General features: G+C 40.9%; 1 protein-coding gene across 2 annotated transcripts; it reads left to right on the forward strand.

The window, feature by feature from the left end:
- Window positions 1–12,760: 12,760 nt before the first annotated feature.
- Window positions 12,761–89,281, forward strand: LOC114558290 (paired box protein Pax-7). Of its 2 annotated transcripts, none has more exons than XM_028582163.1 (9): window positions 12,761–12,858; window positions 13,692–13,927; window positions 14,137–14,281; window positions 14,466–14,594; window positions 41,069–41,268; window positions 54,699–54,864; window positions 56,649–56,848; window positions 81,950–82,217; window positions 86,603–89,281. In XM_028582163.1, exons 1-9 carry the CDS (start codon window positions 12,774–12,776, stop codon window positions 86,716–86,718), a joined length of 1,545 nt encoding a protein of 514 aa, XP_028437964.1. In that variant the 5' UTR covers window positions 12,761–12,773; the 3' UTR covers window positions 86,719–89,281. The 2 variants fall into 2 exon arrangements, with proteins under 2 accessions (XP_028437964.1, XP_028437965.1); XM_028582164.1 differs by having other exon boundaries at window positions 14,137–14,266.
- Window positions 89,282–144,179: the final 54,898 nt, after the last annotated feature.

Genomic DNA, 144,179 nt, shown 5'->3' on the forward strand with positions numbered 1-144,179 from the left:
TCCCAGAGCCTTAAAATGTGACGCCAAGGGGTCCTGACCACAGTAAGCTGAACCCACCAGCAGGTGTAGCAGGCTTCTTCTGACCCAGATCTATGCGCATAACCTCGGATGACGCCCAGTTAATAGAGTGATAACGTTTCAAATGGGTTTATAAATGTAGAATTGAGTCATAACCCCTTATTTTCTCCAAACTTTAAAATATCCTGCCTGTTTTTAATTCAAAAACAATTTTTTTTTATTTGTCTTTATTTTTGTGCAGCGACATTCCTCAGTTTTAAAACTTTAAAATTAAAAACAGTTTAAAATACACAGATTTGTTCACTTGTTTTGAGAAGATAAGGTTTTATAGCTTTTAAGATGGGAGCTTTTGTATTGTTAAAGATCGAACAGCCCAGTCCAGAGCGATCTACAACACTGCTACTTTTGATACTTTAGGTACATTTTTCTGAAAATAATTACTGTCATTTTACTTATGTAAGAAATTCAATGCAACACTTTTATTTGCTTTCACTTTGATGTATTATTACTTTGTCATAAAAGGTCTTCTGCAGATTAATTATAGATTACTTATCCAATACACTTTTTGTCAAATTCAGCGAATATCTCCTCATGGTCCGCTAGCTGCCCGTTCTGTGTGTGCTGAAAACAAATCTGGTGTTCAAACACAGTCCTGGCTCTGTAAATGGGAAAGAAACAAAACAACGCTATTTGGTTGGTGCAGTGGAAAGGGTGTGGCTGTATAAGAGAAAGGGTGTGGATGTATAAGAGAAAGGGTGTGGATGTATAAGAGAAAGGGTGTGGATGTATGAGAGAAAGGGTGTGGCTGTATAAGAGAAAGGGTGTGGCTGTATAAGAGAAAGGGTGTGGCTGTATAAGAGAAAGGGTGTAGCTGTATAAGAGAAAGGGTGTAGCTGTATAAGAGAAAGGGTGTGACTGTATAAGAGAAAGGGTGTGGATGTATAAGAGAAAGGGTGTTGCTGTATGAGAGAAAGGGTGTGGCTGTATAAGAGAAAGGGTGTTGCTGTATGAGAGAAAGGGTGTGGATGTATAAGAGAAAGGGTGTAGCTGTATAAGAGAAAGGGTGTGGCTGTATAAGAGAAAGGGTGTTGCTGTATGAGAGAAAGGGTGTGGATGTATAAGAGAAAGGGTGTGACTGTATAAGAGAAAGGGTGTGGATGTATAAGAGAAAGGGTGTGGATGTATAAGAGAAAGGGTGTGGATGTATAAGAGAAAGGGTGTGGATGTATGAGAGAAAGGGTGTGGCTGTATAAGAGAAAGGGTGTAGCTGTATAAGAGAAAGGGTGTGACTGTATAAGAGAAAGGGTGTGGATGTATAAGAGAAAGGGTGTTGCTGTATGAGAGAAAGGGTGTGGCTGTATAAGAGAAAGGGTGTAGCTGTATAAGAGAAAGGGTGTAGCTGTATAAGAGAAAGGGTGTGGCTGTATAAGAGAAAGGGTGTGGATGTATAAGAGAAAGGGTGTGGATGTATAAGAGAAAGGGTGTGGCTGTATAAGAGAAAGGGTGTGGCTGTATGAGAGAAAGGGTGTGGATGTATAAGAGAAAGGGTGTGGCTGTATGAGAGAAAGGGTGTGGCTGTATGAGAGAAAGGGTGTGGCTGTATAGACATAGGCTGAGATTAGAAGGGACATTGAACTGTTTTCCGTGGTATTTTGACATATTCGAGAGGAAATGGCGATTGTTGTTATTTGTCATGTTGACGTTTGTGTGGCCATAATGTGTCACACTCACTAGTTTGAGAACTCACCTCAGTGAGTCTGCGACCTGCTGCAGAATTTCAGAGTGTATGCTGAGGTTACAGTTCTGAGTTACCCTGCTATGTTGATTTGAATGAGAATGTGTGTTGTTTTTATTTCTGTGTTGAACAGATTTTTTTCACACATTCTCATTTTCCACTTAGCTTCTGCTTGATTTCCTCTTTAATTCTGAATTCTTTCTGATGCCCAATCCCATAAATTTGACGTGTGTAGGACAGCGCCCTGTAGCTAAATGAAAAGGTGTTACTGAAACATCAGGGAAGATGAAGATTTCCTCGGGTTTAAAATTCATCTGGGGAGCTTGGATTAAATGTTTGTGTGTGAATCAAGTTTGGTTTTTGCTGAACCAACCTAAAAATTTAACATTTGCATAAAAGGTTCATACCAATAACTAGGCCCGGCCGACACATAAACTGATACTATCTTATCATAGAGACATTTTATCTGTGTATATGTCAGCTGATTATTAAGAGTGAATAGTAGAGATATGTCAGAGATACAAAGGTGAAGGGGTGCCTCAACACACAGGACAACTGAGGAAGGATCTGGAATGATGAGATCTGGAGCAGAGCTTTTAAAAGTGCAGCAACGAACATTTAGACATAAAGCATGTCGTCATCAGCGTAAGAAGAGCCAGTGCTGGTGTAGACTAACCCAAGCTGAAAGAAACCCCCTACTACATATATTGTATAAATGTGCAAATGTCTTAATACTGTTTTTAACTACTGCATTTATCTATTTATTTATTGAGTTGTTATTGTGTGGAATATATGAATGACTGTGTGGAGAGAATGTTTTTTTTGTTTAATTAGCAGCACCTTACAGAAGTAGCACTCAAAATTCGGTTGTACATTTTTAATGATAATAAAAGCATTCTATTCTATTCTAAAATTAAGTTGCATGTTAAACCGGGCCTACAATAAAGTGTAGGGCCTAACCGTAAAGCATTTTTTTTTGCATAGAATACTAATCTATGAAAATATTTTTTGGCGTGATTTTATAAATCATGTTTTTTTTTTTAATGTAAAACATACATGTGCCACACTGAATCCTTAGGATGAACTGTATCTGTGGAACTTAGAAGTCTCTAAGCTCCACAGATACAGTTCATCCTCCTAGTGTATTTCACAAATTGTGAAGCTGATTTATATTTGCTAATAATATTGATAATAATATGTTGGATTCATGTTAAGATATTTAAATTTTCTTGGAAACTTAAAAAAAAAAAGAACAGTAATTTGGTGGCCCCTGCAGTAACTCTGGGGACCCTCTAGGCTGTTGAAGATCTCTGGACTAGGGCTCTGATTCTCTGCCCAACCCGACCCGAAGGGTTTGGGCCGGGCTGTAATTTCTTAGGTCAGGGTCACACTAGTCTTTATCCTTGACGTTCCGCCTCCAGGATTGCTCCGTTGCCACCGAAAAATCCGCCCGATTTCACTCATGTAGGCCGGATATCCATCGCCTTGGGCTTCCTTTGTGTTGGTGTTCTAACCTCCGGTGGATTTGTGAGGACTATGGTTAACTGCTCCTCAGATCTCTGCAGGGTAAATCCAGACAGCTAGCTAGACTATCTGTCCAATCGGAGTTTTCTCTCGCACGACTAAAACTACTTTTGAACGTACACGTGTTCCACCAAAACAAGTTCCTTCCCGAGGCTATTTTGCAGCGGCACCGCGGCATTTCTCCGGCGCTTAGCACCGCCCAAGACGATTGTGATTGGTTTAAAGAAATGCCAATGGTTCCAGAGCACGTTTTCCTCCCATCCCCGAATGCTGTGTGGAGTAGCCAGACCCTCCTCCAGCGCGCTTTGGAGGAAGGTCCTGCAAAGCGAGACTAGGTTTACACAAATGTAGTTTTTAAATGCAGACCTCTGTGTGTGACCGCCATCTTCTGGATATCTATTCAGAATATCCATATTTTACTATCGTCTCATTGATTTTTTGCTGCTGTTGACAAGATCCATGTCATTGACAGCAGTGGCCTAGAACAGTCCTCAGGCTCCCACCTCTCATTAATAAGGAGACATGTTGTAAAATCTCTATTTAATATGGCATGTGACTGGGCTGGACACTCGAGAGGCGCATGTCACATGTCACAAATGCCTCTTACCACACTTTTCTTTATTTTCTTTATCTTCGAGCTGGGGCCCAAAGCTGCTGCTGTGGTTCTGGCTCGGGTTGTCCCTGATCACAGCTCCAGTGTGCATCTTTAAAATGCCTTTGCCCAGCTGATAGCTGTTCCTCATTGGATGGACATGTCTGAAACGGTTTGATAGTTTCTATGATATTTTTAAGATATAGATAACAATATGGCACCGCCTAGAATGTGTCCAGTGATAATTACAATTCTTTAATAGATGAAAGGATCTTCAATTATCGTCATTCTAAGAATAGGAGCAAGATTATAAAAACCTGACACTTTAAACCCACTTTGAGCAGCTTATTACAGAAAAGCGGTCAGAGTGAGAGTGCTGTCCCATTCAGCCTGCGAGGCAAGACAAGAAACGACATGCCACTTTACCTTGTTGCTTGTTAAGATGATTTGTAGTGCAGTGTAGCTGTCTTTAATGTCTCTAATGATAAACTTACAGCAAGCTGACTCACTGAACGTAAGCCAACGTCCATTTCTTCAGGCACATTCTGGCGTGTGTTGTCAGCCCTGTCATGTGTGTTCAATCTGAGTTTCGGCGACAAGAGAAGACCAAATGTCCTCAATAAGTAGGCTTTCGTTGGTCTCCATGCTCCTCTCTTCCCCTTCACATCTTTACAAAGAACCCCATTCACACACACAAAGGACGATTTGGGGATGAGAGTACACTGTGATGACTTGGATCAGTTACATTACAAGCTTGTTCACGGCACTCACTCACAATAAGCTCTCGTGTCAATTTTTGTTGATATATAAGAAAATAATATGATTTGATGCAGTAGATGCCTTGCTAGATTTAACACAAATTTGTGTAGCTACTGGAAAAGGAGACAACTGTCTTAACAGCATCTCAACTCAAGGTCCACTTACTAGCTTTTTTAGCACTTTTGATTGCATCTCACTGTTCGCATCGGTGAATTGAACTGGCTCAGTTGTGACACATTCACCCCAAGCCAGCAACCATGCACGGTGACAGTCTGACCATTGGGAGCACCAGTTTGGAGCTCAGTTCCGTGTCTCACCCGGGGGTTTGGGGGATCCATTTAACACTTTAAAGGTTCTTACTACACAGCACTTAAAAAAACTTTAAAGAATATTTTTTTGGGGCATTTTAGGCCTTTATTTCCATAGGACAGATGAAGACATGAAAGGGGAGACAGAGAGGGAATGACATGGAGAAAAGGTTGGAGTCAAAGGGGAGGAAACCTTGCTCCTTATGACCTCATAAGGAGAAGATTCCTGATCGGTCCATCTGAGCTTTCATTTTCTCAAAGGCAGAGCAGGATACCCAGGGCTCGGTTTACACCTATCACCATTTCTAGCCACTGGGGGACCATAGGCAGGCTGGGGGAACTCATATTAATGTTAAAAAACCTCATAAATTGAAATTTTCATGCCATGGGACCTTTAAAGTCAATGTGTGTATTTCCACTGACTGCGGAACTTGCTATCCACAGAGCTCCGCAGCAATTCTGCACACGGCAGATAGTGTGGGACAGGAAGTCAAGCACAGAAACAAAATAAAATAATTTTCAAAATAAAATACACCGTGCTCATGGGGGATCATATTTCCTGGCACTACACCTTCAAAACATCATAATGGGCGCAGACAGGCCTGAAACAAACTGTTGTTGGTTTTGTGGTTCTGTTTATAGAAACTACATCCTGTTATATCGTGCAATCATACGTGAAGTCGCGTGGCTTCAGCTGTCAGTCATGGCCGCAGCCGTTCCGCAACAAATACGGACCTGGTGGGTATTGAAGGATGGCGGAGCAAGGAGCCGACCCGCAGCGGAGCCGACCCGCAGCGGAGCCGACACGCAGCGGAGCCAATCTGCAGCTGTTCCGCAGTTGGTGGAAATATCCAATATTCCATGAACGTGAAAAGTTTAATGAATAGACTTCAATTTGACTGCTGCATTTACTTTGCTCAGCTTTGTGAAGCACTTCTGTTGGCCAAGTAAAGGTTGGAACCGGGTGGCTATTATTATTATTATTATTATTATTATTATTATAAATAATGTTCAGTTCAGAAAGAAAGACCGACTTTGTCACAAAGAAAGTGAAAATTTAGTTTAGCCATATAATACATATAATACAAACATTGTACCAAATGTAGCAAACGGATCTCGTGCAGACTGGAGATGGGTTTTTTTTATCCGCTCAGCATCATCATGCTATCCACTTTTGCTCCTGTGAAAAATTACTCAATGAATAGGCACTTCAGACAGTTATTCAGCACACAAAATGCATCTTGCATGGTGGATCTGTGCTGCTCGATCAACAAAATGGCAACATTGATCCCGGAGGTGGCTCTCAGCCTCATGAAGGTCCCATGCTCTGCTGGCCTGTGAGCCCGTCTTGTTCTCACTGTAATCGCCTGTGAAAAAAACAAGTTAGCGATGCTTTCGACAGAGCCGTAGCACGCCAGCAAACAGTAAAAAATACCCGACCATAAGAAATTAGCTATGTTTCCAGTGCTCGCTTTAACTTTTGGAAATCTTTGACTTCATTCTTGTATTTCTCACTGGCCACAGTATGGTTTGTATCTTTTCTCTTCAGTAATGCTAAATAGTTACTGCACAAAAGGGACGATTGCTGATGTATGAACAGCTTGGAACATACAGTATTTACTATTCACCTAATGCCTTCTCCATTCCCCCTAACCTCAGTAACCTGCAGGCCCCAATGGGATGTTATCTGTGGTGCTCAAGAGTGATTCCAGACCCACGTGGAGACGCTAGATGTCAACTCGGATCATTTGAAGTTTCAACCGATATGTCAGCCACACATTAGGGCACACTGCTGTGGAACTCTGAAAGCCAAAGCCCCTGCAAACCGACAGTTTATACACACTTTTCTCTGTATCAAATGCCAACTCTAAACTCTGTAATCTTAATTACAGAGGTTTGGCTATGGTGGCCCAAACAGCCAGTGCGCCCCCTCCTCACAACTCGAAAAAAAAGATGTTGAAATTGTATGGAAATAATTCCCTTCATTTGAAATTGGATTAGCGTTTAAGCTAACATTTGGGTTTCACTTGTTTAGTGAGACCTCCATGCTTTCAGATGCAGAGGCTGAAGCACAGCCGCCAATTTAGCTGCATAATTCTGTCTGAGTAGGGAACATCCTGTCAAGTACATTTGGATGAATGGAAACAAGGAAGAGAAGAGAAGAAAAAGAAGAAAAGAGAAAAAAAGTTGTAGCTCCACTTTTACAGTGTTAGTACTGCAAACATATGTCATTTGGCAATATCCCAAACTATAGTGGATTGTTACTCTCGAGGCATTGATTAGAGGAAGGTTACAGATTCAACAGAAATCTAGTATATTTCAATTGCATTTATTGTTTTTCTCAAAAGGAGGTGAAAACTGTGTTGTCTGGAGCAGGAAGGCCTGACTTTTGCTCCTTGGTGAAGTGGGGCATTGTGGGGCATCAGACGCATCTCTTTTCATGGCTTGGTCACCAAGATCGATTAAGTGAAACCAATTGACCCACTGCGTGGTAAATGAGGGCTGGTACTTTCATATGGCTCACACAGACTCTTTTCTTTTCAGCATTGATGAAGGCACATTTGATGTAACTGATTAATACAAAAACAAGCAACCAGCCTATCACATGATATGGAGGCTGCAGCACAGTGCATGTCAGCGGAGGACATGCTGGACACGAAGCCATCAGGGCCAAGTACCTGAGGCCAACTCCAAAGTGACTGTTAGCAGTGGTGGAAGAAGTGCTCAAGTCCTTTACTTCAGTCTTCAGTAAAAGTACTAAAAATACTTAATTTTAATTTTACGTTAGTAAACGTTCTGCATTGAAAATGTTACTTAAGTAAAAGTATGTAAGTATCATCAGGAAAATGTACTTTAAGTAGTAAAAGTACTCAATGCAGAAAAATCCTCACATTTTAGAAACTGGAAAAATTCTAAACTATATGTATATATATATATATATATATATATATATATATATATATATATATACGGAAGAGAGGGGGATGTTTTTTGATCATGCACATAAAAAAGAAAAAGCAAGAATGAAATCCCTTCCAATACCATGGATATAGTGCCACTCAGCCAGAACACCTTTTTCAGGCATTTTAGGCCTTTATTTCCATCGTAGAGATGAAGACATGAAAGGGGAGAGAGAGGGGGAATGACATGCAGCAAAGGACTGCAGGTCGGAGTCGAACCTGTGGGTGCTGCATCAAGGAGTCAACCTCTATATATATGTGCGCCTGCTCTACCAACTGAGCTATCCCGGCCACAGGGGAGGGGTTTAATTCAAACCACAAACTTTTTTCTAAACTTAACGAGGCGTTTTGGTGCCTAAACTTAACTGTCATCGCCGCATGATGCTCACTCTTTCTGGCTAAACTCCACTAGCACGGCCCTTGAAAGGACCGTCATCTGGCGGTGCCTGCAGCCGGCTTACAGTCACCTATCGGCGGCTAAACAACTGCCGCCGGTAGCCGGAGTCCTGGAACTCTGTAGCGGCTAAATCCAACCAGCAACTGCTGCTTGGAATTTAATGGTTTTATGGCACCATAGACTGTTCACGCTTTACTTATTTTTAAATACTTATATTTTAGATATATAATGGTCCATTGGTGAAGTAGCAAGTAGCATTGATCAATTTGAGATGGGGGGGAAGGGGGGACAGGTTGTAACATTGATTAAAAGAGCAGGCTAGGAGCTGCTTCAGATTGGCCTTGCCCTTTTCTACGACTGAGGCTTTTATTTTATATATCTGTGATTCTATTGTGTTCTTTTACTGACTACTGTACGAGTGTGTCAAACATAAAAAAAATATGAAAATGCAGTAAAATGGAACTGGTAAAATGATTCTTCTTTTTTTTAAATCCATCTGCTGATGAAGCTGATGAGATATGGCTGGAAGCGCCACAAAGCCCAACCAAATAAGTGGACCATGTGATAAGATTTTATTTTGTCAAACTGTTATTTCCAACGATAAAAATGAACTTTTAAACTCAAAAGGCTGGTAATGCTTTTTTATGGGATACCGCGTCCCTGTGGCATGGCCTATGTGGGGCAAACAAAATGCATGTTGAAACAACAAAGGCTGCAGTTCCACATAAAAATGTGCAACTCTCAATTGCTTGCCCTCACGTACGAGCTTGCCTCGCGCTACTTTTGTTGGTATTGAATGTGTCCAAAAGACTGCAGAATGTGGCAGGTTTGGTGAGCGCTGTAGGAAGTATATTAGGCAGTTCTGCTTCGCCTCGCCTATAGGGAGAAACTCAAACAAGACATAACAATGACACGGACCATCAGACTCGGCCCTATATCACTGCTTCAGCACTACATAGTGGTGGGTGGTTGAGGACAACAGTATAGACACGGACACGGACGTCGTCATTAAGGCGGTTACACACCAACCAGACGGCCGACCGTCGGCAGAAAAGCCAGTTGGACTGATCAGTCTCCCCGAGTTGGTCCAAAAAGAGCCTAGGACACACCAGATGAGACGTAATACGTCTCCATAACAGCAGGCGGGACTAATCTGTATTGTTGCCCAAAAAAAGCTGATTGGACGAACGTGTCACGTGGGTTTGTTTTCTCCAGAAATTCAAAGCCAGACTGTCACGGCGGCTCGTTCAGAATACGATCTCATATTGTACTAAAATAGTTCACTGAAACGTGTTTCTGAGAACATTTTAAGAGAGGAATAGGCCGTGCAGTGGCTGAATCTGTCTTCATTTCAGATCAACAAAGGTCAGATTAAAAGATCTTCGTCAGATTTTGAGAGGCTCTAGTCACGCTCATTCCGCTCGCCATTTCCGGGTGAGTCCCGACTGCCCCGTCTCCGACTGAACATGTCAGGTCGGCCAAAATGAACGCCGACAGCCCCCCCAGACTGATGACAGCACGGGACACACCGAACAGACTCGAGTCACTGACCTCGCCAGACTGTCCAACGGCCGATTATCGGGTTAGTGTGTCAGCGCCTTTAGTCACATCGGCATGTACATTGATGATATTGTCCCAAGGACTACTGTACGGACAATCCCAAATCAACTTGCCACACTGACCCCCCTCCACCCCCCCCCTCCCTCCGGGACCAGAGGAACAGTGATGTCGCCGGTGCTCGGGCCCTAATTAAAGCTGCCAGCAACGATGAACACTGCACTGGGCGAGGCGCTGGAGATGATGTAGGCCTATGGCAAATTTTGGGTCACTTCCTGTGTCCACTATGTGGCATTAGACACCATGCAACGTGCATTATGTTGCTCTGTATCAAGTGCATGTATCATGTAAATGTCATGTAAATGGGATGATCTTTGTCACATTAAGCTGACTTACTGTTGCCAGCAGGTGCGCGATGACTATGAGTTAACATCGGCCTGAAGATGTCGTATTTTGAAGATGAGTATTTTCCCAATGAATAAATACCAAATGGCTGTTGTGTTGTGACTACTATGTTATTTTTCTTTGTTTTCCTACCGTCATAAGGAAAAACCAACTTTCAACGACAATACTTCTGAATAATACTCTTTATTAACAGCTTTCAGAGCTCTTTGGAAATACCACACCATTCAATATCCCTCTTTCCTTCTTCATATTTGTATCTACAGCGTGAACATCCATCTCAGTATTGTGCACTGAACAGAGTTCCTGCTGTGAGCAGACCTACAGCAGCAACAGGAACCCTACTGGTCCACACCCTCTGCTATGTTGTATATATGTAGTCCCTGAAGAGATTACAATTCATTAACAGTCTATATCTTTCTACTTATGTGACACTCCCACTGTATTTTCTCTAATTATAAATTATTATTTTTACCCCATCTAGTTTGAACTTAGCGATATTAAATAATTCATTACATAAACTGATAAAACTAAATATAACTGCAAGTTAAACGGAAAATTACATTATTTTTTTTTTTTTTTCAAATGTACATCTAAGGTTGCAGTTGCGCTGGTCTTGCTCTTCCCATTTTTCCTTCGGTGCTCGCCTAGTAACCATCATTGTCCACTACTGTTCACGATCCATTGTGGGACAGTTTGAGTCCGCTATATAGGGTATATACAAACACTACAAAATGGCCCACCTCTATCCTTTGGGCCACGCCTACATACAGCTTTTCCGTTTCCCTTTTTGTGTGCCATATTTGATTCCCCTTTTCTTATTTCTATTTTTCAAATTCATCTTTACAATTTAAGCTGTCAGTTTGAGCATTTTCATTTAAGCTTTTGCACTTTAGATTTCACTTTTTGCATTGTCACATTTTCAAATGATCATTTTACATTTTAAATCAGCTTTTTTCAATTTCCTTTTTCTTATTGAGTTTAATTATGGCCTGATCATTCCTTAGTAGTGTAGTCAAATCATAATCTTTTTAATTTTCTATCTTTTTATTTTTATTTGGACTTTTAATTTTAATGACTAAAAATATCCTCCATAGTTTACAGTGTGTCTTGTAATCCTACATCACACCTTAAACTAGGTGAATGTTATTTGTATATTTTTGTAAAGCCTACACATATAATGTTGCATTTCTATACATGTATATCAATATACAAATTCAAAAGACAAAAGAAAGCTATGCTGCATAAACAGTAGTGCGCTAACTTTGGAGTCCTAATAGATTTGGCCTCTTTACTATATAGACCACTGTCCTTTACTGTCACATTTGTGATGGATATCATAATCACACCTGGTCAACTGTGAGTCAAAATCTTTCTATTATTTATTTCTCAAAAAGCATGCGGAGATGGTGGCAGTATCTGTAGAATGCATTCCCGCTGTTTTATTATTTCACTCGTGCAATATTGTGTTAACGCCATAATTCAACATACAGATTTCTGACCTACTTAACATTACATTACATATTTTTAGGTCTGCATTTTCATGCCCCATAGAGCTTCATATTTCATATCCCATGTTTCATTTCCAGTTTTTACAGTTTGCTAGTTACTGCATACTGTGTTTTGCTTTTCTTTCATTTGTTTTATTTGCTCTTCAAATATGTGTATTTTTTCTATATAAGCCTTAAAAGAAAAAATACACATATTTAATATAAGCCTTTTCTATATAATACATTTTATTTATATAGCGCTTTACATGGTACTCAAAGACACTTAAAGACACAGTAAAACCAGCACATTTAGCACATTAAAAACAGATCAAGCAATAAAACCAACACACAGAACAAGCATATTAAAAGCAAGTAAAACAATAAAACCAGCCCAGCAGTGGATCATATGTGAGACTATTGAAGGTGGAAGGCTTGATTTAACATAATATAAGTGTGTGTGTGTGTGTGTGTGTGTGTGTGTGTGTGTGTGTGTGTGTGTGTGTGTGTGTGTGTGCGTGCGTCTTTATCCTTTCGTTCCCATTGGCTGCTGAAACTTGTTGGAGCTTTTCTCTCTGGAAAAAGAGAAAGCACCAAGAACCTATCGGTGCTCGCCCCCACCCCTCCCCTCCCCTCCCCTCCCCATCCCCTGGCGAGCCCGCCTGGTCCAGACTTGTCCGGGAGACCGTCAAAGTAGCCCAGCCTTTACACCGGTTAAATAAGCTCTATGTTAGAGACAGCACTTCCACGTTGTGAGCACATTAACAGTGACAGTAACAGGATTCCCTGCCGCTCCACACACAGCGCTCCACCTGGTCCCCGAGCCCCGTGGTTCTGGTACTGACTCGGCTTTGTCTCCTCCGCCACCCACCGGAGCCGTCACACATCTCCACCTTCAAACACTCGCGACCAACAAGTCCAGTCTGCACTTGAACTGGACATCTAAAACGTGTCCGTCTTTCTTTTTTTTTTTTTTTTTTTTTGGCTTCTGTTTTCCATTTGTATTTTTTTTTTTTTTTTTTTTAAATGATACAATGTCGTCTTTGCCAGGAACGGTACCGCGGATGATGCGCCCGACTCCCGGACAGAACTATCCCCGCACTGGATTCCCTCTGGAAGGTAGGCTGTAAGCAGCTGCCGCGGAGCCGCGGGACGGGGCCTTTTCCACCGGCGGAGAGGACATTTTGTGAGGAGACTGAAAACTGGAGAGCTCAATTTGAAAATAAAATATGCTAGGCTTAGACATGAAATTCTTTACCTTGACAATAGCCTGGACATGACTGTCCAACAGTCCTACCTTTTCACCTTTTTTTTTAATCTGTGTGAGTGTGTGTTTGAACAGAGTAACAACTTTTTCTTTTCTTTTTTGCCGTGAAGGACAGGTATTAAATTAAGTAGCCTAGAAGCTTTTTTTTCACACTGCTAAAATTGTAATAAGATGTTAGAAATAATTACCCTACTAGGTTAAATATTAAAGACTCTCACTTAATTTATTAATGCAGTGATCATTTTGTCAACGAACTGAAAATGAGCATTAAATCCCAAGGAAAACCTAGACTTCTCATAGCCATAAATGCTGGATTTCTTCAAGTGCCCTGTGCCTGGAAATCAAATCAACAGGGAGAAGCAGAGGATTAGGCTACATCAATATTTGGAGGGCGTGATGGTGAATAGACGGACAGAAGGAGTTCTTCACCTCCTCTAGGGTCGGCTGGCACTGTGAAGTGGCATCCCTTTATGCCAATCTGTTAACATTTATCATTATTAACATTATCATTTGTCATTTGTTTCTACAATCCAGACATGATTTACCTGAATTACTGAGGCCTAGAATAACAGCAGGCCTATGGTTATGTTTAGGCCCACTTTTTTACAGGAATGTTTTCCTATTTAAACATGTGTCATGACTCCTTGTGAACGCTCCATGCTGAGTGAGCCTGTGTTGCCCGCAGTTTCCACTCCTCTGGGCCAGGGGCGGGTCAACCAGCTCGGAGGGGTCTTCATTAACGGCCGGCCGCTGCCCAACCACATCCGACACAAGATAGTGGAGATGGCCCACCACGGGATCCGGCCCTGCGTCATCTCCCGCCAGCTGCGGGTCTCTCACGGCTGCGTCTCCAAGATCCTGTGCCGCTACCAGGAGACCGGCTCCATCCGGCCCGGGGCGATAGGAGGCAGCAAGCCCAGGGTAAGAGCGAAGAACCGGAGGATTAGACCCTAATAACAATAACAATAATAATAAATTACATATAGGCCTAAATAAGATTTTCATTTAATGTAGGCTATTTAATTATTTTGTATTTAATGCTGTTTGAGTAGGTATTTTTTTTCCTCTAAGTAAACGTGTCAGGAGTGTGTAACATTGTGTGTGTGTGTGTGTGTGTGTGCCACCTGCAGCAGGTCGCCACGCCGGATGTGGAGAAGCGGATAGAGGAGTACAAGCGGGACAACCCCGGCATGTTCAGCTGGGAGATCCGGGACAAGCTGCTGAAGGACGGGGTGTGTGACAGAAGCACGGTCCCTTCAGGTGAGGCTTCCTCTGGTAAGCCGCATTTCATTACATCTCTCATTCTCCGCTCTTTTCCGACTGGAATAGAAAAACAAAATGTTGAAATTGAGGCCAAGGTTGGTCATGCTATTATTACTATTATTATTATTATTATTATTATTATTTTTATTATTATGAGGCTATTATTCGGCTAGTGAAGCTGCCTCTGTGTTCGCAGTGAGTTCGATCAGCCGTGTACTTCGAGCTCGATTTGGAAAAAAGGACGATGAGGACGAGTGTGATAAAAAGGATGAAGACGGAGAAAAGAAAAGCAAACACAGCATCGACGGCATCCTGGGCGACAAAGGTAGGCCACAGGAGACACACAGCTGTAGGCTGGGCAGGCCGGCTGTCATAGCGAGGACTTGTCTACAAATTGGGCCTAAACGGGCGTTTTGTCGCTGGGGCTTTTCCTCCTTTAAGCGGTTCTCCCAGCAGACCCAGAGCCGCTCCATTATTTATGACGGGGAGCTCCCGTGGCGCTGCTAAACGCTCCATTAAAGCAGGGCTGACAGCTGACCGATGTGCAACTCAATATCAATTACAGGCGGCCTGTCTCCGGGGACAGGAGCCAGAGGCAGGCCGACTACCAGCGGCCTGACTGCGGGGGCAGGAGCCGGAGGCCGGCCGGCTCTCAGCGGCCTGTCTGCGGGGACAGGAGCGTGAGTCCGGGCGGTTCTCAGCGGCCTGTCTGCGGGGACAGGAGCCAGAGGCCGGCCGGCTCTCAGCGGCCTGTCTGCGGGGACAGCAGCCATTGTAGGTGTGCACAAAACCAATTCGCCACCGAATTTTTTGTTGTTGTTATAAATAAAAAATAATAAAGGACGAATGCAAAAACAACAACAACAATCCCATATCATATGAACGTTAGTCACCTTTTGTTAAGTGAGTTCTGGTTGCTTCCACCTGGTTGCAGGCCCCTATTTAATTCATACATCAGAAAAACACACCCCTCTTAAACGTTTTAAAGCAAGTTTTAATGAAATGTACAGAAGGAAGGAATTTGATCCGTAATAGGCCTTATGATTAAGATGGAATTTAGAGCTGCAAATTCATTATTAAATTAATCGCCAACTATTTTGATAACCGATTAATCGAATTTCTTTTTTTCATGAAAAAAAACAGTGACACTTGTGTGATGTCAGCTTGTTAAATATGAATATTTTCTAGTTTCTTCTCTCCTCTGAGACAGGAAACTGAATATCTTTGAGTTGTGGACAAAACATTTTTCACAATTTTCTGACATTTTACATCATCCACACATTAATTTACAATGAAAATAATCGGTAGTTGCAGCCCTAATAGAATTAAAGGTGGCTACATTTCTCTCAGTTTCTCAGTCAGAATTAGTAATGAAATTGAGACATATTTTGAATTTGGTGTATAGGCTATATATATATATATATATATATATATATATATATATATATATATATATATATATATATTATAAGATAGTTAGGCAATTACATTTTTTCCATAGAAGTTTCCCACCGTGAATACAACATTTGATATGTGGTGTTCCTGTGTGAGTGGAGCGGCTCTGGATCCGTTGTCTCTCTGTGGGCCTTGTTTGATTGGATCAGCTGTCCGTCCAGTGGTTCCTGACCGCTGGTTCCACTGGTGACATTTCTTTCCAAACAGTTTGCCTTTTCATGTCCTTTAAAAGATCAGCCTAGCTAGTGTCTACTTCTGTCATCCGGGCCTGGCATTTAATCATTTGAAGACTTAGCCTATTACAGCTGCTAATGAAACCGGTGTGTGTTGAATAGGCGTCTGTGTTGGAGAGGGGTGTAATAGCTCCAAGGCATGGTAAGAAATATATTTATCCCCTATCAGCCCTCACTCTCACAGTTCCAGGCACATGCATTCTGTTGAAGGGCTTTAAAGCAGATTAAATTGAGCCTTTTATTTCTTTTCACTTTCATCTTTCAGCGGCTCACTTCGCGGTGTGGTGCCCGCGGCGCAAATCTTGAGATTTTAAGGTTTTTCTCTCGTGTTGTTTAGATTGTAATTTTAAATATTCATTTCATTTGCTTTTATGGGATTGTTTTTGGAGGCATGTTGGCAGAATCTCAAGGAGAGCCGAGTGTGTTTCTGCACCAGTATTAGGCTGAATGAAAGAGTTGTGACTGTGGGCTACTGTGACTGATTCAAACACATGGATGAGTACTATTTACATTTCTCATTTTTCATCAGATAAGCTTCTGTTTTCCACATGACATGCTGGCACTAATATACAATGGGAAACAAACTACATCAAATAAGTCAGCTTTATTTCTGCACAACCGTAAAAAAGCAGTGACTAAATGTTTTTAAAAAAATACACATAAAACAATACAAGAAAATGCATTACATGAGATTTATAATTCAATCTTTAGGATGAACCACTTTGTAATTAATAGCATGCTTTTCTACTCTTCAATTTGCATATTTTGACAGAACTGAAGAAGAAGTTACTCCACATGTATCATCATATCTCTGCAACAAGATACTGGTTGACAAAATATGATGAGTGTGGCTCTTATGCTTTTTGTATATTCAGTTATGATAGATGTTAATGTTTGGAATCTATAGATATGAAAAGCTTATAATCGGTATATTAATTAGTGCACTGTAAATATGTAGGATAGTTTCCAGAATACACAGGTTACAGACAGTTGGTTAAAGTAGTAGTTTGTTTATAGAGCAGGTGTAATGGACAGGCCAGGTCACCTATCATCGCATGACTGATGCACACTCTTTTCATCTGCAGCATTTAGTCAATATGCTGTTTCCCAAAGATATACATAACCTGCTGTAGGAAGAAAAAAAACAAAAAAACAGTGTCAGTTTTGGGGTCCAGATTAAGCCTGGTTAAAAGAAGAAAAAACGTTGACAGTGAGGATGGAGAGAGCACTTCAAACAAATCCAGTGGCAGTGACGAGAGGCGGCTTTACAGCGAGCGCAGGCGGTGGGAAGTTCTATTGCAGCTATTAATAACACTTTTCCCCGGGCATCCGCACTTCCTCCATCTGCACATTCTCCCAGCTATTTTGCCGGGTTGAAATTGATGGAGACCCAAATGTTGGCTGGAGATAACACAATCATCACAGCCTCGGTCCTGGGCTGTGCATCCGTGTATTAAACTGGGATTAACCTCCCCTTTCTCCCCCGCTGCCTCGCACCAAAAACTCACATTTTTAAGAGACACATTGAAAAAAAAAAGAGAAGACAACGGGAGCGGAAGCCAATGTGCAACATAGAGAGGAAAGGTATCAACCGTAATAATGATGACGATCACCATCATCGCCAGGATAATCATTGGGTTGAAATGATAATCGATTGATCATTGAAGTCATTTATTAAAAAGAAAAATCCCAAATCTTTTCTGATTCCGTTTTCTCTCTTTAACTCGCTTTAGTTCCTGGCCTGTGGGACAGATTAGGGCAGTTTGAACTAGTCATCCACTAAACTGCAGATGGAGGCTTGTCTTTGAAATTATAACGACTAAAGAAATAATTAAAATACACATGATGAATCTGTATTTAATATACATTTGTAATTGCAGCCCTAATCTTTACAAACATTTATTTAAGAAATGAACATGTCATATTATCCATACCATAGCATCAACATATGATGTTTTTTTTTTAAATATATATTGTAATAATAAGTATTGTGATAGGCTATAGCCAAATTTCTGGATGAAAATGCCTAATCCAGAGTCAAGTTCACAACTTCCTCATGCTGATCAGTCCTGATCGTTGATTTGTAACACCAGAAATATTAAAAGGGGTAGGTCCCTTGGTACAAATGGTATAAAAGAAATGATGTGACAACAGACAAATTCATATGGAATGTATATCATCATATAGTCCATCCTGAAATTTTCATGAACTGAAAGTTATTCATTTAGTTATCTAGTAACCATTGGTCATGTTTTCTCAACTAATCATTCTTCAGGAGGAGAAAATAATCATTTGTAGTCAGTTCTTTCATCAAAACAAATGTCACAGCAACCCAAAACCAAAGCCTTCTCAGCCCCCCCCCGCATTTATCGCTGCATCCAAATCACGTGCAACATCCCGTTAGTCCAAGCATTTGTCACCATAGGCGTATTTTACAAAAAACTGGCCAGTGCATCCCAAAAACCTATTATAATGTCCTTTACATTAATATAGACATTTGTACTATAAATTGGTGCAGAAGAATTCGCTAGAATGCAGAAAATGAAGTGAAAATGTAATGTTAACCCCAAAGTTAGGCCCTTGTTTGTCACTAATGAGTTGTCAAGATAGGGCCCTTTGTTTCTCTCACTATGCCTCTAGAGTCGTTACTCACTCCGAAGCAAATCGCCGTCACTCTCTCACTCGCTCTACCACACACTCCCCACGCATACACACACACACACACATGCGCCGGCCCTTCTATTCTCTTAAAGAGATCGACGCACACACCAATGCACAAGTATGAACTTCAGGCCACTTATGTAGGCTGCAGAGAAAGCTCTGCGTGGAGCCTCCGCACAACCATAAATCACACTATTCACATTCCATTCACTGGAGCCAGGGACAGGTGGGGTAGATGTAAAATATGATGCTAATATATAAGATATAGTGATAGCTGTGATCATTGGCTCTTTCAGTCAGAGAGGACCAACCAGCTCATGGTAAAGTGGTGTAGCTGTCACCGGTGATAAAGCTCGGGGCTGAGTGGAGGCAGCAGCGTGGCGCTAAATTACATCCCCGTAATCCATATCCTCTCCTACAGATGAAAGGGAAGCTGTTTTTATTTTTTGAATAAAAAGACAATATTTTGTCGTAATTTGCAAACAAGGTTCCTGATGTGGCATTTAAATGTGGGCTAAATTAGTTGTGGAGCCAGATGCCAAGATGCCATCCGTAACCCTTTCAATGTTTGATCTGTTGACAGTAGAGATGTACAGATTACAGTAGTCAATCTTCTTGGATCTCAAGAAAACCATGATTTTTTTGTTTGTTTGCATACCAGTTTAAGATTATTAAGAGCATTAAAGAAAAGTGCAGGTTGTGCCATGGTCAGGCACACAGAATCAGCAATACAATTGATACAATATGTATCAGTATCATCAGCGTAAAGATGAGCTTCTGTCAACCATTCAAAGAAGAGACAATATCATTCGTAAGAAATGGTGAAGAGGACTGGAGCTAAAATGAAAGCTTGCAGCCGGCACAGCCTTTGTTACTGGCAGAGACTCAGACTGTGCACCTCCCGCCTCCACACACCGATGCCTCTCAAACACATTATTCTGAAGGAACCAAAACCAATATTATATCATTTCTGTAAACGCACAAGATGATCAGCTGTGTCCAAAGCTTTTGACAGATCCACAAAAAGGGCAGCACAGTGTTTCTTATTATCTAATGCAGATACTATATCATTTATAGCCAAGTCGTGGTGTGATTAGCTCTGAATCCAGACTGGTGCACCCTTGAAACAGTCATTTGCTAGCAGTAGTGTGCATGCGGAACATGCGGCTGTGATGTTCCTGCAGTAGCATGCTGACCTGAGGCTTAGATTTCCTGAGACGCCTGTCTGGTAATTGCCCATTTGACCCCCCCCCACCCACCCACCCACCACACACACACACACACACACACACACACACACACACACACACACACACACACACACACACACACACACACACACACACACACACACACACAGACACAGAACCGCTCCGAGGCTCCCATCCTCTGCTGCTGGGCTTATCATTTCATCACAGTTCATCATATTAGCTGGTGCCAGCGCTGCTTTCAGGCTCGCCTGTCTATTAATTAAAGCCCATTTGACCCCCACCCCCCCACCCACCCACACACACACACACACACACACACACACACACACACACACACACACACACACACACACACACACACACACACACCAGTGGTGGGTGTCTGTTCAAAGGGACAGATTCTATTCTATTTTGTTTGCTCTGATGACATTCAGAAGGAATACCTCAAAATGACCATTCACATATCAATTACTCACTGTGTTCGCCCTGAATTTGTGAAAATAAAAACATTCATCACAGGTTAGAGTTTGTAAACTGATTTTTTCATATAGTTTTGTGTGGCCCTTTATTACTTCAATGCATCAATACTTTATTTATTTTGATTCTCCATTCACAATGGAGGCATGCCACAATAACATTTTCTTCACAAATTCAAGGCAGCACTCGGTGAGTAATAGAGCTGCTGGGATGACTGATTAATCGATTAGTTATCACCTACTACATTAATCTCCAACTATTTTGATAATTGATTGATCAGTATGTGTAATTTTTTTATGTAAACACAGTGAAACGTATGTGATGTCAGCTTGTTAAATGTGAATATTTTCTAGTTTCTTCTCTCCTCTGGGACAGGAAACTGAAAATCTTTGAGTTGGGGACAAAACAAGACATTTGAGGATATTTTTTAAAACACGAAATTTGAGGATATTTTTTAAAACACGAGTCAACATTTTTCATTATTTTCTGACATTTTAAAAACCAAACAACTAATCCATTAACCTAGAAAATAATCGACAGATTAATTAACAATGTAAAGAATCGTTAGTTGCAGCGAGTACAGTAATTGAAATACAAATGGTCATTTTGACACCACATGAGTTCATCTTTCACATGCCTATAATGGGTATCAAGGTGGGTTGCTCTATCTACGTATATGGTGACCTCTCAGCCAACAACATGTTTTAGAGAACTCACCCTGAATGCTCCCAGTTGCAATTGATGATTGTTTTGAATATTTTGTCACTTTAGGCCAAACTCCCTGTGTTCCTTATGTAGGATGAAGGGGTTAATTGTTGGATCAGGAAGCTGGCAGGGCCGCCTTAGAAGATCCCACTGTGATCCCCATGCTGGGAAACTGGGTCACTGTGGCAGTACAGGGAGCAGGATGAAGCAAAGACACACAGGAAATAAGAGTAGCAAGCCTAACATGTGAGCTCAAATGCTCACACTTTTTTAATTTGGTAATATGTGTAATCAACAGAGTTTTAGTATTAGCTCAGCGGAAAAAACATCAACAATTGAATAGTGACACACTTAATAAGGCCAATGATTAATGAGTGAGTCAGTGTATCAATGTATATGGATGGTTTCAGCTTATTTAACATGTCTAATAATTCATCCCAAAAATGCACAAATTTCACACGGGGAACACATTCCACCATTTCAGAATTTCATTTTTTTAGACATTGCATGTGAAATATATTTGTTAAATATACGTACATTCAATATACATATAATTTTTAATGAGGACAATAACCAATATTAAAATGTCTCATAATTTGGCAAAAGAATAAGGCAAAGTCAAATATCTAAAATCAAGCTAATGTTATGCCTGACATGATACCAAACTACTCGCTCTGAATCATTCATTAAATCAATAAACAGAAACACATGCAACCCAATCCCATGCTAAGATCATATCTTAACAACATTCTGCTGAAAGCTGATTAACGCTGATTCTGAATTGATGCTCAGCTGCACCAGCACGTGGCTGCTAGGAATGTCACACATAAAATAATAAGAAAAATAAGGTGTGTAGGTATCAAATGGAGAGGAAATGGCTTCAACCCAACAACAGTAACACTCTTTAAAACACAACCATTCAAGAAATAAAAACAGTTATTGGCTTTTACTTTTCCTGATCAAACAGACAAACTAACTCATTGACAACATCACATTACTTTGCATTTTCACATTTTAGAGGCCAATCGGTTAAGAGATTGATAAATGCATGTAATGAAATAAGCTTTACATCATTGTTGTAATTAGAACCTAGAGTGCAGCTAATTGTACGTTTATTCTCTTTTTCAACACCCATTAGCATTTTTGTCGGGGCTGACCTACTTGTTGATTTTTCTTTATTTCTAGAAGCACTTTGGACTTGTCAGTGATGTCTTTGAGAAAACCAATAGATATATGAAGGGGAGCTGCTGAACTGAGAGGGGCTTTGAATAGGAGAATAGCAGCCCACTTCTTTGCCATGGAGTGTTCAGTAGCCATCTCTTAATCCTCCTTTCATTTCGCCGACAAATGCCAAGAATCTTGTCTGGCGACCCAATGGGAAGCTGATCAGCCAACAAAAGAGGGGCGCTGCACAAAGAGCCAACAGGCCGAACGGGGAGGAGGGCAGTCAGAGGCCTCGGCATCCCATTAACAGCCCATTTGCAAAAGGATACACACAAGACAATGGCAAACAGAAACAAAATCACAAAACACAGCACAAACAATATGGCAACAGCAAATTAATAAAATGTCAACACTTTAACTGAGCCCTTGGTGAGAACCCCCACAGCTGTGTCATCGAGATAGATTATACACAGATATGTTTTTAACGAACCCATTTAGTGGTCAGGCTTTGTTCAAACACATAGAACGTTTTATAGTTACTGGACATCTCAAAGTTTCCAATTTGTTAATTTATATAATTTTGAATATTTCCATTTGATGGAATGTAACCGTCATGAAACATATTCTGGGTTTTTGATATTTTACTCAATGCAAGGACAGTTTACAAGGGGAAGGAAATGGAGGCTTTAGGAGGTTCACATGATCTGTTGTGCTTGATTGGTTTGTTAGCTGCCAATGTGTCAGGATTTGGCAGGAACACATCTGCTTTGCCAAACACTGCCCGAGAGCACTCAAAGCACTCGGAGAGGCTTCTTCCTCACAGCCGGCTGCCACGTCCAACACAGCTGGCTTTAAAGACACAAACCCTGACTAAATGAAGAATCATTCAGTCAGGGTTTGTGTCTTTAAAGCCAGCTGTGTTGGACATTGTCTTACAGTATTTCTGGACAGAAGTCCAGAAATACTGTAAGACAATGTCCTTTACATGAAACCAAAATGAAATACTGGAAATAACATCTGCGTATTATTAACGTCTGCTGTACTACATGTTGATTTGACCTCAGTGGACCTCATAAATATAGATGACATTATGTACGGAAAGAAATAATGTAGTTACAAGCAGCCAAATTATTATGTGTATTAGGGGTATAAATGATCATATTTTTTGAAAGACAGCTGGATATTGTGTTTTATATTTTTTTTAACTCCTATCATTAGCTGTTTTTTTTCCAAATTTTTCGTAATCTAATAAAGAAAAAAGAATTGGTCCAATATGACCGTAGAGATCATGTGTATAACTGAGTATATCATATAGTATTCATATTATCAGTGAGTTCCCGTGTTGGGGGAAATGGTTGAAGGAATTCTTTTAGCGAGTGACTAAATGCATCTCTGAAATCCTGTTTGAAATTTCCATACAGAGGGCCGTGTGCTTGGATCTATTAGATGGCTTATTCATGGATTTCTCCATCAATTCACGGTGGAAATCACATTCACCAAATGCAACCATCCAGTGTAATTGGCTAGAAAATGACCTTAAATATAGCGAGATTACAGTGGCATAAAGGCCCGGCAGTTTTGGGGGGGGTAGAGTAAATGTTCACGCTACTGAAAGGTATGAAAGTGGATTAATGGCCATCTCTCCGTCACTGCATTAGAATGATCTGAGCCACATATTTAACACACTGATGATGGGAACTGAGCATTGTTCACAATAGAGCAGGGAGCGCACTCTGCTCCCAGCTTACGGAGCTGATCTCACACTATCTTCTGGCTTTTTGCGCTCATCACTTGTTATTTATTGGATTGTATTTCATGTAATTGTTTGTAAATATGAGCGCGTATGTTTGATTAGGCTTTGGCAGTATTGAATTAAATATGAATGAATATTTTGAACAGAAACTTATTATTATTATTATATCAATATGCAGCTAGGTGAAAAATGGAAGTGAGAGGCTGTGTGTTGAGCCAGCTTCAGTGCTGCTGCTTCAGTGTGTGGAAGATAACAGATCATCCAGGGTTCTGGTATGGGGGTGGAAAGCGCTGACGAAGGGCTGCGTTCAGACTGCCTGTGGCGGCCTTCCTCGGCCTGCGGCAGCCTACCTCGGCCTTCCTCGGCCTGTGGCAAAAAGTTGAGACCGACTAGACTTTTGGAGAAACGCAACCCCACGCTTGCGTGTGGCTGTGGCTCAATTGGAAACTTTGTGGTTTGATCCCTGGTCCTGCAGTCTACATGTCAAAGTGTCTATGGGCAAAACACTGAACCCCGAATCGCTCCCGATGCTGCGCCACCGCAGTGTAAATGTGTGTGATTGTTTATCTAATGAGCAGGTGGCACCTTGTGTGACAGTCTCGGCCACTGTGTACGAATGGTGAATGGTTCCTGTACTATGTAAAAGCACTTGGAGTAGTCGTTAAGACTAGAAAAGCGCTATATAAATACAGTCCATTTACAGTCGTGTAACCTGCGATCAGACATGTCAGAGTGTTTTGAGCTATGGTTTGAGGCGGTGTGAGAGTTCTGTACAGGAAACAGGAAACATCATTCATAATAATAATAATAATAATAATAATAATAATAATAATAATAATAATAATAATAATAATAAGCATACACTGACGTGTCAGAGCAGGAAAACCCAACCTCCAGCATCCATGTACTGTGATAACCAATCAGAGCAGAAGATAAAACTAGTCTCATATGACAGCATCAGCTCTATATTTGCTACTTTAAAGTTTGAAGCATTTACCCAAATACAGAGGGTTTGAATATTAAAAAAGAAGAATAATATAATTTAAGAATTTAGTGAGCGGGCTATAGACATCCTTATGTTTATATTGAGTGATTGTTTTTTATTGGACCGTGATTATGTCCTTCAAACTAAATATTTATTTATTTATACACCAAAACAACCCTTTATGAATGTGACATTTGATTGGTTGATTGCTGTTCTGTCCATTTAAAGACATAACATAATATAAAAGCACATAAACACTGTACTGTACTAACTTTCATCAGTTAGATAACATGCCAAGAAAGGAGATCATATCACTCCTTTGTTAATGTCTTCACACACTTAATCACACACTCTCACTCACACACTGGGAGAAACTCGCCAACCTTTCTTAGAATCACGTTCGGCAGGTTGATATGTGTGAAACTCGTAACGTGTTTGTTGTATGTTTTTCTTTTTCCCCATTTTGGTTCATTTTGTAATCTCTGGTTTTGAGTGCTTTATAAAAAAATATTATTATTAATAATTAATACGATTTTAACATTATTATTATGCATTATATTATTAAATCAAATGGCGGCCAATTTAAAATTTAGAAACATTAAAAAAAATGAACAAAGCTGTCTTCAAACATTATTTGTAAGATAGAGAATATGATTGTTTTATGTAATAACTGGAAAGGTACAAAAAAAGTGTTAAAAAAAGCTGTCTTCAAACAATACATTTTTTTTATGTATCAGGCCAGTGCCACAATGTTGCAAATCAGTGAGAAATAACAGATTTACAGGGTTTCTGCATCAATTTGATAAAGTACCTTTATCAGATTTTAATTGATTTCAGTTTATAATTCAGATAGATGTCTTATTTTCCAGAAAACTCTATAACAGTAGTGCAAAATAAAATGGCATGCAGTCTATTAATAATGCACACTCCTAATGTATTCTGAGATGGAATCAGATCAACATCAACAGTCCACAGTAGTTCCAGATGGGAGCAGCTCCTCCATTTCTGTTGTGCATTGCATTGTGGGACAACAGTGTCCATCAACACCACAACTCCAAAAGTCACAATTAGTGTACAAGTCAGATGATTTCAGTTCTTCACTCTCACACAGTGACACATTTCTCACTGATCCTTAATGTAAAATCATCTTTCCTGCTTCAAAACAACATGATCTGGGAACAAAGATGTGTGGATTTACCTCATGACTATCAAAACACCTTCTAATTAATTCAATGTATCAAAAGTGATTAATGCGATTAGCTCCAAAATGTACAGGAGAGTACATTTTGTGTATATTGTTGGTGAGAGTATCTCGGTTATTATCGTATCCAGACGATGTGTCTCTGGAAGAAAGGCCAAACCATGTGATCATACAGCCGGATCTGAGCAGGAATCAGTGAGAGATTCACGTTGGAAAACTGGAATTAACACTTGGCATGAAGACAGAGCTTTAAAGTCAGCATTGTTCAGCATTTTGAGCCCTCTTCAGACGCCTTTAGATGAGCATGTGGACACAAAACCCCCTATGTCTGTGTCCATGCATGGTCTGCTGATACATTAACAGCTGCTAACAAGGAAAAAAAAATCTAAAATGGGCTAGGAGGCCCGTCGGTTATTTTGTGCTACCATTTGCCATTGAAGAAGTTGATGAACTCCTCCAAGTTTATTAAAGAAAAGGAAACAATATGAACCAAAGGCTTGAGGCAAGCAGGCTGACAGTTTATAAAGTGGCGGCCATTGTGGCCTGAAGGCAGATGCATGAATACCTCTGAATAGACTCCCTCAAAGTGACACGATTGAGCTCGACAACAGCAAAACGCTGAAAGGAAAGCTTCTCCTCTGCGCTGCCGAGCTGATTTCTAATGCTCCTGCCGTGAATGAATGTACATCAGCAGTGGGAGGGTTTGCTGTGGTCCACTCACTACACATTTTACTGGAGTCTGGGTGGAAGTAAAACTGGGAGCCTCCTACAGCCACTCCAAGCAGCAGGTGTCTTCATACTATTAACTATAAAGTATATGAAATAAGCTAACAACCTTACGTCTGTCGTTGATGGTCTTTTCTGAGCTGAGTGTAGCATAATGTTTCCTCATGTTAAATTGATTTCAATTCATTTGATGAAAAAAAAAATGTTTAGTAGAGATAAAATAATCAATGAGAAAACAGATGAACTCAAACATTTTAAGGGCTAACTTTGTTTTTTTTCAACCTGGACCCTATTTTTCCATGTTTTTGTGACTGATGGGAACAACACGTTTTGAAATTGGTCCAGTATGAAAGAAGCTGTAATTTAATGGTAATGGGCAAAGGCCCACTTTGAATTTCAATCTCCTAAAAAAACAGTTTTTGCCACTAACAGGCTCAGATTATTATTGTTATTATTAAGTGTCTGACAACATTATGGGAAGGATCCCTATGGAGATAGACCTTTTTGGTTAAAGAGTAAGATCCTTTTTGTTTAACATGAAACAGCCCTGAAATCCCCATCACCAAACCCACCAGACTCCATGTAAATAATCAGGACTTTTATCATCGTAAAACACACTTCATTCAAAGTGGACAGAAACTAAATAAAACTACCAGAAGCCGTTTTGGTTCATCTTTCCACTGTTCCAACAATCACCACTCTGGTTTGGTTGAAATAAACCCTTAATTCACCCATTTACATGTGGAAATATACTGGCTCTATACACGCTAAAAGTCCTGATTATAATTACTAATCATCCCAGTTATCCCATGAAGAGATAAACCAACCCTGTCTGTATCTACTGTGTGTATCGCCTCTTCCTCTGTGCAATAGAGCGGCCACTGCTGCACTGGCTGACACAAACACTCACTAGAGAACCAAACGTGGATTAATCCGCCGCTGAAAACAGTCCCCAGCAAAGTCACTATTTCTAACTGTTTGAGTAATGTTTCCTAGCAAGCCAGATAACGTCATGATTTGGGTTGGGGCATCGTTTGGATATTAAGGATTCTGATTCCAATTCCGATTCTTCCTTTCGATTCCGGTTCTCATCGATTCTCGATTCCGATTCTTTGAGTGGTGGAGTTGAAACGGGTCACATGCTTATTTCACAAATAAGACGAAAGTTTTATTTTGATTCATCTTGCTTTTAACTCTCCTTGATTCCTATTTTTTTTTAACAAACATTGTTCCTTTGTTGTATTATTCTGTTACATTATTAATTCTTTCTTTGCCTATTTATATTCATGGTACCTCGCACATACGATTATGTATTTTTAAGGCATATTGTCTCTGCCTTCCCTGTTCTACCTGTAAAGCACTTTGGGTCAACTATTGTTTGTTTAAATGTGCTATACAAATAAAATGACTTGACTTGACAATGCAGACGGGGCTTTTTCAATGTAAAATAAAGCCACACTAGAGCACCGATTACTGTGTTCCATGGCTGCAACACGACAAGCGCCTGGCCACTACGGAAACCAAAACTTGCGCGTGTTAAATTTGGAACCCATGATCAGATTTGAAACCAAATCCTCCAAACGATTCCAAACGATTCCAATAAAGAAACGATTCCAATGGAATCGTAATTTTTGAAACAATTCCAAGTAGGAATCGGTTCTCGATGCCCAACCCTAGTCATGGTGACGTTGTGATGCCGTCTGTCAGTGAGGTTCAGGGCTTGGGCCAGAACACAGCTGATACAGGGATGATTAGGACATTATCACAAGGACTAAATCAAGCCGTACGACTGGCTGTTGTAGGCCGTCCCCCTGGTTTCCCCTATGCCCATGCCCTGCGCTCTCGTTGGCTGTAGCTCCCCCGGCAGAGTCCCCGCATGCTCCACATATTTAGCCTGCTAGATATCCTGAATCTGCCTGCAAAGGCACCAGCGAGCCAGCTTGTCTCACTTTTCTGAACAGTTCACAAATCGCACTCGAGCGTGTGCACCTGAGTGATCTTTTAAATGAAACTATAGATATTGTTTTAGGTGTTTTAAAAATGTAGTCTTCAGAAGGAACCAGTGGGCTTGGAGCTGAGAAAGACAGACTGAGTGGGGAAGACAAACAGACGTTTTGGTCTGCACACAACAAGAAAAATATAGAATCCTTTCAAACTTGCTCCCAATTATTTACTGGATTAGTGCAAGGGTTTGAGGGTGTGAAATGGCCAAATCAAATACAACAATAACTGTGATCTTATTGCTTTCATTGTCCATTTTTACATATTAAGTGTATGTTCTCAAGAATTGAATACCTTGACAAATGTTGGTAACATTTTATTTGCTATTCAGTTGCAACCCTATATGACACAAAATACTTAATAATTCTTAAAGTAAGTGAGATTTCCTGCGATGTTTTTCAGCTTCTCTTGTCCAACGTATAGGTAGCTTTCACTGCCAATTTGAATAATTTGAAATAGCGCGACGAATTTACAGTTCCCTCTAGTGTTTCTACATAGATGATTTTATGACCCTGTACTGTAACAGATGTGTATTACACTTTTATGAGCGGCCCAGATTGGCATGAACACATCAGCAGAAGGATGGCCCTTTTTCCCTCCCCTGGAGTGACAAGCAGCAGATGAAAAGCTCACCTATCCCTCCATCTCTTACAATTGTATCAGAGAGCATTTCAAAGCTTTTCAAGCAGAATCTGTAAAGACGTTCAACAAGCTCAGATCACTTCATTTTATTTGCGCTGCTCTGATTGTTAATCTACTTTCTTCCAAAATAAGATTATTCTATTGCTCTTTAAAACTTTCTGCAATTGCTTTCTTTAAGCCTGCAGCTGTCCACTGAGAGCTTTGCTGTGTCCAATATATCTTAAGAGGGCCTCTTATTATTATATTTGCTCCCAGCTCTAATCTTTATCAGTGTTTATATTGACAGTCGGCAATTTTTGTTTATGCTATTTTTTATCTACAAAATAAAGACACGTGCATGCCAGTGCCTGGGGAGGAAAGAAGATAAAGACTTTGCATTAATAACAGTTTGCTAAGACATAATGCCCTGATACAGCCAGCATCTTTGTGTGGGCTGGATTGAGTTCAGTGCCAGTTCTATGCAGTGTTTTCGCCTGTAACAGATCCTATAGCTTTCTGTGAGACCATATATTTATGCCTGCAGTCAAGTTTTTTTTCATAGGCAAACAACAAAAGTTGGGATTTTTCCATTCATTAATTTTTTTTTTTTTACGCACAGAAAGTGTGCAGACTCCCTAAATCTTTTGGCAAATATTTTACCCATCATTGTAAAACTGCCTACGTAGCACACAGTCCACTCCTGATGCTTACTATACACTTTTGCTGCATTTGTTGTGACTAAATACCATTGTGTTGTGGCTGTACTGGAACAAAGGCGGGAACAATGCTGAAGTGTGTGAATGGGAGCGTGTGCAGAGGCAGCGGCGGTGGCGGCGGCGGCGGCGCTGCAGCGCTGCTCTCACTTGGGCTTGAATTTGTCGCCTTTGTTGAGGAGCGGCTCCTGTTGCCAACTGGCAGATTTTATTTTACTTTCTTTTGTGCTCTTTGAATACATTTTAAAACTTTGTCTTTGGCCTCAATTAGTCAAATTCTCATACCTTCATTTCAAGGCCCTGTGTTGTTGGTACATGCATTAAAATCTGCAAGTTAAATGAAAATATGCCATTGCAGCAAAACTGAAATGAACCTGCAGCTGATATTACAGTAAGCTGTGTTACGTAAAACATATTCATTTTATAAAAACCTTAGGGAGTAACTGAAAGCTGTTTATCCATAGAACACATGCTGTAGAGTTTTGTAGAAAATGTAGTCAAATTTCCTTTTCAATAGGTGACACGAGTGTTCTTAAATTTGCATTGGCAGGAGCCAGTGAATTTATAAGACATAAAGGTTTGGGAAATGTATGACCGTAGCAGGTACTTCTGCGGTATTATTACCGAGCTTCATTTAGACTCTACTTTATTCGTGCTGATAAATTCTGTTGGACAGGAATTTAAAACTCTAATATGTTAAAATGCAGCAATACCTAAATAAAACAAATCAGTTTCAGGTTCTAACAACCTCCCCCATCTATGTGTTCCATGTCATGCCTCGGCACCATTTGACCTCTTTAACTCTTCAATATGCTTGGCTGCTCAGCTTTAGTGACTCTGGAAGTGTTACTGAAGTTGTGCAGAGTGCGGCGGGGCTGCTCCTCTTTCATGGCCAGCAGCCCCCTGAGGTGCTGCCTCTTATTGGCCCTGAAAAGCCCTGGGCAGCTGACCAGAAAGAGGCGTCCAAAGAGCCTTCACAGCCAAGACATGACGGCTAAAAGAGCCACAGCCAGCAGCTCTCCACTTCACTATGGCCCCCATCTATTCACATGCCTGCAGCCAGCGCTGCTCAGCTGCTGAGGACCGCCAGCAGCCTAGAAGTGGACATTGTGATTGTAGTCTTTTACTGCTGGGAGTTTGTACTAGGGCTGCACATTTATGACCTTAAATCAAAATCACGATTAATTGCACATTTGACCTCGATAACGATAAATGAACGATAATGAATCACTTTGTACTAAATCATCTTTTCCGAAGCCCAAATGTTTCCAGACGAAGGACACTGAAGGGCACGAGTTGCTCAGTTGACTTGGACTCGGTGTTTGAGTTAGCCTCCATTATGCTTTCCATGCGGTAGAAAGCACACGCGGTATAATGTTTTTAAGGAGAAAGTAGGCGTATCAACAGGAATAAATGATCGAAATTATAGTCTTGGGAAAAATACGTCGATAACAGCTTAAGAATTTTGATGTTGATTAATTTTCAATTAATCGTCCAGCCCTAGTTTGTAACCTCTCTGTTCATTTGGTCTGTTTGCAATGAAGGGTAAATATTTCGGAATAATTAGCTAGCATGTTGATTAAAGCACCAAATTCAAATTCACCAAAATAACCAAAAAATAAAAGAAAGCAAACTCAAGCTAACCACATGCGGTGCACACACCTATCTATGGTCTGTCCACCCCGATCTTATCCCTGCCGCTGCTGTGTGCTGCAAGAGTGTAACATTTTATGCCAGTGAACACAATCCAGGCAGCAATTACATTTCCTCCCAAAGGTTGTTGGTAATAAAATGAAGTGGTGAATGAATTAAACACTAAGTTGGGGGAGGGGGTGATAGTAAATAAACCACCATTAGGAGAGAGGATTGCCTTTTCACACAGATCAGATTCATCTAGTTCCAGTCTGAGGTTCTGGGCAAAAGAAATAAAACAGACTTGACTTGACAGTGTGTAATGTTGAAGGGAGGTGTGCGCGCGGCAGGCAGCTAGTCACGGTGCGAGTGTGGGCCGCGAGGAGAGCAGGCAGGTGGGGTAAATCCTGCCCTAAGGCTGAGCAGATAGCACACACACAGATGCTTATCAGAGACAGCGCACTAGAAAAGACTTTTACTGCCACTTTCTCCTTCTTTCATCTCTCACACACACAAACACAACAGCTGCAGACCAAACTGAGGCATCAACACACCGTTTTGCAAGAATTGGTTTTGCACAATAATAATAATAATAAATTCATCAGTTGTTGAGCCAGTGTAGTCTGTTCCACCGGTCAGAGCCTCTGGAGCCCAACTGAAAGCAGATCCTGAGTGTAATTATACTGGAACTAATATGATTTTCAAAATGACCCATAATTAGTTTCATGCAGCTCTCGAGAGCTCTGTCGGTCTTTGTCCCCATGTCTTGGTCAAAGTGGGGAACAGTATTGTCAGTGCTCCATTTACACACTGCAGTCTTACTCAGGACTTGTGTCATCTATCTAACGAAGGTTTGACGATCCCTGTCCTGCTCTTATATAACGCCAACCAAACCATCTGGTATGCTCCTTTAAATACATGAAAGACCTCAGTCGGTGTCACATAAAAGTGAGTCAGGGAACCCAGGATGGGAGGATGGGACATCTGCGCACAACGAGAAAACAAAAAGGTAAATTAAGATCCTTCGTTTATTTCAAACGCCAACCAGTTTCAGCCTCGCACGGTTTCCATCAGGGTGAAAGAATAACAACAACATAGGCAATATGATCATAGCAAATAATAAGCACAAAAAAAGTGTAGACACAGGTCAAGGTAAACTAAAAAATAAAATAGAATTCAATGTTTTCCCAGCAGAACTGAATTCCAGGCAGTGTTGAGATGGCTTCATGATGGGAAATAAAATACGCAGGAAATGTATACAGTAAATTAATAATTAACTCAATAAATACAATCTCTATATAAATAACAATATCAGAGCCTTTATTTCTGTTGGAAATTGTTTTGGGGGTGGGTTCAACAGCGCTGTTTCCATACACAGCACAATAAACAAATCTACCAATATATTTACCTATAATAATCCAATGATTTCTACAGTGTACTTGTGGCTTGAGAAACTACCAGCGTTACCACCAATACTTCCTGCTGTCAGAATGATCCCGTTGGGAGGCATTGATGGACTTATCTCAAACAAAAAGTCTTTGTTCAAGTTCACTTCAGGACAGGAAAAGAATAAAAGCCTTAGACTTAGAGCACAGCACACACTTAGTGCACATTGTGAAAAACATAATTGGGTATTAATTTGATAATAAATCTCTCTCCCTAGAACATAACTATGGAATTACAGCTATCATTATTAATTAATCAGAATGTCCCATTTTACTGCGACAATGAATAACCGGCTTCAGATGCTATTGGACTTTAATTAGATTTGTTTTTTTAGAAAGTGTGTGTGTGTGTGTGTGTGTTTGCAGTTGCTGCACATGATGCCAGTGATCTGATAAAAAATAAAAGCATGGATGTGTTTCTATACTAATCGTATTCTCTCTGTAACAAAACCAGGCTGTTATTTATACCACAGCTCAAACAAACCCTGTAAGTGTGTGTGTGTGTGTGTGTGTGTGTGTGTGTGTGTGTGTGTGTGTGTGTGTGTGTGAGAAGCTGCTCCATGCTCCCATTCTCCCGATAAGACGTAGCATGCCAATCGAGGGATCTGGTGGAGACAAAGATGAAGTCCAGGTTTAGCCCCTCTATCGGCTCTGGGCGTCTGTCTCATTACCATAATCTCTGCTTTCCATTATCAGCTGGAGAGAGGAGCTGACCCTCCTGATCCACCGGCCTGTCAAACTTTATTCTCCTCCATCCTCATTGTGTTGCCATCCTAAATGAGCGTGGAGCTGCTGCAAGCATGCAATGCCGGCCCAGCGATGCTGCAGTGGCGGCCCGGACACTGCCGGCGATGGCTGGGCCATTTACATGTCCAATTATTGGGGAGCTTCGTTCTCAGCTCTGCTTTTCAAATCTGCTCTCAGGTGACCCAGTTTTTTATTGAGTCTCTACTCTGGCAAGAACACTTAAAATGCATATTATTCAAGTGCAAATGAAATGTTACTGCCGAAACACAGGCATGAAGAGGATTCTTCATTCTCATCTGCTTATTCTATGATCAGATGTTACCAAATAATTAATAGTGCTAGAACAGCTGACTCTATATACACTTTAAACACTTAATAATAATAATAATAATAATAATAATAATAATAATAATAATAATAATAGAAAAAAGATGTTCACAGGGAGGTCTGTAGATTATTCTCATGTCTCTGGAAAGACACATTTCTGTTGAATTTTAATTTTCTGTCTGCGAGCGCCACAATCTTTATCTCATCCTGCTGCTTGGCACAGCCACAGAAACTGATCATGTCGATACTTGACTTGTTTTGTATCATGAGATCATCCAGTTGAAGGCTGAGTTGTGATTTCCTTTTTCTTTTTTTTTCTTTTTAGAAACATATTTTATTTAGATTTCCAAAATATATTGACCCACATGATATGCATTTCACACAACAACAATACTAAGCTAAGGAGTCCTAAAGTAGATACTCAGATAACATTGGTTGTTGAGTTAGATTAAGTGGTTTTGGTAGTAAGGTGATTCAAAAAGAAGATAGAAATAGGTAAAAACAGGAAACAACAAGCCTTTCGTTTTCTTTTGCTCCGATGTCAAATCCAGGCGTTGTGGGCAGACAGAGAGCAAAATTACTTTGAGGCCAGGAAGCCTCATTTTCACTCCCATCCCTCCCCCCCTCCCTCCCTCCGTCCCCCCTCTGCCCCTCTCCTCCCCTAAATCCAGCAGCATGTGGAGGGAAAACAAATAGAGTCCATCCTGTCGCAGCAGCACCCCGAGGACTCAGAGGTGCCTTTTGGAAAGTGATCCCAGCCCACTGCAGCGGCCTCAAGTGTTGTCACGCTGAGTTAGTGCCAAATTGCTTTGCAGCATCCACCCCCCCCCCACCCCCACCCCCACCCCCACCCTCCTTCACACACACACACACACACACACACACACACACACACACACACCACATCCCTCCACCAACCTACCAGCATCAAACAAGACATATACTGTATATGGAGGCTCTCTTTAAAGACGTGCATGTGTATAAGTGTATATGTTCTTTACCTTCGCTTTTTAGGAAATCAAATCTTTGCTGGGACTAAATGGTGAAAGAAATGATTTAATTAATGCAGCAGCATGTCCTGCGGCCACATGTAATCCTTTGAGAATTCTCTAGTGGGAGCTTTCAAGAGGGGCAGCTAGGGGGGGGGGGGATACAAAAAGATATTCTCCTAGACCCTCCTCAAGTGGCCTGTAATGGGAGCCTCGCACTAATCCCATAATTCCTTGTTTAATTAAACTACAGAGCCAACACTGTATGTCTAAGCCAGTTTGATTGGCCTTTTCTTTCTTACTTTACCAACAAATGGCCAACTTCTGCACACACTGAACTCATACATACAAACAAACAAACTGCCCTCCACTCTCTAGTCAATACCCAGAATTCTCTACACCACAACACAAATACATTTACATATACAAATATATACCTGCACATTTGCAAACCTCTGCTCCTCTTAGGACCACTCTAATACACATGTGATACAGTATATCAGAAGCTAAAGCCTCTGTACTCGTGTGGTCACAGGAATCTTCACACTGTGTGAGATGGATGGAATGATCGTGAATATTTTTGACAGTATTGGTCATTGTTTTGGATTGTTGCAACAATAATAAACATTTGCATAAAGCAAGCATATTTGTCCGCTCCCATGTTGATCAGAGCATTAAAACTTTAATTTTTACTAGTACATTTAGAACAGATTAAAGATGTGTGGGATTAATCGCGAGTTAACTATTCACAATCATGCAATTAATTGTGATTAAATATTTTAATTGATAGACAGCCCTACCTACAATGTAAACGAAAAAAAAACTGAATGCAGACAGAGACGTCATTAACTCACATCACCCACCTGCACAGTTCTCCCATTTTAAAATGCACCACATCAAAAAGCCATAGAGCCGGCTGTTACGGCCACAGCAAACAAACACAACTTAAATGTGACCGTCAATCTGTCGAGGAACACCAAACCCGAGGATTAGTTCGATGCAAATTAAAGTTTATTCACAACTTAACTATTATTGATTACACCAAAACTATGGGGGTCTGGAGGTCTGGCCAAAAAGAACAAAAGAAGGGAAGAAGCTTGAGGTAACTCATCAAGGGCCGTCGGACCTAGAACTACCCCCCCTAAACTGAAGATTAGTGACTAACTAACAGAAATAAAGACGCAAAAACTAGACTACCAGACCTCCATCCTCAAAGCAATAAAACACAAAGGAAGACAACAGAGAGGATGAAGAGAGCAGGGCGGGGAGCGCATCACACTGGCATTTACATGCTCTATACGTTTTCATTTTACCACCAACTTAAAAATAAGTGCTAACACTTACATTGGTGTATTTAGTGTAATTTCATGCCATATTTTGATTGAATAGTTTGCTGACATGGGTGGCATTGTGGGATTTCAGTCTTAAATGTGGTTTTGGTCTCCAAAGGCCATCATTGCTTTATGTGCAACAGTTAACAAAAGTACGCCCACCCGGACTATACATAGGTGCAGGACACAAGAACATGTATAAGACTGAGAAACTGACGGCATGGCTTTATATGCCTCACATTCAGATAGAGGACCAAACATTTCCACAACATTCTCTTGCTAGATGGGAGTTTTTTAGATCACAAATCTTTATCTACCAATAAGAATGAAACAACTGTCATTTGTCCTGCTCTAAAAGGTGCAACAAAGTCAGTCAATCAGTCTGTACACACCCACACAGTCAATCAGACAGATTAACTGAAAACCAGGGATGCACCGAATCCAGGATTCGGCTTCGGACGAATATTGGGGTTCGGTTTCATCATCCAGAAGGCCACAGTTCAAATCAAGAGGCAAGGGGGTGTCTGCTTTGCCTTTTTTTAGTGTTCTGTGTTTGTAGATGCTTCTGATATTTGGAAATGGTATGCCTGACAGCCAGTGACATGACGCATCATAAGGCAGGCCTGCTTGGTTCTTTCGGGGAATGATTGTAAAGATTTACAAAGAATATGTTTAGGGCATTTCCTCTCTAACTGGGACGTTTTGGGACCGATTGGTGGGATTGGTGCCAATGAGGTTAAACCATGTATCCAGCTAATTTAAATAGCTCCCGAGCGAGAACAGTTGACTTAATATAATATTGTATGTGGCGTTTTCTTTTGCGGGGTGCAAATTTTCCACCAAAACAAGTTCCTTCCTGAGACTATTTGGCAGAGCCACTGTCGCTGCGTCCAGAGCTTAGTGCCGCCCAAGGCGATTGTGATTGGTTTAAAGAAATCCCAGAATGTATGTGTGGTGTAGTCAGACCTTACCCCGCAGCGCTGTGGAGATAGAGCTGGACATGAGAGACTAGTTTCACCTGAACTGTGATGTCATACGGTAGTAGGCAGCCTCATTTGAAATGGATATCTGCATGCTTCAGATAATCTTCCATGGCTCTTTCTGAACAGCGGCATGGACACATTGTGTACGAGTGAAATCAGCTGCACAATAAATATTTTGGGACTATTTTCAGTGTGTTTGTCTGGGCTACCCTGAGGCCCATAGTGGAAGAATGGTGCTACACACATCACCAAGGTGGTCCAGAGAGATTAGCACCCCTCATTCTACTCCAACTCTCAGCACTGTGCCCTAGGGGATGCTGGGATATGCAGGTTTTGATATAGAATTGTACTTACCAAGCACAAGAAAATGGTTTTGTCATATAAATAACCACACAGAGCTGTTTGAAGCATCATAAATAAATAGCCTTGTTTATTGTGATGAATGCGTTTGTGTTTGCCCACAATAAATAAGGACACTTAATAAGAAGACCACAACAGAAATTTACATTTTATGCTTCAAAACCAATGCTTTTCGAATGCCTAAGACATGCCTAAGTTTCACCTCTTTTATAAGTGATACACTGTTTAATTTGGAGCAGTGTATGCTGCTACTTTCTATTATACAGTGATATAATAAGCTTATAATCTATGCATTTACACTGTGTCAGCAGTCTTTCCTGCATTTGGCAGCAGCAAATGTGATGCTTTTCGCCTGGATTTTGTTTAACCTCTCCGTATTTGTCTAATATTGTACTGTAGTTCTCTCTTCACTCTTCTGCCAGTAGACTTGTCCATGATTGGTCATATGCTGCAAACCCCGCCCCATTTATGTGATTGCACTCATGGCTGGATTGGCTACCCCTGGGTTGATTGATTGAGGTGGTAACCACCGTTGTGTGACCGCCTAGCATGATGGCGGATGTTAGGGTTAGTGAAGCCAGATAACCAGAAGATATCCTGGATACTTTCAACCGGCTTCGTAGTACAGGCCCCTGGACACTTATGATATGATACAAATGTTGTGAGAAGATCTCAGAATCCACATGGTCCCAGGTCAGGGACTATTCATCTGTCTACACCCATTGTGGCCTGGCCTGGGATGTCCATGAGAAGTGATGGTGGTTTTGAAGGAGGTTAGATAGCCTCTTGGAATGGACACATTGTTTCCCCATCAGTGATTGTGAGAAGACTATTCTACTCTGGGTCCCACAGTCTTCAAGCACCGCGGCTTTTCTATTGGTGCTCTACCATTTGTCATTTAGCAGATGTCAATGTCCCCTCAAAATGAATTTACACACTACTCATTTACTCTGTCAAATATTTTTTTGGAGACACTGCTGCCTGGATCGTGTTCACTGAAATTGCCCTGTCAGTCATTGTTGCTGCAGCTCCATCTCTGCTGCCTACCTCTTTCAATGTGGCCTCTGGGACTATTCTCCTTGTTCCCTTTGGAATGTTTTTATTGCTTGAACTGCTTTGATGCCTTTGCCATCATCTGTGCTTTCTTGTTTGTGCTTGTTCCAACTGTGTGCCATATGTTTATATGTCTTAATCTCTTTTGCTTAGGCCCGCTGTAATTATAAATGTAATATAATTTATATTTTAAATTCTTTTTTTTTACCACTGTATTTGAGGATGCCTATTGACAACTGGCGTTTGACAGCTGGAAATTAGCCGTAGAGGCTAAAGCTGCTCCTTAACTTTACAGTTGATTAAAGGGGACTCTTCCACGACATTATAAACTAAACTAAACCAAACTACGCTCTTTCGAGACGAACTGCGCCTCGCCTGTAAAGTGGACGGGAGCAGGCAGCGGCAGTCGGGAGCGGTGGCAAAAAACTTTTGAAATAATTGTATGCCTTGATCCCAACCCTTTAGAAACTACTTGTCTGGGAGGAAGCGGACATCAGCAAACAGCAGTTGCTGCACCTGCAGCTGGGTTAGAGTTAGCTGCAGCACCCCGACCTCAGCCAGACCCGACGTACGCTAATATTACTAGCTAGCTCCTGGCGAAGGAGGAGAGCGGACAGCAGCTCCAGTCTGACTGGGTTTGAGTTGCTGCAGCCGCTACTGAAGGGCCAAAGCATATGTGGACTCTTTTCTTTGAAAACTCCACGTGTTGCACCAAACGTTAAGAACTGACTCGTGACTTTGACTGGCCAATCTATCTGCTCGACATACTGTTTTACTGGCCCCGGGCCATCGCTTATGTCGAACCCTGCTTCAGTCTGAACAGGAAGTCATAGAAACACTCACATACTGTTAGGACTGATTCCGATTTAATAAAATGTTATCAGACACATCAGCTTGTACACAGTCTCCAGTTGTTTTTAGTATGACAGAATAGCTGTCAAAACGCTTTACATGCGATCTGTTGCTGATGTTAATATACTGTAGATGATCCGTAACCTGAACGGATTTAGTTTCTCTGACGACTAAACTAAACTTAACATCATAGCGTTGAATCAATGCTGAACCTATCAGCTGAGAGGCATCATGCCCTGGGTCTTGCAGCCGGTGGAGAGCAACAGCGGTGCCTGGTTCTTAAACCTGCGGATGCCTTGATCTCTCTAAGTTATCGTTGCCCATGTGTGCATGACGTCAGAGCAAGTTACAGACAAATATAGCCAGCATGCATTGGGCTGCGATCGCCGATCACCGAGCAGCTCCATGCTGTAGATGTCTCTTTTGGATAACTATACATTGTGTGTTGACAGGTTTGATGACTTTTAATAAATGCTGGACAAATATGACATTGACAAGTTGGCTCCATGTTGTGTTGATTTGTTGTTCTGTTGTTTGCTATGGTCCTACTCTCAGTCTCTTGTTTTAGATTATAATGTTGTTAATAATCCAGTGGACTGTATGAATCAGATGTTAGGTTTTCTTTTCAACCACTTTGGTCACCTGAATGCTATGTGTAAAGTTGAATTACTACATATATACTGCATATTATTATATTGCATATGTGAATGCAAGCCACCTAAACAATTTTGAGCCAATAATGATGTGATTTATTACATGGTCTCACTTTGCAGCAGTAATTAGCAATATATGAACCTGCTACAGTAATTAGAAATAGACATCCCAAGACAACTAGGTCATCGTTTTGAAAAACATATCTTATAAATAAAATACAGCTCATACATTCCCCAACCACAGAATGGCTTGAATAAAGCCAAATTTACTTCCTGTATGTTCATCAACCATCCATAAGAATGGCAGTACATTATACATACAATTTGATCAATAATGTTTAATATTACCAGTATTATCAGTAGACAATCAGGAAAAATCAGTAAGCCAATCAGCATCTTTTTACTACAAAGTATTTTAAATGAGGAGCCTTTTGATTTAGTCAGCTTATTGTGTGTTTATCTTTATAGAAGTAGCACATATTGACTTTATTAAATATGCTGACATGAATGTGTTTGTCCAGGCAGTCGGATGGATGAAGTGTCAGACGTGGAGTCGGAGCCTGACCTCCCCCTGAAGAGGAAGCAGCGCAGGAGTCGCACCACGTTCACTGCAGAGCAGCTGGAGGAGCTGGAGAAGGCTTTCGAAAGAACCCACTACCCCGACATCTACACCAGGGAGGAGCTGGCCCAGAGGACCAAACTCACCGAGGCCAGGGTCCAGGTAATACACACCCTTCCATCCATCCATCCATCCATCCATCCATTCAACCATCCATCCCTCCATCTTCCCACCCACCCACCAATCCATCCATCCATCCATCAATCCATCCATCCATCCATCAATCCATCCATCCATCCTTCCATCCATTCATCCGCCCATCCATCCATCCAACCATAAACGTGCAGTTTTTTTTAGAATGTCAAACATTCACTCAAACATTTGATTCTAAAATTCAACAGCAACATCTATTTTTAGAAACACTATGAGACTGATCCTTGGCTTTGGTCCTGTCAGATTTCTTTGTCTTACCAATTTGGGCCACAGATCCATTTAGACAATATTTCTAGCATGTGTCCGTGCTCCATGCATTTCTGCCCTAGTTTCAGTTTTCCGATGAAGAGCAGCGTACAGCCTCTGTCCTGAAGTTTGTCTCATGCAGAGACCACTGTCAGTCCCAAACAGGGCTCTGTGTCTGTCAGACGGTCTGAATGAGATACTGCCATACAGCAGAGCAATAACATAATGCATAGCTGATATACAGTATATATAGGGCAGGTGGATTAAATAATGTGACTGTATTAGTCTTTATTAGTTATATGTTGAATGTGCAGAAAGTTTTAAACATGAGCAGACATCTTGCTAAAACACATCTGAGCTATTACAGTCTGGGGGTTTATAAATGAATTAATGTATCATTGACATGGACAGGTGCCACATTTAAAGAGGTTACTTCCCCAAACAGTAGACAAAAAAGAGGAGGAACCATGCCTGTATGTGTGTGTTAACTCAGCAGGGATAACGTTAATGGGAAAACCTGATCTACAGGAGAATACATTTCCAGCATATATTGATGCAGAAAAGACAGAAATTGGCTCATAACAATTGACCAGAATGCAAGAAATGAAGTGTTAAAAGCTTAAAATTGTCTGTGGGAGGACCCAAAACCCCCCACCTAATATGTGTCCCATGACTGTTGAAAAAATGCCTATTCCTTTGGGTTGCCAGGCCAGCTGTCATCTCACCAGGGATTTGAACTGGCAATCTTTGGGCCACTTGTCCACTTCTCTAACCGCTGGGCAACCAACCGCCCCAGGTGACCACCTATTATTTCTACCAGCCCTCTCTAATATAGCAGGCTAAAAATCGGCTGAGTTTAACCCTTTCAACCCCCTGTTTACTGTTGCTTGGCGACACCGCCAGCTGCTCCAGGACTCTCTCTCTCATTGGCTATTGTAAAAGTACTGACACAAACATAATCGTAATCATCCAGATTTTTACTACCTAAATATCAAACATGTTTGAACATCGATACCGAACCAGGTCCTAGACCACATTTCTCGTTGATTATCAGGGAAGGGTGAATTTGGCATCAAACCGTCCAAAGCTCCTGTTGTCTGTGCCCGGCTTAACCTCTAGGAGCAATAGCCAATATTTCGGGGGTTCCAATGTAGCCAGTGGATATCCAGATACAAGTTATGGAAGTGAGAATGTTGGAGTTTAGAGAAGATGTCTCTATCTGCATATGAATGCAGATACATAAAAAAAAAATACTTGAAAAAACAAATCTTGTCCCGTTGCCTACAGATTCTGCATTCAAGCTGTTCTGTTAACCTCTTTGATTGGATGTATTATTGCAAAGATGCCACATTACTTAAGAGACCAAGTTCCATATTTACCCACTGAGTTCAACTATTACTCACACATACATACAGTATAATGCTAGACACTGCCAGCTGTTCACATCCCAGCTAAGAACCCTGTCTTTGATCTCTGTTGGCTTTTGACAGCTCCCCAGTGCCCCAGTACTGCTGGAGAAAATACTGTAGAGCTGTAACAACAGCTGTTAGGTGTTCAGCAGTGGGGTGGGGGCCACATTCCTCATGCATGTCTCACTCCCTGACATTTTGGCTGGAATCTGTATTTCCCACCACTTTCAAGCCCACCACTCACTGTAAAATTCACAGTGCATCACTAAAGTGTCTGAGGCTGTCTCATGGGAGCTTTAATCCACAACTGCAACGTGGATCAATCAAGACCCAGGAAAAACCTAGAGTGAGAAACCAGTATGGCATGGAAACAAGTCCACACTCTGTCAATTAGTTCTTATACCTGCAGACCTCAGAATTATCTACGCAGGTCATCTTACATCCACTGACACGTTTCACAGTTTTTCAAAGAGGAGCAGTTAATGTACAGTTGACAAAACAAACCCAACTCAAAGTCCACTTTCTCACTTGTTCTGGAGCTTTTGACTGTATCACATGGTCCCCAATGAACTGTCATTGCTTAGAGGTTTGGACATCTATAGTTCCAGTGATGTTGCTAGATAACTGCCTGTGTCTATTGCATTTAAGTCAGAAAGGACGCAGTAAACTCACTATCAACGCCCCCTAGAATTTACCCGACAATTATAACACTTTTGTGTAGCAAACTTTGCTGAGAGTTCTCAGCTCCTACACACACACTAGGGCTGTTGGAACGAATTCCCAAAGTCAAATATAATTTGAATACTAAAAGGAATCAATACTAACTGAATGCTGAGATTCCTATTTGAATGTTTATTTTTTATAAATATGTTGGCTAAAGTTAGCGAATCTCCCTCTTCTCGCCTTGGCCTACCCGCGTGTGAAAACAAAATGCTCATGTCATGAACAACAAGTTAACGGGAGTGATAAAAACAAGGCATTGTGAGGTCTTAGAGCACGGAGCTGACGTTACCGTAGAGAGAATGAGTAACATTAGTAGAGAGAGACTCATTAACGTGACACTCTGCAAGAAACAGGTGCTTATAAACCACTAACACAGTAGTGACAGCAACTCTTCTTAAAACCCACCTCTTTTCTTTGGCTTTTAACACCAGGTAGAGTGTTGATGTAGAGTGTATACTTGCATATTTTTATTGTGTGCAGGTAGTGCATTTTAGTTTTTTATTTTGTATTTATTATACTTATTTAATTGTATTTAATTGTATTGCTTTTTATCTTTTATATTGGGTACCTCATCTTTTTATTGTGCTTTTATTGTGTTATCTATTTATTGTGTTTTAGCTTTTTGTGCAGCACTTTGGAAACCTTGTGTTTGTTAAAATTGTGCTATATAAATAAAGTGGAATGGATTGGACAGCACCGTTTGCCTTAGTAATCAATGCCATTAGCATGGTGGCTAACAACGGCTGTTACTCTATTTATAGTCTTGCTTGTCCAGACCTTCCTCCACAGCACTGCGGATGAAGGTCTGTCGAGTCCACATAGCATTCTGGATGGGAGAATAGGTTTATAGGCCTTTCTTTAAACCAATCACAATCATCATGGGCAGTGCTAAGCTCCGGGCGGAGCCCCGTGCCTCTACTAAATAGCCTCAGGAAGGAACTTGTTTCGGTGGAACGTGTGTACGTTTAAAAGTTGTTTTTGTCGTGCGACAGAAAACTCTGAACAGTTTTACCTTGCAGAGATCTGAGGAGCAGTTAACCATAGTCCTCATAAATCCTCCGGAGATTTCCGGCGGCACCAGAGCAATCCCCGGAAGTAGAAAATCGTGGATATAGACTACTCCGTTTATGACATGTCGTTTTGGCTGTGCTTGCTAACATGATGTCATTCTGCTAACCGAGCAGCGTTAGCCTTTACAGCAGAGCAATAGAGAGCCAAAGTCACGTCCTTCTACAATGGAGAGATAATAATTATTTTTTGATCCCGTTTGAATTGAGCCATGGATTACAAATATAATGTTCGTCAATTTAAAACATTATTTTTCAACCGAAGGAAGTCGCCGTTCATTGTTAAACTGTTGAAGTATAAGACTGTGAAAATACGTAATTAGAAAGACTACAAGCTTCAATGTCTCATGGATGACGACTCGCTGAAGCTACGATGTCTCTGTGTATCGTACCGGTGATTGTAACGTTCCTCTAATGAGCAGAGGATCTCGCTTGTTCTTTTCCTTATCTGCTGAAAACACTTGACTGGATAAAACACAGCAGTTAAGATAACGTTACATGTGTTGTGGAACAGAGCAAAGCTAGCTAGCTAGCGAGCAAATTGAGCATCAAGCTAGGTGACGTAAATTGTGTGAGACGAGAGATGTAGTTTGTAGGCGGTTTCACACAAAACTAAGTGGTACTACGACAAACCTACGGCTAACTGATACTTTCTTCGATTGAACAATTATCTTTTAAATTGACGAACATCATATTTATAATCCATGGCTCAATTCAAACGGGATCAAAAAATAATTTGCCTCTCCCCGTTCACTACCGTTCATATTTTTTCCGAGTTAAGGTCCCATGAGGTCCACCGGAAGGGGCGTGATTTCGGCTCTCTATACAATACACTTGTTAGATAATATTTCATTACAGAGTTCTCTGTTGATTTCTGTTTGTTGCTAAATGTTTCGGGTTGAAAAAATTAATGTAAACAGAGCAACACTAGTGCAGTAAATATTGATAATAAATTGATAGTAAAAAACAGAAAAGCAATATTTCCACCTGCGTTTTACACAGTTGTTTTACACAGCCACAGCAGGCTTGTTAAGCTAATAGCAAGTTGTTAACAGGCTAAAAGGCAGAGGTGTTTACACGTACATGGTTATTTTTACAAACGGAGACATTTCCCTTTGTTTGTGCAAACGGAGAATTTACCTTTGAAACCGAGTCATTCTAAAAACTAGAGTGGAGATTTTTGAAATCTTTGTTTACACATTTGCATGTAAACTGAGACAAACAGAGGTTTAGGCAGCCGAGAGAGAGAAAGAGGACGTGATTTGTTGTTGTTGTTGCTATTGTCTGGATTCTGATTGGCTAACGTGGGCTTGAGCTTCTCTTTACACTGCCACCTACAGGTTTGGCACGCTCTTGACGGAATTGACGGCATATATACACGGGTATGTGTAAACGAACACTTTTCTGAAAACTGACAGCTGTGCACAATGTTATTTTTGAAAACGGAGAGGTTGAAATGTCTGTTTATGAAAATAGCCGGCCACGTGTAAACGTAGCATATGTCACACATGTGCAAGTCACAAGCAAGTCTCAAGTCACTGTGGTGAGAATCAAGCAAGTCAAGTCGAGTCCCTGCAATAAGTCAAGCAAGTCACAAGTCAAGTCATACAAAATTCTTAGATTTAACCCAGTTTTCAAAAGAAAAAATATTTTCAATATTGCAACGAAAATGCAGCAAAAAGATTTGTCTTTCACATAAACTGTATGTCTTAGCAATAGATTTGAAACGAAGTCTAAAGGAATTACTGGAATTGTTGGGTCTTTGTAAATTATAGACTGTGGTCTAGACCTACTTTATATGTAAAGTGTCTTGAGATAACTCGTTATGATTTGATACTATGAATAAAATTGAATTGAATTGAAATTGAGTTAAAGTAAAGTTTGCTTTCTAGCTAAAGTTTTACCAGCCGGCTTATTACCGTTAACGTTAGCTTTGTTTGTGTTGCTTGAAACAAGGGATTCATCCAACATCCAACTTCAGTTGGATGTCTGTGGTTCTCGTGTTTGTAATTTTGAGTTGCAATCCTTCCACACCGCTGTTCTTTTTTACAACGAGCATCGACTACAAACTCTTTAAACCAAATGTTACTATTTTGGGCCAACACATTCTCACTCCCATTGCGTAACATACGGACGCTTGGTACCTTTGGCGTTGATATTCAAATCTAAATGCTCTTATCTAATTGCGCTGGGTTGGTACTGTTGGCCTCACTTTTGACACAGTTATGTTAAGGAAAAGGTCGTTGGTGGGCTTATAAAAGGTACGTTTCCATGACACGAGGGACAAGAATGCGACAGTCGGGTTTAGGTAAAGAAGAACGAGACGTTTGGGTTAAGTAAAAGAAGAAAGCGAGTTGGGTTTAGGAAACGTGACACATGGGACATGAACCCTGGTCTCCTGGGTGAAAGTCCTGTGTTGTTTGATCCATCCACCCCCCCCAGCCAACCTCCATATGAGGATTTCGGGCTTTCATACTACTTGCTAACGTAGTCACTGTTAGTGATACGTCATATTCAAACGCAGTGTAGATGCTGCTCTCCCCGGTGTGTTGTTCACACATAAAGGGTGCTTTTTGCGTCGTTTCTGACGCTGACAGCCACTGCCCAAACGTCCGTATTTTAAGAGTTCGGAGTGAGAACGGGTTGTTTGGGCATAATCCCTTCCATGATGGCTGCCTCCTACGTTTGCCTCTGCTGGTCTGCCGCGCTCTGGAAGGTTGCCTAGCAACTTGGCAGGGTGGCGCATATAGCACAAAGATGTTCTAAAGATAAAATGTAGCTTCTCAATACATTAAAAAAGGGTAGAAGAGAGTTGCCCTCGATGTGTGTGAATGATTATCTGATGAGCAGGTGGCACCTTGTACGGCAGCCTCAGTGGATGAATGTGTGTGAATGGTGAATGGTTCCTGTACTATGTAAAAGCGCTTTGAGTAGTCGTTGAGACTAGAAAAGCGCTATATAAGAACAATCCATTTACATTTACAGCTGACCTGATGACAGCAAGGGTCCCAGGTTAAGAGGTCCTGGAGGTTTGGCCTACTAACCTGCCTACAATTTTAAGCCAGAACAAAAATATATAGTTTTTATACCGACTTTTGTATACATTATATATTCTAGTGTATTACCATAACTTGTATCTGGATATCCACTGGCTACATTGGAACCCCCGAAATATTGGCTATTGCTCCTAGAGGTTAAGCCGGGCACAGACAACAGGAGCTTTGGACGGTTTGATGCCAAATTCACCCTTCCCTGATAATCAGCGAGAAATGTGGTCTAGGACCTGGTTCGGTATCGATGTTCAAACATGTTTGATATTTAGGTAGTAAAAATCTGGATGATTACGATTATGTTTGTGTCAGTACTTTTACAATAGCCAATGAGACATTTTCTTTTTTACCTCAACCTCAAACCAGATAAAGACTTGCGCCCCCCCTGTGATCTTTGCCGCCCGGACCCCAGGTTGGGAACCACTGGTCTATGCCATAGACATATATAGATTCTGACTGGGAACCCAGAAATTCCGACATTCCATGTCAAATTGAACACAACATAGTACCGGTAGTATTGTTGAATACATTGTGAATACATATTTCTAAAATTGTATGATGTTTTCGTTGAGTTATTATTTAATATTTTTTCTGACCTTTTTGAATCTTGCCCCTGACAAATGACCCATATTACAAAAAATACTAACTGACTAACACTAAAACTAATAAAAACTAATCTAAAACTAAGCATTTTCAAAAAATGTATATAAAATAAACTAGCAAACCCGCTTTAAAAACCAATTAAAACTAAACTGAATTTGAAAACAAAAAGTCAAAACAAAATAAAAATAAAAAACTAATGAAAAATGCATAATAACCCTGACCATAAGTCAGAGTCGTGTCAAGTCGGGCGACTCGAGTCCCTCACCTCTGCTGAAAAGGAAAGCGGAGCCTGAAATCCCAGCAGCAGGACAGGATGAAGGACTGATACTGACTCATGTCTGTGTTCTTCATTCTTTTTCAAACTGTAAGGAATATTAGACTATGATTTAGAGTGTCGTAAACGTTCCTGTTGCTGCTCTAGAAACAATATTTTGTCATTTCAAAATAGACTAGCGAGACTCTGGAAGAATAAGCAAATCACAGTTCAAATCCCTTCACTATAAGCCTTGTTTAACCAAGGTTATATTGTGATTATTGTTATTTATAGCACACAGTGGCATCTCTCACAAAAATGTGAAGGACAAATTATTATTCAATTTGAACAAAACAAAAAATATGCTGTTTTGGAAACTGCAAAATAAACACTGGCATACAAGCTATGATTTACAATGTTGATATAAAAAGAGCATGTGAAAATACATTTCTGGGTGTGGTGTTGGACCAGGAAACCCCATTTAAGATATGTGCGAGCAAAGTTGGCCAGGAGCGCTGAAGTTGTGGGAAAAACTCGGTTTTTAGAGATCTGGTACAAATGAACACTGAACAATCTGTCTATAATTTAAAAGGAAAGTTTGGGAAGTGAAAACTTCTTCCTACTCTTTTTTTCGAAAATTACATTTTTATTTATGTTGTTTTGTTAGGCTGTTTATGAATATGTGTATATTGAGAATTTGTTATGCGTTTACTCTTAATTGTATTGTATTATTGTTTTATGGTTTTGTTTATGAAGTGTTTATAAAGTGTTCGAAATCTAAAAGCATGTCAGATGGTGCAATGAATGCAGCTCTTTGATGTTAATTAAAAAAGAAAAGTGATGCAAGCAGAGACATAGACATGTCATCAACTTGCGTCATCCCTCTGCCAACGCTCTCATGTTCTGAATGTAACAAACACTAGATTTTTATTTATAGTGTCAAATCCTAACAGGAGTTATCTCAGGACAGTAGGTAGAGAGAGTAGGTCTAGATCCCACACTATCATTTACAGAGAGCCAACAATTGCCCCCCAAGAGCAAGCATTTGTTTGCGAGGATAAACCTCCTTTTAACAGGCAGAAACCTCAGAGAAACCCAGATTCTAGGTGGGCGGCCATCTGCCACTACAGGATGGGACACAGAGACATTGATACAGATATACAGAAATATGATTAATAATAATTATAGCGGTTGGTATGATGAACAACAGCTTTGTTTGCAATACTGCTGCTGATATTCAGACAGGAGTCGACAGTAACAGAGATGGTCCCAGGCAGATTCTGGTCAGGCTACTGGATGTTCAGGAAAAGGTGAACATTGTCCTCCTTTCCAAAGAAAAGAAGGAGCAGAAGTCATATTTACATATATCCACACTTCAGTCTGAAAAAGCCCTTTGACTCTGTGAAACAGAGACTTTGTGAACAGAACCTAAAGTATTCCATACTCTATCCCTGCACACTGAAGGTGTTGGTGAATGGATAACAGCAGCTCTTCAGCTGTCATGTCTCCTACCAACTCTCTGTCTTAGGATCCTTTACTGAGCCACTCTCCACAGTCATGTCTTTGGACTATTGAGTTGATCAGTCAGACTCTACTTCTTCTGCTTCTCTTGCAGTAGAACCTGAGGGCGTCAACGCCGGTTCTAATTATTTCAGTCTCCTCTACAGAAATAAGAGTCCAAATGATCTTCTACACTTGAAAGGCATGTTTCCAATTGCTCCAAATGAAAAAAGGAGGATTCCTGGAGAAAATGGGCAGGTGGAAAGCTGGAGGCAATACATAGATTCCTGCTCTGTCTGTGTGTGTGTGTGTGTGTGTGTGTGTGTGTGTACGCGTGCATGCGTGCGTGTGTGTTTTAACTCATACGAGTGGTATATGGCTAAAAATGCAGTTACCTGTATGTGGGTCAGTGTGTGGAGACAAATCCAGGCTCTGTGAGTGTGTTTTCTGCAAAGTGTCGGGCTGCTACCTGCCCTGAAAGTCTCTCTTTTTGTTGGCTTTAATTAAGAACTTGGAAATTAGTGCCCTGCTGAGTTTAAAAAGAAGACAGTTTAGCTTTTGGCAATACACTCCCTTGGTCATTTCACAATCTGCCTGATTTAGCTCAGTGAACTGTGTGTGTATGTGTGTGTGTGTTTGACATGTCCTCATGTTCAGCATCCTTCCTTTTCTTTTTAAACCCTTAACTAATGACACTACACTTCTAGACAACTGATGATACTACTTGTACTAGGGTTAGGTTTATTCAGATACTGTGCTTACAGAGTTTACTAAAAAGAAAGGTTTTGAACAACTCACTTTAGCAGTTGGTTTTTCCACTCGCCGCCATCTTGCCAGTCAAAAAGTGTTGATCTCTGAATGCAACGTAACAGGGAGGAGAGTAAAGATGGAAAGCTCCTAAAGCTTAGTTCCATATAAATGCACGGATAATTCGTTGTTTTGTCGTTAGTGAAAAACAATATTGACCTTAAAGTTGAAAAAGGAGCCTCATATAAGATTGACATTTCCTCCTATGGAGCCCGATCATTCACATTCGGAGATCAACACTTTTTGACTGGCAAGATGGCGGCGAGCGGAAACACCAACTGCTAAAGTAAGTTTTTAGTAAACTCTATGTACACAAACAATGTTCTCAATGCTCGAGTTCATGTGTCAAGCCCCTGGTGATACTTGGAGCAAAGTTTCATGTTGTGTCAAGCCTTCTTAGTGTTTTAAAAATAGCAATTTTGATGCGATCATAGTAGTGCCCCTAGCACTCCCATTCAAAAGTAGCCTCGTGAGACCGACCTGATCTCGCGAGCTCCAGTTTTCTACTCGCAGATCAGTCTGGCATCTTGAGGCTGAGAAAATTTGGAGCCGTTCGCCAAACGACCGGGCCAATCAGCGTTGGTTTTGAGGTGGGTTAGGTGGCGATAGACCGATGGTTTATCCAATCAGCTAACCAGTATTTTCAGACAGCGGTAGCCCTAATTCTGTTAGCCGCTCGCTAATGCTTTTTTCTCTTGGATCCTTCTTTTGGAATATGGTCCGGGAACCTGAAATGGTTCCTTTTATTCCTAAATTCTCGTTACACAAACGGCTAATATCCTTTACCGACATGTTGCTTGCTTGCTGAGCTAACGAGCTATGCTTTGCCTGCAGCAGCAGGGGCGGGCTTGTGGTTGTATTTTCATACGCTTCGTGGATCTGACTGGTTGATTTGGCCCGTCTATCACCAACATAGGTGATAGACAGATGGTTCATCCAATCAGCTAACCAGTATTTCCGCCCCTTCCCAAAAGTTCTCCGACGGAAAGTTCCCAGATGGATATGCCGAGCAAATGCGAAGCAATCCATCTGGCGGAGTCAGGTTAATTCAAAAGGCCATTTGACCGAAAACGAAAATACGGTCAATCTTAAAAGTGGCGCTTCTGTCCTAATTATGCTTTTAAATGAAAGTTTGACTCGTGTACATTCACAAAAAGACCCTATGTTAATTTTGGCGAGAGTTACGCTTTGTCTCAGAGAGATGACTTGGCCCTTGGTAGGCTTGAATGACTTCTTTTTGGTTTGGTGTTTATTAAGTGTTTTATATGTGATTCATATTTCATATCTCTACAACATCTACAAAGCTGCATGCCTTATATAGTGTACATGGTTATACTTCTCTAGTCTAGTTTATGTGTCAACATTGACTTTTATTATTTTTTGCCTTCAAACTTGATGATAATAAATTATTAAAAATCATTCATTTGAATGGTAGAAGTCCATTTCAATATTGACTTGCTCATAGACATAAACCCAGTGTTATTACACATGTCTGAAACATGGCTTGGTAGTCAAATATCAGACAATGAAATTAAACTCACAAATGACACTTATATAGAGCTGAGGGATGCTCCAGGGGTGGTGGTGTGGCTCCTTGTGTTTCCTCTAACTTGGGGGCCATCCACACGGAGACGCTTTTTGATGCAAAAGCACATGTTTTGCATCGTTTGGGCCAATTGTCCAAACTGATCCTGTAAACGCACTGCCTGAAAACACACTTTTTTGAAACCTGGTCCCTCAAAAACGGCTCCCTTTTGGCTTTGTTTGGACGCGAAACCGCATACGTTCGTATCAATGATGTCATTGCCACACCCCTCGACCTCTCAACTCACCGTAGCTCTTGTTGTTTCCGGCCGCAGCCATTTCATCAGTCAAAAACAATCGATTTCCGAATGCAACATAACAGGGAGGACAGTAAAGATGGAAAGCTCCTAAAGTTTAGTTCCATATAAATGCACGGATTATTTCTTGTTTTGTCGTTATTGAAAAACAATATTGACCTTGTAGTTGAAAAAGGAGCCTCATATGGAGTCTGTTCATTCGCATTCGGATATTGACTCGTTTTGACTGCCGAGGTGGTAGTGGCCGGAAACAACAAGAGCTACGGTGAGTTGTTCAAAACCTCTCTTTTTAGTAAACTCTGGGTACACAAACAATGTTGTCAATGCTTTCATTAAGGTGTAAAGCTCCTGGTGATACTTCGAGCAAAGTTTCATGTTGTGTCGAGCCTTCTTAGTGTTTTAAAAATAGCTATTTTGAGGCTAGCATGTAAGTGCCCCTAGCACTCCCAAAAAGGCCATTTGAATGAAAAACGACAATACGGTAAATCTTAAAAGTGGCAATTCTGTCCTAAATATGCTTTTAAACAAGACTTGGGTACATTCACAAAAAGACCCTAGGTTGCATTTGGCGAGAGATACGCTTTAAGGAAAGATGTGAAGGGGAATTCATAAGGACTTGCTTTTTATGCCGTCTGTGACATAAAACAGTGACTTAGGCTGCATTCACATCACCAAAAGGGGATATGGCGATTCTCTGCAGGGTTGTGTGCAGGTGTGGAAGTGCCCATTTATGTGACGTTCTGTTGTGTTCTTTAACTCCCCAATGTAGCACAATTAGACTTTATATTTCAGTTAGCCTGTTTTCTGTCAGATCGTTTATAGATCCGGATGTTTTCGAGCGCACTTGAAGGCAGCTTCATTTCCCGGAGAAAGAGAGAAAGTAAAGAGACGGAGGAACTGAGGAAACAGTCAGCTGCAAACTCCCGGGCAGTTCAGTGCTTGTGTTTGGTGTTTTAAAACTTTCTTGTGGCAGCAGTAGAGGCAGTGATGTTTCCTGTTTCCTGTACGGGACTCTCACACCGCCCTCACACAACGAAAAGTCTGATCTCTGTTACATGACTGGCCACCACCAAAAGGTGCAATACAAGGTGTTCTTCGGCTTCCCCATGCGGCCTCACCACCACAGCCTAAATGCACTACCCCCATTCAAAATAAATGGGAAGACCTGTGTTTTCGCATTACACTCAAAGGGCGCAGGAAGACCTGTGGCACACGATGGGCCATTAACCTACCCTGTAATGCTAATGAAGTGTTTGGGCTGAGATGAGCACAGACCAGCATGAGTGTAAATACTTAGATACCACCTACGGCTGTGTGAGATGCGTGTGTGCCGCTGCCATTTTGGGACGGACATCTGACCTGATTGACCATAAAGACTCAGACAAAAAGACAGACACTTGTGCTGCTTTTGGATGTTCATGCGAAAGAACTAAGCAACATGGAAAAACATTTCACAGATGTTTTTTTATAATATTTTAATGTTATGAACTTCTTTAATATTACAAGAAGTAATGGTAATCCTTTTAAGCTAACATAAAGTGAAGTGTTAAGCTTACGCTATGGTGTGTCAGGTAAAGTGTTTTTTATTTCAGTAATTAGTGATATATCAGTAAGAAGATGAAAATTATGTTTGTCATAGGTTTGTCATTAAAGTGGCAGCTCCGCGGCTGAACTGCAGTTTCTCGAGTGGCTGCTGAGCAGAGTCATTCCCCTGTTAGAAAATCCAAACTTTGTAGCAGAAATAAACATGTATACAGCCTAGTACAAAAAAACGGTTTTGGTCAGACAAGTTCATTTGTAATTTATTAAAATGAAACAGGAGAGCTCACTCTGACTCTGAGATACAGCTGATCCATTTGGGTTTTTGCTCTTTGTTTCAGGTTTGGTTCAGCAATCGAAGGGCCAGGTGGCGAAAACAAGCAGGAGCTAATCAGCTAGCAGCTTTCAACCACCTGTTGCCGGGCGGATTTCCTCCCACAGGAATGCCAACACTTCCTACATACCAGCTGCCAGAGTCTAGCTACCCAACCAACACTCTGTCCCAAGGTAGAGAAGATAACATATTTACACTTATAAAATAAAATATAAAGATGGGTGACAAATGACAGTAAACAACAGCATGCAGTGTGTTAGTAAGGTGCTTTCCCACCACAGGCCTCTACAACAGCTTCTCCAGGTGTGTGGACCTCTACTGAGGGGATGAACAACATTTTTCCAAAACATATTCCCTCATTTGGTGTTTTGATAATGATGGTGGTGGAGAGTGCTGTCTAATATGTGTGGTTTAAAAAATATATATATTATCAATATATCATAGACATTAGGGCTGAACGACATAATAGTATACCGTGCAACAGTAGAAATGTGTCCACCAATTTGGCAATACTCTTCCCACCTTGAGCGCTATTCTCTCGTGATCTTGTGATTCTTGCATGATCCCATGATTTTTCCTTGATCTCATGAATCTGCTGCCTAACATGACATGGGCAGACATAGGAGAGGGAAGTTGTAAATACAGAGCAGGACGAGGCATCCCAGCCTTTAAAAGAACTATTAAAAATATTGTTGTCATTGAAGCTGGAATTACATGATTACTAGACATTTGCACACTGTATTTCAATACATTTACTGAGATACATTACATATACCGTGATAGAAGATTTTGCCATAACACCCCCACCTAATAATTATGTACTTTTATCAACATTATTTACCAGATAAAAAGTAAACAAAGAAAACAGATGCAGTGTAGTCAAAATAATTATTGTTTTACAACAATGACCCGGGTCGGACCAGGGTTATCTGACCTGTGTTCAACCCTTCTATTGTCAATTCAAACCAAGCCAGTCATAGCATCAGTTATTGGTTTGTGCCATCTTGGTTTTTTGAAACCCGACGTGACGATTTTTGACAGAGACGGTGGAGCTAGGGAGGATGACGTGGCCGACCCACGTTGTTTGCTTGTAAAGAGGGAAAGTTGACAATTTTCAACCCTTATGAAGCAAGTCATCTTGCAGAGATTTATAAGCCTGTAAACACGGACCTGGGTACTGGCACCGTTCATCTGCATGTATGGCAGTACAGAAAAAATGCAAACTTTCTCTTAACTTACCAGCTAACACTAGCTGTAGCTAGCTAGGTTAGTTGGCAGAATGCTGAATAAGACTTTTTTATTTAATTCACTTTGCTGAAGTGAAAACACACAGTGAGAGGGTCAGAGTTTAAGATGAAAACACAGACAACAGCCTAAAACAAGTTGAGGTCTATTTTAATGTCCACAGTGTTTGCATGGTTAGCATCGCTAAGCCTCTGTCCTGATTGACAGGTCCTAAAGCATCCGCTGCTTAATCTTCTGTTTAAAATAAATGGGAGCATCATTCACGAAATGAACGTTATGCTGTATTGAAGAAGACTTGAAACTAGAGATTCAGACCATAATGTCATTATGAATGTTTAAGGTAATAAATCAACTTTAATATCATTTCATCAGTATTACCTTAAAGCTGCTTTCTATCTAATTTCCAACAGGGGGGCAACTCCACTGGCTCCAATAAGAAGTCACTTCCTGTCTATGAGAAAATTACCCTACTACTCACTTGATTTATATACCTCAGTAAACATTTTCATATTTTTACAGTATGGTTTAGTCCTGTTTAGCACATAGACTGGTAGCTGTAGGAAACTGCTAGCCTAGCTCCTGTCCTGTGTACATGCTTGAGCAATTGAAGAAATAGATGTGTTATTGCACATAAGGAAGGTACAGGAATGGGAGGTTTGAGCTGGTGTATCTTTAGGTGCTCAGCTTTGTGCTGTTGTGTTTTGCCCATCAGACGGTGGTGGCACAGTTCACCGTCCCCAGCCGTTACCTCCATCCACCATGCACCAGAGCGGTCTGTCCAGCACTGACAGCAGCTCTGCCTACGGTTTGGCCTCCAACCGCCATGGCTTCTCCAGCTACCCTGACTCCTTTATGAGCTCTGCAGCACCAAGCAACCACGTCAACCCTGTCAGCAACGGACTTTCCCCACAGGTAAGACCTGCTGGACTAATATAACATTTAGGCATGAGGATATCATAACATAACTAAACATCAACCGGACCAGTGTTGGGCTGTTTTCCTGGCTCAAAATGAGGCGGTGGTGATACCATCCTGATCATGTGCACATGAGTGCATGCATACTTGGCCTTTAACTGGCTCAAGCAAACACTTTCTACAAGCAAGGTGTTTTTTTTAATGATTATTTTTGGGTATTTTTTATATGATTAGATTGTGCAGATCTCTGCACATTAATCTCTGAACTGTTTCAGCAGCCCTCATGATTCTCTGAATCAGCTGAAAATATTACACTAATGGGTTGTAACGTTAAGGGAACCTTTTTAAGAAATTGAATGTGCTTGGATGCAAGAGAAAAGAAGAAAGAAGAAATCAATATTTATCTGTTTCAACACTCATGGAATATTAGAACGCTGCCTGCTACATTCCTGCTGAAGGGAAACCAGACTCGGTTGAAACGTGTATCTGGCTGGAGTGTGTTTGGTCAATGTGCTTAATTGTGGCCAAAAGCAGTGTCTATAATGTAAATGCCTGTATACAAAATGTTCAACTGCAATTTGCTGTAGTGGTCCCAGTAAATATTTGTAATGCATTATAAAGTAACCCGTTACTGTAATTCCACTACTTTCAGCAGTAACTAGAAACGTAACTACTTAACTTTTTAATTTAAATAACGCAATAACAATTACTGAAATTGAAATGGGCTCGTTGCTCGTTACTTTTGTCTTAGTCAGCAGGCAAACAGCCTATTCCCTGGACTTTTTATGATCTAATGTTACTCAGTAGTAGTAGTACTTTTAGCCCCTTGCTGCCAGAGATGTTCACAAGTAATTTTTTGGAAGTCTAAGTCGAGTCTCAAGTTTTTAAGCTTGAGTACAAGTCAAGTCTCAAGTCTTTGAGGGGCAAGTTCAAGTCAAGTCTCAAGTCTTTTGCCACAAGTCCAAGTCAAGTCTCAAGTCTCTGGCCATCTGATCTGTCCCTAAATCTTATGAATTCAAAGCATGTCCTGTAGCTACCATCCATACAGTACAGTATCAAAATCAGTTGTAGGATAACTTTATGGGGTCTAATTAACACACCCCTCTAGCCCTCGGACCTGATAAAATATTAACCTAAGTCTGTCACATCATATGGATACAACTATAAAGATACAATTTGCATGTTCCCAGCATTAGCACAACACTTTGCGATGGTTAGCTTGTTACCTGTGATGATATATGCTAAATGTAACGTCTCTTTCACTCAAAAAAAATGTCTAATGTCGAAGTGGAAATCAAGAGAATAGTGGCAGCACCACACCAGTTACAGAACAATATGCATCTCAGTGTCAGTCCAAATTACACACAATAAGCAGTTTGAACTCACTGATGTAATGCAATTTATTTATTTATATAAGTGTTAGTATGCTCAGTGAAACTGAGTCCAGCGCGAGGGAGACCCGAGAGGTTAGTGAGGCCAGCGTCTGCACGGCAGGTGACAGTGCGCACGGATCCGCTGCGCCACGCATGGATGAAATAATGAAATAGCAAATAGGACTACAGTAACAGAAATATGTGCAGAACTAAGACAGTCAAGACGGCCCAGTGTTTGGTGGACCGGGTACACCTTGTTCACTTAATAGCATACAGATCATCCACGGTATCAACTACGCATCACATGAGTTTGCCCACCCGACACAACGTTTATTCCTGGGGAGATGGATCTGTGCATCTTGCCTCCTGTGCGCCATGGATGTCTGAGCCTCAGCAACTACTAACTATAAAGATACAATGTGCCTGTTCCCAGTATTAGCACAACACTTTGCGATGGTTAGCTTGTTACCTGTGACGATATATGCTAAATGTAACGTCTCTTTCACATTAGCAAGTGACTGACCTATTTGGGTGCGTTTTCAGATGCCTGATGAAGTTCGACGTTGTTGATCATCATTTATCTTGGTGCCACACACCTTGCATGTAGCTGTTCGCTTACTGCCACTGTTAACGAAGTTATTGAAAGCAAAACTAATGACAAATTACGTTGCATTACGTTGCAAATGATAGAGTGTGGTCTAGACCTACGCTATATGTAAAGTGTCCTGATATACTGTAACTACTGTTGTGATTTGACACTGTAAATAAAATTGAATTGAATTTCCAAGCAACTTGCCCAATGCTGGAATCACTGACCTGGGAGAATCATAAAGCTAGAGGAAAAGCAGCCCACCCATGAGAAACCTTTTGTGCACCTCAGAGCTGTGTGGACATTTACTAAATCCTTACAACCTGTAAACCAATGGCAGTGTTAAGGCCCTGACACACCAGGGAGATGGTTAAAGTTGGACCAGCTGAGCACTCGTCGTCCCAGTTTTCGAAACAAAAACGTCACATACAGTATGCTATTGCAAGGCTCTGTACAACATGTGGGATGGGGAGTTGCTAAATCCCTAGACGGCTGATTGCGGTTCACAGCTCTGCTACCATTGGAGAGCCCACAGGCCTCTGTACAGCAGCAGAGGTTCATAGACATGACTAGTGACAAATCTAGCAACTTTCTGTAGAAGAGAGACGCCAGTATTGTCCTGCGACTACAAGGTCTTTCTTTCTTGCGGCTGCCACACTCACTTTTCTCTGTATAACAATAATAAACAACAACAACAATAATAATAATAATAATAATAATAATAATAATAATACTGGGAACCAAGCAATCGGCCCGTTCCGAACAGGCACACGCTCCAACAGGGATCCCTTTGTCTTTCGTTCTCATTTGATCAAGGTACCAGGCATTGCACAATATATTAGTTATATGTAATAAATGCATGTTCCTCACCATATGGTTGCCTTGTGCATCATCATTGTGCCATATTCTTTCTACATTTGGACATCTTATACATGAACACAGGCGATATTCAGCCCTTTCCAATTTGAACATAACTAAAATATACATCAGATTTAAACCAGATCCAACCATAGGCCCTGAGAAGGACCATTCATTGGGTTAGGAGGTAATAGACAAATACTATATTTAATGTAGTCAATTTAAAGATAGTATTGCTGCTAATAGGTCACACAAAAGTTACATGCTTATTTGTACATTGCATTTACAATGCACAAGTTGGTGCCAGTTAGGTGTCAAAAGATGTACAATAGTTAATAAATCTAATGTTATCAAGGAAGACATTTGTTTGTGAGTGCAAAAGTATATTAGAGAAGCAGTTACAGTATTTCAATTATAAAGCACAAACTATATGTCACTTAGTTTAAAGTTCATACTGTATATTTATTTACCTGATATCTGTGTGTCATAGTGAGCCTGTGTGTGCCTGTGTCGGGATGGATTGTTGTGTGCATGTTGCTTTAAGTACAGGTTAGACAATGAAATATGATCCAGGAAGTAGATTTTTCATTGATTGGCCATAACAGTAAGTTGCTGGATGATGTTGCTTTGACTTGACTAAGAGCAAACCCTCCCTCTCCACCACTGCACACCTGGCTACTAAGTCGGCATCAAAAACACTTATCTACTAAATTTAAGAAAAGGTTTATTAAATGCGAGGCCATTGGTGAGTTCACTTTGAATAACTCATTAGGGCAGTGATTTAATGTTTTCCCTACCAATGATCTTACATTTAGTAAAGCCGTTTCTAAAGTTTGCATAAACACCTGGATGTCCGACAACTTTTAGTGACACGACAGAAATCCTTGTAATTGATGCTTAGCCTCTGTGGCAGGAAATAGGTTCTCATTTGGCCTCTTTCTCTCTGAAAAGTACTACACAGGACAGAAATGTGGTTGTCATCGTTGATTAAGCCCTAACCTTCCAGAGTTATCTCACCAACATCGCAAACGTTGCCTTTTATCATTTGAAGACTATATCCAGAGTAAGAGGTTTCTTGTTTCAGGCATGGGGTGGCTGTGGCTCAGGAGATAGAGCGGATCGTCCACTTATCAAAATTGCTCTCAATGGTCAGGCCAGCACCCTGCATGGAAGCTTGCTGCCATCGGTGTGTGTGTGTGTGTGTGTGTGTGTGTGTGTGTGTGTGTGTGTGTGTGTGTGTGTTTGTGAAAAAGAGGCATTGTAAAGCACATCAAAAGTGCCAGAATCCAGAATCCTAACAACAAATTTGATCACATCACATCTTTTCTCCAATCCCTGCATTGGCAGTTAGTTCCAGAATTGTTTACGTTTTGTTGGTGAAGAAGCTTTTAATTTTTGTTGTCCCAGCTGGAATACATTTCCAGACTGTGAGATGTTTTCAACATTGCTTGAAAGCAGACTAAAAACTTTCCTGTTCTCTTGTGCATTTTCCTTCATTGTTTTCAAAGTGACCATGGAATTTTGTGCATATTGGACGATTCTGCACCGCCCAATGCCAACAAATGTCAGGGAGGTGGATGGACATGTAGCGCATCTGACTTCATGACCTGTCACCATCTGCCACTTAATGTTTGTCTTCTTATTAATTGTAATCATGATCTTTCCCTAACTTCAACCATACTGCAGTTCTCTTGCAAAGACATTAGATAGTGATCATTTTGGACATAGACACAAACATTGTAATTCAGCGTAATCCAGGGTTCTACGGATTCATTCAATACTGATGTTGTCTGCCGACAGGGTTGTTTTTTCATGCAAGTTAATGTCTGACTGCTGTGTCATGAATCTTCACTTTAAATCACTCATTGCTAGATGTTAACACAGCTTTTCTCATTCACAATCATTCTCAACAGTTGGCAGCAGAATAATGTATCAGTGTGTTTTTGTGTCCACACTAACAGAGAGGAGGGAGGGATTCCCAGTGTTATCCTGTCTTGGTCTCTTGAACAATAACCATTCCAAATGAGACTTTGTGCGCTCGGGGGGATTGTTCTCCATGGCAGAATAGACAACTGAATCATATCAATACACTCACTGGCTAAAAAGACGCAATTAGTCACAAACACTGGGCAGTGCAGAACACCCCAAGCAGCATGATCCTCCAGAAAATAAGATTTGGAAAATCCTTTTTATGTATATAGTACATCAGTACATGGACTACGATTCGGCCGATGGCCTGGAACTAACGTTACGAATCGGTTGACTGAAGCTTTGCTGTCAATTCAACTAAGCTGCTGCGGTGTTTGCAGTGCCGTTGAAAGACATGGTGTGTGGTCATTCATATTCAAGGTGGCAGTGATCAGCGCCAAAAACGTGATTGGTATATATAAGTTTTAGAACACATATATATATATGTGTGTGTGTGTGTGTGTGTGTGTGTGTGTGTGTGTGTGTGTGTGTGTGTGTGTGTGTGTATTTGGGTGTGTGAAGTTTACATTGACTTTTATGTTCTAAGATGTTCAGTTAGAATGTACCACATTAGCATAAAAATACGCTAGCTACATGCTAACGTTCACAACAGTATTATTGTGCATGTGACAAAAAATTTGAACTGTGTTAGGGGCACGCCACCTTATATGTGCCCTGCTACGCCATGAACTTCTACAACTACTATTTCTAGTCATAGTTCCATTATCTTTATTGTGACTATTATTGCAACTGTTCATCACACCCACAACTGGCACCGTCAGACACCGCCTACCAAGAGCCTGTGTCTGTCCAAGTTTTCCTCACCACTGCACTAAATGCATGCTCTTGGAGGAATTACTGGAATTGTTGGGTCTTTGTAAATTATAGAGTGTGGTCTAGACTAGGACTGCAATCGAATATTCTAGCGATTATTTCAGCGATTAATCGAGTAATCGGATAAAAAAAGGTTTTTGTGTTATTAAACAGAACACAACAATGGAAATACAGGTATTAACACTTTTATTGGCTATCAAAACTAAGCCCATTTAGTGCAACTTGCCCATTTACTGCATTTACGTGTCACATGAAGAAACAAATTAATAACAATACAGTAATGTTAACTTACTGTGGAATATGTAAAACATAAAACTTTGAAATACAACTTTAATAGTAATGGCTATTTTGGCGTTAGTTTTGTCTTCTTAAGACAAAAAGGAACAAAGGATTGTAAGAATAAAAAATATCAAAAGGTCTACAAAATAATTGTTTATAAAAATAAATAAGAAATCCAGGCTTTGTCCTTAGTAGCTGCACAGCTACTCAACAAACTTCTAAATGTGCCTAGATAAGGTAGGTGTGTGTGTGTGTGTGTGTGTGTGTGAATGCATTTGTGTGCAACTGCAAGCCTTTACAAGAGCATATGATTATAATGGAGAAAAGTCAACATGTCGACATGCTCAGAACTAAGGCTTTGAGGCAATGTTCCCAGCAGCAGAGAACAAACGCTCTGAGAGCGTTGAGGTTGCTAGGATACCCAAAAACGACTTTGCCACCTTTGCCAAGGTTGGATATCGTGCTGCATTTGTTTTCCACCATGGCAGCGGATTCTCCTTCTTGGAGAGAGGATCTTCTCCAAAATACTGCAAGACCTCCCTCTGCACCGCTTGATTTAGCTGCTCATCCTCGTCCTCTTCATCACCGGTGCTGGAGTCGGATGATGAGGATCCCAGAATACTGAGGCATGATCCACCCTTGGTATGTGTAGCTGGGGGGTTTTCTAATGTGCTGATGGTGGCTAAATTTCCACTTTCATCCCCCAGTCTTGCTTCCCTTTTGACAACTAGTGCCATGGTTTGAATGGCACTTTGGACCTTAAACACTTCTTCAGCAGGCAAGAACTTCAGTTTTCTGAACCTGGGGTCCAAAGCAGCAGCCAAGAGGACAGTGTTAGGAGCTTCAGGTTGAAATACAAACAGATTTTGCCATCTCTCTGTGATTTGTTCTGCCACATCAGCCTGGAATGCCCTTACTGGTGCAGTTTCAAATTCTGATTTCAGTGTTGACTTGTTGAGGTTTTGCACCAGCTGTGGAAGAGCAGCAAGTGTAACATATTGTTCTTCACTGAGGAACTCTGTAGCCCCTTCAAATGGTTCAAGGACCTGATTCAGCTCCTCAGTGATGCTCAGACTTTAGATCCAGGTGGTGGTGTTTTCCTTTTGGATTGACAGCAGGATCGGAAAGCGCTGCGGTCACAGGCCATCTTTGTACAAAGAGCCTGGATAGCATGTGATGTGTGCTGTTCCATCGAGTACTTACATCGTGAATCAACATTGGTGGCACTCCCATTTGTTGCTGCTTTTCTTTAAGTTTGGTACAGGCCAGTTCGCTCTTCTTAACGTGTTCAACCAGGCATCTCGCAGAAGCCACACAGTTAGAGATGGTATTTTTAAGTGTGCTCTGCACAACTAAATTCAGTGTGTGCCCTGCACATCTCACAGAAGCCCACCCATGCCTCTCTTTCAAAATTCTTGCTGCTGCCACTACATTTACTACATTGTCATGGACAACTGCCTTCACCTTTTCAAAGGGAATGTGAAATTTGGCAGTAGTCTCCTCCAGCCAGACTGCAATATTGGCAGATGTGTGCCTTTTTTCCAGAGGCATTGTTGTAAGGGAGAGGGACTTCATTTCCCAATTGTCCCATGTTACCCCAAGATAAGCCTCTGTGGCCAAATGTTGTAAGTGCAACAGACTCCATCTTCTGAAGGACATTCTTCAATTTGTCTGTGATTTCCTGGTACTTTTTCTCCATCATATTTGTGAAGGAAGTTCTTGAAGGAATGGTGTACTTGGAATTGAAAGTGGAGATCATATTTTGAAATCCTTTGTCCTCCACCATGGACAGTGGGCGCATGTATGTAATGAGCCTGTTTAAAATGCTGTCTGTAAACATTGCAGCTTCTTCAACTAAGCACGAGGGAGCTTTCCGAACAAGATGTAAAAAAAAAAAAAAAAATGCAACATGTTAATATGCCATGTGCTGTAAACTAGCACTACTCACTTCAAAGTAAATTAATATATCTGTTTTTTGTAGATTTGTGCATCTGCAGCATTTAACTATCAAATAACCTATAATAATTGTGTGGGGTAGGCCTATTTGGTGAGGTAACCTAACACAGAGAGTAAGATTATGTGTGTGCCTGCGTGAGAGAGACACAAGGGGTGTGTGTGTGTGTGTGTGTGTGTGTGTGTTCGGGGGTTCTTTGGTGTAGGCTTATTATATTGCTCACTTCCAATTTAACATACATTAGTTTACTACTTAAAGTTTCCACAACTTAACATCATATCTAGTTGTATCAACTCATAACCTGACTCCGCCAGATGGATTGCTTCGGCATATCCATCTAGGAACTTTCCGGGCAAAAATACCATCTGTCTATCATCTATGTTGGTGATAGACGGGCCAAATAAACCAATCAGATCCACGAAGCGTATGAAAATACAACCACAAGCCCGCCCATGCTGCTGCAGGCAAAGCATAGCTCGTTAGCTCAGCAAACAAGCAACATGTCGGTAAAGGATATTAGCCGTTTGTGTAACGAGAATTTAGGAATAAAAGGCACCATTTCAAGTTCCCGGTCCATATTCCAAAAGAAGGATCGAAGAGAAAAAAAGCATTAGCAAGCGGCTAACAGAATTAGGGCTACCGCTGTCTGAAAATACTGGTTAGCTGATTGGATAAACCATCGGTCTATCACCACCTAACCCGGTCGTTTGGCGAACGGCTCCAAATTTTCTCTATCTCAAGATTCCAGACTGTCTCACAAGGCTAATCAACTCATGACATTAGGCTACAACTGCTAAAAATGCTGCACGTTCTAGCTAGCGCTAGTACGTTAAGCTAACATCAATACGTTACCTTGTGTCGGCTGGGCTCGGTGAGCTGACATTAACAAGAGGATGTTTTCGGCTCAGGTGTTGGATCATAGTTGATGTGCTGTTGTGGTATGCAAGTTGGAAGTCTTCTGGTAGCTGTGCCAAGAGAAATCTCAATCATTCTGAATCTTGCAGAGACGGAGAGTGTAGGTATATGTAAGGAGATAACATAGGCACAGGCTAATTATTGCTAACTAAAGTGGAGCCATAACGTGAAGTACAAGGTAATGGAGCCTTTTATACATTGTTGTGTTTCTTTAGAAATAAACAATGGACAAATAGAGTCTATAAACGCTGAAGATGTAAAGTTATTCGCTGTCAAAGTGACGTCAAAATAAAATGCAGTCAATGGAATGCTAACGGGAGGTGATTGCTTTGTAGCATCAAAATGTCACCATAGGAGGTTTGAGTTCTGAAGCGAAGCTTACCACGTTGATCTTGGCTCTCCGCCATCGCGCCAGTGAATGTTGTGTGCTTCGTTAATAACAGTCCGTGTGAACCAATGACCCTGAGCTGAGCGGGCCGCATAACGCGACTGACTGGAATTAAACAAAGCTTTGAGGCAGAGAATTTGCCTCAAAACTTTTTTGTAATCAAATTATTCAAATTATTCAAGTAATCGTTTCAGCCCTAGTCTAGACCTACTCTATCTGTAAAGTGTCTTGTAAAGTGAATTGATAATATAAATAAAATTGAATTGAGATATACAATCACAGTCTAACAGCTCCTTACAAATCAATCTTGCTTTTTTTTCATGAAGAAACTACTGTATATTAAGCTCCCTCAGCTCTTCAAGGCTAGCTTGGTTGGTTAGCTGCTAAACAGTTCACAGACCAACTGTTAAGGACTACGTACCTTCCCGCCTGGATTTGCTGAGTAAGTACTTCGCAAGTAGTTTTACTTTGTTATTATGCAGTTTTGAAGCAGTGTCCGCATCAGGGCCAGCTGTTTACCTGTAACATTAGCTGTATAACTTTTTAACCTCTGACTAATGCATTACGGCGAGCCTTCCTGGGTTCCGTTAGCATTTGTTTGTTAGCCAGGCCGAGTACCTGGAGTGAGCTAACGTATTACGTTGGGCAAACTCTTTCGGTACACGGTTAGATCGGGCTAAACCCTGTGTGCTAACACAACTTGCCGACAGGCTAACGTGTTATGACGCTCCTGCTACGCTTGTACATTTACTCAGTTTTCTTCCATCCAGTCACCATGTCCTCGGCAGCAACCCCCGCCAAAGGGTTGGAACCGATGGCTAGTGAGGCTGTATCATTTGGAGCATCCATCTTGGGCAGCGACCCTCATCTGATGTGCATAGCCTGCATGGGCGCTAAACATGCTCAGGCAGCATCAACTGACCCTCAGTCATGCACCCACTGTGCGTCAATACCAGAAAAGATGCTGGAAAGGAGACTGAGAGTGGCAGTGGCCAACAGTCAAGTTGACTGTGATTAAATGAGGGGCACACACTGCGACCTGTCATTGACAGATGTGGTGTCATTGGAACTTCCATAGTTGGTCAGGCAGAGGTGATTCCTATAGTAAAACACCTTACTCTATATCAAAGAACCGACGATTACGTTAAGTAACCCATAGCAATCACGTAATACTCTATTTGATAATTATTGGAGTGCTCATAATGACTTTTGAGAGAGTTACTGTTTCTCAGATTACAGCAGCATATGGAGCTGATGTGGATGTTATTTGGTTATAAGTGACTAGCTATATAAATTATACTCTTAATCTAGCATGTCCTAATTTTGCTATTCCCTGGTCCCTTTTATAAAGTATTTATTTGAAGGTAGGGAATGCTCCTTTTATAGAATTGGCTTCTTTTAATTTTATTTTTTTAAATTTATGGAACATGAATGTGTTTACATAAAACGAATATTAACTGTATCTATCAGACTGAATCATATCTCATCGATTCGCACTGAATCGTTCAAATTTATCATGCCTGAACCTTATCTAGATATGTATCGGATCGTCTTATAAGGGAGAGATGCAAATATATATATACATGTATGGCCCGGGTGGTTGTGGGAGGCAAGAGCTCTGATCCGCTCACCGTTCAGATAGGAATCAGGCAAGGCTGCGTGCTGGCCCCAGCTCTTTTCAATAGAAAGATGACACAACTCTTACTCTCAAGGGTACTGATTAGTGCCACCCGGGACGGTTGTGATAGGTTTAAATAAATACAAACAAGCCAGAGCATTTTTTTCCCCTATCCCAGAATAAATAAGCGCTGTAGCCGGACCACACTCCAGCGCTGTGCAGATAGGTCCGCCATTATGAGACTAAGTCATCGTTGACTTTTGGTTTCACACAGGACATGAAGCAGGAAGCAAAATTATGAATCCCACTATGGCCACGCCAAGACCCGCCCTACGAAGCAGCTCGATTGGTTGGAGTTAGGCATTTCACCTTGAGTGGTTAGAATAGCGGATTTGTCAGGGGATAGGACCTGAACAAATGGGGTTAGGTTACCTTAGACGCCTGGCCGATAGTAGTGATTGAAGGGCAGGTCTTGGCGTGGCCATAGTGGGATTTGTAATTTTACAGACCGGAAACAAAACAGCCACACGCTGCGGCCGCACACACTTGTTTGGGCTTGCGAGCCGCGTAGCTAGTAGGCTCGTCACGGTGATTAGCTTTGGAGCGAGTAGTGACTCTACAGTCAGTGAGAGAAACAAAGTGTCTCCTCTGTTCTTTCTGACCACGGTGGGAAACCTGTAGCAGGAAAAGTTAACCCTCTCCTTGATTTTATGTTGGTTATGGAGAACGAGAACCAGGAAATGAGTCGGGGAAAACCATAGTTGCTATGACGACCAGCCACGCTCACCTCAGGCATGAGGCAGTACTATCTGCAGTGGAAAATTGAGGTTACATTATGTGACAGATTATTAGTTCCAAGTGAGAATGTTAGTGTAAAATTTAACACTACGTATATGCCAATATACGTAGTAAAACAAAGCAAGCCAATCCACTTTTCCATGTTGATAAGAACATTAAAACGAAAAAATATAATGGGACAAAAAGAAATCAAGGGACATTTAGAATAGATAAAAATGTGTAATTAATTGGGATTAATCGTGAGTTAACTAAGACATTAATGCGATTAATCGCGATTAAATATTTTAATCGTTTGACAGCACTAATATATATATGGTTTATTACTCGACGCAAAAGGTCCAAGGGTTCAAGTCCGACCTGTGACAGTTTCCTGGATGTCTTCCCCATCTCTCTCCCCTTTCAAATCTCAGCTTTCCTATCCATTAAAAGTGGAAATGCCCCAAAAAAAATCTTTAAAAAATAAATACTTAGGGCAAAAGAACCCCCCCAAACATAATTCGGCCACAATACCAGGCTGGGTAAATGAAGTGAAACTAAATGGTCAGCCATTAATGACATGTTGTCTTTGGTTCAAATATTTCAGTCAGTTCAAGTTATAGTAGCCTAAATGATGCAGTGGAACAAGCACATACCAGTTTATTTAAATAAAGCTGTCTGTGTGAAAAAAAATGTCTTTATACCTTAAAGCTACTAAAGGGAAATTGAAAGGGAAAATCAGAGATTTGAAGAGATTAAAATGGAGCCACTCTAAAGGAAGCTGATGCTGTGTGCTACCTTCTATATAATCTCAACATTATCATTCATAGTATGTTGTAGTTTCTAATTTTCTGCTGTTTGATTTGTTTCAAATAGTACAATCTGAATTTGAAATGGCTGCATCAATCTGTAGAGCTTTCAGGTATATTTATGAGCTTAAGGAAGGACTGCTTTTATCTACTGATATGTTTGGACAGATCACCAACATATGACTTGACTGTGGAAGGAATACCATCAAATTTAAATCAAAACAGCTCCAGTGAATTCATTTGATTGAAATGGTATTCATTCCTGACATGAAATGCATCAGCAATGAATGCTGCTGCATTCTGTGTTTATTGTCCTCTCAGTCTGTTCTGAACTGCTCCGAGGCTCAGCTGAAGCTTTTCCATTATGGCTTTACTGTCGTTGACCCTTTCATCATGCTCCTAGGCATTTACATGAGATAACAATGTAGGATGAATTTCCTAAGATCCCCCTTCAAAATTACAGGAAGACCATATGCTGTACGTCTGACAGGCAATAATTCAATTTGAAACAGCTATATTGCATTTGGAATGTAATTCACACAAGCCATTCTGCGCCTCCTCTTCTCGAATTGAATGGGAAAGAATTAGAGGCTGACTTTCATGTGGAGATGGAGTGTGCAGCCAATTCCAAGTCTTATTGACAGAAAGACAAAATGACAGTATGAAATTCCATCTGTGATGGCACTGCATGTGTAAAAAGAAACCCTTTCCACAGCTTCACCATCAGAGTTGTTACAACCCCCCTCTCCCCTAAGAAAGCCTGCAAAAATAAAGCCTTATTTTTAACCACCCTTTTTGACAAATTCCCATAAATCTATTTTGCTTTAGAGCCCTCTAAGTGGTGAGTTTTTCTTCAGTGATGCTGGCCCACTAATCCGTTTTTGTCAGGTCAGACAACTTAGTGACTTGCCACTGAAGACGAAACTATTACTTTCCACAGTGACCCCAACACATCAACACATCACACGAGTAAAGAAGAACACATTTCTCCTCTAGCAATACTCATTTCCTCTCCGGTTTGTTGTGAGAGGACGATTTAGCCTGCTTTGGAATGGTGGAGTTCTCTGGCTCGCTATTTGATGTCGGGGTGAGAGAGAGAGAGAGAGAGAGAGAGAGAGAGAGAGAGAGAGAGAGCGGGCGAGTACGGATAGAACAGAGTGGGTTTCAGTGTTGGGGGATCAGAGCTGCTTTGGTTCTCCAGCTCTGTCTCTTTGATCCATATCCCCAGGCCTGCCTGCCTGCCTGCCTCGCTAACTCAGGCCTCTGCCCGTGATTCCTGACAACTGTCGGCCTGAGATAAGGAGGTGGGGTTGGGGGATGTGGGGTGCCTCTTTACACACACACACACACACACACACACACACACACACACACACACACACACACACACACACACACACACACACACACAGCCATTTACATTAACAACAACCTATTTTTTTTTTTAAATCAATGAGGAAATGTGTTGAATTATATTCAAGAAGCCTGAGCAGAGGGGCCCCTCCCTTAAAAATATACAAATATCAGCACCCCCATTCCTGTGCCCGTCCTCCTGCAGCCCCCCAGTTCACAGTGTGTTGACATGGCTGTTTGCACCTGAATGTCAATGAAGTGCGGTGCCTAATATTAGTCTCAGCTGCTATTAAAATTTTCAGTTCTAAGCCCTTTGACTGGGCACGCTGTCAACTGGCACGCTCCCATGTCAACAAATCAAAAAGGATGAGCACATATATTTACATCATTCCCATAATGAGCAATAAAGTGGGGGCGCTGGGGGGCCGGAGGGGGGTGTAGATGTTAATTAGAAATTGCCTAAAAAACAGATGCTGCTTTAGTTTGGCAAGAGGCAAAGCAAGGAGCTTTAAAGCAAATAAATAAATAATAAACAAGACCTACTCAAGAAAGCTGCCAGAAAAGCAGAGGAATTTAAATCATACCCACTGATGGAATGTTTGTAGGATTTTTTTCTTCTTTATTTATCACTCAGAGTGTTCTCCTCTCCTCCTCCCTCAGTGGAAACTAAACTGAGCCCAGGGTGCTGTCTGACTGACTGAGTGGGTAGAAAAGTGTTAAGCCCCTCTAGTTCCTGTGGTTTGGATGAAATGCAGGTGTTGAGTGGCTGCAGCGCAACTACAACCTCATCTGCTCTTTGTTTTTACAAACACTTGTACAATGACCAGAGTAAATACTTGATTCTGATTGAAAGAGAAGAGAAAGGGCTGGTCAAGCAAATGGAGGAGTACTTAGATATAGAATTTGCCCACTAATAATCAAAAAGTAATTGCAGACGATTTTGCTGCTTGCTCACACCACTGCTTATATTTTCTTGCTTTTCTTCTGTGGGAAACTACGAGCAGCGGCTCCTAGACACTTATATAAATCACTAGACTATATATTGTTTTGTAGATAAAGTAGGCCATCGCCATATTTCAATATTTGTATGACCTCCTCAGTACTGCGTGAGTGTGGCCTACCAATAGCAGAAGCCTGTAATGCAATGACTAGAAACATAGTACTTAGCTAAAGCTAATTAACAGCAAGATGCATTCCTTCTCCGTGGATGAATAACACAAACTTCTACAGAAGATTGCAGCTCTGGAAACCCAAATTCACCAGAGAGAAGTGAACAAAGTGAATGGACCAAATGGGAATGACTTTACCATGGATCCTAAACAGTAGACAAAAGCATGCAAACACGGCTAATTAGCACCAACAAGACTGCAAAGAACGGGAGGGCCTTGTACCGGGTAGTACATCTACAAGTGTGGTCCTCCCTGGAACTCTCTTGGTTCAAAGCCTAAGAGTAAATCATTTTCCTGGGAAATGGGAGGACGAGTAACCGGCAGGGCACAGCGCCCTGAGATTTGTAATATGACTGGCTGGCCTGCATTATCATCCAGGCAGAGCGACTCTTCAACCCCTCTACTTAGCAGGACACAGCCGGAGACCGCTGCGAAAGGGAGAACTAGCAACAAAAAAACTCTGCAACTGGACAACAGATTTGCTCCACTGCTGCAGGATCCTGGACCTCCATTTGATGACCTGGATTATGTATCATCGTCACACAGCAGGGTAAGGACTGAGAGTAAGTCAAAAAGTAAAAGGCTACAGGGAAAGCCAACACACACTCGGATTGCAGGTGACTCTGCCGTAAGAAAGATAAGAGACATGTTAAGTACAAACACCCAAATACTCTGCTTTTCCAAGGACATGGTCTCTGACTTGAATCCTGCATAACGTGGCAGCAGACGTGGTGCTGTAACGAGACTTTATGGATCTGCTGGACACAGTCAGCTCTCTGAATGCTGAGGTGTTTATCAGTGGCCCTCTACCACCAGTCACAAGTTAGGAGTTAAGAGATTCAGCAGATTGTCAGCACTGAACACACGGATTTCAAGTGCATTAACCGTCCATTCAACAATAATTATGCGGACGACACACACATTTATATAACATTATCAACAGGGGACTATGGTCCAATACAAACACTGAGTAAGTGCATGAGCAAATTCACGATTGGATGTGCTGGAACTTTCTTTAATTAAACAAAAATTGCTAAGATTCCATCTGCAATGTTGAAAACAACGGACAAAGCCAGAAATCTTGGTGTAGTCATGACTCAGACCTGAATTTCACCAGCAACATTAAGACAATTAGAAAGTCAGCCTATTATCACCTTAAGAATGTATAGCTAAGGGTTAAAGGACTAAGAGTATGTCTCAGCAGGATTTGGAAAAACTAGTCCATGCTTCTATCTTCAGTAGACTCGACTACTGTAACGGTGTCTTTACATGTCTCCCTAAAAAATCAATCAACTGCAGCTGATTCAGAATGCTGCTGCTCGAGTCCTCACTAAGACCAAGAAAGTGGTTCACATCACTCCAGTTCTGAGCTCTTTATGCTGGTTTCCTGTCTCTCCCAGAAGTGATTCAAAATATTACTGTTGGTTTATAAATCACTAAACAGTTTAGAGCCAAAATATATTTCTGATCTGCTGCTACACTATGAACCCACCCAGACCTCTCAGGTGGTCTGGGACATGTCTGCTTTCTGTCCCCAGAGTCAGAACTAAACAGGGAGAAGCAGCGTTCAGTTTTTATGCTCCACATATCTGGAACAAAATCCCAGAAAACTGCAGGTCTGGCTGAAGGCCTTTCTATTTAAGGCTGCCTTTTTTCAAATCAAGTAACTGTTCATTTATTATACCCTATTCACACAGGACTAGTAATACCTGGGGACCTGTAGTAATTTGTAATAATTGCGAAGGTTGTCTGTGATCTTAATCCAGTGTGAATCTGCCATGTCAAAAATTTGTCATGTCAAAAATTTCACCACAAATGACCTATTATATTTCACCAAAGACAGAGCTCATATGATATTAGTCCCGTGCGAATCAGCAAAATTTGGGCTTGGATTGGCTGCATTGGACATTATAAAAGAAAGTTTTGACAGAGGCTTGACTGATGTCAAGCCTCTGTCAAATCTGGGGGAAAGTAAATTTGAGTAAAATTCAGACTTGCTTATCCCTAAAAATGTGCCTCACTAAGCACCGATGTGGGGGGAGTAATTTCTAAATCACATGAGGTCCCCTGGGAATACTAGTCCTGTGCGAATAGGGCTTTACGGTGCACTGTAGCCTTTACTCTTCAATTGTATGTGTCTCATTTCTATTTTAGCTTGTTTTTATTTTATATTTTCTTTAATCAGTGTTTTTAATTGTTTTTAAATTATCCTTAATGTTTGATGTAAAGAACTTTGGATTGCCTTGTTGCTGAAATGTGCTTGCAGAGAAAATATTCCAGACACAACAAACTGATATTCCGACTGGACTGTCCGTCTATCTGTGTCTGTAGGCATGTTCATGTCGGTCTCTCTGCAATGCATTCAGGACCCAGCTGTCTGCTGTTTGCAGCAGCACTCTGCCTGTCAGCCTCCAGCTGAGAGCCATCTCTCTGTTTATATAAGTCATTATAGTGAGGAGGAGCCGATATTAACACTGTCAGCTGCTGTTTGACCTGACATTTCTCAATGTCCCGCTGCTTGAGCAAACAGCTTCTGTCTGCTTCCATTGACTCGAGTCCAGCCTGTTGGCCTGAAATCATTTAAGGTAACCAGTTAGTTTGGTATAGTAAAGGTGGTACGGGAGGGAAGTGCAGTGGGTGATGTTGGTGCGAGGGAGGTGCGAGGCCTTGCAAGACTGGGAGCATTTAGCTGCACACTGTTACCACATGAGGAAGAAGCCCAGATGTAGATGTAATGGTGCACAAATTGGTTACCTGGAAATTGTGTATGGGCAGTAAGTAAAAAACACACGCACACAAAACAAGGACTATTTGTTGAAAGGTTATTTAAAGCCCAGGTAAGACCAAGAGTGCTAACATGGTAATGGTAATTTCTTGACACATTTCCACAGTACCTATTTCATCATATCAGTACAACAGTATGGAGTTTGGAGTCCGCTATCACTACAACCCGAACCCAGCCAGCACAAACTCCAGCGCTGGGTGCTAACAACACTAATGGCAGTAACATAAAGTTTAACGATACGTCGGTGAACGGACCATATCACGCTCAGGAGCCTGAGTCTGGACGAACATGGGCTATCCATAACGTGGCAAATCTCCCCCCTGCTTCGCATTTAACCAACAAAAGGTGACTTTCCTGCGGTGACGAAGCTATATTTAGGCACCAAAACAACTATTTCAAATTAGGAAAAAGTGAAGAGGGAGAGTATTCCAGCAGCTGGAAGATTTTTGGCACAACACAGGCCATCAGACGTCTCTGCTGCCCCCACCCACAAAGTCTCTCAGCGTCGTTGAGTGACGTTGTGACACTGACATGTGATATATATTTTGATATTGTGGCTGAGAACTGCTGGCTAATGTTAGCGTGCAATACAAATCATATCAAGAAAAACTTAATTATGTTGGGGAAACTGCAGCTTTTTTATTAGAATGACATAAACATAGGTGTTTAACAATGAAAACTACAACTCCCATAACCGCACGCAACTTCACAACATCATTAAAAGTTCATGTTTTTATCCCCTTTTTTTATTGAGAGACTCCTAGTGGCCGAAATTACGTATTGTGAGTATTGTGTACTCACAATACGTATTGCGTATTGTGTACACTGAGGGAATCAGTGCTGTGGAAAGGTACACGATACTGAATGTATCCAGATATCAGGTACACAGGGAAAATGAAACAACAACAGGTCAGAAGATGGCTTATATGATCCCCATATACAAAGACATGTCTTCATTGTTAGCCTGTTTTAAATGAAGGCCTGGTTCTCGGTGTAGTTTGGGTAAATGAAAGCCTAGACCACTATTTGACAGAATTTGCTTTGAATTTTTAGAATTTCAGAATTTGTTTACTCTTGTAAACAGGACACATTTGTCAAATTCTCAACTTAAGGTCCAACTTTCCATTATTCAGAGCAGAGCACCTTTAGGCTTCATGTGTAAATGTTGAGCAAACACGGCTAAATATGGCCCTCAACCTTTTTATCAACAACATCATTTCACATTCCTTAGATGATTTTGCTGTTATTTCCAGAAAAAGTGCTTAAGTTCAATGCTTGATGTGAACTTCAACTTTCGTGATTATACCCAAGGCTGAAATGTCAGCATTAGGGAGCACTACGAGATGTTCAAAGACAGTGCCAAAACATAATTCATCGTAACATTGACTGGCGCAGCTGTGGGCAAGATACTGAAGCCAGTGTGTGAATGTGTGTGTGAATGGGCTGAAGGTTGCCTGTAGTGTAAAGTTCTTTGAGTTAAGACTAGAACATTTACCACTTGTGATAACATCACGGACACAAAGGTAACTGTCATTTCATTTGTCTCTGGGTTTATCTTATTTCTTCTGATAAGGTATAATATATGATATTTGTCTTTCAGTTTAACAAGGCTCTAAATGACTTTTGTTGTTCCATCTGGGTATTTTTATATTTCTTCTTCATGCTATTAAATTTGATTTATTTTTCATCACTGATGGGGGAGTTGGCATTTTCAGGATTACCGCCTGTAACAGAAAACACATCTTCTTATAGTAAAATAGCAAAAGCTGATTGCATAATAACCTCTGATTGCATCAGATATTCCACATTCAACACTGACATGATCAGTGTGCTCTGCAATTACTGTCTAACTTACAATTCCATGGAAGATAGTGATAGATCCTGTGTGGCACCAGCAACATGCCAACATCAGCCTAAATCCCACTCGCTGTATCCGCCCACAACAGAAGCTCAACCTGACACTGTGAGCTAAATCTACTTTAAAGTTAAATTCAAATGTTATACAGTTATGTCGTGCAGTAGAAGTTATGAAAAATGACTTCATCCTTGACTGTTTGTTCCTTTCTCTCTTGACCATCTCACCACGGTACAGTCTGCTCTCAATGACTGTGTACGCTCAACAAACACGGATTGCAAGTAGAATGCAGACCTTGGATGTGGTTACATTTAGATTAAAGGTGCCCTGCCACACAAAATCGTTTTTACTTGCATTTTTTGAAATATGTTAGGTCCATATGTGTTATGTTGTGAATGTGAAAATGAACTGCTACCTACTTTGTCAGCTCTAGCCACTGAAAAGAAATAAGCAAAGAAATCAGGCCAATTACAAAAGCTGGTTAGTCTGACATCATATTACCTGAGCTCATTACTATTCATTAGCTCGCCCAGTTGGGCCGGGTAAAGGATTCTAACAGCCAGGCTCTCATTGGCTAGCTGTTAGCGAATCAGATTCAAACAGCTTAGCTTGTTGAATATTAATGAGAACTGGCAGAAATCGAGCTAAGTCTTCTTGTAGGCTTTCTATACCACGCTAGAATGGCTTGAAACAAGGTAACCAAGGCATTGTTTCCACAAAAATTGTTACAGAGTCCATGGTAGAACTTCAGACATTACCACAAAGTAATGAAATACGTGTGGCAGGGCACCTTTAAAGAATAGTAACCATGAGATGTAGTGAGTGGGATGTTTACAGTGTAAAAATCAACTTGTCATTGCTCTTAATGATTTCATGAAGTCTCTATTTCTAAACGACCTTAAACTAGGGATACTAGGCCGTTTTTTTGGCAATTTGCAGATGATCTGTATCATCATTTTATATGCCTCATAAACCGCTAAAGTTAATGAAATAAAAAGTGTTCTACTTTGGCTCGGCTACAGCTCTGTGTCTGTCACTCCGCTTCGGTTTCACTCACCACTGAGTCTGACTTAATGTCCCGCCCACAACACTATCTGACTCTCTTTTACTGGGTATTATGTTGAAAGTTTCTAATTTATTAAATAATTGCTTAAAGCTTTTAAACAAAGTTTTGTGTTGGAGTTTGTAACATTCCAAAATTGTAATTTTGACTTAAAGATTTTCATTTTCACTGTAAATGCATATCGGTTCCAAACATCGGTTATCGTTTTCATTAACTACTAATAATCGATATTGGCCCTGAAAAACCAGTATCGGTCGATCTTTACCGTAAACATATTTTTGCACTTCTTATCAGCTGACATAAATGAATATATATATCTGCAGTAAGCTGAAATTGGTTGATCATTTCACCCACAAACTACTAGTTTGAACTAGCTTTTCTGAATGGCCAGAGAGGGAGCTAAGTAACAAAGCAGGCTTTCACTCTTTCCTCAAGGGCATTCAGGTGTCACACTGTTATACTGTACATACAAAAACTCATGGAAGTAGATGTGTGGATAAAGTTTAAACCTTGCCTGCTTTCACACCTCCACACACTTGACCAAGCTTCGTAAAGTGGGCGTGATTATCAGATTTTCTGTTTTGGAAAGTTACACATTTCCCAACAATTCTGACATCAGACAGGCGTGAAGGGAAGACGTTTCAGACGGTGTTTGATAATCCAATAAGCAGTTCGTTTGAAGCACACATATGCTTCCACATACTGATTTTGTTATAGCATCCTAAAATCCCTAAATTATCTTTAAGCGCAGCATTTTGAAACCAGCTCAGAACCAAGCACCAACCTGAATGCGGAATAAATAAATAAGCCGATGTGGGGGATAGCGTTTCAAAGTAGTGTAGCAAGAGGTGGAGGAACAGTGAGGAATGTAGGAGATGGTAATGTGTGGAGCAGAGATAACTGTTCTCCTCTCATCTCTTCATCTGTGAAAGACTCCTGTACTGTTTGAGATGGAGGCTTCTCACCTTATCCACCACCTGTGTCTGTGTGTTATATTTCACTACCTTTCATCCTTTGAGTGGCATTGACTCACAAACAGCAAATCTTTATTCTGTTTTTACCAAATATCTCTACAATTTCATTCCGCATCTACAGGAACTCAGATCTTTATCTGATTAACTGGTGGTGAATGGTCAGGCACATTTGGGTAAGGCCCAAGTTCTATGGAAGGTCAAGCATAGCTAACACTGTATTTACTGTGGAAATTATGGTACAATTTAGTAATATTGGGTTGCACTATACAAGTTGTTAAGCTGCAAACATTTATACAACAGCTTATATATAAATATAAAAATAAAGATGGGTCAGTTTTCAAAGCTTTGGCGATTATTAGTTACATCTTAGTCTCGATCAACGGAAGTACATTTCCAGGATTACTGCCTGATGTCTCACCTTGCTCTCTCTGTGTTTACGTTCTCAAAATCATTTCGCTACGGGAAACAACAACCTTCGAGCTAGCAAGCTATATGCTGAAAATGTCAGGTTTTGAAGAAAATTTGGAAGGTTTGGAAAGTTATAACCAATCCATTACATTATTAACTGTGCCTAAAATCTGGTATATACTGTATGTCACCACAGTTAATAGGATGACTTGCATCTGAAGTCAGGTTATAACTTAAGCCAAACAAAGCTTGTTGAATTGGTGAACAGTGTCTGAAACCCCCACGCACCTTTGTGATGTCATACCTGGCCGGGGTGCATCCGACAATTATAGTAAGTTTCAAAACAGGTAATCTGCCGGGCACAGCTACTTTACGCAGTGATGTTCAGGTGTGTGGAGATATGAAAGTAAGCTGGGTTTGCACTTCTCAAGTTCCCTTTTCTCATTATTCACATACTACTTCTGTCTCCGGACGTGTGAACAACATGTGCAACAACATGAATGTGTTTGAGGAAAGAGACTGTCTGAAAGTGTGCATCGTTATCTGCTGTCTCTCCATGACAGCAGGCTTTCACCTTGCCCGAACATGTATGAACATGTTTTGCCATTTAGATGTAGTTTGACGGCACGTTGTACAAGTACATTTGAAGCGTGAGGCCTGGACTCTAACAACTTGTATAGTGCAACCCAATATTACTAAATTGTACCATAACTTCCACACTACATACAGTGTTAGCTATGCTTGACCTTCCATAGAACTGGGGCTCCAGATTACATGGCTGCAACATATGTGGTGTGTATGGGAGGGAATAGCAGTGAATGAATGCTGCAGGTAAAAAATGGCCAGCGATTGAATTATAACAATTAACAGTTTGTATCACCTTTTCACCTTCACCTTTATACACCTTCATTCCTTTTAGATTGAACATATTTTTGCTTAAACTGTTATTAAGCTATGAAAAGGAATGATGACCAATTCCTAGAAATATTACCCAGGTTGTAAAACATTGCATGTGCTTATTCCTGCTGAGAAAATGTGTGCTGCTGTGCAAATACTTTGACACCACTGGACACCTTATGGATATTGTCTCAGTGAAATGCTCGCTGGGAATGTTTACGAAGCCCTAGCATTAGCTCCTGGCTACAGTATCTGTAAGTAGTCCTGCTATCAGTAGGCTGCAGCTGCAGGAGCACACTGAGCTTAGAAACCAACAAAGAAGAGGGTTTCCTCTGACATGAGCACAAACAAAACAAGGCTTCATTAGAACAGCTGAGGACATTCTGTCTGAAATGCTTATTTATCTGAAACGATGCATATTGTATTCATTTACACTTCACACTCCTTCATTTAGACTGAATCACTTTATTACAGTTTCCAAGTCAATCGTGTATGTGTCTGTCCTGCCTGCACAAACCTCAGCTCTAAGGTCTTTTGTGCTCTGGTGGACACCAGCTTCCACACGTCTTTTGTTCTTTTCTTCTAAAGTTGTTAAGCATTTGCCATTGTGGCTATCAGTGAGCTTTAGAGGAGTATTTTTCATCTTTGGACAGAGCCATGCTTTCCCTTTGCATCCAGTCTTTATGCTAAGCTAGGCTAACAATGTCCTGATTCCAGCTCTGTACTTAGAGTTTTTTATTCGATTGCTAAACGACAGCGGTCCCAACTGAAGCCACATGTGCAAAACTCTAACCACAGTCTGCATTACTAACAGTCCCCTGAGCTAAACAGTTCACATCAGCTGCAAAACTCATTCCAAGCAACACAACTCTTAACACACGTCTCAAAACAGGCTCAGTGCAGCCAGACACAACATGAACAAGCCTCACTGAGATAGCACACACTGTCATTCAGAACACGCTGAGAGTAAAAACACTAGCATCAAATGCCAACACGGAAGTGACAAATTTTTGGGGCGACCTCTAGCTCACCCAGTGGGAGCATTCGCCCCATGTTGGCTGAGTCCTGCAGCGGTGCAGGGTGCGAATCCGACCTGCGGCCCTTTGCTGCGTGTCATCCCCCATCTCTCTCCCCCAATTTCATGTCTATCCACTTTCAAAATAAAGAGAAAAGCCCCAAAAAATAATCTTAAAAAGAAATTACAAACTTTTAATCTTTACAGTTTGAATAATTTAAGTGACTTTACACTAATCAATATTTGCTATAAGAAAAGAGTTAAATTATTTTCTCTCCTTTCTTTTTGAGGTAGACAAGAATTAATGAAAATCCTCAGTTTGCTTGCCTAGAGTATATATATAAATAGATATATAGTTGGCAGACGGCGTGGGGGTGCGGTGGGGGTGTTGAACAAAACTGGGATGTTTGTACGGTCCAAAAACGGCCGAAGATAGCATCACTGGTCCACTTCTTAGATGTCCATACAGCAGGTTATGGTTAGGGGAAGCTTTCTTTGGACATTTAACAGACTGTATTTGGGAAGATCATGACTGGATGGATCGGAGTCTGGGTTTGTCTGCTCCTCACTCAGTATCTGGTCGGCGAGCGAGCGCTGTGCCTCCTGCACGTTAGCCTGCGGTGGGATGTAAACACCGACTGTATTCATCAAAGTAATTGCTGACGTCTGAGAACACAATGGCATCACTAAAAAGAAGCATCATATCCCCAACCGGCCCGTCAGACACCACCTACCAAGAGCCTGGGTCTGTCCGAGGTTTCTTCCCATGATGGAGCTTTTCCTCGCCACTGTCGCACTGCTTGCTCTTGAGGGAATTACTGTTTGTTGGAATTGTTGGGGCTTTGTAAATTATAGAGTGTGGTCTACACCTACTCTATCTGTAAAGTGTCTCGAGATAACTCTTGTTATGATTTGATACTATAAATAAAATTGAATTGAATTGAATTGAAGCACTCATTGCACAAGAAAACTGAGCACACAGCTGCAGTAAGCACAGCAGGTCCGTATATGGTTTCTCCTCTAGGGGGAATGTATCTTCTCAGAAAATTTCAGAGCAATCTGCCTGTTAGATAATGGGATATCTTGTGAGCAATGTTGACATTTTGGCACTAAATGTAAGCTCAGGTGGTGACCAAAATGCTGAAACTATTCAGGGCAGATTGTGTGGTTCTGGGGATATCTTGCTCTGTACCAAAGTGTCTTCTCCTCTGTGTTTGCAGGTGATGAGCATCCTGAGTAACCCCAGCGGTGTATCCTCACAGCCACAACACGACTTCTCCATCTCACCGCTCCACAGTGCCTTGGACTCCTCTCCATCCAACGCCATCTCAGCCAGCTGCAGCCAGCGTTCAGCTGAGTCCTCCATTAAGACGGTGGACAGCCTTCCATCATCTCAGTCCTACTGCCCCCCCACATACAGCACCACCAGCTACAGCATGGACCCAGCTATGGCTGCTGCCGGCTACCAGTACAGTCAGTATGGCCAGAGTAAGTCTGACACCTTCTACTTCAGACTAAACAAACAACAGCAGCATTGTGATATAGAACATGTGCTTTACGACTCTCTGATATTTCACAATTCTAGCACTCAGTGAATGACTAGTGTTGTAGTGGTTTAACTGAATTTCCACATTTATTCATGGACAGTGGATTGTTCCTTATTCCACCATACACTGTCAAAAATGACTGTTTTTACCTTTAGGGCTCCAACAGCTCATTGTTTATCAATGTATAAACTATGTTTTTAAAAAAGTGTAACAATTTATGATATAAATGTATGATACCAATTAAAACAGATGAGAGAAGCTTTGTTCAGAGTTTTCACACAACGGAATGTAACAGCTTCCCAACAAAGGAAAAATTGGCTTTCGTAACAGAATATGGAGTTTATACATATACATAAATTGTGCCCCATGGATTTTTCATTTATTGGGACTCTGCGTCTTGCCGATTGCTGAGCACAGAAACTTTTATTACTTTTGAACTACAACTGGTTAAACTTCCTGGTTCAGCTGGACAGTTTTTATTAGAGTTAACTGATTTTCTGACCTCTATTACTAAGCCAAAGACAATGGGCCCCTTTTAATGATCTAAGTGCATGGCGTGAAGCACAGTGCAGGTGCGTTTAGGGCGTGTCCAAATCCACTTTTGCTAGGCTGATGGCGGAAAAAAGGGTCCGTGCGACAGACGCATGGTCCTAAAGTGTTGAATTTAGTGTCTTCATTAATCAGAGGTGTGTTTTGGGTGTAACATGCAATAAACCAATCAGAGATCATCTCCCATTCCTTTTAAAAGCCAGATGTGTTTTTACCTTGGCGCATTGCTGTTATGATGGAGGATTTGCAACGTAATATTTTTATTTGTAATCTTCTGCATGTGTGTGTGCTGCTGCGCATCCCTGTGTGTGTAACAAGCATAGTGTGCGCACTGTGCGCGAGCCGAGGCGTATTTTACTAATGCTCTGTTAAAATAACAATGAAATTCTGTGTTATTAACTTGAGACCAGGTTTTTGTTGGACAATGGCGCGATCACTTCCCGCTGCCTCAAGATAGCAATACGCCAAGAATGCACCTGAACACACCTCCCTGTAAGACCAGCACGCCCATGGGCGCAAAGATGGGCGCAGGTGCATTTGCTATTTAAGCAACATGGGCGCTGGACGGTCTTAAAATAGCAAAGACAATTGCATCGGGCTTTGCGCCGCGCTGGGTGCAAGATAGGGCCCAAAGTGTTTTTAACTTGCATATGAATGACGTCACAAACTGTGTAGCCTCTGAATTTTTTAATATTACAGAATCTTTAAATTTAAAGCAACATGTTTCCAGTGCCACTCACATAGGTCATTACTAACAATACAGCTTATCAGTTTTCAGTTTTGCTGTGATATTAATACTGTCAATGATGTAAAGCTTATAATGCCTTTCAACGAGCATTGCTGCATGCTGTAGAAGAGAGGCACCTTTAAAGGTTAGGACTAGGGCTATCTGCAACACTTCTCCGTGGATGCAGACGCTGTCTGTAGCCTGAGCATACATTTTTTTACTGAACATAAATTATGCATGCCAGCTTTGTCCAATATAAATGTTATTGTTAGGGAAATTGTACTGCTGTATTTGCCCATTTTATGTAAGCCTAATGGCTACCAACCCTATAAGAATATCAATATTAGACAATTCTGCAAAATCGTGGATTACTTCCAATAATAATGGCTTTATTTATATAGCACCTTTCAAAACGCAAAAATACAAAGTAATATTCCCTCCCACCCCCCATAAAAAGAAACACATCACATGTTACCGCAATAAGACTCAGGTTATATATTAAAAAACATGTCATCTCTGATGCTATAACTGATCCTCTTTGATGTGACATTTGTGGTTAGGCTGTGGCCCTTCACCCCACCTCCCCCTTCCTGCAGACAGATACTTCAGACGTTTGACTCTTCTCTTGTTCTAATGCAGGAAGCTCCTGACAGATTAAAGTACATACTGTCAAAATAGTTGAGGCGTGTGTGCACCTATGTTTATGCATGTGTGTTAGTGTGTTAGTGTGTATTATCAGATAGGTTCAATCTTGGAGGCAGAGGACTCTCAGTGTGACTGCTCGACAGGGATTTAAGGTATAAAGCTGGTTGACAGAAAAAACAGCTTCCTTCAGAGGACCTCACTAAACCCTTGTGAAACAACACACACACACACACACTCACACTCACACTCACACACACACACACACACACACACACAGACAGCTCCCCCTCTTCCTGTCTGGGTGACTGGCATCTTGGCAGACAGACCTGCCCACCCATAGGTGCTCTTCTTTCTGTTATTCCTCAGTACAGAGTGACAGTTTCCTTGTCTGTGCACGCTAGCATCCTAACTGGCATGCCTTACTTATCTCCCCCTATTTGCCCAACACACACCCATGCACTCACAAACTCACTTTGTCACATCCCATCTGCTGTCAGCCCTCCTCTCTCCTGGCCTATAAAAGAAAAGTTATCTGCAGCTGAACCAGGGAGGTGCAGCATCCACCACTCAGACAGAAAAATATGCTGAGCATTAATGCCAGCTTTACAAGAACCACACTTATTCTACCTGCCTCTCTGTCTTTCTGTCTGCGGAGCCAAACTGTTGGCTCCTTTTGTCCGTCTGTCAAACAGAGTGTTCTCTTGTCAGTCAGTATGATTGGACATGACAAAAACAACAATTATGCAGCAATATAATGCATGTTTTGAGTCTGGTGATTTTGAGTCAAATCATAGGTGCAGCGCCAAACCAACACTGAATGTATCTACTAACAAGTATTGTGTGTGTGTCACTGTGTATACTGTACATATGCTGGATTATGGTTAAATATTGAAAAAGTAAACTTGTCCTGCTACTTAAAATGTTGCAGATGCGTTGTAACTTTGCAGATAGGTTAATTAAGAATGTTTCCTTGCTACTAACAAATTTGGTGTTGCAAATTATTAGCATGTAGACATAATTACTTGGAGAGACGTTTTACTTGAAATGTAACTTTGCTCCTGTTTTCGGAAATGACTGAGACTTTTGAAAAAAAAAAAAAACTATACATTTTTCAAAAGATTTTTGTCTTCAGTAAGAACCAATGCCACGGGAAGTAAAGTATTGACGTAAGGACACAGCAGTCTTATACTTTAACACTGTCTGTTAGCATGAAGGATGACTCAATCATTTAATATAATATATTATTATTGTATACCTGTGTATTCTGTCATACATGACCAAATAAAAAAATGCATGAGCCCATTAAAGTGCCAATTTTTAAAACAAAAAAAAAGTATTTGTCTCATACACAGTATAATGTCATGAAATGTAATTACTGCATTTAAAACCATCATAAGAATTAGGAGCAGTGGACAGCTATATATAAATACTGTACAGCAGCCAGGGGTTCAGTGTCTTGCTCAGGGACACTTTGACACGTGGCAGGAGGAGCCTGGGATTGAACTGCCAATCTTGCTGTTGAGGGGTGACCACTCTACCCCCAAGCCACAATTTCTCTGTCAGTTGGGAGTGTAACCAGTTAAATGACTTGGAATGGAAAACCAATTCCTATTTTACAGCAGCATAAATGTGAGCAGTGCTAGCTGTGACATCCATAAAAAGGACTATTCATGCAGGTTATGACACTACAAGCGTCATTCTACAATGACTATGATCAGAACTGTAAATGGAAATCAGTGGAAATTGCAAAAATGCTGAACATAGGTCCAAAGCTTTCAAAGGGGCATTGCACTGAATTTAAATCCAGCCATCACGAGCTCTACTCAGTAAATAACTCAGGTATAACAGTTGTGTACTGTCGTCTGCAATTCTGGACAAGCTCTGTCAAATGATGTCATAGCGATGTCATAGTAATGCCATCATCACGTGAGCTTGGGCTCAGAGACTACACATTTATAACTGAAAGCCTGCATTACAAACTGGAGATGAGGAATTTAAAAAAGGTGGCAGGCTATTGACCAGGCAGAGAGGGCCTAATACAGTAAAAAAAGATGCTATTGGTTGCATTATGGGAAATGTAGGACTCATTGTTTCTGAAGCTCAATTGATTTGATTTGAAAATAACTATAGTGATCCTCTACAATACAAGTTACTGCATACAGCTTACCTTTCAGAGTCAGAGTCCCACAGGGGATCACACAGAGAGTAGGACAATAACTCAGATGCCAATGGTCAGATTTTGGTCATTGCTCCTTCTCAGCATGGTCCGCTCCGTTTTCTTCCTCATTTTCATTTCCAATGCACTGAGAAGCATCCATATCAATGTTTTACTCAGTGTAACATGTTCAAAATATATATACATACATTTATCAGTAAGCGTGTGTCTTGTCTCTGATCTCCTCCAGCGGCTGTGGATTACTTGGCTAAGAACGTGAGCCTGTCCAGTCAGCGCAGGATGAAGCTGGCCGACCACTCAGCTGTGCTGGGACTGCTGCAGGTCGAGACTGGCCAGGCCTACTAGCACTCACCGGACATGCAACATGACACCTGGTCACCAGCACAACCCACACCTCCTGCTACCATCCATACAAATCTCCCAGAGACTGCGTGTGTGTGTGTGTGTGTTGTACATTGGGCTGATTTTATACTTTATTTTATGTAAGTGTTTCTCGAGGGTTTAAGGATTGAATGATGCAGCTGTCCAAGCTTTAAACATTCCCAATGGGACCGACCAAAGCCACTGTTAGGAATATTGTTTTATATTTGTTGTTCATATTGCACGACAGCTATAAACTAGTGATATAAACAATTACTATGTAAATCCTGAGCCAATCAATTTAGACTGGGTGACCTGCTATCTATTTAAAGTAACTATATGCAACTTTAATGTTTCTGAAATTGTATAATTTTTCATCTGATGATCATAAATGACCTGTAAAAGCAAACGAGACTAACAGTGAAAAGAACGCTCTTTTTATATACAGTAGTTTTTATTAATGCATTTGCGAGGGTCCAATTTGTCCCGCGAAGTCCCAAAATGATTAACGGCAGGTAGACGGCGCTACAGTAACACATTCTGACAGGTCACAGATTTCAGTGTAACACCGGTAAAGCCTGTGTTAGTGAGTATCCAGGTAAAAGGTAGCAGGAAATTTAAATAGGCCTAATTGTATTTATCATTTTATTTTAGAAGTTATCTGTTATACTGGGGCTGTATCACTCATAGTATGATTTTGTATGACATTCTGTCTGAGCAAAACATTCATCGCAACTATATGACGTCCCGGTAACGCTAACTCAGTGATACAGGGGTAACACAGCACCAGCCGGCACGCGCTAGAAAAGATCTTTGAGACAGCAGGTGTGGTAAAAACGCTACTGCTAGAAACAACACAAACCAAAGGTTCCTCATAGCTACTTTTAAATAGTTTTACATAAAAAAACTGCTCTTCTGTGGGTCAGCAAACAACAATTAACCCATCCTGTAATGGTGCATTCACACTGAATGGCAATATAACTGGTGCCATATCTTGGGGTATCTGGCCACAGACATACAGACAGACAGACAGACAGACACAGACACAGACATGTGTTGGCATCCATTGTCTCATTGAATTGACATGAAATACAATACAATTGTTAACGTCAATAACTCCTTTAACACACCTTATGGGACACACAGCCCGGTTACTCTGCTGAGTCACCTCCATGATCTGATGTTAAGTTTCATTCATTGACATAAGTTTCTGGTTGTGTCATCAGACAACTGCCCGTGTGATTTGATTACAGCTCAGGAATTTTAGCTCAAATTTAAGTGTGTTGTACTTCTGACCACTCACAGCATCACAGATGGGTGTTCAGAATTCAAATGGTGGTCTGCGGAAACAAGACTTTGAGCTGCTGTCTTTAAGAAATTGCCACCCAAATAAACAGATTGGTCCTGGCTTAATTTTAGTGTTTTAAATTCTAAACATTTGTTTCACTTTGAGAAGAAGTGAAACAAATGGCAAATGACAATTTCAGGGCAACCCTAAATGCATTGAATTTTTCATGTGAAACTTAACTTTATAGATAGTGATTATCAGGATATTGGCCGTTTTAAAAAAGTGTCAGCCTTCAGGAACCCGTGTGTGCGAGTGTGTGTGTGTGTGTGTGTGTGTGTGTGTGTGTGTGTGTGTGTGTGTGTGCGCGTGTGCGTAAGTATGTGAGGGAGATAAAACACCTCTGTAGCAGTCTGATATGGACTAATTCAACCATTCCTAAAGAGATGCCTCTGTTCTGACACTGCAGTCCCTCTTATCAACAACAGGAGCTCCTGAAGAGCTAGGCAATTCTTTTCTCTAGCTTTGGCAATAGTCAGAGGTCAAACAAAGCCTCGGACTGATCAGCTGACACTCGGCGTGACCATCACTCCACACCTGAATGCAGCCGGACTTTTCTCCAGGCAGCTTGGTACCAATCGTGACACTTCCTTTCTTCATTTTCATTTCTTTTGATTCCAGTTCATTTAATGCTTACTACTTGTATTTATCGATGAAAACAACCACTGGGTTGTTCTATGACATGCCAACACCAACTGTTCTAAAATATTCTTTGGATAAGAAATGGATTTTGATGAGTTATCTGCAATTGCAATTGGACTAGTTAACAGTGTTGTTTAATATCATAAGTAACTCTTCATTCTTGCTAATTGTGTTCATTGAGGACATGTTTTCATGTCATCTGCCCATCTCAACTAAAGTACGGTTTAGGATGGTTACAGATGCAAAGTTTGCTATAGTGCCTATGTCTGGAATCCTAAAGTTTTCTCCCAACTCACTGTTGCTGTGTTCAGACGCCATACAGTTGACGGATGAGTTTCAACAACAGTGAACAGAGAGGAAAGTTGGGTGTTTCAAAAAAATCTGCAGTGAATCAATTAATGAAGATAGCGTAATCGCTGAAATATTGGATTTCATTTGCCTCAACTACAGAGAAGAACCAAGCCTTTATCTGGAACAGGCTTACCTGAGGTCTGTATTTGTGATTTCCTATAAGTATATTTTTTATCATATTTCAGTAAAAGAAGCCTCTTTGTTTTCTGATCTGCTCCTGTCTTAATTTGCAGTTGACACAAATTCATGTTTACCTCTTGTCTCGATCAATTCTCTTCTTCATTGTTCTTCTCATCACTGATAAGCGTGATAGAGAGTTTTGTTAATTTCCCGCATAGATGTTTCAAAATTAAAACTTCCAGCAAAAAGCATAATCCTCTCCTTTTGATGTGAAATATCTGCAGGAAGTATTCCATTTACGTCTACACTGCAGAGTAGAGGCAACTGGAAATAAGTATTTGTCTTAGCAATAGACATGCTCAGTGTTTTTACCTGGCCATTATTTTTTTTTAAACGGCTTTCATTCAAGAATTTCTGTCACAATGTGGACAGAACCTCTTAAATGCTAAAGTGGTACCCACTACAGCGGTTCCAAAAAGGATTCCATTGAGGATGTGCAGTGCACAACAACAATGCTGCAAAGATGCCACCGTATCGAGCTCTGTTTTATTTTTCTTTAGTGGAAACCACTTTAACATTGACGGGCTGGAGGATAAACAGAGACCAAACCTATTGCATCATTCCATACAAAAAATAATAATACTTGAACAATCAAAATATACTCCTGTATTAGGGCCTGTGTCCATATAGTGGTTTTCTCTGGCAGGGCCCAGGGGAGGGCTGCCAAGTGCTGCCTGTTGGTATTGTTTCTATGACAACAACGTTAACGTTAGCTAACTTAACACTACATTAATAATGGAATGTCTACACAGCTAAAAACAAGCTTACTTACTTAACGCTCTGAAAAAAGACGCATGCGGCCACATTTACCCTGAGTCCATGAACAAGGCAACTGTCTGTGGTGAGTTCACCTGTCGGTTAAAATAGCAGGACAGTCGAGTGTCTGTTATCTGATCTTGTAAAGTCAGTTAAAAACAGGCATGGTAGTGATCGCCACGGTAGCGTGCTGCAGATCCAGTGTTTTAGGCTGAGCTGGACCGAGATTCAGTATTCAGTATTCAGTTAAAACAGATCGGGGATGCTGCTCTGCTCTCATTGTTCTCTGTCAAGTTAGCTGGAAGTGAATGTAGCCCCGGTGTGTTTTTATGTGGGAGTTACTGTGTCGGACTCCGTTTAAAAAACAATGCTTAATTTGGCATGCAGTTAACACACCAGTCATCATTTAGTTTGAATGAAAACTCAACTCCTGGCTGTTGCTCCTGGTGTTCTTCCCCACTGTTCTGGAAGAAGGAAATAATCAAAACGTTAAAGTCTTAAATTTGAGAATGGAATTTGGTGTGGTGTTTGCACAGAAGAAATATAAAAAAACACCATGTGGACACTTAGCCTTATTTAAGTTTTATTTATTTCTTTTGTACACCCTTGTTTTGCATTTGGCACCATTTCAGAGAGATACTGTTTACCATCATACGTTTAAAGGTGATGCCATGAAATGAAACTGAGCTGAGTTTGATGAGTTTATTTCGGTTCCCACCAGATGCTGGTGTCCATGTATTCCTATGGTAAGGGGAACTGTCACTGATACAGAAGCTTTTATAATATCATCCCTCTGCACCTCCACAAGAGCCATGAAAACTATTTGGATGCTGGCTGTGTTAACCTTCTACCTTGTGTAAATATCTATTTTTCAATGACAGCAAACCAAGGAGAACATTAAGGATCAAATGTACAGATATGCTCATTCAGCCCCAGCCCTCCTGTTTACCTCGTAGTCCTTTCTCTGCTTTGTTTGTTCTGCTTTCTGTTTGGCATGTGTGTATTTTACCATAGTATAATTTATTCTACCTGTATGAAGTATTAGACTAGTGACAGATTTGTATTGGCATTTCCTCCCCTCAGCCTCTTGGTGTGTTAACTGTAACACTGTTTATTAAAGCTCTACAACTGGACCAAGACCACACAGGGTTGTGCTGGCTGCCTGCTCTTCATTTACATACACTGTGTTGTTGTTCTTTGTAAACTCAAAGAGAAAAAAACATAATGTTCAGCGTCTTTGAGATTTTAAAATCTGAGGTATAAAAGCACCATTTATTCAGTTATTTCCTTAAATGTGTACCTTATCAGGCTGTTCTCATTCACTGTTCATAATAATACTGCATTACTGAGAAAAGTAGTGCACTGCAATTCATATTTAACCTACATAATCGTTAGGACCCATGTTGGCATTTGTTGTTATGCTAACTTAATTGTTAACTTAATTATCCTGAAGTATATTTGATTTGCAGCAGGCATCAAATCACATCGAGGTCCATGACAAACATTAAATATTCAACGGCAACAAATACATAAAATTCCACACCACAAATGAAACAAGGTACACCTGCTACGCTGAACCAGAAGCTTAAAACGAGCTAAAAACATAAGAAACAGCTAAAGTGCTAAACCGAAATGGAATGGAATAATAAATAAATAAATAAATAATCAATCCAGGCTAGTCCAAGCTATAAAACAAGGGTACATAAAAGCAAGCTGGTCGAAAGAAAATCTATAATCATGTATAAGGTGTATAGACAAACTGAAGTGGGTCCAACTGACCTTCAACCTGCCTCAGTATCTCCTGCTTAACCACTTTCTCTAAATATTTTAGGGTTATTACATTTAGCCACAGGGACACTGGTAGCATGTTTCTATATTTTAGAATACAAGTATGAACCAGAAGATTTTCAGGTTCAGGTTCATTCAGGTTCATATTTGTATTTTGTGATTCTACTACAACAAAACATAATTTTTTTTCATCCTGCCCATGGCTGCTGCACCTTTAGTCACCCTCAGTCTGAGATGCTCTGTTAGAGCACCTGTCTCTGATTGGTCAGCGCGTTTCCACATGTCTGCGAGTCTCTGGCATCTTTGCTGTTGTTGCACTCTGTTAAAGCCTGATAGCGCGTTCCATTTGCACTCGGAAGTCGGATTTTCCGAGGTCAAAGTTGGAAACACGCCGCCTGACCTTGGATTTACAAGCTCGGAGCTCAGGCGACCACAGAGTAACCTCAGCTAAAAATCCAACATTACTGGTCTGTGCATCAACAGTTGTGAAAGCTGTAGTAACATACAGTTATTAGCACTTCTGTCTTATTTGTGTCTCACTAAGTCATTCGTACACACAGTGCTGTCCATATTCTAATCCGTGGACATGTTGCTACGCTGTTTGTATGCTCACAAAAAATGGCATTTTCTAACGATGGCTAACCTGGCTAGAGCTAATGAAAACAATGAAAAGCCAACTTGTAAATGTAACGCATTCAACTTGGGTGTGAGGTCATTCCCAGCTTTGTCTACTGAGTTCTGAGGTGAAGGAACTATAAGACTATAAGAGTGACTGCAACGGAGTATATAGCAAGACTTTGTACCGTGGAAAATCACCAATAAAGGCTTCTAAACCAAATACTACACAACTTGACATGTTTCAGCAGTAATGTGACCCGAAATTGGGGAGAAATGAACAACATTGGTAGCCAAGATTACAGGTTCTCTGGTGTTAGCATGTAGCTTTGTGACAATGTAAACACTGCAGGAACGTTAGCCTAAAAAAACGCTTCAGTAGCCTGCCTGCAGCCGATGACCAATCATAGAAACCCAGCTCCTAGTGATGTGACACAGAGCAAGGTAGAAAGAAACGTTGAAACCGGAGTGTTAAGAACAGTGGGAAATCTGGGACAGGGATTTTTCTAAAATACGTCTACCTCACTATTTGAAGCTTTGGCCATGTTTAACATGAAAATTCAACATTGTAACATTATAGATATGACAGAAAATACATAATAGATCACCTGTAAGCACCACTAATGTTACTTAATTTGTTTAAAAAACTTTGCAACCAAGAGAAATCAATATTAAAGCAGAGGTGTCCCTGAAAAGTCACAAATGTTACTCACAGAAATCATTAGAGATAAATCTCAAAATCTATTCCATTATTTTGACAGCTGCACATTGGATGTGAAACCATTTGGAAATACAGAATTAGAGCTTTTATGTAGACCTGTCATCAATGTTATCAGACAGATCTGAGGTCAGACTCATTGAGTTTGGATTCAACAATAACCAGTTTTATCACCCATTTTAAAACAAGCCTTCTTCTGAGCCAACCAGTTACGAGATGAATCATGACCATAAAACATTTGACTCGGCGAAAAAACAAGGATTTTGAAAATAACGACAAAGGTTTGCAGGTGGGGTAAACATTTCCATGGTAACAGCGTGCTCCACCAATCAGAGTCTTCACTTTTACGCTTAGTATTGTGGGTAGTTTAGTTTTCTCTTGACATTGCGAATAAAACATGTTTTTCTTTAAACCAGGTTGATTTCATACGGACTTCTAGCTTCTACAGGATCAGAAACCTTTGTTTAACAACCTCACAGCTCGTGCTCAGTCTACCTCATTATAGCTAATAATCCAAATCCTTATGGAGAAAATGAACAGGATTTTTACTTCCGGAACCACCCGTTGAGCTCTATGCTGTTGTACAGTCAGGCTAAATTGATTACTATGCATTATGCAATATCCCAACAGTTTAACTAGAAAAGCTGCTTTAGTCTAGACATGGTGCATGGCCTGTATTAAACAAGCAGAGCCAGCCTGACGTAGGTTTAGAGTGGTGCTAAGAGCTGAATGCTCACACAGGCCAAAGTGAGGAGGGCTGACTTGCAGCAAACTGCAACGACATAAAAGATATATAGTTATATAGTTCAAAACATAAAGCTGTGATGTCCAGCACTGTCTGAGGGCCATGGGTTAGGGAGAAATACAGTAGGTAATGCAAGTCAGGTGTTTGGGCAGAGGCAGGTGAGGATGTCAGCAATCACCTATATATGCTCTTTGAATATATCTATGTAATCTTTTATATTCATGATAAAAATATTTGAAACTTGTTCAGTTGATGGCATGAAGCAGTTATTTTCCTATTGCACTGATGACATAACCTCTAAATTACGATCTAACCCCCCCTTTGTTAATCTACGACTCTCTTTGCTTTGAGGGCTTTGAGGACAGCTCCAGCAATTGAAGATTTAAAAAAATCCAGAATGAATGGAGTGATGTTGATGAGCCCACAGTGAAGCAGTGTTGGCTGCTGCCTGAGGGCTTGTGACCCAGACCTGACCACAGCATGGTATTTATAGACCGTCCAGTATGCCACTGAGGCCCGCTGGCTGGACTGTCTCTCACAGGACCAGAGGGAAAAGCCTTAAAAAAAAGCTTCACTACAAATACATTTAAATCATGGAAGACAAAATCGATGTAAAATGGCATTTTTCTTGGCTAGTGAATCCAAATTGTAATATTAAAATCCAGTTGGAATCACAGTGAAAGTTCAGGTCAAAACCAGTAATGGAGCCCATTGCCTCACTGATCTCTCTTTGTGTGTGTCTTTGTTGTATCATATACATTGGGCTAACAGAGCACACTTTCATACAAGCTCTACAGGGGCATGCATTGTATTGCACTTGGCTGTTCACATGAAAAGTGATGGAAGCAGTTGCGTAAAGAATGAAATAAGACAGTTGGAGAGAGAAGTTCAAACACTGCCTGCTTTCACACCTTCGCAAACCAAAGTCATATATGATATATGTTCATTATGGAGGACCGCCAGCGTCTTGGAAATTGAAATAGAGCATTTCTTTATTTAATATTTAATTGAACATTAAAACAGAAATTAATAAATAATTAATCCATTATTTAATAGAGGAACTATAAAAAGAGTTTCAAAGTTAAATTTAAAAACAGTAAATAAATACATAATTTAAAAAAATTATTAAATAAAAAAGAGCATTTAAAAATGAATTTGAAAAATGCAATTTTAAAAACAGATATTAATAACCAAATTCACTAAGTGAAAAGGCATTCAAATTCAAATCCATTTCCTTGCTGTTTTAATGTACAATTAAATATTAAATAAAGAAATGCTCTATTTCAATTTCCAAGACCCTGGAGGTCCTCCATAGTTTGTGGCTGATGAACAGAAAAAATGCAAGAAGAGATAGTCTCTGAGTAAGCCCATTAAGTCTGTCTATTGAATGTCCCTGGGGTCTCTCAATGAAGGGTCATGGTGATGTTTGTACATGTTCAGTTTTCACTTCAAACTTGTCTTTCAAATGAAAAGCCCTGCGAAACCCGCAGTGGGTGCCAAGCCTAAAGAATTGGGATGTGCACTATTGGGAGGCAAGAGGCATGGTGACATCACTTTTGGCACGCCTTGCGTTGGGGACACTGCATCAAGCATAAGCACCTTCATATGAGTCCTTAAGGCACATTTAACATTATGTTGAACCCTTTTCCCACATTATTTACAGTATGAGCTTAGTTTGTCCAGAAGTATTAACATTCTGCTTTCACGTCAAATGTTACCATCAGAAGGGGTCACTGCTTCATTGCATGTGGGACTGTCTACAGGTTGCCCACTTCTGGAGAGAGGTGTTGGTCGTATTATTGGCAAAGCATTGCCTCTTGATCCTAAGTTATGTACCCTGTCAATTTGGTGCTCTCAAATGATACAAAATATTTACTTGGTGTTTGCCTTCTGAGGCTAAGAGGTGTATTGCTAGGTCTTGGAAAAAGCCCACTGTCTGTGGAGTCTCTGAATGGTTGAACAGAATGACTTCATATCTGGCACTGGAAAGGATATCATCCCCAACCGGCAGCATCAGACATCGCCTACCAAGAGCCTGGGTCTGTCCGAGGTTTCTTCCTAATAGGGAGTTTTTCCTTGCCATTGTCGCACTGCTTGCTCTTGGGGGAATTATTAGAATTGTTGGGGCTTTGTAAATTATAGAGTGTGGTCTAGACCTACTCTATTTGTAAAGTGTCTCGAGATAACTCTTGTTATGATCTGATACTATAAATGAAATTGAATTGAATTGAATTGATAAGTTATTTTACTAAAAACAGGCTTGACAGGTTTTGGAATATTTGGGATGTTTTTTACAACTTCCTGGAAAATGAAAACATTCAAATTGATGGAGGGACCGATGGACTGAGCTGATAGCTTGGATACATGGCTTAGTTATTTATTTTGTATATTATATTTATTTTTATTTATTTATTTTGACGTGCTCCTGTGCAATATTTGTAATGCTATTTCGTCCTCTTATTATTATTATTTGTGTGCTTTTATAACGTGTAGGTGCTGTCTTTGTTCCCTGTTTTGTTGTGCTTGTCAAAAAACAACAATAAATATGTTTGAAAAAAACCCATTCTGCTTTAATACAAGTTAATTTTTATTTACAACACGTAGCAAACCCTTCTCATAGTCTGTGTTACGACCATTAGTTTAGGTCAACATTGAGAGTAACATAAAAAGTTTACCCAAACCTCTGAGGTTGTGGAGGGAAAGGAAAAGGTCCAAAAAGTCAATTTATGGAACAACATTTTTAATTGGAAGCAGTATCAATTATTTGTAATGTTCAGAAATTCAGAAACATATGCTATGAACCTAACCAAAAGTATTCTTTATTTTTTTTTTCAAAATAAGGTTTGGAGGAGTCCTTAAGACATTTCATTTTTGTACACTTTTCGGTTCAAATTGAAGAGATTTAAGTAGTGGTAGCAAATATGTGAAAAACAGGTGATGTAATGAGCAATTAACCTCAACAGAAAGATTACAGGAGAAGCGAGACACAGTAATGATTCTTACCGGCCAGAACAAACGTTAGCACTTTGAGAGCAGAAAGTGCCATGAGGAATGCAGTGATTAAAGGACATGTCTGTAGACGTTCAATCCCCGCACTGCTGCAGACCCAGGGGTATTGTGCATTGGGAGTACCGCTGTGTCAAACACTCAACACTGTCACAGTGAAAGCCCTTACAAAGCCTAACATCTCCCTAAATCCCATAATTATTCCAGGATACATTATGTACCTGCGCCCAGCTGTCTGATCACCACAGTGAGGGGATTGCACCCTCTACAATCAGCTTACAGGAGACAGATTGCTATGATTGGCTAATAATATCAGCTTGTAAGTAGTGTACTTAAGCGGTGTGAAACAGACAGAAGAATAAATTGCTAGATCCCTCTTCCCCTCCTCCCCAATTGCTGTTGTTGGCCGCTGTGGTTCCTAACGTTCCATCTTTTATTTACCTTGCAGATTTCATTTTCTCCGACTACAAAAGAAAGTGAGAGGTAGTATCTTTTTTTGTAACCACTTCCTCATCTTTCATTTAGTGTGAGGGGTTTCCTTAAGTCTGGAGTCTTTTATGTCTTATCGCAGTAGTCCCCTGAATGTACGATTACTGAGCCCTGTAGCAACCTCTGTTGTTCAGCACCCTGCTCTCACACCCTGCCCCCGCACTCCCAGCACCCCACTCATTCTAATCTCCTCACTCCAGTAGCACTTTGAAATTAAGCTGGGAGGAAGCTGGGTGTCTTACTAACCTCTCTGCTCCGACACCAGGCCCTCAATCAGCCTCATTGTGGAAAAAGACTTGAGCTCATCCGAGTCTGAGCTAACAGCCGCTATAAAAACCTTGGCTTTAAAAAGCAACATGACTCGCTGATGCTAAACTTCTTCCACAAAGCAAAAACATGCAGATAAATCACTTATGAACATTTATTATTGACTTTTGTGATTGCCATAAATGGTGCTTCTACTTTCCGATCAGTTAATGGTAGGGCTGTCAAATGATGAATTTCATTTAATCGCGATTAATCGCTGAAATTCTATAGTTAATCGCGATTAATCGCGTATTTTATCACATGATTAAAATTCTATTATTTTGCATTTCAGAACTGTTTTTAAGTACATATTAACAATGGAAAGATGGAAAAATTCTTACCAGTGTATCTTGATTGGGAATCAAATGAATGCAAAGAAAGTTACTTCATGAACTTGATTTTAAGATTTGTATTTGTTTATTATTTATTTACTGTAAACAAAAGAAAAATGTGTGAATCTGTCATTATTGCACAATTCCTAACTACTAAGTACCTAACTAAAAAACTAAAAATCCCTATCCTTACCAGAGTCAATATAGTGTTTAGTAACTCCTAAATCATTTTGATTACTCACTGACGTCCAGTGATCACCGGTTAACGAGACAGTGTTTGCAGCACCTTGCAGCAGTTCCAGTTTGGCTGCTTTCTCCATGTCATACAGGCTGTGTATGCCTGAAACTACTGTCCCCCTCGACAGCAATGAGACGGGTCAGAACATGCCAACCGTAGTATGTCTTTAAGACCCGAGTCTTCTACGATGCTGACAGGTCTGCAGTTAGCTGCCACCCATTTCGCAAGAGCTGTAGTAATTTTTTTGGATTTGGTTTCATCCACAGGTCGGCAAGTAGCACTCGTAGCACTCTCCAAAACACTGCTTTGCCTGAGTGGGTAGCATGCTAGTGGGTAGCATCAACCTGAGTCACGTTAATTAGCTGGTAGGTGGTAGCTCAAGCTTGACATGCTTCGGTTATATTTTAATTCGTCTTTACACAATGTGCATATACCTTTCGACTTGTCTACGAGCCGTCTGGGAGTTTTGGAAAATTAAAAGCGCCATTCAGAATCATGTTGCTGCTGTCTTTCTCCATCATGCCTGCAGCCTGCAGCAGGAGGAAGTATCGCAGCTTGATGATAAGTAACGGTGCGGCTAAGGGTCAAAATAGTAGCCTGTTAGGCACGACGTGAAGCCGAGTGAAGTGTAAAATAAATGAATAAATGCCAGCATGCGATTAAAAAAAATTAACTTGCTTGGCCCTTAATCGCATTGCGATTAACGCATTAATGCTGACAGCCCTAGTTAATGGACATTATATGGTAATGGAACAATGGCAATGCATTAACTACATTGCAACCTTTTATTTTACCTTTTAACAAGCACAAGTTTTGGGATGGATAAATGCCCAGAGAGCATTTTGTAGATATTAGCACGTCATATTGGTTCTGAATAGTCAGATTAGTCTAAAGGTCTTGTGAGCTCATTACTAGAGGAAACGCAAAACCCCGCCTGATGGCAAGAGAAAAAAGTTAGAATCAAAATGATGGCGTGTGCCTATTATGTTTGCCAAATTCACAAGGCATGAACATTTATGAATTTGTCGTAGGAAGCGTTTCACAAAATTTGAGGTGTCGCCCTGACTCAACAACTCACGAAACAGCGTCTGGGCATGTTTTCCCTTGGGTCAAACCTCTTTTATTGATATGTGTTTATTGGCAATCAATTTGTGTCTTTTTTATGCTAAATTCGACATAATGATGACATTAGTTGAAAGAGAGAGGTGGATGCGCTCAGAGCAGACAGCTGTCGATGGGTCTGTACGGGGACATGAATAACCTGATTTCTCTGCCATGCAAACATATCCCAAAACAATCAAAACAAGCCTAATAACCGGAATATTCATAACACACATGATTCAAACAACATGCTAGCTCTGTCAGTGGGTTCAGCAACCAGCAACTATCCGCAGATTGGGTCATAAAAATGGACATTCTGTTTAGCCATAGTGGATGGGTTGTGAGTGAAATAACTACTAATGTGATCTACGATGGCGCTACAGACGGTTGACTCGGTGTGTTGATGCGCATTGTTTTGTGTTGTGTTGTGTTTTAACTCTATTTTTTGCGATGGTACCCGGAGCTCTTTCACCAGAGAAGAGCTTGTGAACATCAGGGGAACAACGCCTGCTTCAAGTCCTCAACTATCATCCCAAGAACCACAGGACATAACAACTTCAGACCCGTCGCCCTGACCTCTGTGGTTATGAAGTCCTTTGAGCACCTTGTGCTTTCACACCTCAAAGACATCACCGACCCCCTCCTGGACCCCCTGCAGTTTGCCTACAGAGCCAACCGGTCCATAGACGATGCAGTCAATTTGGCCCTCCACTACATCCTCCAGCACCTGGACCTACGCCAGGATCCTGTTTGTGGATTTCAGCTCTGCCTTTAACACCATCATCCCGCCTCTGCCCCAGGAGAAGCTCTCCCAGCTAGGTGTGCCTGACTCCAACTGCAGGTGGATCACTGACTTCCGCTCTGACAGAAAGCAGCATGTGAACCTGGGAAAACACGTCTCCGACTCACAGACCATCAGCACCGGATCCCCCTAGAGCTGTGTTCTTTCTCCTCTGCTCTTCTCCCTGTACACCAACAGTTGCACCTCCAGTCACCAGTCCGTCAAGCTTCTGAAGTTCGTGGACAACACCTCCCTCATCGGACTCATCTCTGATGGTGATGAGTCAGCCTACAGGTGGGAGGCTGACGACCTGGTGACCTGGTGCAACCAAAACAACCTAGAGCTCAATGCTCTAAAGACAGTGGAGATGGTTGTGGACTTCAGGAAGAACTCAGCCCCGCTTGCCCCCATGACCCTCTGTGAATCCACAATTGACACTGTGGAGTCTTTTTGCTTCCTGGGAACTACCATCTTCCAGGATCTCAAGTGGGAGCTGAACATCAACTCCCTCATCAAGAAAGCACAACAGAGAATGTACTTCCTGCGGCAGCTGAAGAAATTCAACCTGCCAAAGACAATGATGGTGCACTTCTACACAGCCATCATTGAGTCCATCCTCAAATCCTCCATCACCATCTGGTACGCTGCTGCCACTACCAAGGACAAAGGCAGACTGCAGCGTGTCATTCAGTCTGCAGAGAAGGTGATTGGCTGCAATCTGCCGCCGCTCCAGGACCTGTACACCACCAGGACTCTGAAGCGTGCTGGAAAGATTGTGGCTGATCCCTCCTCACGCCACAAGAACAGTTTTTTCCCATCCGCCACTAGCCTTATCAACAAGGCCCACCCTGACACTCTCCACACTCCACCTCTGGCTCTACATGCCACCATACTTACTCTGTTTACTCTTTTTTAGTTTTAGTTTTAATACATACTGTGTATATATATATATATATGTATACTTCTATTGTTTATATTCAAATACTTGATTTTAACCTTATATTTCGAGAATGTGTAACATGCACCTACAACACCATAACAAATTCCTTGTATGTGTAAAAAACATACTTGGCAATCAAGCTTTTCTGATTCTAATTCTCTGATTCTGATTCTAATGAGGAAATTCTGATTCTAATTAAGAAAATTTTGAAAATATTGAACAGCTGTCAGCTGCTGCTCCTCTGTGCGCATTTAGGCAGATGCGTCTTATGTCACACAGAAAAATGTTTACACAATGCCTACAGGATTGCGCCTGTTGCCACAAAATTGGAAATGTTTGAATTACATCAGCTGTGCCGGTGTTTTTGAACTCTGTTTCCCAGTCGAGATCTGGTCCCCCCTACTTCAACCTGAACCAAACCCTCGTAGCATTTTAACAGTAGAGAAACAGATATCGACGGGGGAATAGACTTCGACACAACGCCGGTGCGTGTGACACAGCACTTGACTCCACTGAGAAACATTCAACGAATAAGGTTAGAATAAAATGGGAGAAAGAGTCTGGAACTGCCAAGATTACACCTCAAAGGCCCTACCATCCCTAATCTTCCCTACACAACCCAGAGAGGCATCAACCTTTTACAATGCTTACAGTTTCAGCATTTCAATTTAAGCTTTTGCATTTTCAATTTCCCTTTTATTTTGTTTTAATAATGGCCTGGTTATTCCTAGTAGTTAGTTAAATAATAATCTTTTAAAGTTTTTCTCTTTTAAATTTTTATTTGGACTTTTAATTTTAATTACGACTAAAAAATCTTTAGAAAAAGAAAAAGCGGAGTGATCCATGATAGTTAAAAGTCTGAGTGATCTTATACTGTACATCAGCACTTATGGAATGCCTCTTGTCCAATCAAATTACTTGATCGGAACTGGACTGAAAGATTTCCTTGTGACAGCAAAGCTGAACTAGTGTGTTAGAGAAAGAGCTCTGCTGTACATCTTGCTGCACACGTGCCAGTGCTCTGTACTCCTCCTAACCATCACTTATACAACTAACTACTTCAGAGTCAGAAAACTCAATGGCATGAACCGGAGTTGTACTGAAAGTCTGTGTTGCACAAGGTAAAAAGGGAGACAGCACAGTCCCCTGCGGAGCTCTATACTACTGACCACTATTTCAGACAGAACACTGCCCAGTTAGACAAACTGTGGTCAGCCGTGAGATAGTCAGTAATACAGAAGATGGTGGACCAGTCTACCCTCATCACTTTCAGCTTCTCCCTCAGTAGCAGCATCTGGATGGTGTTAAATGCATTGTAGAAATCAAAGGATATGATTCTCATATTGCAACCGTTTCCATCCATGACATTGTCCGCTCCCAGATGAGGCTGGTAGGCAAACTGGGAGTTAACAATTTGAAAAATGTTTTTCATTGGAGGGGTTCTATACGATTTCAGTCTCTTAATGATTCAAGGCTTTGATGCTTAAACTCACCCTCAACCCCCCATAGCATCATGGGTTAGAGGACACAGCTGGAGACTGCCTCATTCATTCATTCATGAGCCAAGTGCTACTGTGGCTAAATGAAATAGCATCATTATATTGCTAAAGCGTTACTAATTATATGTACCTGTCATCCAGGCCCATCCAAAAATGAAATGTGACACACCCAAATGAAAAATCTGCATTGCAGCCATTTCCCACCCAGTCTCGCCCCTTCCAATTTTTAGTATTCTGTCACCATAATGTCGTAGCAAGCTCTTTACATTGCCTGTCATGACCCTGATGTTCACCATAAATCAAACTTCTTCAGTTGGAACCGTGACGACCCCTCCTGTGTATCTAATCTGTCTAGCCTGCTTGTGTTTTCTCCTACGCTTACAGGTAGTGGGCTGGCAGAGCGGGTTGTTACTGGCTCATCACGTCTGCTTCAAGCCGAGGAGTCCCAGATCACCTCATCAAAGTCATGGGGCGCTGGTCCTCCCAAGCCTACCATCTATACATCTTGCATGCAAGACTTGTGCAATGCTCAGAACTATTTATTGTAAATATAAAATAAAACGTTTATTATATATTCAATTTTATACATTTTATACTTATACTTTGTTTTTACTAGAGCTTTTCCATAACCCTTCCAACAGTGGATAAATCTGAAAATGCTGGTCTTGTTATTGTATTGTTTACAGAATACAGATGTGTTATTGTCACTTTATTGTTTCCCAGAAATTATTTTGTTTTTCTGTATAGAAACTAAATTTAGAAGACTTTTTTTCTGTTGCCTCCAACTCTCGTCTCGTATGCGCCTCTGTAACCTCTACCGGGACTTGCCCAAAAGGATATGGAACCCCAATCCAAATGCGGTGCGCCGGCTTCGCCCTGGCCTCGCCCTGGCCTCGCCCTGGCCTCGCCCTGGCCTCGCCACACCTCCGGGTACCCAAATCTCGGGGTACAGATTGTAAATTTGAGTAAAAGCAGGCTTCGCTTATCCCATGCGAATGCACCACACGGAACTCAGATGTGGAGGGGGGTCACTTCTAAATCACACGAGGTCCCCAGATGATACTAATCCTGTTTGAATGGGACTATAGATGTATAATTTCTTACAGACTTCATTTTTATTTGTTTTGAGAAACCAAATAATTTTTCTTCTGAAAACAAAACAGGCCACTACGTAAAACTCTCCTGAGTAGAACATATGGTGGAGATGTCTTTTGTTGCGGGTTTAGAAACACAGTGGCATCTCCCCACTATCTCCCCTGTGTTTTGTAAGCTATGCAAAGAAAAAGAATTCTACATCCCTCTATCTCTTCTAATTCAATTTCATTTCTGTGTTTCTCTACTACTCATCATCTCTCTCGACTGCGGATCACTTGAACATTCTGATTGTTTTATTTCTACAGAAAGTGAACCGGGGTAGATTTTGTTATTAAGGGGAATCTGGGACTACTACGATTGTTCTCTGAAGACAGACTTGTCTCTGATTCTCTCAACCAAGATGTTTCATTTTCTTTTGTCAAGTTATTTGACAAATTTAGTTTTCCCTTTTGGTGCACTGCTAAATTAAGTTAAGCTACACAAACACACACAGGCACACACACACACGGAAGAGTTTTTAAAAACATGTCCCTCTGCTCTTTGTGCTCCCTGCCTTTGTACTTAAGTCCCCTTTCCATTCTAATAGCAAAGCGGTGGGGTTTGAGACTCCAGTTGCTTTCTTGGCAAGATCAGTGGAGGCCTGACAGTCTGATGTACATGTGTAATCAGGCACAGCGAATGCACACTTCAGCCATCGGGGACGGGATTGTGGATGCTTGCGATTAAATCACTACAATAGAGAGGCAATAAGAACAGGATTGTTGGTTTGCAACTCTGCAACATGCATCCAACACATGGAGGATTTTTGAAGTAACAGCAGCTTCTGTCAGGTTTATTATGGAGGAGGCATCTCTCTCTCTCTCTCTCTCTCTCTCTCTCCACACGTCTATTACAGTTTCCTAACATGAATCGGTTTACACTTATACATGTCAGTTCAATACAGTAAATGATCATTAATCAGCCCGAATCGACAAACACAATCCATTTTCCCCAGTATTGCCGACATTTATTAGCGAAAGAGTAATTTTCTCCATACTTCAGACTTTCTTCACAATATTGATCCAGTCAGCCTTTGTTGGAGATTTGGACTATAAGCATTTTCATGTTATGGCTTTCTTGCTAGCCGCTAACAATATTTCAAATACATACTTGTCTTGTCCATGTGTTCCTTTTTATTGGGGTACACTTCCAGACTAGAGGAACATAAATAAGCCAGGAATGGACCCAGATTCAGCGTAGGGAATCATCATGATTGCTCATGTCTTTTGTTCATTAGCATGAGCACTAAGATTATCAATCATGCTTTGGTGCTCATGATTTCAGTGAAATGAACAAATGATTAAATTGTGGATAATTTACGGATCTAACAATGTATAGCATGTCCATATTGACAAACAAATGCTTATTATGAAACACATTCAAACTTACATAAGTAAAGTAATGGGGCACCGCCGACCCGGTGGATATTAACAGGCTAGCTGTTCTATTATTTGCCTTTACACACTTAATCATTATATCCACATTACTGATGCATATTAATCCAAAATCTCATTGTGTAAATATTTTGTGAAAGCACCAAAGTCAACCCTACAATATCGCCTCAATATTGATGTATTTGGTCAAAAATATTGTGACGCTCTAGTTTAACAGTGTCTTTACATGTCTCCCTAAAAAATCAATCCGACAGCTGCAGCTGATTCAGAATGCTGCTGCTCCAGTCCTCACTAAGACCAAGAAAGTGGATCACATCACTCCAGTTCTGAAGACTTTACACTGGCTTCCTGTCTCTCCCAGAAATGATTTCAAAATATTACTGTTGGTTTATAAATCACTAAACGGTTTAGAGCTAAAATACATTACTGATCTGCTGCTACACTATGAAACCACCCAGACCTCTCAGGTGGTCTGGGACAGGTCTGCTTTCTGTCCCCAGAGTCAGAACTAAACAGGGAGAAGCAGCGTTCAGTTTTTATGCTCCACATATCTGGAACAAAATCCCAGAAAAATGCAGGTCCGCCACAACTCTCAGTTCTTTTAAAAGGTCCCATGGCATGAAAATTTCACTTCATGAGGTTTTTTAAAGGGAAATTTCACCGCTGGAAAGCTGAATATATCTTTAAATTGGGTCACTTATGTAGTAGAAATGTGAAAAGAAAATTGAAATTGGTGCCTTCTAGGCCAAGATAAGCAAGAAAATGTGTTTTTGGCTCATATGGATGAAAGACACCAAATCCCAGAATGCACTTGCTTTGCTGCTGTATGAGGCCACTCCCAAGCCACGCCTACCTGTTCGAGAGGGCAGGGGGAGGGAAATTCAACTAGGCTGGCCTTGTATATATGTCAATGAGGCTGGCTAGCTAGTTGACTCTGAAACTGAGAAGACACCGGTTTAACGTGAGTCTCCGTGACAGTTGATACATTAGTTCGAAAACAAGCGTTATTTCCATCAAAATGGTGATAAATTGCTTCATACCGGGATGTACACGCAAATCCGACATCGAAAAAATGAAAAACAAGAGGGTTTGCAGTCGCCATTTTGTTCAGGAAGACTACGAACCCAATGTACTTGGAATGAAGAGAACCACTCTAAAGGGCACCGCAATTCCTTCAATATTCACCTTTCCAGATGACGAACAGCCCGGACCATCTTGTAGCAAATGCATTCGCCTAGAGGTAAGACTCTTGCTGATATCCGTCTCTATTTGTGATAACACAGATCACAAAGTTAGCAAAGTAACATTAGACAATGACATATGTTGTATATAAGTAAGCTGTTCTCAAAGTAAAGCCACTGTTAGCTACTGATATTCAGACATTATTGATCCGGTGGTGGAATTCAAAAATTACCTGCCAAGTCAAAGTTCCGCTGTTATTTTGGTGAAAGTAATGCATAAGTAGTGTAAAGCATTACAATTCATAGACAGTAATATTGTTATATAACTAATTACTCTCAAATGACAGTAACTAGTAATCTATAATGTATTACATTTTGGAAGTAACTTGCCCAACACTGGTCATTGTGTTCAAACCTTCCTAAATTTCTCAAGATAAATTAGATTGTGTCTGAAATTTAGCTAACATGACAAAGCTCCTTTTCACAGCAGAAATCAACCTTTTGTCTAATTCCTGTAAACTTCAAAAGAATTGACACCCTCATGGTCATCGTTGTCCGGGTGTAACCCTTGAAATGTGCATATGTTAGAGGTGTGCCCTTGTTATTTTGGCAACGTTATTCTTACGTTGTTTTCACTTCAGAAAAAGTTCAGTTCATTCAAATGTTTTTAACGTTATTGAATTTGTCATTTCAGACTCCAATCACGTCTAATCCTTTAGGGTCATCGTCGGAGGATGAAAAACAATTGTTGCTGACTTCAACACCAGTCAGAATTCCTGCCTCTGGCCAAGAACAATTTGTAAGTTTTTGAAGGACCAGCATACTTCACAGCAAATTCTTTCTAAATAAATTCTAAAGCAACTATATGACAATAATTGGAAGAATTTAAAATAAAAAAGAAACCTCTTGTGTTTTTATTAAAGTCACCTGGAGGCCTCAATACCAGCATCAGCAGCATTGAAGCCGTAGGAGAAGCTGATGAAAGCTATTAGCCTGAATCAACCATCACCCCCTCATCAACATCAACAACATCATCATCAGATGATGAAGGTGGAAAGGACTGGCGCAAAAAGAAGATAATTGTCAATGAATTTAGCCTCATGGCACTCTTCAAATTTTGCCAGATGTGCGGGAAACCAATTTCAACAAAGAACATTGTTGACATTGGGGCACAGAGGAAGGTGGATTGGACATGTCTTGGGGGCATTCTGGGACATGGACATCTTCACGTGACATTAGGGGAATGCCAGAGGTGAACCTTCTTGCAGCTGCAGCTGTTCTGTTCAGGGGGGGCACATATACAGAACTATCAGACTGGTGCAAGACAATGGGCGCCAAATGATCAGACAGACCACCTTTTACAATATCCAGAAGGTCTACTTGCACCCTGCCATCGAGGAACTGTATAGTGAACAAAAAAGAGAACTCTTGGCAAGAGTGTTTTTAGAACAGGAGGATGGGAAGGCGCTGCACTTGACGGGTGATGGACGATGTGACACGCCAGGTTTCAGTGCAAAATACTGTCACTACACCTTCATGTTGGATGATACAAAGGAGATAATCCACACAGAACTGGTGCAGGTAAAATAAATTTAAATAGCAACAGAATTATAATGTGAAATTACAGATGCTATTTGGAAAATTGTGATAACATCCAAGTAATTACTGAACTTGACACTTTAGGTTACTGAGGCCACCAGCTCTGTTGCCATGGAACCACTGGGTTTCCAAAGAGGCATGACTGAGCTGATGGACATGGGCCTTGACGTGGAGGTAATGGCCACGGACCGCTCCACATCTATACAAAAAATTATGAGAGAACAATTTCCTGATGTGCAACATCAGTTTGACATCTGGCACACAGCGAAAGGTATGTATTTGTTTTGCCATCCCTGTACACACACAAATCTCCACACTTGTCCAGCCCTACCCCCTGAGACACGTCATGGTCTCAGTCTTCAGCCCCCTCCCAGAGTTTTGCAGCCTTGAAGCACTTGGCCAGTGTATTAGTCTGAATTGCTTATTCAAGAAAACAATGAACAATTCACACTTATACACTAGCAGAGTGCATCAATGCTGGAGCTCTGTAAGGGTTTGAAGAGTGAGAGACTAAGGTGTGAATGGGGGGGCAATAGAAAATAAAATTAAAAATGTTGGTGTTTGTCAAAATTATGCTGCATTTACTCACAGGTTTCCGGAAAGAAGATGCAAAAGAAGGGGGGAAAAAAAGGACAACGAAATCCTCCTTGCATGGACCAGGTCAGTGTTGGTTTCTAATGTGGCAGACTTTACATTGGTTTGCAAGGTTCGAAATTACTAATGTCATTATCTTTCATAGGTCTGTTGTAAACCATTTGTGGTTTGCCTGTGCAACCAGTAAGGGGGACGTTGAGGTAAAACATTTGTATGTAATTTGATTCTTTTTAGGAAAAATAATTTTGGTAGACTTATTGATAATAATCATATTTTCATACAGGCGCTGAAAGGCCGGTGGAAGTCCATTCAACACCATGTGTGTAATGAGCATGAGTGGACAGGTGATGACGGAGAACGCCATCGGTGTGACCATGCTCCTCTAACACCCCAGGAGCAAAAGATGCGCATGTGGATGAATAAGGACTTAGTGACAAGACCTGTCATCGCTGGTCCTTGACAAAAGGCTTCTGAAAGACATGGAGAAGATGGCCCTGTTCAAACATACTGGTGAGATTAGTTTCCCTTGTACACTTGATTATTTTCACGAATACTAATGATTATGTTTTAATTTGTTATATACCTTCTCCCTTTCTCTTTATATAATTGCACACAGGGCCGCTGGAAGTCTATCACAGCGCACTTTTGAAATACCTCCCCAAACGCCAGGCACTCATTCCAGGGAATGAGGGAGAGGTGTCACCTAGCCATCCTGGAGCACAACGAGAACATTGTGAAGAGGAAGCAGGCCACAACCAACACAGGTGTGTTATCATGTGTTGTCAGAGTAGTATAATGTCCAAATTCAGAATGTTCAAAGCTAAGGGAACGATCATACAGAACAGTGAGCAGTGCAGTGCAGCTTTTTGTTGTTTTTTGGCAGGAAGTGTTTTGTGTGCTGCTCATGAGCACATAATGGAATAAAGTCTTGCAAAGTCAAATTATAGTTCAGAAAATTTAATTATATTAAACATAATATTATATTACTACTCTTATGTTACCACACTGCACATAGCTGTACATGTCTGTCTATATGGTTCATACTGAATATCCATATTTATTTTGTTAAAATATATTCTGTTAATACACTGCATACATCTACATCTATATTATTCTTACTACTATTATACTGTTACTGCTACTACATCACACATATCTGTACATGTCGTTCATACACAGTTCATATTACATAGGCATATTTATTATGCTTTTACAAGGTAAATGCTAAGACACTGCACATATTTCTGTTACTCTAAAACACCTTCTCTAAACCAACAGTATACTACTGTCTACACTGCACTACATTTTTTGCACTTCTGGTTGGACGCAAACTGCATTTTGTTTTTTTTTGTACTTGTACTCTGCACAATGACAATGAAGTTGAATCTAATCCATCTAATTTCTTGTCCTTACAGGACAAGCACGGTTCAAGCAAGTGTTCTGCAAGCGATCAAAGCAGTGGGTCTTGAAGAAAATCTTCACACCACACACCACCCAGTTTATTGACACACTCATCCTGAAGGTCATGGACAGAAGACGCAACCCAAACATTGTGTTCAAGGCGCCAACCTCCTCACTTGCCCTGCCACAGCCTGTGCTGCCACCAAACATTGCACCAGTGCCTAAACCAGCAAAAGCAGCTGCCACGACTTCCTTCAAAAGCCGCTTCTAAGACCGACACTTTCCGATGGCACCTTCTAACAGCACCTCTTCCTTGAGCCCTATAGCAGTCTAATCAGATTCTGCCACCTGTATGTATGTATGTATAGATATAGATAGATAGATATAGATATATATATAGATAGAGATAGATATAGAGAGAGAGATTTTGCTTGCTTTGTTTTTATATTGTGCACATATTATGTTTATATTAGACGTACCTCCTTGTTTATTGTGACACAATCTTATTCCTTTGTGAATAATAAAAAAATACATGTCTTCATCTTCACCTGTACTCTTTTGTACACCAAAGTTATACCTTATACAGCGCTCAGCTGTAAAAGCAATACTTTTACTGGTTTATACATCACTAAACGGTTTAGGGCCAACATTCATTACTAATCTGCTACTACATTATGACCCAACCAGACCTCTCAGGTGGTCTGGGACATGTCTACTTGTTGTCCCCAGAGTCAGAACTAAACAGGGGGAAGCAGCGTTCAGTTTTTATGCTCCACATATTTGGAACAAACTCCCAGAAAACTGTAGGTCCGCTGCAACTCTCAGTTCTTTTAAATCTAAGCTAAAGACCTATCTTTTTGATGTTGCTTTTCTTTAAATAATCTATTTTTAATATTTTTTTTAAATATTCTGATACTGCACTGTAACTTTTATTCTTATACGGCACTATCAATTTTATTCTTGTCTTTTAATGTTTTTAATTTGTTCATTAATGTTTTTAATTTTTTTTAATTGTCTTCTAACTGCTCTTTAATGTTTTATGTAAAGCACTTTGAATTGCCCTGTTGCTGAAATGTGCTATACAAATAAAGCTGCCTTGCCTTGCCTTGCCTTATACACTTTGTGGAAGAGGCTGAATGGTTTTTATCACTGTGATTTAGTTGTCATTACTTATTGTACATGCTCACCTGGATTATTTGCCTTGTTGGAATTCATTTCGGTTTAAAGGAAAGCCAAATGTTCATGTTCACAATTTAGACTTGAACTTTAAAAAGAAAATGCAAGGCATGACCATGTCATAAGAGTAGCTTAGTAGCTATTTCGCTAGGCAAATGAATACTATAATGGAGCAACACTAAGGTTTTAAACTTTTAATTAAAAAACATAATATGATCAATTTCACACTCATAGCTCATCCAGAGCTTCAATAGTTTCTTTATAGCCACAGTATTGTCCATCAGGAGCTGGATATCTCCGTCTGATGTCCTGAACAACACATGCAGGCAAAACAAGACGATAGCCTTTTCCCAATCTCTTGCCTTGCAGGATCCATTCCACAAAGTGACGGTAGGCTGTTAGGCGATTTTGTCTAAAAAACAGTAAGCACAACGTTAGCAATGCAAGCTACTTGCACATATAGTAGACTAGCATATATGTAAATATAACAGCAATAAATCAGCTGACTGACGTGAAAAACAAACAAAATACTCACTTTATACTCAGGCGTCCGTTTCTCCCTGCGCGCAGGCTTTGGTTGGCGTTTCCAATTCACTTTCGGGATCCTGAAATAAGTTTCAAGGACTCCCTTGTCCATGTGTGGACCAAAGCTAAGGAGCGGGTATAAGTTAGCAGCAGGTTTGATATTCGCAGGATATTCGTTTTCGACCTACCCCCATTTAGTGTCTTTAATAAAATTCAGCTACATTACTAGTGTAGTATGTTGAGGACAGCTTAGGACACTGTATAAAAAAAAAAATCACAATGGTATTTGTTGTCGCTACCGATTTACAATCGAAAACAGCACTTCAATCTATGTTCCGGCTGTTGGCTGAGTTAGGGACCGTCTACAAATCACATTACTCAGTCTGGTGACATAGACTACTGGGATTCTTTCAGGAAAGAAATCACCAAAAATCTATAAAAAGACATTTTCTCATTCTGATTGCTGTAGTAGCTGCCAATGGTGGACTGCTAGTTACTACAGGTCATATTTTTGTCATATGTCACATTATAGTGAAACAGTATGAAATTAAAGGTTTTAAATATTCACCAAAAATCAACCAAAAGACATTTTCTCATTCTGATTGCTGTAGTAGTTGCCAATGGTGGACTGCTAGTTACTAAAGGTCACATTTTTTTCATACGTCACATTATAGTGAAACAGGAAGGAATTAAAAGTTTAAAATATTCACCAAAAATCAACAAAAATAATTTTTTTCATTCTGATTGCTGTAGTAGTTGCCAATGGTAAGCCTTTACTTACTACAGGTCATATTTTTCTCATATGTCACATTATAGTGAAACAGGATGGAATTAAATGTTTAAAATATTCAGCAAAAATATTTTTGAGAGAAAATTGAGTCCTGATATATAAGTTGTTGTTTCAGGAAACCATGGCCTGTAGTAAGTAGCAGTGAGAGTTTGGTAAGGACTACGGCAATCTGAATGAGAAAATGTATTTTTGTTGATTTTTGGTGAATATTTTAATCTTTAAATTCCATCCCGTTTCACTATAATGTGACATATGACAAAAATATGACTTGTAGTAACTAGCAGCCCACTATTGGCAGCTACTACAGCAATCAGAATGAGAAAATGTATTTTTGTTGATTTTTGTTGAATATTTTAATCTTTAAATTCCATCCCGTTTCACTATAATGTGACATATGACAAAAATATGACCTATAGTAACTAGCAGTCCACCATCGGCAACTACTACAGCTATCAGAATGAGAAAATGTCTTTTGGTTGAGTTTTGGTGATAATTTTAATCTTTTAATTTCATACTGTTTCACTATAATGTGACATATGAGAAAAATATGACCTGTAGTAACTAGCAATCCACCATTGGCAACTACTACAGCAATCAGAATGAGAAAATGTACTTTTGTTGATTTTTGTCGAATATTTTTAACTTTTAATTCCATCCCGTTTCACTATAATGTGACATATGACAAATATATGACCTGTAGTAACTAGCAGTCCACCATTGGCAACTACTACAGCAATCAGAATGAGAAAATGTCTTTTGGTTGATTTTTGGTGAATATTTAAAACCTTTAATTTCATACTGTTTCACTATCATGTGACAAATGAGAAAAATATGACCTGTAGTAAGTAAAGGCTTACCATTGGCAACTACTACAGCAATCAGAATGAGAAAATGTCTTTTTATAGAATTTTGGTGATTTCTTTCCTGAAAAATCCCAGTAGGCCTAGTCTATATCTGTCAATCTGAGCAATGCAATTTGTAGACGGTCCCTAACTCATGCCCACAGCCAGAACGTAGATTGAAGTGCTGTTTTTGCTCGTAAATCGGTAGCGACAAGAAATACCATTGTGATCTTTTTTTTTGATAGTGTCCTAAACTGTCCTCAACATACCACACTAGTAAAGTAGTGGAATTTTATTGAAGACACTGAATGGGGGTAGGTCGAAAATGAATATCAAACCTGCTGCTAACTTATACCCGCTAAGCTAGGGTGCTCTGTTACACATGCTGGTGGTGCCGTTTCGTCAGCAGATTCAGCTATTTCTTCAAGAAGAAAATGGCATCGCTGAAATTCGCGACAGCAACAGGACTCTCTGTCTGTGTCCATTGGCGCACAGCGAGAACACTGACACCACCAATCCGCCCCAGCTCGAGTCTGCCCATGATCTTCCTCAATACCGCCAGGCAAGTCTCGCTCCTCTGCTACAGCAGCTGCTTCGGTTTAACTGGTTTTTGAATTAAAGGAGAATTCCGGCCAATTTTTACGTTAATCTTGATCGCTATAGCTACGCGAGTACTTTCAATAGAAAAAACCCCGACCCAAATCAGTGCAGGTAACACTGAGAAGCTGCAGCTACGTACTACAAGCGTCCCCTGAGCTAAAACGGCAGTGCTCGGGGCAAGTTTTAGAGTGCCTTTGTGCCTCTTAACAGACACAAAATGCAATTAATATGTCTGTGCCACAAGAACAGGGACCTTACGTGTCAACAAGATGCGTTTTCAACTCAGACATTCTTTAAATTCACCTACCCTGGTCCCTGTCTCGATCCTGCCAGTAGCTAGCTTGCCCTGCTAGCTGATAGCCGTTAGCTGCTAGCTGCCGTTTGGTGAGTGTATTCAGACAGGCTTCTGTGATAATCATCCCAAAAACAATCCACGGAGCGGTGGTGGTGTGGCTATGTCCTCCAGAGGACAGGTCATGTCATGTCTTGAAGTGTATTCCCCCCTAAAAAAAACAATAGTGCGGTAGTAGCTGTTAGCTGCTACCTGCCCTCCGGTGAGTGTGTACAGCCAGATAGCTGTTAGCTGTTAGCTGCTAGCTGCCGTCCGGAGAGCGTATTCAGCCAGGCATCTGTGCTAATCATCCCAATAGAAATCCACGGAGCGCCCGGTGGGTTGGTGGATATCCTGCATAGGACAGATCATGCCTTTGCAGCGAAAGGTTTAGATTATTTCCCCCTCAAAATAGGTAATTGAGCACTGTAGTGGTTATGACCATATCAGTGACTATGTAACTACATGGAAACGGGATAAACGATGTCTGTGGCTTGCACAGTAATAGCGTTACTGAAGCCTAGCTGTTGCATTGCGCGGTCTCCTGGGAATTCAGTTGTAGCAGAAAAAGGTAAACAGTAATTTGCAAATTGGAGCGTAGTGTGTGTGAAGAGTGAAAATCGGAGTTGTTTATAACGGAAGAAGCTTGGAGTATGAAGAATATAGCAGACATGCAACACACGGAAGAGCCTTTTGCGTTTGATGGTCATCCTTATTTATTCGAACCAGAGTATACAGACGAAGAACTAGCCTCAAGAGTTGGAAAGAACGAGACTGACAGACAGAGGGGAAACAGGCAGATGAAATTGCTGCTCCAAGCACAAGCTAAAGGTAGCCTTCAGTAACTGGGGGACATAGCCACACCACCGGGCGCTCCGTGGATTTTTATTGGGATGATTATCACAGATGCCTGGCTGAATACACTCACCGGACGGCAGCTAGCAGCTAACGGCTAACAGCTATCTGGCTGTACACACTCACCGGAGGGCAGCTAGCAGCTAACAGCTACTACAGCACTATTGTTTTTTTTTGGGGGGAATACACTTCAAGACGTGACATGACCTGTCCTCTGGAGGACATAGCCACACCACCACCGCTCCGTGGATTGTTTTTGGGATGATTATCACAGAAGCCTGTCTGAATACACTCACCAAACGGCAGCTAACGGCTATCAGCTAGCAGGGCAAGCTAGCTACTGGCAGGATCGAGACAGGGACCAGGGTAGGTGAATTTAAACAATGTCTGAGTTGAAAACGCATCTTGTTGACACGTAAGGGCCCTGTTCATGTGGCACAGACATATTAATTGCATATTGTGTCTGTTAAGAGGCACAAAGGCACTCTAAAACTTGCCCCGAGCACTGCCGTTTTAGCTCAGGGGACGCTTGTAGTACGTAGCTGCAGCTTCTCCGTGTTACCTGCACTGATTCGGGTCGGGGTTTTTTCTATCGAAAGTACTCGCGTAGCTATAGCGATCAAGATTAACGTAAAAATTGGCCGGAATTCTCCTTTAACTGGTGATATGTGTTGCTGGCGGGGCTGCACCGCTGCAGTAAACAATTCGGATCAATTCGCCTCTTTTTCACATTGATTTGAAAACATTACGGTAGGAACGGGTTGCTGGGACAGTAGTTTATTTGAATCCGACATATATACATGAACAAATGAGCCGTTTTTGTTACGAAAATATCACTCGTTGTCTGGCGAGTGTGTCTCTACCACGGTCTCTGTAAACCACGGACACACCGATTTTTTTTTTATTATCTAGTGACATTCACGCTGTAGTTAGTTATAAAACAGTGTCCAAACTATAGATAGGCCTATAACAAACAAGCTAACAACAAAGACACCAGCACAAACCTGATAGTTCACCTTTCCACACCTGCGCCTAACGATGAATGAGTAATAGTGTGTAGTGTAGACTACCATAGTGATGAGAATGATGCACGTCCGTAGAATTCAGTATAAAACACAATCAACGGGATAGAAGTTGTGTCACAAATTAATCTGGCATCAATCGTTGCTATCGCCACAAACATTACGTGTGAACACCTCAAAAAGTATGTTTCACTTATCCCTGTATGAAAGAATCTCAAATCAACTTGAAGTCAGATTAATAACGGAATGATAGGCTACAAATATACACTGATAATGGAAAAGTTTTGGAAAACACACTGACGTTTGCAGTAGCCAATTGTGAACAGGCATCAACACAGCCACCTACGATGTCAGTCTTCGTTCTTGCAACGGCATCATAAGTTAATTCAATAACAGTACAACATGGATTAAGTGTATTGAGATCTGTTAATATTTAAATACAGCCTGTAAGTAATAAACTACATTTGAGGTGTTTACACCCAGCTGAACGCAGCGTGCCCACATAACAAAATTTGTCTGGCCCACCACAGGGCCACATCCTTGCTACAATTCTGGCCCAGTTCTGGCTGGGTCCCCGGCCCAAAACTGGTCCACACATGGAAAATAGACACAAAAACAGTCCCTCCGGGCCAGATGAGGCCCACACCCTGTAAAATGATTTGTTTTGTTTATGTGGCCCAATTCTGGCCCAGACACTGTAAAGTGACTTGTATTGTTTTAATTTGGCCCAGTTCTGGCCCAGACACTGTAAAGTGACAGTGTTTTATTTGGCCCAGTTCTGGCCCAGACACTGTAAAGTGACAGTGTTTTATTTGGCCCAGACACTGTAAAGTGACAGTGTTATGTGGCCCAGTTCTGGCCCAGACACTGTAACAGACAGATCTGGCTGAGACTCGGCTTGGTCCAGAAACTACAACATGTTTGTTGCTGGTTCCAATGTTGACTCTGGAGGAAGAAATGACACACACACACACACACATCCATTAATGCCAAACCAAAACACTTTGAGTAAGCAAACTTTTCTTAATATTATATTATCTTAATATTATATTAATATCTATCTATCGCCCTTAGTTGAAAATATATATATATATATATATATATATATATATATATATATATATATATATATATATATATATATATATATATATAGGCTATGTAACAGAATTGGCTGTGTAATTCAATGGGTCACAGAATGCTAGGCCTGATATAGCCTATTCATTCAACAGATGAATCGACACTGGCGTTGAATGAGCTAACACTCAAAATAACTCCAAATCATTGGATTAGCTATAGTGCACTGGAGCAGTTATAATAATAAAACAAGATAATTAATTAAATTTACACAATGAGATCGCACTCATCTAGCCTATTTGTGATAACATATCAGAATGTTTTCTGATAGCCTATCATCACAAACAATCTAATTGTTATAAAGATATTAAAATACAATTCTTCTTGACATTTACAACAGCTTCTAAATGTAATACAACACTTTACTTGCCTTTTCTGCCGCTGAAAATGTTCCTCCCGAAAATGAAATCTTCTGCAGACTGCAAATCTCCGGCAGAGTCCTAGAATTTAACCGCCAAAACTGAGTTCCATAATTCTCGTTGTGGCCCGACTGTGACAAAACGAACTCGGGCCAACGGTAAAAATACACAGCTACACCGAGTACGGAACTGACACTAGTACAACAGCTTCTAGCCGACACTGGCCCATTAATAAAACGCCGTATTTGAGCCAGCGTGAGTAAAACTGCTTTTAGCCGACACTGGCCCATTTATAAAACGCTGTATATGAGCCAGCGCGAGTAAAACTGCTTTAAGCCGACACTGGCTCTTCATAAAAAGCCGTATGTCGGCCAGAAGTGTTGTGTACACAGTCAGCACGACTCTGGCCCATAATCTTTACTCCGATACCGACACTGAGCCGACAGTAGCGCTTTTCAGCCGGAATCGGCCCAAATGTGCTTGCTATCTGGGTAGAGACAGCTGTCATCTGTGGCAAAATCCGCTTGATTAACTTGTGATTATATATAGGCATTTAACACGTCAGTCATGCGCAAACGTGATCATTTATCATTGTTATTAATGTGTAGGTCTTCAACCTGGGCCGCAAGTCAACTAATTATAGTTGTGTTTAATTTCATTAGACCCATATTAGGAATCTGAAACAGCAACATCTAATGTTATCAAACTATCTTGAGTAGCCTACATCAAAGTTTTGTATAATCATAATGACCATTTTGTGTCGTCAAAGTAGGCCAACACATTATGTGTGGGATAAATAAAAGTCAAACTGAGAAAATAAGCTTCATATATTCTTCACTTCAAATCACTAGACTTTTGCTGTAACTCACTTCATAACTTAACCGAGACATAACAATAAGTCGCCCGAGAGAAAACGAGGATCAGCACTTTGCTACAAAACATTCAATGGCCATATGGTCATAACAATAGTGTATAGGCTACCATTAGACAAAAAGCGCGATTCTGGCTCGACACAGACATAAATTAAACACAACTATAATCAGTTGACGCATGTTTCATTTTTTACCCCCAAAACGGAATAAAGTGTTAAGTGGGGTCATGCCAGTTTGTTGTACATCAGTTAGTTTTCGGTATGTGAGACAAATATGAACTATACTTTACAGTTTCTAGGTTTGCATTTGCCCATGTTAAATTGTGATATCACCAGTTGACATGGGCGTATATTTCTCTCATATGTTAACCTGTGTTAATTTAGACTAAAAGTCCAATTTAATGATAGAAATCACAAAACCAATTCAGCGGTGTGTAGTGTATAGATCATGTGTAAGTTAATCCGTCAACTTTTTTTGTCCATGACATCCAAGGTTCGAATCCCAGCTAGATCCCAGCGTTTTTTCGTTTTATTTTTTTTTTCGTTCATACAGTATGTGTCGTATTTGTGTGGCTAATGCTTAAACGGACATGTATGTGTAAGTGCTAATGCAGTTGAGTTTTCTGACTCTAGTAGTATGAGAAAACAGCCTTTAAAGATTACAAATTCCCACACATTTTGCATGACATTATGTAATAGGGTAAAAATAAATAACAGTTTAACATGACACTTCCCCAGCTAATTACTTACATTAAGACATTTATTTTTTCCTACAATATATCATATCCCAGTTTGCTTACATTTTAGATACAGTGTTGTTTTCATGTTGAAGTGTTTACTAATGTAAATTCACAAGTCGATCTGGGTGTCTCTGGCTTGCAGTCAGATCGAGACACAGTCGCCAGACAACGGATGATATTTCGCAACGACAACGGCTAGTGTTTGCATGAATGTCTGTCGGGACCAGAATTAATGGTCAGCAACTTGTTTCTATCGTCAAGTTTTACAAGACACCGACAAATGAATGTAAAATAGAGGCGAAGCTGTAAGAATGTTTATTTCCTGGTTAGTCGGGAATGGGTCCTGAAAGGCCACGCCTACACCACATCTGCCTCTATCACCAGTTAATTCAAAAACCAGTTAAACCGAAACACCGGCAGCCTCTTGTTCCTCTATCATCCGCAACTGTTCCTCGCTGTAATTCGGCTCGTACAGGTAGCCACGAGCATCAGATTCGCGCACCAGATCTTCAAAATCACCTTCTGCCATATCGTCTTCAGAACTACCTTCTGCCATCGTGGTGGATCTACTACTCGGCTTTCTCCACAAGAGCAAGAGTGGGGTAGCTTAGCTACAGGATGGCAGACACTGTTTACAATCTGGGAGGGAGGTCCCCATACTGGCTATGGGTCCCACCCATTGGTCCCACCCCCTGGGCAGGCTGGAAAAATGCAGAAGTAGCTCCTACTACTGCTGTAGTCTATACATGGGTTTCTCGGCAACGTCATCACTGCTTGCGCACGCAACCGGGGGGCAGAAAGAAGACGTGTTTTGTGTAACTAGCTAGCTAGTAGAGGCATTGCGTAAGTCAAAATGCCAAGGAGTTGTTGCGTAGTTAATTGTACAAACAGAGCCAGTGATGGGTGCCTGATGTTTAACATACCTAGGGGGGAGCATGCTTTTGCCAAAAAACGGCGGAGGTTATGGCTTCAAGCCATAAGAGGGGCAGATTGGGGTCATCTGCAAGAGTCAGGCTCCCATTGTATCAATCAGAAAAGTTGAAGCTTGTGGTTGTTCAGCTAAGTCAGGGGTTCTCAACCTTTTGCAAGCTGGGCCCCCCCAAAGCTGGTCCATTGCAGTTGGGCCCCCCCCTCCAATTTCTTGGCGAAATGTCTGATAAACGTAGCTTCAAATCATCCTCGATTTGTGCACGATTGCGGTATTTCGTTTTGATTGCAGTCATTTCTGAGAATCCTGCCTCACATAAATATGCCGACGCGAAAGGGAGGAGAATCTTCAAGGTGACATCACAGAGTTGAGAGTATCCCTGCATCAATGCTGCCCAGAATGACGAAAGAGGGCAGGAGGTCAGTGGCATAACTAGCCAACACCAGGCCCCTAAGCATGATTATCAAGGCGGGCCCCCCCCCCTACTACAGCACGTGATGACGGCGCAATGTCCACAAGTAGGCTACCATGAATAGGACAGGATAGGATCATAGAGACACAGCATATAAGAGATGAGATGACTGACAAAATCAGGAGTAGCCTACCACAACAGCAAAAAAACACTGGTGAATGTTGACCATAACACATGAAAAAACACACAAGGGCAGTCCCTCCATGATTTCACAGCCTTTTTTTTGTTGTTGCGGCCCAAAATGCCAGATTTTTTTATAGTTCTTTAAAAATAAAAAGGAAACTTGTTTTGGGGAGAATAATAATTAGTACTATTAATTAATTACTCTGGGCTGAGATTTCCTAGGGAACCTTAAAAGGCTCAGGATGCTGCAAATGTTGGTATAATATGAAAATGGCTGGTGGATTTAAGACAAAAAATAATAATTTATTGAATGAATCAAATATGAACATATCTGTCACTGTCAGTGGCTTGTAGATCACATTGTTAGTTTATGTCCTATCCTGGCCACACACACAAACACACACACACACACACACACACACACACACACGCATTCATACGGTTTGATAAAGTACTTATTGGACTTTAACTTATCATTGCACTTACAATAACGAGCATAGCTGTGCTCAATTTAGGTCATCTGCGTTTTTTCCTGCATCGACCGTGTGTGATTGTGTGTGTGTGTGTGTGTGTGTGTGTGTGCCTGCGTCAGTCGCGGGGGAAATGGAGCAGCAGCCCCGCCCGCTGCAGAGAGCAGACAGTACTGAAACAGCAGCCGCTTCAGTGACTATATAATGAAAAATCGTTACAGCGTACATTGATGTTAAAATGTACACACGTTGGCAGTAGAGTCTGAAATGTTTTGCGCGGTCTTTCGCTGTACGTTTTGTTGGTAAATGTAAGATGTTCGAGTCACACACACGATCGTCTTCAAAACAGAAACAAGGAAATTAATTTGACCCGTTCTCACTCCCACGTGGTCAGTGGCTGTTCTTTCATTGCTGACAGGTGCTCAGACGCCGATTGAAATAAATAAAATAAATTCTGCAAGGCTGGGGAACATGTCACAGTTCCCTCGACTGATGAGGCCATGCCATAGGTCAAGTTTTTTTGTGAAGGCCTCCACTCTGTCAGCAAAGAGCAAAATCTGAGTTTCTATGAGGAGTGGTGTGTGTCTCCTCTCTGGTCCGACTGCAGGCTGGGACTGGTGCGCGAGGCTACTGAGAGACTGACCGCCTGTGAGTGCTTTTGGATGGGGCTCACGGCAACATCCGCTGCTCGTTGAGCACAGTAGCTGCAGAGTGATATGTGCTTTTGAGTCTCCAAACACCACAAAAGTCTCCAATAACACCAGTAAAAGTCGCTAAATTAGTTTTTGACAAAAACCACTTGCATTTCAACCTGGGGGAAATTCTTTTTCTGAATTTTTTATTTTTTTTTCTCCCATCCTGTAGCTTACTCGCACCCCCCCCCTCCCCCGGGAGAGTGTCCACGCCCCCCCAGGGGGGCGGGCCCCACCGGTTGAGAACCACTGAGCTAAGTGATATCTACCTGTCAGGGCTGTGGTACTCGAGTCCGGACCATAGACAATTAAATGTCCGGACTCGAGACAAGTTTAGACAGCTAGCTAAAGCTACGCCGATGTTTTGCTAACGTTAGCGCAACAGTGTTAGCCTAGCCTACTAGGTAAATATTACGACTGCCTTCGGAGTTTACTATATCTGCGTCCACGTTGCCAACATAGGACCTGTGGCGTTAGTGCTCCTTTTGTACATAACTTAATTGAATGAAATATTAAGCTCCTCTGAGATGGGTGGGTTTTTGTTACGTTACATAGAAAGCTAACTGGCTATAGTTAGCCTACATTAGCTAGCGGACATTAGCTAACGTTGCCGAGACAGTGGCAGTAGAGCTTCGGCGAGCTAACCAAGACAGTGTTGTTGCCCTCTCGCCCACAATCAACCTCTGCTGCGAAAAACAATCAACCTGCAGTGATGTTTTGAAACTAACATATCGTACCTTTTCCCAGAAATCCTGGCCATTATTTTAAGGCATAAACCAACCATGAGGGTACACTCAGGAGTAACCCTGCTGCTAACACGGGTGTATTACATTAGCCTAAAATGATAATTATAGCCATACATATATATCACAGTAACACTGCAAAATTAAAGACCGACAAACAGATCCAACTAAAATCATGTTTTATTGAGTCTGCAGTTATATACAAACAATAAGGAAAGCTTAAAGGAATACGCCACCGGAATGCATGTCGAAATTCTAGCAGCGATGTTTCCCCATTGGAATGAATGGCAAACAGAGCTATAGCTAGCTTCTCCTAACGAGAGCTCTCCAGCTCACAAAAAATGATTAAATTGTAATCGGTCAAAAACGTTAGCTTTGTAAGACCATAGAGTATGTGTTATATAAATACCATGACAAAATTCAAAGTGTAAATATATGCAATGTATGTCAAAAGTCTCGCCGCGAGGTTTCCCCTCTGGAATGAATGGCAAACAGAGCTATAGCTAGTTTCTCATAACAAGAGCTCTCCAGCTCCCAAAAAATGATTAAATTGTAATCGGTCAAAAACGTTAGCTTTGTAAGACCATAGAGTATGTGTTATATAAATGCCATGACAAAATTAAGGGACTAAGACAATGTGCACTGAGACAAAAATGCGTTTGCATTATCGGACCAGCTCACCAATCTGGCTTTCTGCCCCTGGTATGCGCACGCACCCTGTAATGTTTGTAAACAGGAAATCCGTCTATAGCCTCTGGGCAAAAAAGCCTCAGATGACGCAAAAATCGTCATTTTGCGTCATCTGAGTTTTTTTTTCCAGACCCTCAATACAGAAATCTCCCCTCTCAGGGGGACATGAGGGAGGGAAGCATGGTCATTCAAAAATACTACCGGGTTTTTACTGATACAAAGCTTAATGCTAATCGGTGAAGTTTCCCTTTAACATTAATATGCGTTTCCCTGGCCTGCCTATGGTCCCCCAGTAGCTAGAAATGGTGATAGGTGTAAACCAAGCCCTGGGTATCCCATTTTTGAGAAAATGAAAGCTCAGATGGACCGATCTGGAATCTTCTCCTTATGAGGTCCCTTTCTCTGCTGACTTTCAAACGAGCAAAGTGGCAGTTGGTCAACTTGGGGTTGAATTGATTAGAATTAGAATCTGTAAGGAAATATCAATCTAAGAATACGTACAGATTGCAAGCAAATCAGATCTTTTCAACTACAGTGTCTGCACCGTTATTTACAAGTGATCAGATTGGATTTGTGTTGCCAGACATCACCAACCTATCTATGCACCTATGCATGGGCTGCTGTGGTAATGATGTAGGAGTCAGTAACTTTGTAGCAAATTTTAAGAACAGTACAAATATCCAAGGTTTGATTATTATTATTTATTTAATTTTTTTCTTCCTTTTTTTGGTTAGTTATCAGCCTATGCTGTACCCTGACGGCCATCACTACAAAATATGACAGACCAGCACGTCTGACAGCATGGTGATGGACAACATCCTTCCCCCCTCTCTGAGACTCGTTATTGAAATCCAGTCATGCTTTGTTTTTTGCCATTTCCCTTTGGAGATGTTTCCACTAATAACTTTGTAATTCAAACACTTTAGAAAACACTCTGAAAGCAAATAAAGGTGCAGGTGGTGGAAAGGCACATCAATTGATTCACCACATCTTGTATACCAGCAAAGAGTGACTGTGAGAATTGTCTAAGGGCTGAACCAGAAGCTCTTAAAGGCCCTGGACACCCACACAGCCTCTTCCCAGGACTGTGTGGGTGTGTCTAGATAGATAGATTGACATCTTCCTGAACCTCCTGTTAGTGTTGTTGTACCTGTTAGGGCAGGACAAATGACACCTTTATCATTATTATTGGTAGATGACATTTGTGACGTAATAAATTGGATTACGCAAAAATCGTCATTTTGTGTCATCGGAGGCATTTTTGCCCAGAGTCTGTGGACTACAGCCAGCTAGTTCCGCATGGTTTCAACCCACCCATAGGGAGTTGGACTGTCGTCTTTACCCGAAGCGAGCAAGTCAAGTGTCTGCCGTCTTGGAGCTAAGCTACAGCTCCCTCTTTTCAGCAGCAAACTTTTACAACAATTATGTGCATTCAAACTACCGCACATGTGTACCAACGGAATACATTGGTATGGATCGGAGAACAGGGACGGACTGACAATCTGTGCATTCTGGAAAAGTCCAGAACGGCTGTCCAACCGACGGCCGTCGGCACAAAAAAAATCTAATAAAGCGATATTAACAGCCAACAGCAGGGGGCGCTAATATGATTACTTAAATGCTACGTGTAAAAAAAAAAAAACTGAGGAAGAAGAATAGGCCTACATCATTATACGTGACTGGTCATCATGAGGGACAGACAGCAGAATTAATTTCACATCAGCAAGAGGTAAGTGCCAGGAGCATGACACATTATAATAGGCTGCCTTTATCCCTATCTTAGCAAACTGCATAGTCAGCTATCAACGTGGGTGTGCATCATGATTATGAAAATGATCGTGCCATTTAGTGTTGTTATTTCTGTTAGGTTAATTTGAAACATTAAACGTGTTAGAAATTAAACGCTGGTTCAGGTACAGCAAGTAGACTACTTTATCTCTGAAAGTGTTGTTAGTAATACTCTATCTACACTGTTTTATAATTACAAGTTTGTGTAATTTGGCCAGTGACATTTCATTATTTGTATTTTATTTTCAATGCAGATGTAATGGCATTGTACATTTTTTGTTTTAATTTGAAGGCTGAGACTTCATTAATAAACACAACCCCAGTTATCATCATTGGTTTTGAGATGTGTGAATACCTTGTCTGATAGGCTATATCAGACAAGTATTGTTGTGCTATATAATAATAGCACAACAAGTATTATTGTGCTATATAATAATAATAATAATAATAATAATAATATTAATATTAATAATAATAATAATAGTACATTTTATTTGTAAAGCACTTTTCATAAAAGTGCTACAGAAACCACATTAAAACGCATTAAAAACAGAAAAAAAAAAATACAAATGATAAAATACATACGTGAAATACGCATAAAAAACAGCTAAAAGTTGAAATGACAATAAAACACATTTGAGTTGACTTGACTGTTTCACTATCTAATATGTCTGTAAACGGTAGGCATGGCTTGGGTGTGGACTCGTAGGGAAGCCGAAGCAAGTGCATTCTGGGAGTTGTTGTCTTTCAACCACATGAGCCAAAAATACATTTTCTGGCTTTTCTCGGTCTAGAAGGCACCAACTTCTAAAGGTTTTTCCCATTTCTACTACATAAATGACCCAATTTAATACTTTTCCAGCAGTAAAATATCCCTTTAAGAACCGGGTAAAGCAGCACATGAAATTCTAGGGGCCCTATCTTACACCCAGCGCAATTGCCTTTGTACACCGACACATGTATCATTCCTATTTTGCACCCGACGCACAGCGGACTTTTCCCTCCACAGACGCACATCGGTAAATTAGGGAATGTATTTGCGCTCCCGGGGGCGGTTCAGCGAAAAGAGGAGGCGTGTTCGGGCGCAAACGTTATTGATGCTATTTTGCAGTTTCAGAAAACAATTCCGCCACTGACCAGGAAAAACCTGGTCTAAAGTCAGTGGTGCTAGTCTAAAGTCAGTAGCGCTAGTCTAAAGTCAGTAGCGTGTTATTCAGATGCTATTTTAGGGGCGCATGCTTGGCCATAATGTAGCGTGTGCACAACGCGCATACACTTCTCTCATCTAAATGGACGCAGCAATTTTTGAAAACCATACATAATTACAAGGAAAAATATTACTGAAAATGCGCTTCAGGTGTTTGGATAGGTCAGGAGGCACTTTACAGTACAGTCCTCAAAAAGTCGCAGCATTCTTTGTGGCTTGTTGTGTTTTACACAACATTTCCATGAATCATGGATGTGTTCATGACATAAATGAGGAAATATTAAAGGACTTAAAGAGACGTGATGTTGAACTACGGCGGGATCTGGTCCGGGAGTGGCAATACGCAATGCGCTCCTGGTGGAGCGGGTGGACGGAGATGGTGTGGGGGGAAGAGGAAGGGGCACAACAGGAGTAGGTGGTACGTTTGGAGCCTCCATGGTTGCAGCAATCCTCTCCAGACATGAGGAGATGCGCCCGAGAGGCCGCAGCAACATCGCCACCCGGTCAAGACGGGTATTTATTACTTTGCCGCATCCCGGACAGCTCCCCTGGTGTGCGCCAGGCAAATCCGCCGTCATAATAGCAATCCGCCATGGAACAAGCGCGCCTGCTCTTAAAGGGAATGTGAGTTGACGCTCTGATTGGTTTATTGCACGTTACGCCCAAACCACACATAGCTACTTCAGACCAACCCATTTTAGATTTGCGTTGGGCGCAAGACTCATTTATCCCGCCGGTATAATAGCAACAGCGCCCGAGATCCGCCCGCAAAGCCACTTGCGTTTTGCGTTTCATATTTGCGTTTCAGATCGTTAAAATAGGGCCCTAGGTCTATAAGTGCATAACGCCTTACAAAAGGAAAGACATAGTGTGAAAGTTGTGTTGTTGTTTTTTTATCCTTTTGTACAATAAAGACATAATGTTTGTGTGAGCTACATTTGACTTATCTTGTTCATTAATGAAGCTGAATTTATTAAAAGTTGAATTCTGCAATCTAAATGAGTTCAGTGTTTTAAGTTCAGTACGTAGTAGTAGTAGGAGTAGAAGTGTTATGGTGGTACTAAGTGTATCCAGACGATTACTCTTTCAATCTTTTGTACATGAGTAGAGAGCTTTTTACTGCTTTGTCTATTCAAATTTATTCAGTGTCAAATCTTAACAAAAGTTAGCTTTCAATGTAAAGTAGGTATAGGTCACACTCTATAACTTTGATTTACAGACACCCAACAATTCCTCCATGAGCAACAGAAAGATGCAATATTTATAAATGTGTCCAGCAATCTTGCGCACAGTGGCAACAAAAAACATTTTACCCCTTTTAACAGACAGGTATATAGTTGGCTCTAGGGTAGGTGGACATCTGCTTTGACCAGTTAGGAAGGAGAGATCAGTACAATTTACTTTAATTACTCCAATATTCCTATCAAACTTAGGGATATCAATGAAAGTTATATTTTGCTGTGTGTTGAAGATGGAATAGAGTAAGATTACTAATATGCAAGAGTGTAATATGCAAGGGTGATGCTTTGCATGACTAGCACAAGTTTCATGCTCCATATCTATATTATTTATGAACAGCTAAGCTAAGGTGAACTTTTGTGGCCGCCATGTTGAATGTAAACAAAAAGCTGATTGCTTTCGCTTCTCTATCATCATCGTGTTAAACCCGCCAATAGCGTGCCACATGGATAAGCCAGTTTGTGATTGGTCCCCGCAGATTTGGAACGGAAGCAGGATAGAAAAATGTACAGATTTCCAGCCTGAGCTGCAGGGGTGAAATCAAATTGTCGGCAGATCGGGCTGGGTTTACCCAGTCTACTGCAGGCCAGGGTTGTGTACCGAAATCAGTCCTTTTGTGGGTACCAACCGAATTACGTTGGTACTATTGATGACCGATTCACGTTAAATCAAATGGTGCCACATTTCGGTACCTGAGAGTGTGTAAAGACGAGCTTATCTGTCCTCCCTGTATGTTGACAGAGAGCGGAGCTCAGTTCCAACACACACACGCAGAGCTGCGGTGCAGACCGAGCGAAACTACGTCTACTCTGTAGTTACAGCAAGTGTCGTTCACTTTTCAAAACTCCACACAGACACCGATCGCTGCGATATGATATTAATGGCGATCCCAAAGCAGTCAAGGTGCAGTTACACTTCCTCTGGGAGAGGCAGGCACACCAGTGTTCTCTGTGCCCTGTTGACTGACTAACAGGCTGGAGGTTGTAAGGCAAGGCTTTATTTCTATAGCACATTTCAGCAACAAGGCAATTCTAATTGCTTTACATAAAACATTAAAGAAAATTTTTAAAGAGATGAAAATGAAAACAGGCTAAAAAAAGAATAGAGTAAAGTTCTAGTGCAGTGTAATAAATTAATAATTATTTGAATTAATAGTTTGTAAGGATTGGTTTGGCAGGGCAGACAGAGGTGTTTTATTTTTATTTTGTGTGTAGAATGTTCAAAAAGTAAATAGGATAAATTGCTTTGGAATTATTTTTACAACTGAAATTATTTTTTGTTATTACAGAGGAAAAGTACCGAAAAAGGTACCGTTGGGTACCAGAAAAAATTTGGGTACCAGGATTCTTCAAGTTAAATTTAAGACTTTTTAAGACCATTTTAATATCATTATTTTAATAAGGACAAAATTTAATGCTAACTTCATGGCCATATAATGGAAAATCATCGTGGATTTTAGGCCTGAGAAAAGATTTAGTGATTTAGTTCACAATAGCTTTGTAAGGCGTGTTTGTCTATCGTATTTTTGTACAAATTTGCTACAACAGTAATAGCAGTTACCTTATTTAAGTCACATTTAAGTCACACACACAAAACGTGCTCTGAAAAAAGTTACCATATAACCAGCTGTTCATATTTATTAAACAAACGGACAATGGACAAATGGTCCCGGATACAAAAGCCCTCTTCCATTACTGCATTATATTTTTAGATTTTTAATTGTTACCTGCCAACAGAACATTGTTTTCATTGACATAAATAAAGACAGTGTCACCAAAAATTGGTGGTGAAATGTAACAGAATGCAGGAAATTAAGTCTTTGACGCTCAAAATTTCCTGGGGGAGAACTTAATATATAAAAGCCCATTTTGAGCCAGGAAAACCTTGCACACAGCATTAACTAAGGGGGCTTTCACACCTGCCTTGTTTAGTTCGGTTGAATCACACTAGACCTAGACCTGCTTGATGAACTGATCTTGGTACGCTTTCAATCCAATTCTGGAGTGGCTTGTATGTGGTGAGAAGATGATCCGACCTCCAACCGCACCACAATGTATACTCCGCAAGTCTGAGCCAATGTCTCCTGTAGTCCGGTGTGCTTTGCAATCTGTGATGCAGCTGAGCAGGCAAACTATAGCAGCTTCAATGTTTCTCTCATGCTTTATTATGGAACCCACGTAACTTCTAGGAAAGGACCGCCCTACAAAGCAGCCCGATTGGTTGGGGTTAGGCATTGACCTTGAGAGGTCCTGACTGTTCCTTTCTCTGCTGCTGTCAGCTGTCACTTCAAAGTTGGATCGATATGATCCTGCCCCATTCACCTCCAGTGCCCATGGGTCCTTCCACCGGACGAGTAGCTCTTCACTACTTCCCATGTGGATATTCCTGTACAGCTCACAGCATCACTACACCCTTTAGATAATGACGCACGATAGGGTAACACAAATTAATTGTATTGGTCTTCAAGTCTCTTGCGGTTGCAATATCAGTATTCAGTTGCAGCATGTTTGTCCTCTAAACCTTTTCTGCTCAACTTTTCTTTCTGACACAGCTGGGCTCAGGGTATATTGTGAGAATACTGTGAGACTTTCCAAAGCACCTGGACTAAAAATATTCAGCACGTATAGGAACTAAATCCCCTCCATTGTCCTTGTGAGCTGTCTTGAGAATGGTGAATATCTTAGCTCTAACCGACCTACCTTTGGAAAGAAGGCAATTACAGTGGGATTTCATGTACACCACAGCTCAGGATTACAAAATCCTTGTATCAGGATGGCGACCCCGCCCTCCATTGTGGCTCCTTAGGAGGTTTTCGCTGTCTCCAGCTGGGATGAGAAAACTCCAGACCTGGGAGGAAAATTTAATTTTTTAAGATCACAGGCCTTTATGATAATCATTGCCATTCCAGCAGTGGACTGCGAGAGACTTTAAGAGGCAGGATTACCAGGGTTTGGTGACTCAATTTAAAAAAGGAAAAGATTAATTTAGGGGATATAGTACATGAGAAGACAGCAGAGAAAACAATGGCTATGCTAATTTTCTCACCCCTATCTGTAGTGATGACCCTGTCCACACACTGTATTCTGTGATCCTAAAATGTACTACGTAAAATTATAATCAGTCCACAACCAATATATTTCAACTAAAGCTTTTCTTCACTGCTGAGACGATAATCAAATCCTTGACTATGAAGCGTACAAACTAATATGGAGCCATGCAATATCGCATCAAGCAAAGGCAAAAACAGAGATCAGGCGGAGGTTTCGTTGCTTGACGATTTATTAACAGAAAAACCCGAGCAAATACAAAAAGGGATCCAAAAAATGCCAAAACAAATGACACAAGGAGTACAAACTGAGGCAGGCAAAAACTAAGTCCAGAATGAATATCAAACAAAAGAACAGGATATCAAAAAAGCGGGAACAAAGAGACCGCAGGGAAGATACTACACACAGACTGAAAAACACTAACAGACACAAAACGATCTGACAAGCAACAAAGGGATCACAGAGGCTAAATACAAGAGGTATTGAGCAAACAAGGAACAGGTGATACAACAGGTGAAACACATTAGGGCGGGGCAGGACAATCAGACAAGGCGGGAAAACACAGGAAGCCAAACTAGACGAGACAAGACAGATAACAGAATCACAATAAAACAGGAAACAGAAATTTACACAACAGGGAACAGAAATATACACAATCCAGAGAAACAATATACAAAAACATACAGAATATAATAACAGGCAACAGAAATATAAACAACCCCAACAGAAAAGTCCAAAACCACAAAAACAGTAGGACTAGACCCCACTATTTACAAAGACCCAACAATTCCAGTAATTTCCCTGAGAGCAAGCATTAAGTGCAACAGTGGTGAGGAAAAACTCCCTTTTAGGGAGAAACCTCGGGTGGTGAGGAAAATTTCCTTTTGCGGCATTACAGGGTGTAGCAGGGCACTGCAGGGCACTGCAGGACATAGCATGACGTAGCAGGGCATAGCAGGACGTAGCAGCGCGTAGCAGGACGTAGCAGGGCACTGCAGAGTGTGGCAGGGTGTAGCAGGGCATAGTAGGGCGCGGAGCATGACCATGGCAACCATGATTTAGGTGCCACCCTAATCCAAGGAAAACTGCTGGGCAAAAAAACATAAGGACTCTGGGGAATAAACTCCCCAGAGCTAAGTTAGTAACAAGCATTTCTGGGACATGGATGCACACAGATGGAAAGAGAGAGGAGAGAGGAGCTCAGTGTGTCAAAGGAATTAACAGCATAATTAAGAAATGATGCAAGGCAAACCTGAGCCAGTTCTATAAGGGTTGGTAGATGAATCTGACGACTATGACGAGAAGCAGAAAAGAGAAGGGGTGCTGTGTCTGTAGCTATACATCGTCCCCCGCCGGTCTAGGCAAACACTGCAACTCCTCACTCCCTAACTATAAGCTTTATCAAAGAGTTTTAAGTTTACTCTTAAATGTGGTCTGCCTCCCGAACCCTGAATGGGAGCTGGTTCCACAGAAGAGAAGCCAGATAGCTGAAGGCTCTGGCTCCCATTCTACTTTTAGAGATTCTAGGAACCACAAGTAACTTTGCATTCTGGGAGTGCAGTGCTCTAGTGGGACAATAAGGTACTATGAGCTCTTCCAGTTATGATGGTGCTTGACCATTTAGAGCTTTGTAGGTCAGGAGAAGGATTTTAAATTAAATCCTGGATTTTACAGGAAGCCAATGGAGCTAATACAGGAGAAATATGATCTCTTTTCCCTGAAGCATTCTGGATCAGCTGGACAGTCTTGAGGGACTTATTTGAACAACCTGATAGTAAGAAATTACAATAGTCCAGCCTGGAAGTAACAAATGCATTGACTAGTTTTTCAGCATCGTTTTGAGAGAGGATGTGCCTAATTACGTTACGAAGGTGAAAAAAGGCTGTTCTTAAGGTTTGTTTTAAGTAGGGTTGGGTATCATTTGTTTTTTTTTCGATTCCGGTGCTAAATCGATACTTTTAAAACGGTGCCGGTGCCTCAACGGTGCCTGAACCACTACTTTTCAATAAAGTTAAAAAAAAAAGAAGAAGAAAAAAAAAAAAATAAGGGTAGTAAACAACAGTCAGTGACTTGTTTATTGCTAAGGCCATGGTCAAACTTAAAGATTTAATAATAATGTAATAACTATAACAATAACTTATTTCACCAGTAAATTGCTGTTGAACCCCAGATGGGAAAAGGGTATTTTACAATTACTGTGAATGCACCACGAGGCTACCTGTTTTAAGTGAATCTGTGTTGTTTAATTCCGACAATGGCAGCTGCAAGTGAACGCACCGTCTGTGTTGTTTAATTTCGACAACGGCAGCTGCGAGTGAACGCACCGTCTGTGTTGTTTAATTCCGACAACGGCAGCTGCGAGTGAACGCACCGTCTGTGTTGTTTAATTCCGACCATATAAACATACTGTATATCTATGAATTGCGACAACAGCAGCTGCTGCGCTGCAGAGCAGACTGTTACATCCCGCTGTTGAAGTCCTCCACAGTGAAATACAGTCACACTTGACACTGTTTAACGTTAGCTGTCAGCATTTTAACCGTGATTAATCCAGCTGCTAGCTAAAGGTAGGCTAACGTTACATGCTGTCAGGTGTAGTGTAAAGTTGAGCACCGAAATGAGGCACCGAAACTTTCGTTCTTATTCGGTCTCGTTACTACCGTTTACGTCGGCACCGGTTCCCTATTGGCACCGAGTTTCGGTACCCAACCCTAGTTTTAAGTGGGCGTTAGAGGATATATCCTTGAAGTTTAGCTAACTGACTGGTTTCGTCTGGCTTGATTGATAGGTATAATTAGGTGTCATCTGCAACAGTGAAAGTTAATTGAGTGTTTCCTAATAATATTGCCTAGAGGAAGCATATACTGTATAAGGTGAATAGAATTGGTCCAAGCATTGAGCCTTGTGGAATGCCATGGCTAACTTTAGCGTGCCATATCCAACACAGGACAGATACAGGCATGATATAGTTTAGTATAGGTGGAGAAACCCACATCTCAAAGTTTGCTACAACTCCCCCTAAAGCCCTCCCAGCAGACTCAGAAAGCACAGTGGTACCTTTCACAAAATTTAGATGCTCATCAAGATAAAAAACAAGATATTTATAAGTTTGTGTAATTCAGGTATTTACAGTGCATCCGGAAATTATTCTAAGCTCTTCACTTTTTCCACATTTTGTTATGTTACAGCCTTATTCCAAAATGCATCAAATTCATTAAAGAATGTATCTCGACCTCCTCCTGCACATGCACATCTTTTTAAAATAATTATGTAATATTCTGCCATTTTTTAACATAGACACACAGACACATTTTAACGGTCATCTTAGCCTCCTGCCATTATAAACACAACCAGTCTTTTGAAGAAAACCCAACCTGTTGTCAAATCTAACTCATCACATACTGTCACTTGGTCAGTGTGACTCTCAGCATCATACACCGACACAAGGCACCCTTTAGCGTCTGTATGGGACGCACCGAGCAGAGCAGCAGCTCGATCGCAGCGCTGTAAGATGACATATAAAGAAAATCGATAATGGTAGCGAGCAGTTTTAAAGACCAAAAATCTGCAAAAAGGCAGGCTGTGGCAGTGGACAGGTCAAGCAGTGCAAGACTTTCACCCAGGAGACCAGGGTTCATATCTTGTTATTGTCCCGCGTTACTGAAATGTAAATTGTTTCCCTTACTAAGTGGTTTTACCCTGCTCATTGAAAAATTATGCCAAGGGTTCCCGAACCAGAGCATCAAAAATTTTCCAAGGGGTCCTGACCGAGCGTCAGTATTTGATGAGTTGGGAGTGAGTCTGTGTTGTCATGAGTCATGCAAAATGGCCCAATGCATTTCTGACTTGTATGTTTCCACCTGGAAGAATAACAGTTACACGGTAGCTAGGGGGTCAGATTACCTAGATGGCAGCTGGATTCTTGCAATATCACAAGATCGCTCAAGAATCGCAGCATCACATATCACATGAAAATGCATCTTGTCAAGCTTCAAGTAATGTGTTTGTGTCCAAACAAACAGCTTACTAACCCCATCAGTGTCCTGTGAGGAACTCCTGGCAGCTATGGCCGGGGTTTAGGCGTTGTGACTGTTCATTTTAAACAACAATGTAGGATGTGATGGGCAGATAGTTCAACCCTATCACCTGCCAGGTATTTTTTTTCCAATGACCTTGATCAGCACATGGATTGCGTTCATTTTTGTGTAAGCTAAAATCACACACTCACAACTTCCCATGAATCACTGGCAAATAAAGGTTCTCATGTCTGTGCCCAAATGGTTGTTTAAGCCATCCTGCGCTGCTCTGCTATCCCAGTACACAGTCATCTCCCAAAAATGATCAGAATCAGGGCTTCAGGTTTCACAGAGACATGGCCAGGGACAGGGAAACCGTGAGTAGGCTGGAGTGGGAGGGTCAAGGCGGCTGTGAGGAGGTACATGCCACTTTCCCAGGCTTTTGACAAGCCCAACAGCTGAGATACCCCCACCCCTAACACACGACTGGTCCCACACACAGATATGTGTGTGTGTGTGTGTGTGTGTGTGTGTGTGTGTGTGCATGTTGATGCTTGTGATGTTGTGCCAATGAGGGAGAGTTGTGTAATGAGAAAGAGGGAGAGAATTGAGAGACGATGTTTTTCTTACCATCAGCAGCAGGATGATGAGAGTAGAACAGCAGCTGTGCACTCTCTCTCACTCTCCACATCTCTGTTTTCACAGTCTCTGGGAAAATCACAGCTACCTCTTTCTTAATTTTAATATTTTTTATTGCCATATGAGTTTACGAACAATGACTACATTTACATGCACATACTATTCAGAAGACAGTATTCAGACTAAGCTGTTTACATGGCTAACAAAAGTGAATATTTCATTGATATTCTTGTTTAAATCCACACTGATACCTTAACATCAGGGGACAATTTATGCAAACAAGATATGAGTAATAAAGGTATGTAGCTATTAATTAAGTGTAATATATCAGTATAACATCAACATTATCTATAGTGAACAACTACTACCAAAATAAATTAAATTTATTTCAAGGAATGAGCATTCATTTATTAAATCATAGCATTCAAATCATAATAATAACTGTAAGCCCAGATACAGCAACAACCAGAAAACCAAACGACCACTGAAGGTTGAAACAATTACCATCTTCACTTGAAAACCCAGCAAAGGCCGGACATGAAATGAAAACATGAATCAATAATAAAGATGGAGCAAAGACAAGGGGATAATAATATGCAATAAGGAGAGTCGTGAATATATTTAAATGTATAAACTGTAAAAAATACAGTTGATAAATGAACACTTACAGTTACACTTGCAATGGGACACTTGCGCTCTCTCTCATGTACATGAACAAGAGAAGGGACATCAATTTCTACCATTGTACATCCCAATCTCACAAGGTGGAGCAGTGTTTCATCTGAGAGTCTGTTTCTCTCCTTTGATTGCAGGTGCTTGAGAATGGAAAAGTTGCCCTCACAAATATATGTGCTCCCAAACACGCTTGCCAGTGACAGTGCAAAGTCTTTCAGTCGTGGGAAGCGGTTCTCTAGCAACAGTTTCCAAAATGTAACACCACAGTCGTTCTGTTTGGAGTAGAAGGGGTCGGCCTGCAATTCGCATAGTTCATTAACCACAGCGGACAGTGGAGCTGTGAAAAGGTGGTTGCCAGGCTGCATGGCGTGGATGTCTTGACAGCGTTTTTTAAACTGCTCCTGTAGTGAAGTGATATCAGCTACATATTTGGTAAAGGAAACAGGGCTCTCGCTGTCAGACAGATCTGTGCGTAACTGAGTGCACGCGGTAAAATGGCTTTGTTTGTTGGATGACAAATGGTTTTCAAAAGTTAAAGTTCACATTGAAATCCACTGACGTGGCCAAAAATATCGGTCGGATAGCGCCCCTGTAGCTTCAGATTCAGGCCGTTCAGATGCTGTGCCAGATCAGAAAGAAAGCTGACATCCCTCAGTTTGACACAGTAACTAGTCACATTGGCCCTCATTTATCAAAAGTGCGTACACCAAATTTCCAGCGTACACCTGGCGTACACCCAAAACCATGGTGACTTTGAGATTTATCAATATGGACGTTGGCGTACGGCACGCTCAAATCCTACGCCAGCTCAGGAGGTGGTGTTCATGTACGCACGTTTTGAGTTAGTGCAGAAATGCGCAGAAAAACAATTCCTAACACCACAAAACGCACTGACAAACTAAAAGAAGACCTCTATGGGCCGGTATGCAACATTGTTTTAGCCTGGGGGGGGTTCTGTACAACATCTCGCAGGAAAACAGGGTGCCATAAATGTAGTGATGGAGCCAGATGACCCGATGCCCGGAGAGCAGTGTCCAGAACAGCCCCAACTGGGGGCTATACGAAGGAGACAGGATATTATTCCTCGCTTTTAAAAGGTAGCCTATAGTGTTATGTTTGGCAATGATATTCAATACAGGAAACATGACAATGTACAACATTTTTTATTTATTCTTCAGGTTTTTGTTTCTCTTTCAAGTGAATAATTTATTTCTGCCATTGACCAAGTTATTTTGGCTTGTTTTTCCAGCCCCTCTGCTGTCAGGAGACAGGGTGGGGGGCGGAGGACAAGCGCTCTCCCTCAGCTGTTGCCTCGTTCCGACTCATGAAAAAAAACACGAGTAAAATAAAAGACACTGCATAAACTCCGCTACCGTGTGTTTATTTAAATATAAGTACACCTACATATGTAGGCCTAAGAGATTGCAATAGAAGCCTGTATGTTACTATTAGGACTATAGGAAAATGTGTCGATGTATAAATTAAATAGGCTAACCTTCAGCTGGAGTCCGATTTACTACGGCAACACTGTTGACCGCATCAGTGATCTCCTTCCATTCCGCATTCTTTCTACAGCCTTTAATACCAGTTTTCAGGCTGCCAAATAGTACACACTTTAATGCAAATAAACCGGAGATATCAGGGTTTCAATCTCCACCTCTGAAAAGTGCTGGTTCTCAGCGGATTACGTCTCGCCATGTCGTGAATTGTAGGGGCGAGGCCTCAAAACCCAGAATATATTGGGGCGTGTTAATCTAATGACGATCGTTTTCAGCCGCGGCATTTATCAAGGGCAGGTATTGCGTACACCTGGATTTCAAAGGTACGCACAGCTTCATAAATCAGGCGGTGAGAGGAGTGTAAGCATAATCTTACACCAACATATACGCAAGAATGATAAATGAGGGCCCTTCTCACTGAAATGCTCCTCTAAAAACAAAGGGAGTTATGTGCGTGGTGCTCTGCTCATCCATCGTACTTCTGTATGAAGTTTCAGATCACCATATGCGGCATCCACTTTATCTCGGAAAGCAGTATATTTACGATGTCCGAGCGCTCAGTTCCCACCTGGGATCAACTTGGTTACTTTCGTATCCATGACATGGCTGAAGTTCGGTTTTTTTTCACAAAGAGCCTCCTACAATCAAAGATAATTATAGCGTACTGATTACAATCACTACACTAATACTTTTACCCAGCGGTGCTATACTGGTTTACTCCTAAGACATTCATGTAACATTACTGTAATATATGCAGTGTAGAACTGGACAGCACACACCACTTTGATAACCCACGCAAATCCTGTTTTTCTCCCCTGCATGGCTTGTGCGCCATTTGCCATGATGGCAGAAAGTTTTTGGAAGCCTCCAAATTCCGTTACATCTTTTAAAGCGTTCAAAATGTTGCTTCCTTGGTAGTACCATGCAGATGTACTAGTTTCAACAGTTCTTCATTAGGTTCAAATGCACTGTTTATTGTTCAAATATATCAGCAGCTGGCTAATATCTGTTACATCAGTGCTCTCATCCAAGGCCAGAGAGAGGTATGAGCTCCGATGAGTTGTTTATCCTTCCCCTCCACATGATTGTCGGTGTCAAAAATCCTGGGAGTCACTGTCTGTCGCAACACAGACACAGTCTCAAAATGTTGGGCCATCTTGTAATCCTCAAAAGCCTTAACCATTAACACTCTTCACAGTCTCTCCATCAGACAGTGGCTTTTTGGCTTTTGCTAGCTCCAGTGAGACTTTGTAGGATGCATCAAGGGAACATTTTTGTGCTTTTCTGAAGAAGTTCTGCTGTCCATGTACTTTTCTTTTAAGATCTTCAATAATGGCATGTATTTTTCATATTTAGCTCTTGGGTGCTGTTCTAGTGCCGGTTAAAGGTATATTCTCAAATCACAGATACAGTCTGCAAGCACACCAAACATTGTCGTCTACCTTTGAACTCTGTAAATAGGTAATCTGTCTCCCATTTTTCTTTAAACATACATTTTCATTATCCATTTTTCTTTTGCTCATGCTGTTTTCACCTCTCAACTAACGTTAGTTGTTGATCAACAAAAATCAAACAAAAAAGAAATGTCACAAAATACAGTAAGTAGCCTAATCTCTTTTCAAATTGGGAAATCCAAGGTTACCGGGCCATATGCCACCCATATTGCCAGTTGCCCATGTCTGTTCTAATTAATGACAAACCTTATTATTTTCTGACTTTTTAACTTTTCCATGGCTCTCAGCTCTTACAAGTTACCTTTTTCACAAGCACAATGGGCAGTGGAAAGGCAGTGAGCTACTGAATGGAAAACACCAAATCCACTTTTAGTAGCTTATATATAAACATACAGTCTATTAAATTCACATTTCTTTTTTTCCAAATACAACCTTGCTTGTGACTTATGTGTAATTATGTGTATGTAAATCCCACCTGTGCTATCGTTACGCCTGCTTCTGCAGGAGGCCGAGACACAACTGGCACTGAACACTGAAATGACCCACGAAGTGTGTCTCCAGCCTGGTGCGACTGTCTGATGAATAAACCTCAAGCGTTTGGGGCATAAAATGTTACAGGCAACGTATCCTTTAAAACAAAAACAAAAAAAACCACAATTTTGTTGTCACATTCAACAGAATGCTCCTGTGTTTGGTTCTGGTTTAGTTGGTGGTTTTTTTTGTGTTTGTTTTTTCTTTCTCCTCCTCTCCTCTCTGCAGGGCGTGTGTGTGGTAGGGGGCATAGCTGCTTCTCCAGGCAGCTGACGAGGCACACCTGTATCCATTCACCATTTGTTCACTAACTTACTTGTTTCCGCTCTCTGCTTTGGGGTCCAAATGCCACTAGATCGCAACACATTCACTGCATGAAGCTAACAATGCTGTCTTTTCTCTCTTCAGAGTGAGGGTGTAGGTTTATATTTGGCGGAAGAGACATGTTACTACCAATATTTTTAACTTAACTCGTTTATTGTCTTACTGCCAGACACGAAGGGGGCGAGAGCTGCTGAGTGTGCTCCAGTTATTTTGATTTGTAAAACGCTTGGACAGCTATGTGGCGTCTTTCCTCTGACCAGTAGCTACTGTATGTGTCTACTGTCTCTGTTGAAGTAGAGATGTGGTCAGCGTAGCAGCTTCAGTTGATTAGGGACCGTTCGGTATTTATGGAATGGACCACCGGAGAAAAATAGGGGAGGGTCATGTCTTTTTATTCTTTGTTGATGGGAGGGTCATCCACATTTTTTTAGTCTAGGGGGGAGGGTCACCCAACTTTTTTTATTCATGAGAACAGCAAAATTTCAAAGTGGCTTGTTTGGTGCATGCATGTAGCTCCATGAAGCTCTCTCAGTCTTGGCCCCTATCGCTAGCAGATGGGCCCCTCCCAGTTTAGTCAGCCAGACAATTTTAGGTGTAGCTTTAGAGACTGTGGGATTTCCCAAACTGAATAAATCCCGCTCGCACATATAAACACAAAACTGCTTTGCTAGCTCCATCGTGTTGTAACTAAGACATCTGCTGAAAAAATAATTTTATTGATTAGCATGATTGCCGTGCTGTTTAGTTCAAAAACATCCAAAACACCGTACGAAAACATAGTGGACCAGACGCAAGCTTTTATTTTGAAAAGTCGAAGCTCGCGGACAGCACCAGCAAGTATGGCATGAGACGGGAGGTTTGCAGGCTGCAGCCATACCCAAGGTATTTCTGAAATTATGCCTTTTCAAGGCATTTGAGTAGGAAGGAGTGGTAGCATGCAAGCTCCCAAATGACACTCGTCTGAGAAATGGAGTTTTGGATAATGTTCAACTTCGGCAGCTTTACCTATGTAAAAATATACAATGACTGAGGAAGTCTAGCGACGAGTCTATAGCAACCAGTGTGTTTATCAGTCCGTCCAGAAAAACGTGATTATGCGATCGCATAATTCAATGCATAATCAGCCAAAGTCTGTATGTTGATGCTGGAGCTAAATTTTTTTAAATGTGCTGCACTTTTGCCGCATAAATTCCAGATTTCCGTGCAACATATGCGGGGCTTGCATGATTTCATAATCCCCGCATTTTCGTTGCAAAAAAGTCACATATATCTTAGCAGAAAGTTGAAAAATGTTGCGTTTACTTCACACAAGAGCAGCCATTTTCCCCTGTTGACATGGTAACGTTATGAAGTGACATAATCACGCGACGTGAACATCGAAAAGCAGAGTGTTTTCTCTTTTTGATCAAACCGCAGTTTTTGCAAGTTCCCGCAATTTCATTGCATAAAATTACATAAATATCCCGCATATTCCATCGCATTTTTTTAAGAAAACGTGCCGCATAATCAAGGATTTTTGATCAACAATCACAAAAAAACTCTGCATTTTTCTGGAAGGACTGGCTTATTACCCAGCGTGCTTTGTTGAATTGTCTCAGTGTTTTATTTTTTTATTTCATGTGAATACTAGTTTACTAGATGAGTAACTTAGTATTTGAAGTAATGCAGTAATGCAGGATGCATTTAATTTCCATGCTTATTGTGTTTCCACAACGTTAGTGAGTAAATCTACTGAAATGGCCACCATAACAAAGGAGTGTGATGCATAAGATGAGAATGCAGAGGTTTAGTCACGTATCTCATGGCTGTAAAAAACAATAGGCATTTGTACATCTTTGCCAAGCCCAAACCAGTACAGAAGGCATCAATAATAGTTCTGATGAAGAGCAGCGTATAGCCTCTTCCCTGAAGTTTGTCTCATGCAGAGACCACTGTCAGTCCCAAACAGGGCTCTGTCAGATGGTCGGAATGAGATACTGCCAGACAGCAGAGCAATAATATTTTTCTCAAAATATTGCAACTCTCAAATCTCAGAACACAGATGGGATAAATTATATTTTGAATGTGCAGAAAGTTTTAAAAATGAGCTGAAACACATCTGAGCTATTACAGTCTAGGGGTTTATAAATGAATTAATTTATCATTGACGTGAACAAGGGTGCCACATTTAAAGAGGTTACTTCCCCAAACAGTGGACACAAAAGAGGAGGAAGAGTAAATCATGCCTACATGTGTGTGTGTTAACTCAGCAGGGATAACGTTAATGGGAAAACCTGTACATATTTGCCTGGGAGCCTGACTGCATTACATTCCATTATATTTAGATATTTTAAATTGTCACCTTTTCCTTTACATAAATAAAGATATTTTATTATATTAATTGATATGGAAAGGCACAAATTGGTGCTGAAAAAAATCACCAGAATGCAGTAAATGAAGTGTTTAATGCTCAAAACGTTCTTCACTTCATGTGCCCCCACGAATGTGGACCTACGCCCTTTATCAGTCCCTCCAGGAATTCGCAATGTTGTGATCACAACAATTCACGCAAATTCAACCAATCACCGTGAATTTGACCAATGACCAGAATTTCCTGCGATTTCAACCAATCATAGCAGTCCCACATGCCAGACTTTGCGTCAGTGTGTGACGCTGAAAGCCACTGACCAAGCAAGAGTTAGAACGGGTTGACGTAACTCACGTACGTCGCCAAATTAATTTCCTTGTTTCTGATATGAAGACGAGACGTGTGTGACTTGAACATTTCACATTTACCAACAAAAGGTACAGAGAAAGACCGTGCAAAACATTTCAGACCGTCCTTCCAACCTGTATACATTTTAACATTAAAGTTCGCTGTAATGTTTTTTTTCACTCTAAAGTCGCTGAAAGCTGCTGCTGTTTTAATCCTGTCGGCTCTCAGCAGCAGCTGTTCAAATTTGATTCATTCAATAAATTATCATTTTCATATTATACCAGAATTTGCAGGCATCCTAGGCCTTTTTGGTAAGGTTACTAGAAAAAATTGCAACTGTTTTTTGCAATTTTCACTGTCTCTCGCAATTTCAATGCAAATAAAATACAAAAGAAAACGCAACTTTTATCGTAATTTTTTACAAAGGCATTTTGGGCAGCAACAATCTCAAAAAAAGGCCGCAAAATCCTGGAAGGACTTGATTCAGAGTTTCCCACAAGGAAAGGGGAGTGTTTCAGATTAATGCTACGTTTACACGTGGCCGGCTATTTTTATAAACGGACATTTCAACCTCTCAGTTTTCAAAAATAACATCGTGCACAGCTGTCAGTTTTCAGAAAAGTGTTCGTTTACACGTACCCGTGTATATATGCCGTCAATGCAGTCAAGAGCATGCTGTAGGGGGCAGTATAACAAGAAGCTCAAGCCCACGTTAGCCAATCAAAATCCCGAAAATACAGCAAAAACCTCAGTTTTTCTCAGTTTACATGCAAACGTGCAAACAAATATTTCAAAAATCTCCACTCTGTCTTGAGTTTTTAGAAAGACTCGGTTTCAGCGGTGAATTCTCCGTTTGCGTGTAAACGAAGGGCACAAACGAAGGGAAATGTCTCTGTTTGTAAAAATAACCATGTACATGTAAACAGGGTCTAAGTCAACCAGTCCCATTAGATGGATCATTACATACGGTAAAAGAATATGGTTGAGATAAAACTGTTAATTTATTTAAATATTTAAAAAAGAAGAGCTATTACACAATGACACCATTCAATTCAATTTCAAATTTTTCACAAAATGTTATGACTATAATTTAGAAGTATATTCATAAAAGAATAAAACAGCTGATGCTGAATGCATATTCAATAAGGAGAGAAGCATACCTCACAAACACTGGCAAAAATTACACATGAACTGTGACTCCAGCCTGAAGATAAGCAGGTTTTTGGGGCCAAATGTATCACATCTATACCTGAAAAAATAGGCCCAAAAGTGCCCAGTGACTCCAAATTAAGACAATAAAATTACTCATGTAACTACTCTAACTTGATCCCTGAGATGAGCTGTTTGTTTACGTGTGTGTACGCATGTGTATGCGTATATGTATATACACACTTATGTATGTATATAGTAGTCAAATGTTTATGTTTACCTTGTTCAGCTTTGCTTTCCTTGTTTTTTTTCTTTGTCTGTGTATGTACTTTGAGAGCAACAAAAAGTCGTATGTGTTCACATGACACTTCCGGGATTACTCCGGTGCCATCGAAAAATATGCCGGATTTCACTCATTTAGGCCGGATAACCGTCGCCTTGGGCGTCCTTTGTGTTGGCGTTCTAAACTCTGGTGGATTTATGAGGACTATGGTTAACTGCTCCTCAGATCTATTCTTAGCACCGCCCAACACAATAGAGGTAGTGCACCTTTAATAACTGATCATTACACACATCACTTAGAAGAGGCGCAGCTCCATCCATCCCAGCAGCCTGACCAGGTGACATTGCTTTTATTGTCCTAATGTCATTCCATGTCCTGTTGGCAAAAATGAATTCTGAA

This window comes from Perca flavescens, chromosome 7, assembly GCF_004354835.1.
Source record: "Perca flavescens isolate YP-PL-M2 chromosome 7, PFLA_1.0, whole genome shotgun sequence".
Classification (NCBI taxonomy): Eukaryota; Metazoa; Chordata; class Actinopteri; order Perciformes; family Percidae; genus Perca; species Perca flavescens.

Excerpts from the sequence above, each read along its gene's own strand:
- LOC114558290 (XM_028582163.1), top strand. The coding sequence starts at position 12,774 with ATGTCGTCTTTGCCAGGAACGGTACCGCGGATGATGCGCCCGACTCCC. Across the intron at positions 13,928-14,136 it reads TAGGAGGCAGCAAGCCCAGG|CAGGTCGCCACGCCGGATGT; the intron begins GTAAGAGCGAAG and ends TGCCACCTGCAG. Across the intron at positions 41,269-54,698 it reads TCACCGAGGCCAGGGTCCAG|GTTTGGTTCAGCAATCGAAG; the intron begins GTAATACACACC and ends TCTTTGTTTCAG.